Source organism: Megalops cyprinoides, chromosome 21 (assembly GCF_013368585.1).
Source record: "Megalops cyprinoides isolate fMegCyp1 chromosome 21, fMegCyp1.pri, whole genome shotgun sequence".
Classification (NCBI taxonomy): Eukaryota; Metazoa; Chordata; class Actinopteri; order Elopiformes; family Megalopidae; genus Megalops; species Megalops cyprinoides.
The window spans coordinates 3,528,516-3,672,694 of NC_050603.1; the positions used below are offsets into that span (position 1 = coordinate 3,528,516).

General features: G+C 44.8%; 4 protein-coding genes across 12 annotated transcripts in view; 2 read left to right on the forward strand and 2 right to left on the reverse strand.

Annotated features, from left to right (window-relative positions):
- The first annotated feature begins 22,275 nt into the window (after nucleotides 1-22,275).
- brd2a (bromodomain containing 2a) lies at nucleotides 22,276-39,376 on the forward strand. Of its 2 annotated transcripts, none has more exons than XM_036555111.1 (12): nucleotides 22,276-25,107; nucleotides 31,170-31,485; nucleotides 31,709-31,846; nucleotides 32,733-32,880; nucleotides 33,242-33,426; nucleotides 33,801-34,268; nucleotides 34,712-34,840; nucleotides 35,474-35,704; nucleotides 36,234-36,499; nucleotides 36,978-37,315; nucleotides 37,763-37,891; nucleotides 39,134-39,376. In XM_036555111.1, exons 1-12 carry the CDS (start codon nucleotides 25,076-25,078, stop codon nucleotides 39,262-39,264), a joined length of 2,511 nt encoding a protein of 836 aa, XP_036411004.1. In that variant the 5' UTR covers nucleotides 22,276-25,075; the 3' UTR covers nucleotides 39,265-39,376. The 2 variants fall into 2 exon arrangements, with proteins under 2 accessions (XP_036411004.1, XP_036411005.1); XM_036555112.1 differs by having other exon boundaries at nucleotides 35,474-35,692.
- A 6,834-nt stretch (nucleotides 39,377-46,210) lies between these two features.
- On the forward strand, nucleotides 46,211-50,129 carry hsd17b8 (hydroxysteroid (17-beta) dehydrogenase 8). Its single transcript, XM_036516243.1, has 9 exons — nucleotides 46,211-46,258; nucleotides 47,189-47,391; nucleotides 47,613-47,729; nucleotides 47,947-48,042; nucleotides 48,242-48,327; nucleotides 48,652-48,736; nucleotides 49,210-49,252; nucleotides 49,611-49,685; nucleotides 50,017-50,129. Exons 1-9 carry the CDS (start codon nucleotides 46,213-46,215, stop codon nucleotides 50,034-50,036), a joined length of 771 nt encoding a protein of 256 aa, XP_036372136.1. The 5' UTR covers nucleotides 46,211-46,212; the 3' UTR covers nucleotides 50,037-50,129.
- A 3,519-nt stretch (nucleotides 50,130-53,648) lies between these two features.
- Nucleotides 53,649-115,158, reverse strand: col11a2 (collagen, type XI, alpha 2). The gene is made up of 65 exons (XM_036555266.1): nucleotides 114,864-115,158; nucleotides 102,406-102,567; nucleotides 101,222-101,432; nucleotides 100,660-100,822; nucleotides 99,897-100,019; nucleotides 97,123-97,239; nucleotides 91,313-91,438; nucleotides 88,236-88,466; nucleotides 85,200-85,253; nucleotides 84,729-84,770; nucleotides 84,318-84,380; nucleotides 82,894-82,968; nucleotides 81,911-81,997; nucleotides 81,050-81,106; nucleotides 80,607-80,660; nucleotides 79,694-79,747; nucleotides 79,227-79,280; nucleotides 78,728-78,781; nucleotides 77,994-78,047; nucleotides 77,272-77,316; nucleotides 76,835-76,888; nucleotides 75,471-75,515; nucleotides 74,971-75,024; nucleotides 74,542-74,586; nucleotides 73,997-74,050; nucleotides 73,408-73,452; nucleotides 72,614-72,667; nucleotides 72,097-72,141; nucleotides 71,198-71,251; nucleotides 70,612-70,719; nucleotides 69,991-70,044; nucleotides 69,807-69,860; nucleotides 69,346-69,390; nucleotides 69,070-69,123; nucleotides 68,665-68,709; nucleotides 68,511-68,564; nucleotides 68,259-68,312; nucleotides 67,594-67,647; nucleotides 67,054-67,251; nucleotides 65,985-66,038; nucleotides 65,699-65,806; nucleotides 65,030-65,137; nucleotides 64,610-64,663; nucleotides 64,104-64,157; nucleotides 63,345-63,452; nucleotides 62,857-62,910; nucleotides 62,335-62,388; nucleotides 61,690-61,743; nucleotides 61,388-61,441; nucleotides 60,974-61,081; nucleotides 60,768-60,821; nucleotides 60,371-60,424; nucleotides 59,024-59,077; nucleotides 58,787-58,840; nucleotides 58,331-58,438; nucleotides 57,974-58,027; nucleotides 57,424-57,585; nucleotides 57,047-57,100; nucleotides 56,713-56,748; nucleotides 56,235-56,288; nucleotides 55,557-55,842; nucleotides 55,308-55,420; nucleotides 54,778-54,846; nucleotides 54,413-54,649; nucleotides 53,649-53,836 (listed from the first exon to the last, which is right to left on the reverse strand). The coding sequence occupies exons 1-65, from the start codon at nucleotides 114,979-114,981 to the stop codon at nucleotides 53,690-53,692; spliced, it is 5,460 nt and encodes a 1,819-aa protein (XP_036411159.1). The 5' UTR covers nucleotides 114,982-115,158; the 3' UTR covers nucleotides 53,649-53,689.
- A 17,749-nt stretch (nucleotides 115,159-132,907) lies between these two features.
- rxrba (retinoid x receptor, beta a) overlaps nucleotides 132,908-144,179 on the reverse strand; it is a 16,957-nt gene continuing 5,685 nt past the window's right edge. For 3 of the 8 annotated variants that reach the window (XM_036555099.1, XM_036555101.1, XM_036555098.1), the window contains 9 exons: nucleotides 143,721-143,900; nucleotides 141,772-141,795; nucleotides 140,770-140,930; nucleotides 140,274-140,403; nucleotides 139,746-139,878; nucleotides 137,689-137,730; nucleotides 137,025-137,116; nucleotides 136,615-136,720; nucleotides 132,908-136,232 (listed from right to left, as the gene is read on the reverse strand). In XM_036555099.1, coding sequence (XP_036410992.1) covers nucleotides 136,085-136,232; nucleotides 136,615-136,720; nucleotides 137,025-137,116; nucleotides 137,689-137,730; nucleotides 139,746-139,878; nucleotides 140,274-140,403; nucleotides 140,770-140,930; nucleotides 141,772-141,795; nucleotides 143,721-143,900 — 1,016 coding nt within the window. In that variant the 3' untranslated portion in view covers nucleotides 132,908-136,084. The remainder of the gene's footprint in view (nucleotides 136,233-136,614; nucleotides 136,721-137,024; nucleotides 137,117-137,688; nucleotides 137,731-139,745; nucleotides 139,879-140,273; nucleotides 140,404-140,769; nucleotides 140,931-141,771; nucleotides 141,796-143,720; nucleotides 143,901-144,179) is intronic. The other 5 variants (XM_036555103.1, XM_036555100.1, XM_036555105.1 and 2 more) reach the window with 3 other exon arrangements.

Sequence of the window (144,179 nt, forward strand, 5' to 3'; positions counted from 1 at the left end):
ATATGATGTGTGATCATTCACCCTTAGTATGCACATAGCAGAACAGTTATTAATACATAGTATATAATAATGCATAAAAACCACAAACATCATCACATGATAAATAATACTAAGTCCAGGATGTCTTTGGATCCTGCGAAGAAAGCTATTTTGATACTCTCATTTTGAAATTTATACACTATCCTAATTTAAGCCGCCAAGATCATCATAGAATTCTGTAGCTGTGTTCCCCAATCCCCCAGTGTTTCCCCAGTCATAGTCCTGGTGACCCACTGTGTATGCTGGTTTTGATTCCAGCTGAGCTATCACTTATTCAGGTTTGATTGGGTTGTGAAATGAGTTCTGATCTCTATTTGATCTTAACTAAACATCTGCTGTCAGTTTTTTGTTCTCTGTTGTTGGTGTTGTTTTCCTGTAACAGAAGTATACATGTGAGATCTTTCTGTAAGTTATTTCTATTCATTTGAGTCTCTATTAGTGTTATATTTACATTAATTGATTAAGCATAATTATCTCCTCAATGGGGCCTAGAACAAGATATTGAACAGTTAATTACACTTAACTGAGACAGCTCTATCAAAATGGTTCAAAGGGCAGGTTGACAAAAATATGCTGAATAAACACCTTTTCTTTTTTCATGTTAGTAAAAAACTGCATAGTTCTAAAAAAATATACAAGACTAAACAGAGAGATACAAATAAATATAGGTATTTGTTCAAATAAATTGCAGTGTTCAGCTAACAGCTCAACCAAACCTAAATGAGTGAGAGCTCAGCTAGAATGAAACCTAGCATACACAGTGGGTCCTCAGCACCAGGCCTGGGGAATAGTCTTCTTACACATACTGAAAACATGGTAAGTTATAATGCATTGTTGACTTCTGTGATTAGTTCCAATATTGCATGTCAGGACAAGCCTTAAACTGTCTGCCTGTCTACTGTAAAAGCCTCTAACACTGATAGAACTCCTATCACTGTGTTTCCTTGTTAGACCTGACCAGGTAGGATTCATAATCAAGATTAACCTGTTTTTATGGGTTTAAAGGATATACTGTAGTTTCACTGGACAATGGTTATTGAATCATTAATATTATAACAGCATTTGAGTGAATTAAGTCTGTTTTATTTTGATCAATATCTTTATTTTGACAGACAGAAAAAAGTCAACAGATTGCCTTGAAGGGCACGAAATATAACCATTTGAAATATATTACCACACAATCCCTTGTCTCCGGGGATGGAGACAAGGGATTGTGTGGTATGTGTGAACTATGGATGTGTGACTCTAAACTAAACAAATGCCAAACACAAAACATAAACACACAGGGTTATTGAACATGCAGGACAATAATTATGGTGTATTTTTAACTCTTTCCCAAAGTTTCTTCCTTTTTTTTTCCTTTTTATCCTCCCTTTTTATCCCGCAGCGCAGCAGGATACCTGCGTCAGGAGAGAGGGAGAAAAACCAAGACGCGGGCGGCCCAGACCCCACGAAAGCACAGTGCGCTGCACGTAACAACTTCTTAACAAATAAACCTAAATTCTGACAGTAAACATGATCAAGCAATGACTATACAGTGGGTGAAGTATGTGGAGATCATCTTCCTGGGTGTGTATGTGTGTGTGTGTGTGTGTGTGTGTGTGTGTGTGTGTGTGTGCATTGCTCTACACAGAAATCAAGCTGGAAACCTTTGAGTTACGAGCCCTGCTCCTTACCACTACACTACCATGTACATTTTAATATTCCTATTATTTTCATTTCATATTCAATGATTTTGACATATGCATATAAGCTTTTTGTTGACTGACAGTGTGGCATGGTGATTAAGAAACTGGATATTTAATCAAAGAAATTCAGGTTTGGTTCTTGTGTAGCAGACACCCACTGCCTCAGTGTTTTTAAGCAGGGTACTTCAGCTAAAAATACCCCAATGTGCGAAAGGTTAAAACTGTAAAAATAGAAGTTACCTTGGTAAGGGTGTTTGCCAAACAAATTGATTATGTAGTATAATCAGAAGACCCAAACTGGGTGCCCCTGAATGAAAGATCTGAAGATTCAGTTGAGAAAGGACAATGGAACTTATTACATCAGTTACCAACCACTCTGCTTTGAGAGGGGTGATGCCATTCTCACCCTACCTGTTGTAAAAGTAATCTCTGTAAACACGTTATGTAAACACGCTATGTTTGTTTGTGATGTTCCTGCAGGTTAACAGCTTGCTGTTGGTATTAACAAGATCCTTTTTGTTATTGGTTGAAATGGTACACGATGGAACCTGATTAATATCATAGCATAATTTCCTACTCCTCATTCCTCCCCAAACAAAGTTTCTCTTGCATATTTCCATCCATAAACTTCACTTCTGACTGAAAACATGACTTCACAACCATAACAGAGTAGATGCAGTGAAATTCAGCACATTACAGTTTTTTTCAATTGCTAACAAGCATCAGTCAATACTGAAGCCACTTTTTCAAAACTCTTCATACAGTCTGCATTACCAACATGCATCTTGGCCAAACAGTTAATCTCACCTCCAAAACTCATTCAAACCACCAAAACCCTTCATACCTGTCTCAAAATAAGCTCGTTCGACCATAACACTAGCAACAATTCACACAGAAAGCATACATTGTCACTCATAACACACTGACCTAAAAAACACTAACAACAGGGAGCATTACATAAATGATGAACTTTTATCTTTGAAGTCTGAATGATTTTTCACATAAATCAGTATTTCAGTATAGAATAAGAACAACACCTTTTCACTTTATTGACTGTACTAAAGTGTATGTAACAAGAATGAATCAGAAATGCAGCATTTTGCTTCAATATCCTTTATTTTTTCTATATCTTTGCATATAGTAATTTACTTGTGAAAAATAAAAAGGTGAAACAAAAAACAGAGTTTTGACAATGTGACTTCAGTTTTGACCAATGCATGTTAGCAATTGAAAAAAACTGTAAGTTGTTTCAGTTACTACTAAAACAAATATATCCTGTAACCTTATAACCTTAAGATTTACTGTTGCCTTTCAGCCATTAAAAAGGAATCAGTTGTTCCTATTCTTGTTTGGCAATACAATGAAGGAGACATGGTCAGAAAACCTGGACAAACCAGGACAAACTCCCATAGCCTCCACCATTATCTTGAATTCCATAATTTGTGTGTGCGTGTGTGTGTGTGTGTGTATGTGTGTGTGTGTGTGTGTGTGTGTGTGTGTGTGTGTGCGTGTGTGTGTGAGTGAGTGAGTGAGCATGTGTGTGTGTGTGTGTGAGTGAGCGTATAGCTGTGATGTGGAGTTTCTGGTGCTTACCGAACATTGCGCCCTACCCCCACACCCCCGGGCTGTGTGGCGATGCGCCCGTCTAGCACAGCGTCTCACACCATCAGACTGGCTCTCCATTACCCCCTACTGGAGATCAGCTCTGCTGGGAGTGAGTGTAAGAGAGAGAGAGAGAGGACGGAGGAGTAGTGGCAGCCATCTCACTACCTAACCTGTGATCTCACAGCCACAAAATGGCTACGGCAAAATAGTGAGAAATGAGCAAAGAAATCTGCATGTGTCATTCACCAAAACAGGAGCTTCAGGGGGAAACCCTAAATCGCTGCGATCACTTCCCATGGCCCATTTATGGACCTGTCAACCCCCCATGTTGGAAGAACGTGTTTCCGTATTCGTCTGTTGAGCGTTATTCTGTTCTGTTTTCCAGCCACTGATTTGTGGGTGTGTCTGTAACAGAATCTTCCTCAGTCACACTGCCAGGCACTGTAAATCACCTGATTTATCACACATACTTAATGTGTGTCCACATAATGCACACGTGTGTGTGTGTGTGTGTGTGTGTGTGGTTTTGTCATGATGTGTGTGTGCATGTCCGAGTCTGTTTGTGTGTGTGTGTGTGGTTTTGTCATGATGTGTGTGTACATGTCCGAGTCTGTTTGTGTGTGTGTGTGTTGCCCCTGATGGGACATGTCATTTTTCTGTGAATACAGTGGCTCATGTGCTGATTGCATCACAGTGTGTTGTCAGTGATCTGTGGTCCAGTTTCTTTTCATCGCTTCTGCTTTCCCACCAAGACCCAAATCGCCTCCCATTGGTGTGTCATCATATCGTCCTCCCCCCTCTCTGCCCGCCTCCCCCGTCCATTTCCCTGAAACCCTGAGACTCTGATTTACTCTGCCTCTGATGTGCTTTACCCACTGTTTATATTCACAAAATAACTTAGATCTGCTGATGTAGAGTAACCATGGAAATAGAACTAATGAGTTGTTCTGGTTCAGCCTCTTGTATAAATATGTTTCTCATACATTATGGATAATTTGGGCTACCAAAATATTACTGCAGTTTATTGGGCAATTTTTCCTTGGCTGTGTCTATGAGCATGAATATAGTTAAACTACATAATAAAGGGCAAAGAAAAAATAGATGCCTCCAATATCATCAATAACATGTGCTTTCGGCTTTCAAAAGAAATCTGAACTGCATCCGAGACAGACTTAGGGAATACCCTTTGCATGCGTGACTGGAAGTGCTTACAGACTTTAAACCCCAGAGTTTTCAATTCTGCAGCTCATTCTTTTTCGTTTACTTAGGACATTTCAGGTAAAGTACCTGGCTTACACATGTAGCAGTGGAATCCCGCCTGAGACACGAAAGCTTGGGTCCAAAGTCCAGCCCTCCTACAGCTGCCCAGAAAATTCCCACCACCCCCGGATGTGCATGTTTTCATAAAGAAGTGAAAAAAGGAAACTGCACTGTCACGGTGGCGAAAACTGAGTTTCCAGCCAACATCAACACAGCACATCGAAACTGTGAAACAGCGAAAAGTGTACCATTAAAATGGATGCATTTGGCATCTCACACATTTACACACAGATCTGATCACCCAGAGAGGTGCATTATCCAGCACGCACTGAGTGTAGGTTGCAGGTTCAATTTCTTAGCTGTGCAACTGTGCTGTCCCCATGAGCGAGGCACTTAATCTGAAATTCTGCAGCAAATACACACAGTTGTACAAAGAATGGGGATTATAAATCAGATTCTCATGTTCTTACTCACAGAAACATACGGTTCGGATGCTGTTACAGTAAGTGCAATCAATAAAATGAGCAATACTATTAAATTTAAAAAAGAAAAAAGACAGCTAAATAAAATATTTTGTAGAGCAGTCTGTTTTAAGGCCAGTTTTAGAAGCTTTCAATTAGGAGGGAACCCTCTGGTTGTGCTTTCAAGTGCTGTCATGTTCAGACATGGATTGTTGGAACGGGATGTGCGAACTTCACTTGGTTAGACACTGGTGCTGGTTTTGTAATCCAGCTGGCTGGTGATTCTGTCCAGTTTGTTTATATGATGACACCACTCTTTATTATCTCACAACTTCAAGGTCAACTGTTTCCTGTCAGCCTTTAAAAAACAATCGCTTGTTCCTGTTTCTGCTGCGACGCAATGAAGGAGCCCTGATCAGCAAACCTGCAGCTCAGGCTCTTACCAGGACAAACCCCCATCACCTCCTCTGTTATCATGCATTCCATATAGTGTGTTTGTGTGTGTGTGTGTGTGTGTGTGTGTGTGTGTGTGTGTGTTTGTGTGTGTGTGTGAGTGAGTGAGTGAGCGTGTATGTGTGTGTGTGAGTGAGCGGGTAGCTGTGGTGTGGAGTTCCTGGTGCTTACCGAACATTGTGCCCTGCCCCCACACCCCCGGGCTGTGTGGCGATGCGCCTGTCTAACACCGCGTCTCACACCATCAGACTGGCTCTCCATCGCCCCCTACTGGAGATCAGCTCTGCTGGGAGTGAGTGTAAGAGAGAGAGAGGGCGGAGGAGAACCGGCGGCCATCTTACTACCTAACCTCACCTCACCGCCACCACAAAATGGCTTCAGCAAAATAACGAACAATGAGTGAAGAAAGATCTGCACGTGTTATTCACAAAAACAGAGGGGGAATCCTAAACCTGTGATCATTTCCCAAGGCCCATTTACGGACCTGTCAACCCCCTGTATTGGAAGAACGCTCTTGTCTGTTATTGTGTTGAACATTTTTCTGGTAAAGCTTCCAGCCACTGTTTTGTGGGTGTGTCTGTAACAGAATCTTCATCAGTCTCACTGCTGGGGACTGTGTGTGTGTATGTGTGCATGTGCGAGTGTGTGTGTGTAATTTTGTTGTTGTTGTTGTGAGATGGTATTATTCTGTGGATACAATAGTTGATGTCGTGACCGCATAATAATCTGATCTCTAGTGGATACCTTACTGCAAATGTAAGGTATCCAATAGAAATACAACTAATAAGCAGTTCTGATTTGGCCTCTTATACATTATGAATATACTGCCATGTATGGGGAAATTTGTCCTTTGGTTGTGTCTATGAATGTGAATATAGTTAAACTACAAAATAAAGGGCCAAGAAAAAAAAATTATATATATATATATCTAATATAATAGTATCTGCTTTGTCTGCAAAAAGAAACCGAATTGGGATCATTTAACATGTTTGAACGAAAAGGCAGCATCCCAGAGAGACTCAGGAAATGCCCTTTGTACGGATGACTGGAAATGCTTACAAACTTTACAACCTCAGAGTTTTCAATTCTGCAGCTCATTGTTTCATTTACTGAAGACATCTCAGGTAAAGTACCTGGCTCAGGGGTGCAGGAGCGGAGTCCCCGCTGAGACACAAAGCCACGTCCTCTTGTACATGGGTTCTATATGTGTTCAGGACAAGAAATAAGCAGAAATTAAAGTATGTAATTTACTTTTTACTTCCACTTATGTCGATTTGTTCTGCTTACAGAAATGATGTTAACATAGCTTCTGCAGACCCCTTTATCTTTTTTATTTTAAAAGCCATAGTCAAAGCTCCCCTAGCTTTCCTTTTGTCTAGACTAAAAAGATTGTGTGGAAGTGTACCAGGACCAGGGCAGAGTAGCCCTGCAGACACTGTGGCCCTCAAGGACCAGGGTAGAGTAGCTCTGCAGGCACTGTGGCCCTCCAGGACCAGGGCAGAGTAGCCCTACAGGCATTGTGGCCCTCAAGGACCAGGGTAGAGTAGCCCTGCAGACACTGTGGCCCTCAAGGACCAGGGCAGAGTAGCCCTACAGGAATTGTGACCCTCAAGGACCGGGGTAGAGTAGCCCTGCAGACACTGCGGTCCTCAAGGACCAGGGTAGAGTAGCCCTGCAGACACTGCAGCCCTCAAGGACCAGGGTACCTACTTCCTATAATTAGTCATTAGGATGAACAGGCACCATGTCTACTTCATTTGACTATTAATCTGTTTACATTATGATTATTATGATTATATCTATTATCACAGAATAATGATATGTGAGATATTATGAGCCATGCAAGGGTAAACAATGTAGGCTTCCAGAACACTGCAACGAGCAGGGAGTGGGAGTCCATTTTGAGAAAATATTAATAATAATAACTAGGGAAAATACCTGCCTTAATACGGATGCAAAGATAACCTGTCAATCACAGGATGTGGAATTCTGGGAAATTCCAAACGCATCCTGCTGACCTCATATTTATCAGATTGATTGCTGTCTTTTGCCCTTTTTAAAGTCTATGTGACTTGTAAAAATCTCTTCCCGATACACACTGCCAAGAAGCATAGGTCAACAACATTGTGGCGCACTTTCCTCTCAGATTTTTGAACATGACTGTGAATGTGAAAAGGAATATATTTGCATGCATGTGTGTGTGTATCTTTGTTCCACAGTGCATTTGCATGTGTGGGTGTGTATGTGTGTGTAGCTGTGCCACAGTGCGTGTGTGTGTGTGTAGCCGTGCCACAGTGCATGTGTGTGTGTGTGTGTGTGTGCATGTGTGTGTGTGTGTGTATGTGTGTGTGTGCATGTGTGTGTGTGTGTGTATGTGTGTGTAGCCGTGCCACAGTGCAGTGTGTAGCTCTGAGAATGCCTCTATGTTCGTGAGGTGGTGACAGAGCAGAAATGCCATGTCAGTGAGCTGGCACAGTCACAGAGAGGCACAGCGCATATCTGTGGTTCAGAGTTCCTGTTGTTTACCAGCCATGCCCAGCTTTGTTAGAAAGTCCCGCTATTTCAGAGCCAAATCCAACCCCCCTGCCAAGTCTGAAACCCCACCCCTTGCCCTGCCCGCCCTCCCTCCACTGTATCTCCCATCGGGCCGGTCCTCCATCGCCCCCTACTGGAGAAGAGCGCTGGTCATAGCGCGTCTGAGAGGGAGAGGGCAGGCAGCCATCTCACCACCTCACCGATTCGCTCGCAGCCGCCACAAAATGGTGGACGGCAAGTCAAGGCATGACGCCGCAATAAAACAGATCAAATCTTTTTTTCAAAGCATTTGGAGAGGGGACGTGTCTTGAAATGCATCTCCTATTAAACAAGCAAGTGTAGATATTGCTTTGTGAGTGTGTGCATGTGTATTGCACTATAAGCGTATGTCTGCATGTGCATGTGTATGTGTGTACGTATAATGTTGTATGAGTCCGTGCGTATGTACTGTTATATGAGCGTGTCTGTGTCGCTTTGTGAGTATTTGCGTGCATGTGTATTGTATGAGAGTGTGTGTATTGTTGTGTGAGTGTATGCATTTGTATTTTTGTTTGAGTGTGTGTGTATGTGTATTGTATGAGTGTGTGAGCGTGCATTGTATGAATGTACAGTATTTGCAGCTCTGTGTCTCTGTTGGCAGTGGTAGGCAGGGACGGTGTGGCAGCGGCATCTGGGTCTGCTGGCACAAGGTCAGCGCAGTGCTGGAAATTCCCGCTCCTTTTCTTTCTCTTTCACTTCAGCCGCTCTCCTCAGCCACAGCGCATGACTCACCTCCTGCAGAACCAAACCCAACCAAAACCACCTCCCAGTCTCATGACCGGAGGGGAGGACAGAGGGTGGGGGCTGGTCTTAGCACCCCTGTTTCCATGAGCACCTCTGATGTGTTTAAACTGGGCGCCCCAAACTGGGGGCCACAACTGGCCCCAAACGATCAGTCAGAGTGTGTTTCTGTGTGTCTTCACCTTACCAAAATTGACAAGGCTTAGGTGTCCCTCAGAGCAGAGATGGCGCTAAATGTCATTTCCTGTGATGTAATTCCAAAGATCAACACCCCAGAAGGCCGCTGTGTTTTTCTGTTTCTCGTCACTGAGCAGTAAACCTTCCCCAGCCTCGCTCCTGAGTGCACTGGACATAATGGCGCACAACGGCCAGGTCTGCGGCCTGGCACACCACACATGCTGCAGCCGGAGACACTGGCGCTCATTAATTATTTCAGGTATTTTCCACAGTTATTTATTTAGTGATTTTTTTTTAAACATACTCTTCAGTAATAAATGCATGTGACTCATGTGTCAGATGGCGACTGACAAAACATTACATCAGATATCCAACAGAGAGAATTCACTCCTTTTCTTTTCCTTATTAGGCAGCTGACCATCAGAAACAATGAGGCAAAATTCCTCCCTGATCTGTAAGGCCGATCAGGCAAAACCAGCTCAGCTCGTTTCAGCCGGGAAATTCAGTCAGACGGGAAATATCAGCAGTGCCCTCTTTAATTTCTCTGCATTCATCTCATTCCATTGAAACAGGGCATTGTGGCTGGCGAACAGGGCGCGTCTGTTTTGAACGTCACCTTCCGAAAAATATTTTACCTTGCTGGAAAATGCATCTCAAGCAACCCTAACCCTACAAGGATAAATGAGAGTTTTTCTGTGAAGGTTTTGGTTGATCTCTATGGCAAAGTGTTATTCCTTTAAATAAATTAATTAATCAATCACAGATTTAATTTACCAGTTAAGTTAATGAAGAACCACTCCTAATTTTCAATAATGACCTGGGCAAGAAGCCGGCATCAGAGCAAATTCAAAGCAATCAGACATCATGGGAATAGAAGTGCACATTACATATTGACCACAAATGCGTTGACCTTATGCCTACAGCCAGGCGGAAGACACAGGTAAAATAACAACGAGCATAGTATACTTATTTGAAGATAAATTTTAATTAGATTATTCCACTTTGGTGCCTTGCCACAGGGGACAGCAGCAGTGGCCTACCTGGGAATCAAACTGGCAACCTCTGGGTCAAAAGTCCTGCTCCTTGCTACTATGCCACACTGCTTTTCTGCTACATTGCGTATATACAAATTTTTCAAAACTCCAGACTAACCAAAAAACATTAATAATCTATTGAACATGTCGTCTTTAGAACACCTTTAGTAAATGGTTTTAAAAAACACAGATCCATGTTTCCATGCAGTGGGATGTGGTTCCTCAAACATCATAATTTTGCTGAGGAGAAATTTGCTTCCTCAACATTAACTCAGACGAAATTCTGTGAGTGTGAGTCACCAGGGAAACCTGCTGCACGGGCAGGAAACAAACAGGGCCCTGCACTTGGGAACTAAGATTAGAATGTGGAATTTGCCTGGGGACTGAGAAACTATGCGACACACTGACCTGACATAACCCGCAGCCGATGTGTCACAATCAAAACACAACGGCAGCTGAGACAGAATAGTACAGGTTCTGTCCGATCACGACCGTGATGGGAACGTGGAACACAGTAACACAAAAACCCTGACCATTCATGTCCCTGTTGGGATGTTTTCTGTCAGCTCCACTGGGTTGATGAGTTTCATTGAAGAGAAACTGACTAAACCACTTCACACTGGTCAAGTATTAATTAATTATTATCCAGCTGCAGTACCAGTCAAACGTTTGGACACACTTTTCTTTCTTTATTTTTACTGTTTTACACATTTTAGAATAATAATCAAGACATTAAAACTATGAAATAACACAAATTGAATTACGCAGTGACCAAAAGCGTTAGAAACAAATCAAAGCTATCTTGTATTTTAGATTCTTTAAAAATAAACATCATTTTTAAAATAAATTTTTGGAAAGAAATTCATACATAGGCGGCAACTTTGCTATTTATATTTGTCTACGAAAATAATTTCAAGCATTTAAGAAGTATTTAAGTGTTAAGAAGTAGGACTTGTAACCGAAAGATTGTCATTTTGATTCCCAGCTGGGTCACTGCTGTTGTACCCTTGGGCAAAGTACTTAACCTAGAATTGCCTCAGTAAAGTGAATGTATAAATGAATAACACGTAAAAATTGTAACCTAAGTAAGCTGCTCCGGATAAGTGCTTCTGCTAAATGTCAATTATGCAATATATGAAAATAAAACTGTTGTACATACAGTTAGACACTTTCCTTGGCATTCAATTTTTCCAGTGAAACATATAATTCATCAAGTTTCAAAACTAACTGAACCTATAAAGTGACTGGTATTGGTTTCCAGACGGGAGCAGGGCAAGGTGCCATTGAGTTACTTCATATTACAAAGGTCATGGCCTGCTCATCAAAACTTTTACCAAGAATAAAAATCCAGCATGTTTACCAGCTATTTGTTGTAGAGGTCTGCACTTTCAATTCACATGATAGGCCTCTATGTTTGCCTACTTGCTTAGATCCACGAGGTGCTTCGGCTTGGTTCTGTATCTGTCTGAGAGGCAATATCTGAAACTGTGACCATTTTTGTTTTCAAGCACATCAATCAAAACTCTGCTGCCCAGCTTTGTAGTCCTCTCTGAGCACTCTGACTGCTGCACTGCAGTGCCATACAAGTCAGCAAGAATTCAGAGGCGCTCCATAACTTCTCTGTACTGTACCGGGCATCCCGAGACACCAGCAGCAGATCCTGAATGATCCTGTCCATGAATGCAACTTCCTTTTGGCTAGTCCTCACAAATGTAGCGAGTGATTAGTTTTAAGGTTAAGGTTATGGTTTGGGGTTAGGGTTAGGATTAGGGTTAGGTTAAAGATTAGGGACATAATATCTGTGGACATATTGCCTGGAGGAGGCTGGCATTTTTGGACAGATCTCCCTCTGTCTGTAGGCAGACCTTTCAACAACAACAAGTCTGATGCAAACCTAGAAATGGTCCTAACCCACTTCTTGAGGAAATCCTGTCTGTGCTCACATACCGTTAAATCTCAAAGGACTGCTCTGGGTGGAGTGCATCACTGGGAGAATGCAGCCCAGTTTAGCCCCATGACTCAAAGTGCTAAAACTGTTGGATGAATTGTAATTTTCTCTTTAGAAACATAATCAAACTTCTAATCTCTAACAATCAGACTCTAGGCTGTGAGAAGGGTGAAAAAATGTGTCTAATTCAAGATCTGAGTGTAGGGGCCTAAATTCATACATTTACCACAACTGTTTGAGTCAGCTAAGGTGCAAGGCTGTTTATTTTCCAATGTCCCCCCATCCCCCCACCCCCACAGGAAAAAACACCCTTGATGGGGTGCAGGGTGAACTCCCTGAGTCACCTGAGACGGGAGGGGGTTCCCATCACTCATTACAACTGATTCGGCAGGGAAAGGGTGGCCGATTTTGCCCACGTTACTGTCACAAGTAATGCATCCGGAGTTTCCCGCCTCAGTATAAACAATAAAAATATTACCATAACGGCTGGTAAGTCCCTTTGCCTGTGTACGCCTGAGCCTTGTTTTGGTTGGTGAAGAGCGCCTCTTGTGGGCTTATTCTGTGTCCACGTGATTTCAAAGAATCGGCTGCTCTGGGGTGAAATGGGATCTGGAGTGCAGAGGGATAGTCACAATCATGTGATACTGGATTTCCAAAAAAATGGACTATTTGAAACTTTTGATTAATTTATAAGCTTTGCGCAATCTGAGTTTGCCCCGGTGAAAGTATTTTTTGTTGGTTTTGTTTGTTTGTTTTTTTGGACATTTTTCTCGTTTCTAATCTCACAAACCTGCCCAATCTCAGCTCCCCTGGTAACTGATGGTGCAATTCTCTCCAATCAAAAAAAAGTTCTGTCGGCAGTGACACACTTACACAGTCAGCTGTGCCAAGGCTGCAATACACTGGCCTCTGCTGCCTCCTTGTGTCTCCAGCGAGGAATGCAACCCCTAGACACAGGTAAAACATCTGCTTCAAAAACAAGAAATCTGAATGCCTCAATAAATTAAAAAAAAAGTTTATTAATGAGTTTATATATGCTAACATTAACTCAACACAGAGACATATTCATAAAATTTTTTAGCTTCTGTGAAACAAGGGCAGCAATCAAAAGCCTCATCACAGCTGTGGCAGTGAGGTCTGTGGTCAGGTGGCCCGATGGTGGCGGATGTGGGAGGACAGGAGAGGCCACGTGGCCATGGGGCCCTTTCGGTGACACATGAGATGAAATCAGGGCCCAGCGGTTACTGAGGCAGAGACATGTAATTGCAGAGCTTTCCTGCTGAGCTACAACAGACGCCAGATTCGCCACGGACATCAACCACAGGAAGAGGGCGTACAGGCCGTCAATCCTCCCACCGTAGCGGCCTGGCCATATCTTCAGCATTCTCACCAAACGCTGAGCCGTCTGCCAAATACTCCTCAATCTCCTCTTTTTTCAGTAAAATGTATAACTTATTTCAAGCCTCAGTACCAGAAACATGATGAATCAAATTTGCAAGGTTACTAATGCTGGTATGGTTATAATATTTCAGTGGTCATGGCCAGCTTATCAAGACGCTTATGAAAGCACTGAATAAAAGCACAGCTTCTCAAAACACAGCATGTTTACCAGCTACTTGCTGTAGAGGTCTGCACTTTCAATTCACATGATAGGCCTCTACGTTTGCCTACTTGCTTAGATCCACGAGGTGCTTCGGCTTGGTTCCGTATCTGTCTGAGAGCCAATACTTGAAACTGTGACCATTTTTGTTTTCAAGCACATCAATCAAAACTCTGCTGTCCAGCTTTGTAGTCATCTCTGAGCTCTCTGACTGCTGCACTGCAGTGCCATACAAGTCAGCAAGAATTCAGAGGCGCTCCATAACTTCTCTGTACTGTACCGGGCATCCCGAGACACTAGGAGCAGATCCTGAATGATCCTGTCCATGAATGCAGTTTAGTTCTCCTTTATTTGTATGGCGCTCAAGGACACTTGACATGAACGTCTGTAACAGCAATAGTGCACAGCAGCAATACTCCGAGAGTGCCCATTTAAAACGAAAGGATGCCAGTCACAAAGTAAAGCAAAATCTAATAAGAACAACAGCAAAAAACTGAAAGAAGGTACACTTAGCAATGGTAATGGTAAAATAACAATTGTAAAGATGATTATATGCGGAACACCACATCTGTGGACAGCACCACTTGGAGGGGGCTTTTGGACAGATCTACCTCTGCCTACAGTTGGAACCTTCTCACAATGAGCCTGACGCAGACAGACGCAAGAGTACATACAGGAAAGGTTCAATCCATTCACAGGAAGAGTACATACAGGAAGGGTTCAATCCTCCAGCCATGGCAGCTTTGTCATACCTCTGCTCTCTGCTATTCTAGGTAAACACTATGCCGTCTGCCATTAAAGTTAACAATACACTTTTGGCATGAAGATAAGGAAGTACACAAGGGGCCAAACTACACCTGGCAGGCAAGCCATCGCTGTACCTTGTTATTGAATGATGTCTCATGCTTTGAACCTTGTAATACGTTGAGGCCAAACTATTCCATTAAAAAAAAACTCTGCAGAACATTAACTGAATGTAGAGAGTGATCAACGCTAACCTTGGGAGCAGACTCTTTCAGTTAAAATGCCAAATGTTTTTTAAGTTACAAATTTAAGGCAGAGTAATTTAACTTAAAAACGACTCACTTCAACCAAAACAAATAAAAACTAAACAAAAAGTGCATTTAAAAAGCAAAAGCACCTTAAATGTGTTATTGTTTAAGGCTTAAGTCAGTCTTAAATTAAGACTAAGCTGCTTTGTGCTTTGATTGGCTACCTTTAGGAGAGTACCACCAGCTATGCACAGCCCTGACTGCATATTATGGCAACCACAACAGACACCTGTGATTAATGAATCCACACAATCGGCAGGACAGGTTATGAAGGCTAATGGAATAGCAGGTGGGGAGGGAGCTGGCATCACCAGCAGCAGAATGCAGATTCCAGACCAGCAAGCGGAGTTGGCTGGACTGCGAAACATACACATTTATATGTTTATATTTGGAAATTTGCCAGATGCTTTTCTCCAAAGCAACTTACAAGTGAGGCAAAGTACAACCCAAGTAAAAAGCCATATAAGGAGTCAACAATACTCAAAGTGCTCCATGACCAAGTTTCAGTAGTTGGCCAGACAAGGTACAGGCTACCTAGTAGAGATACAAGTGCATGAAACCATTAGATATTTTTTAAAGCCAGGGAATGAAAGCAGTGACCACAGTGAGACAGGGCCGTACCCGTGGAGCTCTGTCACCAAGGTGAAACAGGGAGAGTGATTACACTGGAAGATCACAGCGGAGCTAATCACTGATACTGACCCAGTGTTTGAGAAAATCCTGGTTTAGCTCATATACCATAAAACCTCACAGGACTGCACTGGTTGGATGGCATCCCTTACCAACCATAGTCTAGTTTACCCCCATGATTTACAGTACTTATACCCTCAGAAGAATATTCCAGAATTAGAATCCAGAATCAAACTGTCAAAACGCTCTTTGTTATACTCTTTGCATAACACTTCATAACACTCCTCTCCTTGCTAAACTGGCGGGCCTGGACCTGCACTTGTTTCATGCATTTCAGAGTAAAGGAGAGCATTGTTCTGGAGACGAGTAAAGACCAATGAATTAGAGGAAAGTTGGCAATGAGGATGGAGAACTTGACTTTATAATTTAATGTCAGACTTTGCAGGTTATTTCAGGCCATCTGAAAATGTCTCGCTCATTGAGAAATTGCAGGACAGTTTAGAGCGGATAAATATCGATTGCCTACCGTCGGACAGAGAGGATAGAGATGCTGACAGACGCATCTTGGGGATTTTCTCGAGTAACGGTAAAACATGCGACTATGCCTTTATCCTCAGACAGATGGCGCGGTACCTAACGCCGATACGTGCAAGGTTTATACACCGTCGAAGTACGCCGCCTGGCGGAGACAATGGCCTCACGTAGTTTTCATCATGTGACATCACTTTTAATAAAACTTCTGGCAGTTTTGAGAAATGCTCAAATTTATGTTGCGGTAAATTCACCAAAAAGAATATAATTTCTTTGTGGCTAAAATCCCCCCTTCACCGTAGTAGGATATTTCATCCCCAAAATCATGTTGTGGTATCTAACAAGTTCACTTTTACAAATGTAACAACAAAACATCAATATCTAATAATCGATTGTAGAAATCTTTATACCTTAGTTTTTTCTTCTTGATGCCACCATATAATTTCGGCTCACAGAAAAAGAATTCTGCAAAGCGCTAGGGAATAACAAATCTTTCCCACAGACTATGACTATGTATTAAGTTATATTTTCTTCCTGTTATCGAATGTGTCACAACGTTTTTTTGTTGATAAAGGACAACATGTACGTAGTCAGAACCTGTTAATAGGATGATTACAGTAATCTATAATTCATAATTACTACCTATATAATTATGCTTACAGTTGCCTTTAGAGCGAAATTAGCTAACTAGCTAACCATCTTCGTATAGATTGACATCCATAAATATTTTGATATTTGCTCTAACCCAAAAACGGTATGCCACAGAAAAATATCAGCGCTGCTATAAATACTTTTGATAAACGTTGATTTAATAAAAGTTATCATAAATGTAAGAAATTTTGATTCGAACTTACTGCGTGTAGTTACAGCCAAGCAATTTTATATTTTAACCACTAGATGTCGCTACAGTATATGGAATAGTATAGTTTTGCTTGAATCCCTGTCAGTGGGAAACAGATGCTTTAGTTTCGGTCAGTGAGGTTCACACTAACAGAGTTTCCCACAGTATTTTATTTGCTTGCAATACTTATAAAACTGTCGCTATTTGTGAAAACTCGTCACAGTGGTTTTAATTAAACATGACCTAATCTGACCGCTTATATATTCTTGGCACTTCCTCACTTTGACTAACAGAAAAACCAGTCAATCACCAGGCAATAAAAAGTTTTTGGGAGGCCCATAACCGTCTATGGCATCTTACCAGGTACGATTGACATAAAGGAGAATCACTCTCTGAGCTTAAAAACATCTCATATGTTTGATATTAACTGGTATTATCTTCATGTGATCATGACCTTTACAAAACTGAGTAGCTTTTGCAACTCCAGGGTAATCATTTTAAATAAATTAACCAAATCACATTGTCCACATATGGTATATGGCTACATATATTTTATAAATCATTCCAAAATGCTCTCATAAATGAAGTTCCATTTTGGCGTGAAAGTTGACCAGATTTCAGCACTGTCATGTTTAAAGGATGTACAGCTACATTGTAAATGTTTATGTATTTTGGTGGTGGATGTAAGTCAGGTTCAGGGTAAGAAGGCTAACGCAGACATCACAGTGGAGAATAAACAGAAATAAATAAGAACAGTTCAGATGCAGAGGACAATGCAAGTGTGTGTGTGTCTGTCTGTCTGTCTGTGTGTCTGTGATATGAATAAAAATCTGAAATGCTCATTTGTGAGGATTTTTTGCTACATTTCACTTTCTAGACAAAAAACATTTTGGTTGCATGTTGTAATAATATTTGAATCAAGAGACTGGCACTGTGAATTTTAAATTGTGTTTATCCCCAAAAAAGGAAATAAAAACCCAAGTACAAAAAAAATATAAAATATATTTTGGGTCGGTTGTGTTTGGTTGGTGATTTTAATACATTATACACAAGATAAATAAATTATTTAAATTGGTTAATTATTTAACGAAAACTTACTATCACTTACTAGGGTAAATGAGCACTAGGGTATATGAGTCACGAGGCGCTGCCTAATTCACAGAGTGAATTCATCTCAGGTGCAGAGGAAATGCTAGCGGCTAGCAGTAACCACATTGTATTGGAACTGATGGTTTTACAGGGCACTCAGGGACACTGTCCAAATAAAAAAAGAAATAAAATAACAGTTGGTTCCATTGCATTACAAGTGTCATTTACCATATATTTCACTGACGCTTGTAAAACAAAAAATACATCACATGCACACACGCATATGCACAAATAAAATCAGAGCCACATGCACACATATTCCCACATACGTAAAATCTCAACCACAGGCACACACACACTCACACACATGTACCTGCATGTACCGATATATGCACGGACAAGTGTATTCATGCATACACATTTGTGCTCACGCACACTCACATGCACATGCTCAAACACACATACACACACACAGAAGATGCAATTGCTCCAGCACGCTAACTTGGCCTGATGGGAAATGAGCTGAGTGGCTGCATGGCCAAAAAAGGCTTTAGCAGGGATGGAGAGATATCGGAGGGGAGAGCAAGCAGGGAGCTCTGTGATTGGATAAAACGGAAAAGAAAACAGGAAGTTCCTGGACATTAGTGACAGAGTGAGGAGCAGTACTGTCTCTGGAGTCTTCGCGCAGGAAGGCAGTCCCATCCCCTGATCATGTGATCAACAGGAGAGACTCATTTCATTAGTGGAAGCTCTGCATTAGCCTTTGGAATTATCTGATCCATGTAGGATGGACATTCCCTTAAAGAATACATTCTTACTGCCTTAAATCACAAGAAACAAGCACTACGACACTGTTACCAGAATGTTGTGGGTTGAAGTCTCATGTGGGATGTGGTTGAATGAGGGAGGTGCTAAAAGAATTACATTATAAAATGACATTCTACTGCAGATATGGTATAATTTATGTCAACATGGTAATTGCGCACACCACAGGGTGCAGACAGTGTAAGTTAGCATGAATAAAGGGAGTGGTAAGGCAAAGAAATAATATACTGTGTAGAGTCTTTTAGAAAAATAAAAACACGTGAAATACATGAAATTCAGACACCGCTCACTCTCAGCATTTATACACAGGTAACTGCCAAAATAAAGGACACCAACACGAAGCGTCTTAACAGGGCGTTGGGCCACCACAAGCCGCCAGACCAGCTTCAGTGCACCTTGGCTTAGATTCTACAACTGTCTGGAACTCTATTGGAGGGATGTGACATCATTCTTCCATGAGAAATTCCATCACTTGATGTCTTGCTGGTGTTGGTGGAAAATGCTATCTTGGGCACCGTTCCAGAATCTCCCACAAGTGTTCAATGGGTTGAAATCTGGCAACGTTAGATAGCCATAGCATGTGGTCTACATCATTTTCACGCTCATTTCATTCAGTGACCACTCACTGGAAGAGGCCACTCCCATCAGGATAGAAACACTTTGCCATTGGATCCCTCAGAAAGGCTTTGTACTTATTGCTGTTTACCTTTCCCTCTGAAGGGTTGAGTGGAACTAAACCATGCCAGGAAAATGCACTCCACACCATAACAGAGCTGCCAGAACCCTCCGCTGTGGGAAACAAGCACTTAGGCATGTAAGTTTCTTTTGCTATGCTCCACACAAGCACTTGTGTGCTTGTTGACGACAGGGTGAAGGATGGCTCATCTGACCTCATGACTTTTTTACATTGCTCAGGAGACCACCGCCTGTGTTCTTTGCATCTCTTTACTCACAAATGTGCGTCTTTATGTGTGATAAGAGGTTTTATGCACTGCGACCTGACCATCGCATCCTTCTCTGTGAAGTTCCGGATGGACAGTCCTTCGAACAGCCTGCTCATGCTCAAGACTGATATTTGTAGTCAACCGATTCACAGTCGCTTGTCTGTTTTGCCTTGCATCTTGAACAAATCTACCAACATCATGGTCAAAGAGTATACACTTTCAGCCATAGTTTCCCCTGGTTGATAATGCCTTTCCCTCATAATTCTGTGCCAAACTCACTAGCCACTGTTCTTTGTGAAAGATCAGCAAACTGAACAGTCTTCATTGCTAAAGCTCCTGCCAAATGTGCCCCAACAGTCACCCCTCTTTCAAAGTCACTGAGATATCTTCCAGTGGCAGTGAAAAAATGGAAACTGGGTATGCCCACCATTTTTATACATGACCCTAAGCATGATGGGATGTTATTCCTTACTTAACTCGAAAACCAATGCTGTGTGAAAGAACCTGCTTTCAATATGTTTTTTAACCCTCATTTTCTCAAATGTTTCCTTTATTTTTACAGTTACCTATAGCTTGGCAGAACCATATTCGCAAGACCTGAAGTCTGAAACAACCCAAAGTAAAAAAAAAACTACAACTGCTAATTTTAAGCAACAACTCCCCCTCCCCCACACTAGTTATTCAGAAATGTTCCGTAGCTCCCTACCCTACCTCCGCCTCCAATACACACACCTACATTGTCCCCTCAGATAGTTAAAATAGAACATCCACAACTGTCAACAAAAAACACAACCTTGCTGACCTTCTGTTAGAAAGGGTGATGTCATGAAGAGGTTCAGCCAATGGACAGAAACTGCATCCGTTTGGTCTGGGCAGATTTCAGTTTCACATTGACTCGATGCACACGGCCGAGGTTCACAATGACTGTGCCAGGTGCAAACGCTTGCTGTTATCAGACCATTAGCAGGTCTGCTGTGTTTCAAAAGAGAGAGGGGTGAACCGGGTGGAGTGTGGTTGCAAGAGGAAACGTTTTCACTTTTTTCTAGAACTTGTTCCTACCTCAGTGACATGTCTTTATTTTTGCTTAAGTTGACCCCTCATACAACGTTCAAAAAACTGAGCAACATAGTGCTTCCACTGAAAGTAAAAAGCATTGAGTAATACAACAAAAACAATTGGAAACATCTATTTCTCTTCAAATGTTAATAAAAAACTGGTGCTTCCTTGCAAGACAATAAATTCCACTTACTCAGCAATACCAAAGTAACCTCCACTGGTCATTTGTAACTGCTGCACAGAAACCACTAAACAAGGTTGTGGTTAGTGGGTGTAAACATCCAGTAATATATGTTAAAGGATTCTGTAAAAATATTAATAAAGTAAGTTTAAATATGGGGTAAATAAGCAGTATATATGCAAAAACAACAGTTATTGATTACACAAATGCACAAATGCTATCTGCATACATGAATGTCGTTTTATGCATATATTGTAGAATTTATTCTGCAATATGTGCTCATGTATATTCCCATTTCAGATAACGGGAAACACAGACAACATACATCCACGTGCATGCTCACGTTACTTATGAAATATGATTGGATCACACACTGAGAGTGCTCAAAGTAACTGTCTGTAATGAAAGAATGACTATCCAAAATTTTCAATGGATTTACACTACTTGACTCTTAAGGAAAGGGTATACCCTAGTGTAAATTGGATTCCAAACCTAATCAGCTGCAAACTGTAATACACAACAAGCCAGTCGGCTCACCACATGTTTTGTGGAAATTGCTGCTCATAATCTCATTTGTAATCATTGACTTAAAAAATGTTGCCTATGTAGCCATCTGTAAATAGTTAAGGGAAATTAGCCGTTGTGGGTGACTGGAGACCAGTCAAACACTGGCAACTATCTTATGATCACAGATGGCTTAAAAACATCACGGTAGATCAACACACAGTAAAACACAGGTGGTGGATACGAACAGACCAAGTGCAAAAATAACAGACAACGGAAAATGAGCTGTTGGAAAAAAAGGGAATTACTAGATCCATAAGGGTACACAAAAGTATTTCCCCTGCTTGCCTCGGTCGTCAAGGAGCTGTTGCCAAGGATGGCCGCCTTTTCAGTCAACAGGTTGTGAGGGAGAGGGCTTCCCTGGCAACCACTGCCGCTCTCCAAGGCACTGTGACACACGCTGGCTGTGACTCATTCACGCATGACCGTGTTTAGGGCCGTGAGACTTTGAAACAGGAGAAAACAGGGGCCATATGAAATCCACCAGCCTGGCAGCTGTTTCACACACAAAAAACTTGCCGTTTAGGTTTTCTGCCTGCAGTAATAGCATTTGTAATGGAACGTAATTGACACAAGAGGAATGTAAGACAATAAGCAAGACAGAAATGTCCAATATGATAACCTAATATGAAAACATGATGTATGTAAAGGTATAATAATTCAAAAGATAAGGAAATACACTTTTGATAGACATACTGCTAAATACAGTACAAATATGAACAATTACACTTTTACTTGGGCAATCACAAGTAGGCCATTGTGAAATATGTTCTATAACTTAACTTTCAAATTGCGAATATGAAAGTGGTGACAACGGAAAATTGTTTTAATACAACATATGCGATGTGTTTGCGTTGACTGTGTTGACACACAGTACTTTCCACTTGACTCGGCAGCCGCAGAGAAGGGGATGGGTGACTTTTACGGGCACGTGCTTTCTCCTCCCATGACCGCGCATGCGCATAACCCGTCTTCACCGCGAGAGAAGCCATGCTGGCAGAAAGACTGGGCGCCCGAGGAGGGCGAGAAGCCGTCAGGACCAAACAGTCTGGCTCGAATTTTTGTGCAGGTTGCACAATTTTGGGATGGTACGAGAGGATCTCATGTTTATTCACGGGAAACGTCGAAGAAACGGCTCGTTTCGATGCTTGGAAAACAAGAAATCGATTTTTTTTTCACCACGAAAAAAAAAAAAAATCTCAGTCGCGTCACGTGGTGTTCTATCACCCAATCGGCGGATTGCTGACGTTTCTGGAAAAAATGTCCTTTGTTCTGCGTCCGACCAAGTTATCGGAAAAATGGTATGAATAGTAAGGAAAAGTAACATGTGGATATGGGAACGGGTTTCGTGCAGTATATACCTTCATTTTGGATATGGCAACCAATCGCCTTTGCGAAGAAGTTTGGGATTTTTTTTATCCGTCGTTTAAGCGTGCTGCAGTAACCACGAGCTAAAGCAGTCATGTGACTCCCCCCTCCCCCCATACCGAGGCATGAATGGGGGAAGAAGAAGACAGACATGTTTGAGGGAAATGAGTTGTGGAAAAAAAGAAACGTGGCCGGGGGAAAAGAAAGGAAAAACCAGCATGTGGATTTCTTAAAGGACAATCTTTTAAATCATCATTTGCCTTTGGAATTAATCTTGCAGTAGTTCGCTTTATCTCGTTCTTAAACCCAGGAATTTAGTCTGCCTAATTTAAGATTTAGTTTTTTTGTTTTGAATAAGTTTTTCTTCTTTTAATGTATTTGATTTAGTATGGTTACCGACTATTTTTATATTCTTGCTAGAGCTGGTTAACGAGATGAGTAGGGTGACATTGCAGTAAACGTGTAACCTTGTCAGTGGGGGATGGGTGGTGGTGTACTGTGGCAAGTGATTGCATGAGTGACTAGTGAGTTGAATAACTAAATCAGTTAATTTCTTAATGGCTGGAGTAGGTAATTAGATTTAGTATAACGTAAGGTTAAGGTTGTGGGCATTGGTCATAACATTTGACTTGGAAATGTGTAACTAACTCTCTGGATAGCAAAAATAGCTGGCTAAATGTGTTTGGGATTTGATCATACTTGTCAGTCTCGTTGAAACAAATTCAGATATGACGCAGTTTCTTTACTACATAGGCTAATAGCTGGAACGATGGTGTTTTTGCTGCAATACAAAGGAAATTTGAAATGTTACATCCCTCGGGCGTGCGGCCTAGTTGCAGGCGGATCAGACAAATGGTATGCTGGAATTTGTCTAAATTAATAACGCCTTACTCTGGAATCGGCACTGGTGCTTGTTAGACGTTAATATAGATAAATGTAGATGAATTTGTGTTGTATGAAACGGGACTCCAGCGGAGTAGCTGTCTGAGCCAGACAAGCCAGAAATTTGCTGTGTCATTCAATGGAGGGCAGGCGTTTAAATTTGTCCCTTGGTTGGAATCTTGTCAAGTGTTGTTTAGCCTCCCTGTTTCATCCGAAACAAATAATAAGTGAAAAGGCCGTTTTAAATGTAAGGATGTGTTTGTGCTTTGGTCTTTGTGTTGCCTAGATCTTAAAATTCGGTAAAATTCGCATGGGGAAATCAGCCTAGCTAAGACAATTAGTGTTATGCAACTGCGGCCTTGCCACCAGGGCAGAACAGGGTGGAGGCCTTGTTTGCGTCAGATGGTTTGATCACAAAGGTGCGTTTGTTTTTTGTCACAGGGGCTGGCCAGTCGATGTGTTTTGGGTATATTTCAGTCGCCCGCATATGATATTTTATTACAACGTGAAGCGAGCTACCTAGATAAGTTTGCTCCAGCCAGTTGGCGTTTGTTTTAATGCTATGTGTAACGTTAGCAGTGGTGGAACGGGTAGCCAACTAACATTTGCTAGAAACCAGGGAGCGCGGGGGAGGTGGTCATCGGGTTTTGTCTTAAGTTTACTAATTAACTATTCTGGTTGATCAGAGGCTATCGGAGGTTGTTTTTCCTTTGTTCGTGCAACGTTAGTGGGCAACGAAACAACTTCCTGACATTCATGTTTCTGACCCTCACCTTTCTGAAATATTGTAATTCTTGTTATGGGAGACTGAAATGATTTTATTTTAGTATTTTGACTTCTGGGTCTTACCGACGGTTGGCAAACGCAACTCGCCCGTCCCGTCTAGTGTAAGTCAAAATGGCGACTCCACTATGAGACTGAGACAAAAATTGCGGAGACCGAGAGCGAAACTGTCAGGACCCCGGAATGCAGGAGGCAGGCGTCTGTGCGCGTGAGCTAGTCGACTGTCCAATGGCGTGCCTTCAGCCCACACTCGCTGCCCGCGCCTGAAATTCAGCGGCCAATCGGTGCGCTCTCTTTCCCCACGTTGACGTAATGCAGCCGGGAAAGATGCTGGGAGGGGCGGGAGCGTAACGTTTCATAGACAGGCGCGTGAGGGAGCCAGTGACAGACGAGCTAGTTTGAGTTTCGTTGTAGCCAGCCAATGACCTCACAGGTTTGACCTGAAGGACAACTGCGATAACCCAATTGGTTGACAGGGAACGTTTGTCGGGTGGGCTTAAGCAAAATGAGGCGTAGCTTGTTAAATGGATAGCACGAATGGCCTATTAAAAATTAGGGGGCGTGGAAATGTGGCTGTCACTTCATCCAATCCGGGTATGGGTAGCTTTATAAAAAGCCGGGCGGAGGTAGTGCGTCGCCATTTCGCTGAAGCGGTGAACTGGAGGAAGAGAGGAGGAATTGGAGGAAAGGGAAGGAGAGACGGAAACCGAAAAGAGATCGGTCTTTAAACAGAATCCGGATCCATCCTGATGGAAACGGCCATTAACCCGCCCCTTGACAGGTACCAATCGGAACCATTGGTGTTTACCTTTTTATCCGAATCAATATTGTTTACGGCGGGCTGTCATTTTCCGAAGGAATTTGTAATTTATTCTGATGATCCGTAACCAGTTTCATGAACACCGGCAGGATAAGTGCATCTGAGCCATACGTTGCCAAATATTATTTTGGTTATTGTATGGATAACGGTCGCTGACCGGGTTAAGTCTTGCGTACAGGGTACTTTTATTAGGGTTATTTTCGTAGACCAGCTCGGTAGTAATTCGCCTTCATTTCACTGGGACTGTTTTGAATCGCCTGTGAACCCGCTCGCCAATATCGTCACTGCGCAGACGCCATTTTCCCCACAGACTTAACTGTTACCCCCAAATAAAAAGGGTCTCAACTAGCTTACTGTAATGTAGTGTTATATTTTATATGTGCACATGTCCATGATTGTTACCAGTAACTATAACGTAGCTAGCTTTTGGCAACCCCGGCGTTTACATTTACGCAGGGTGTGTATACTGAGCCGGTAGTAGCAGATAGCTGGGGTTAGATAGCTGCCTCCGCGCTGAAATCTGAGGCGAGCTCATTTTTTCCATGCCTGCCGAAGTGTGTGTTGTGTCTAGAAAGTCATCCTTTGCTATGTTAGCCGGCCGGTTGGAAGTGAAGGGTTTATTGACGGTGTCGGTTGTTGCAAGCTAGCCAAGTGTAAATATGCTTCCCGCTGTCGCCCAGTCATTTGCAGTGTAGTGTGGTTAGTCGCACGCTGTTTTAGTTTCTAAACGCTACAGCGTTATGGATGCTATTATGAATTGGGAATGCATTATGAATGCTATACAGTTGACTATGCTGACTAGCTGCAACCGTTGAAAGTGTAGTAAATAGCTGCATTACTTTGTGGATCTAACCGGGATGGGGCTGCGAACGGTCGGTGTATTTTATACAGATACGCCCATGCGTCGGTCAGGGAAGAAGTGTTTTGAGTCCTTTAAAGGTTTAGCGTCCGCCCGTTTTGTGCTGAAGCAGAGCGTCTTCAAGCGCATGTGGTTTGGCGCTCAGCGTGGGATTGGGGTGGGGAGCGGGGGGGAGGTGGGGTTGGTTGGCGCTAACGATAGACGAGGTGTGTTTTCAGCTGCCCGGCCGGGGTCGATGGGGTGGGCTAGCGTTTGAGTAGGCGACGCAGAGTAAATTCATTCATTGCGCCTTTCTGCGCCCGGATGACGCGCCAGGAATGCGCAGGGCTGCATGCGTCTTCTGTTTACAAGCGGCAAGGTGGCATCGGCGTACACGTGTGGCGCGGCCAGTGGCTACGGAGGCCGTACGATAATGCTGGCGCCTAGGTGCAGGGCTTGTACGAAATAGATATAAGATGGGTATGGTTTCAAATATCAAGTAGTCATTCTTTTGAAGGAGGTTTTGAAGAGGATACTGCCTACTTTGTGGCCTCAGTTTTGACCACTCAGGACTAACACAATGTGTGTCAACGATCGACCTGTGTTGCTAATGTATAAAGTCTGGCTTTGCTTGACAGCCTCCAGGTGTAAGCTAGCTGAATGTTCACTAGGTGTTAGCCACTAGGATAAAGGGCCGAATAAATATAACTGGGAATGTGTACCACACTCAGCCATTGTTGGTTTGCTTAATATTTAAATCTCAGATTAGCAGAATATGTTCTCTGTGCACTGCTTTTGTTCACTGGGCCAAAGAAAGCCTTTTTTATTATTTTCCTAAAGGAGGTTCTAAGGCAGCCTGATCCATTTGGAGACATTGAACAGAGTACCGCCATCATTACCATTCAGCACTGCTAGTACTTCTTTTTTTTTTTTAAACACAGTATGCATGTCTTGAGTCCAGAGGGATTGTTTTTATTTGCAGCATTGCTGTAATACATTATGTGTGCTAAAATCGGTGTAAAATGAAGCCGAGTAATTTGGGTACACACTCTCCCGCTGGGATGCCGCTCTCTCCCTGTGGCATTTTGAAGATGGATTAAATGTGTGACCTCCGCGGAGGTTATTAGGGAGTACATTTTTTTTCCTTTTCCTTTCCCTCATTTGAATGTATGTAAATTGTTTTCTCTTGACAGATTTGACTAGGTTATGTCTGTGAGCACTATGTAATGTTTATTTTTCGTGTAAGTAATTATGTCTCGGTAAGTAAGTTGTTTGAGGAACATGTTGCAGGTTTGGACACTAGTTTGTTACAGTGATTTTTTTTTTGCTATTTACAATAAAATGCATTTATTAAACTGATACTGTTGTCTGTTTGTAAAATTACTTGGATGGTTATCAGGAGTACTTGTCAAAAAACCATAGGTAAGTTGGTGATCATGCACCAGCTACTATGTCAAAATCCCAATGGGTAGCTGAAAACAGATCAAATTTGATCAAGTAACATAAGGCGTTTTTTGTGAGCTTCAGTGCATTATATTGTGAACAAAACAGTATTGAAGAATTCACCATGTTAGGTCTTTATTCAAGGGAGAAAATCCATTTTTAAATCAGATTTAAGTTTAATTAAAACTTAGAAGCAGTGACTCCCTGAAGTGAAAAGTAGAAGACCCATTGGCCTGCAAGGAAGTTGTGTTAGGACCCAAAATTTTGACACACACACAATTTAGCACATCTATTTGCATATTGCTGCCTGCATCAGGTAAGATTCTACATACGTCCTATGGGGTTACCACAGTCCTTGGAAGCACCTATACAGTCCCAAGTTATTTATTAAAAGAATAAGAGTAAGGTGGGCCAAAAGCATTTTTCTCCTGCATTTTTGGTTATGTTGAAACAGTAAAATTTGCCCTGCATGTTATTTTGAATGGAACATGTGTCATTCATTTCAAGCACCGCTGCTGAGGATGGGGCTGTACTTGTAGAGACTGCTCAGATTAAGTTTTGGTTACTGGGCTATAATGTTGGGGGGACATTAATTAGTCTGTAAAGGTGGCTTCCCTTGGTTCTCTCAGTGTTGTGTCAGAGGGCTCTGCCACTGAAATTGGCTGCACCCCTGCAGCGGCTGTGCTCCCTGGACCTGGTGGTATTTACGGCTCCAGTCTGTGTGCATTGCCTTCTCCATTCACAGAGATGCCTTTTACTCAGTAGCCACTCCTCCCAGAGGTCACACCGTATACATACTGAAACGTGGTTTGATGAAGATTTTCACCTCACGTCTGGGAATGAACCATGTAGTTGGTAATCACTTTGCGTCAGCTTGTGTAGGAGCTACAAGACTGGCTGGTGTATGGGAAGAGGGTGATTATCTGCACCATCTGATCTGCGGTAACTGGCACTGATGAACAGGTCACGGTTGCTCATGTGTGACTCATTCACATTGAAACTGTCAAAGTTTGTAGGGTTCCCCTCTCTTGTGAAGTCAAGTCCAGTCCAACTTCCTGTAAGTGTAATCACCCCCCCTCCATCCCTCCCGCTGGCGGCTGCAGTGCCCTTCCCTTCCTCCCCTGGCAAACGCCCCCCCCCCCCCCACCCCCACCCCACCCCCTGTGTGATGTAAGGTGTGTAAGACTTCGGACCCCATTGCATCATTGACGGGAATGACTGTGCTCAGATGCCTCTTCTTGGGACAGGCCTTTTCAGGCCTTGCTCACAGTGCTGTGGAAACACCTAGTGTAGTCCCTATTCCTTTTCTTCAGGGCATTTGCGCTGAAACCGGCTGACTGAAACGTAGAGGGGGGCTTGAAGCAAACAAAGCTTTTCTAGGGTGAGTTGTACACTAACCCTCGATGCATTCGAGGGTAACTGTGACCCTTGAACGTTTCTCCTGTCGGTCCTTAGTGCTGGTTCGCTCCTGTAACGCCTCGGGGTCTAAGAAAACCCCTTTTAATTGGACGGGGAGTGAAACTCTGTGATCCCCTAAATAGGTTGGATGACTGTGTGCTGTCAGTGGTGCTCTGATTGGTTGAATCGGTGAGTTCGCACAGACTGTGCGAAATATGAGGTTCCTGCTGGTGAGGGTCTGTCTTTTCATTCCAATAATTCCAAGATACCACCATGATAGCTGCGCTAGTTTTTAGGTTCTTTGACCCTCGTTCTCTAGTTTTGACTTTATGGGTGACCAATAGGCTGTCTGCATAGCACCAACCTCCAATGCCAGTCCCAAAAGAACTGGCAGCGGGAACAGTTTGGGCGGAGTGAGTCCAGAGCAAAAGGTTTTACCTTTCTCTTAAACCCAGACACAGACAACTAAGACCATAACTATCGACATTTGGTAGTTCATGCATGTAACTACACTGTGATCACAGTGTAAAATCACAACAGCCTTTTCAGGTGTGTCCTGAAAGTGAGTTGAAGTGCTCGTGACGAGGAATTTCAATGGCCATACACTGTGCTCACGAAACATTCACCAGCGGCCTTGAGTTGCTGTGTCCTGTTGCAATGTCGGCCCCTGCCGCGGGCCTATTGTCGATGGTGGCAGCGGGGGTGGTTGCCATGGTTATGCCAATCCGAGAGCCAATGGGGAGTGTTACTTTGCTTGGTTGCCAGGGCGATGGAAGGGAAATGGGCAGTAAAATATGTGCAGGTGTTTTCCCCCCCTCTCTCTGGGGCTGCCTGCCATGGGCTAGTCACTGTGGAATTCGGAATGCGTCGGACAGTGAGAGCCGCACCGACTAGCAGTGTGTAAATCAGCAGGTTCTCAGTGCTGTGTGGTGTTCGGTACAGAAATTATTTTTAAATTAGGTTTTTTTTAATTCCAAAGTGTTCATTCATCATTCATTCATGTTGTTGCTCACTCTGATATAGGATTCCACATGTCCCGTTTTGGTGCCCAAGTGACATATATTTGGTTTTATACGAACTGTGTAACACAAAACACGAAAATGAAAATGAAGATTTTGGCCTTCCCTGTGATCAGGGGTCTGAGATGAGCTTTTCCATCCCCAATACAAAGCCCTAATAATATACTGTGAAGTTTTCATTCTGGTCTGGGATCAGTTGCTAGCCTCCTTGATCTGCTTGCAAAGTAGAGATTATGGACTTGTGCTGGATGTCCCTGAGCATTTTGTTGTCTTCTGTTGCTATGGGAACTATCTATGCTGACCCCAGATTGGCTGATCGGCTCTTGGCACATTTAGCAGAGAACAGCCAAATTGCCTTATGTTGTTTAAGTAATTTTATAGGAGAGCTCTACAAACATTTTACAGCGTTTGTGATCTCAGTAAATCACACACCAGCAGGAAGGGTACATGGTTGTTAGGTTCATGGGGTCGCAGTGTTGACCCAGTCGGTAGAAAACCCAGGGCCTGCTTCTCCCTGGAATACAGTGCTATAACCAGGCTAAACAAAGCTGGCACAACTGCACTCCTAATCAGGCAGAAACTACCACTGCTTTTTTTAATGTCAGCAGTTGCTCACACAACTGTTATCGCCATCATCCTACCATGAATGCAGACTGCATCGTTTTCAGGTCTCTGAGGGCCGGCTCAATGAGCTTTTAAGGCCTATATATTTGAGAGAGCGTACATATAAAGAACCACATTAACCACAAATCCCTGCTCATCAGAACCTCATTTTGTAACAGGTGGAGTCTGGTGTGTCCGTACGTTGTGACGCATGTGCGTCTTTGTACAGTGTGCCTCACAGTGGATACCCTGTGTACTGAGCCGGTGAATTGAGCTCGATATGAGAACAGTGTGCAGCCTGGTTGGTAAGGTAATGATGAAGCTTCCTGTGTGCGGGCTGACGCAGCCTCACAGCGTCTGTGTGTGAAGGATTCGTGAGGAGCAGTGGCACGCTAGCGTCTGTGTGTGAAGGATTCGTGAGGAGCAGTGGCATGCTAGCGTCTGTGTGAAGGATTCGTGAGGAGCAGCGGCACGCTGGCGTCCGTTAGTGCGCATCGTCAGTGTACTGCAGTGAAACGCCATGGTGTGCCTTCATTTACTCTTTGAAGCACCTGTGTCAGTTTTTAATTCTCCCTCTCTGTCCTCCCCTGTGTCTTTCTCCCTTTCCATCACTTGTTCTCTGGCTGTCCCTCCTCTTTCCTCCCTGCATACCTGTTCTGTTTTCTTGTCCCCTTCCTCCCTGTCTCCCCCCCACCCTCCTCCTCCTCCCTCCCCTCCCCCAGGCTGGTGTCGGACGGCAGCACCTCCCTGGGAGGGGACGCGGGGCTTCACTCGGTCACAGCGATGGACCAGGGCGTCTCGGGCCCTGGGAAGCGCATCCGCAAGCCGTCGCTCCTGTACGAGGGCTTCGAGGGCCCGGCGCTCCCCCACGCTCCCCCCTCCGGCCCCCCCCAGCCCCCCGTACGGGACCCCAGCCGCCCGGGCCGCATGACCAACCAGCTGCAGTTCCTCCAGAAGGCCATGATGAAGTCGCTATGGCGACACCACTTCGCCTGGCCCTTCCACGAGCCGGTGGACGCCGCCAAGCTGAACCTGCCCGTGAGTGTCCGATCAGCGTATGTTTAACTGTAATAAACAGAACTTAAAATTGACATTTCCGTGCACTGTCTTTCAACGTTTACTCCAAATTCACATCATATTGCCATGCTACATTCGACAATATGTCCCTTTTACAATAAGAAAAAGCACAAAAGTGATGGCTGAAAAGAATATCGATGCTTGTAAGACTTGTTCTCATCGGTGAAACGAACCTCTCCTGAAGGACTATCACAAGATCATCAAGCAGCCAATGGACATGGGCACCATCAAAAAACGCCTGGAGAACAACTACTACCGCAGCGCCAGCGAGTGCATGCAGGACTTCAACACCATGTTCACCAACTGCTACATCTACAACAAGGTGAGTGCTCACAGCGAACAGACCCCAGAACACCAGTGTAGAAACTACAGCAAACTGATATCACTCTGTTCAATAACTGCCTCATTTACAACAGGGTGGGTGCACATACCAGAGATTATAATACCTGCAGTTCTCACACACGCATACAGACACTGACAACACCACATTCAGCAGCTGCCACTTCTAATTAGGTGGCTGCACGCACTGAACATGGTAAAACCTCCACCACCAGTAGGAGTGAAATACACAAACCGTCAGTGACGTGTTCAGCAACTACAGCGTCTGTAGAGAGGAGAGCGCACGCACTGAACGTTATTATAGCTGCCTGACCGTTATAGAGAGCTCCTGTGCGCACACAAGCCACATGTTCACTGTTTGCTACAGCCAGCAGTGCGCGTGCACAGACAGACTGCACGGTTAAAAAGGACGGCTGTCTTAAAAAGACGTTTCCTGAATGCAGCCGCCGTTCTCGTGAGCAGATGATTTGGCTTGTATTGGCTTACCTGCTCGGTGCAGCTGTGGGATTGAATTCGGTGATGCCAGATAACCACCTGCCCTGCAGAAACCCTTGTTTATTTGCATCTTCATATTTCTTGTTTACTTGGGCAAAGAGGGCGCTGGACTGAACCCACACCAACAGCCTCACACCTGGAGCTGATATCCGTCACAAGTGTTTGTATCCCATTAAAAGCAGAGATGACAGACATGAGATGATCCGAGTTATATGTATTACAAAGATGATCCTTTAATCCAGGGTAGATGTTGGTCTTGTTTAGTCAGGCTCTGTAGAACAACGTTCAGTGTATGTATTCATAGTGCCCATCTATGACCCATCTAGTCATACCTATATCTATATGTGTGATCACACCTGCTGTGCCTCCTCCAGCCTACAGATGACATCGTGCTGATGGCCCAGTCTCTGGAGAAGGCCTTCCTCCAGAAAGTGGCCCAGATGCCCCAGGAGGAGATCGAGCTCCCTCCTCCCGTGCCACGGGGCAAACCGGGCAAGCCTGCCAAGGGCCGGAGAGTGATGGGTGAGTTCTGGGGCGAGCGTGACGATTTGGGCCGGGAGAGGCGTCAGGCAGGGCTGTCAGATGTCAGCCGGTTCGAGTAGATGCTCTGTCTATGTGTCAGTACTGAGTGGCTCTGTCCTTGAGTCTGGGTGTACGTGTATGTTTGTACTGATGAGCTCTCTCTCTGTTGGGTGTTGAATGTGGACACCCTCCACTGATTACACGATAAGATGCTGTGTGTCAGCCTCTCTCTGTCTGTAAACGAGATGCGTGGTGTATGTAGTGATCCCTTCAGTGACAGACAGGGTCATTGTCAGTGTGCACAGTGATTCTCAGTGAATTGGTATGTGACCTGTGTGTTGTGATATTCTCTCTGTAACAGGTGGAGTGACTACAGCTCACCAGGTCCCGGCAGTCTCTCAGTCGGTATACTCTCCCCCGACCCCTGACACCCCCAACTCGCTGCTGTCCACCCCCCCACAGACCCTGCTGGCCAAGAGCCTGCCCCCCACGGCTCACAGCACCCCTGCCATGCTGGGGCTGCCCCCTACTCAGCCCACAGCCAAGGTAAGCGCCCCACTGTGACCCACGGTCACTCTCTATGACTGCACAAAGAATACCCCACAGAGGTGGTTTGAGACACGGTTGTGAAAGTCAGTATCATTCAATGTAATCAGTGTTTTGGCAGGTTCGGCTTTGTGATGGTATTGGACATTTGCTATACTGTCCTGTAGCACTGCATTATATTACATTATCAGCATTTAGCAGACACTCTTATCCAGAGAAACATACATAGGTTACAGTTATCCATTTACTGAGGCAGCTCTGTGTTAAGTGTCTTGCCCAAGGGTACAGCAGCAGCCTTTTGGTTATGAGCCCTGTTCCTCACCGCATCGTAGCGCTGTGGTAACTGTATCGCTCTCTCCACCTCTGTCCCGCAGAAAAAAGGTGTGAAGCGGAAAGCCGACACCACCACGCCCACCACCGTGGGCTTGGCCCTGGGCGTGGGGGGCGGGGTCGGCGGGATGGGGGCGGGGCTTGGCGGTGGTGGAGGCCACTCCCCACTCACCCTCTCCCCCCTGGACTCGAAGGCCGGGTTCGGGCTGGGGGCGGGGCGGCCGGCAGGCGGGCCCGGGGTGCCAGCGAAGGTGCAGGCGCGGCGGCGGGAGAGCGGCCGGCCCATCAAGCCGCCGCGGAAGGACCTGCCCGACTCGCAGCAGCACCAGCCGTCGCGGCGGGGCAAGCTGAGCCAGCAGCTGCGCTACTGCAGCGGTGTGCTGAAGGAGCTGCTCTCCAAGAAGCACGCCGCCTACGCCTGGCCCTTCTACAAGCCCGTCGACGCCTCCACGCTCGGCCTGCACGACTACCACGACATCATCAAGCACCCCATGGACCTCAGCACCATCAAGGTACCGCCCCCCGGAGCCACGCCCCAGTGCTGCTTTCACCGGCCAATCAGCTCGGACGCTCAGCTCAGGATGTCTTTTCTTTGACAAATGAGATTTTTTTTGGCTTGGTAGAAGCTCTCATCCAGAATGTCATGCAAGACTGTCATGGTTAGATCCAGTCAGAGTAGCATGTGTCAGTAAGAGCGGTAGGAAGGAGGGTCATTAATTTTTCTTATTTATTTTTTTTTCCATCTACACTGGATATGCACTCCAAAGTCTCGGTGAAGGATGGTTCAGAGAACAGTCTTTGCCCGGATACTGTACTATTATTGGCAGATTCACTGATATTTAGCTTATCCGCACACTACCATGTCTGCAGTGAGTGTGCATAGGACAGCGCAGAAAATAGACTGTGTGTGTGTTCACTTCCTGTTGTGGTGACCCCACCCTCTTCCCCCTCCCAGAGGAAGATGGACAGCCGAGAGTACAGAGACGCTCAGCAGTTTGCCGCAGATGTCCGGCTCATGTTCTCCAACTGCTACAAGTACAACCCCCCCGACCACGACGTGGTGGCCATGGCACGCAAACTACAGGTACTGAGCGTGTGTGTGTGTGTGTCTGCGCGTGTGTGTATGTGTGTGTGTGTGTGCGCGTGTGTGCATGCATGCGTGCACTTCAAGTACCTGTATAGGTCTGCAAGCAGTATGAGAGCTTGTTGCCTGTCAGTAAGAAAAGGAAACTTGCTGGCATTAACACTTAATAAATAAAGACTCACCTAAATTGTGTGAATGTAAGATAAGAATGGCGTTTGAAGGCAGTGTTTGGTAGCTTGGTAGGAGAGTGCCCTATGCCGAGGTGTGCCTGTGACTCAGGGTGGGGTTATGTAATTTCCTACTGGCTGTTTACTCTGAGCTCATGAGGCCCTGAACAGGCCACTGAGGTCCCTGCTAGTCCCGTTTAAATCAAACAGCTGGAATAAAGCCCCCTGTGTCTTCAAACTCAAGATCAGTTTGTTTTTCATACTTTTGGAAGAAACACCAATGAGCTCCACCCGCCAGCTCTCCTAAGCAGCACACTGCAACACTACCCTATTCACATGCTATACACTGAGATGCAGCACCCGTTCAGTGGGTTATGGCATACTTATACACACTCAGGCGCGTTCAGCTGCTTATAACATGCTTATTGCAACAAACACTCACCCCCCCTTTCCTCTGTGTCTCCAGGACGTCTTCGAGTTCCGTTTCGCCAAAATGCCGGACGAGCCCCCGGAGGAGACGCCCCCGGCCTCCATGGGAGGGATGATGGGCATGTCCATGATGCACTCTTCGTCGTCCTCCTCTTCCTCGGAGAGCGAGCTGAGCAGCGAGAGCGAGAGCGAGAGCAGCCCCAGCTCCGACAGCGAGGAGGAGAGGGCGCACCGCCTGGCCGAGCTGCAGGAACAGGTGTGTACGCAGGTATACCCCGCGCGGTCACGCTGCACCGGACACGCCGCGCACGCCCACGCCACGCCCCTCCAATCCTATACGCAGTCGTGCCATACCTGTCCCAGGCTGAACCCCACGCTGAACACATCGATCCTATACGCGTCTCCAGTCCTATACTGTCATTCTACACGTGGGGCTGTAGTGCTGATGCTATACCACCTTACATACTGTGCTGCTACACGCTGATGGCATACCATGTAGACACTGTAGGCACTGATACTACACCATTCAGACAGGACGATACCGAACCATTCAGGTGCTTTAATTGTCAAGGAGCACACTGCACACTGTACCGTTCATTAGCTTTGAGCTAGTGCACTATTGTGCCACTACACCTGCCATCTGCAGGACAGTCGCCTGCAGCCACTTCTATATACCGTAGTCTGCCTGCAATGGCTTTCCTTGTACATGTCAATAAATGTACTAGTCACCATGGAAACGTGAGCATGGATAGTGATTGGTGCTGACCCTTGTCCCCCCCCCCCCCCCCCCCCCCCAGCTGAGGGCTGTGCACGAGCAGCTGGCCGCCCTCTCCCAGGGCCCCATCTCCAAGCCCAAGAGGAAGCGGGAGAAGAAGGAGAAGAGGAAGAAGAAGAAGCCGGAGAAGCACCGGGGCGGCCGGGCGGCGGCGGCCATCCTGGACGAAATCGTGGAGCGGCCCCCAAAGATACCCAAGACCACCTCCAAGACCCCCAAGGCCAGCCGCGCGGCCCCCACATCCACACAGGGCAAGAAGGGCGCCGGCAAGAAGAGCAGCAAGAACAAGTGGGTGTGCCAAGCTGCCAAACCACCGCTCTCACCGCCTCACACCTCTCTCTCTCTCTCTCTCTCTCACACTCACACCTCTCTCTCTCTCTCTCTCACACTCACACCTCTCTCTCTCTCTCTCTCTCTCTCTCTCTCTCTCACACTCTCACCTTCTCTCTGTCTCTCGTTGTGGTTACATCCCCTTCACTCTCTGCCACAGAGGAAATGTGAGAACAGAAAAGGTCAGAGAGGTTTAATCCTAATTCACACGCATAAGTCTAAGAGGAGTGCAAAGAAAGGGAAAGAAGAAGAAACATCGGGCAAATAAAAATGAATGTTTGCATTTATCGCTCAGCAAAGTGAGCGAAAAACACATGATCTTTATTTCTCTCCATGACCAAATCAGTTGCTGCCATTTAACTGTTGATTGGGGGGGGGCAGTTTTGGCTCTGCATCCACCATTAACATCCCCTCGGTTCCCCTCCCTCCCTGCCAGGTCCTCCAAGAAGGCGCAGTCAGCGTCGGCGGCGTCGCACGTGGGCCCGGCGGCGGCGGCGCACGGCAGCCTGCACCCCCACTACGACTCGGAGGAGGAGGAGGAGGGCCGGCCCATGAGCTACGACGAGAAGCGGCAGCTGAGCCTGGACATCAACAAGCTGCCGGGCGAGAAGCTGGGCCGCGTGGTGCACATCATCCAGTCCCGCGAGCCCTCGCTGCGCGACTCCAACCCCGAGGAGATCGAGATCGACTTCGAGACGCTCAAGCCCTCCACGCTGCGTGAGCTGGAGCGCTACGTCATGACCTGCTTGCGCAAGAAGCCCCGCAAGCCCTACGGTGAGTGCCTGCCGTGACGCGCCAGGAGGGGGTGGGGTTCAGACCCGCTGTCTCTGCGATGCCCGCGATGCGCCAGGAGGGGGTGGGGTTTAGACCTGTCGTCGTTGTGCTGCACCCCAAACTCATGACTCTTTATATAGAAGAGACAAAGACATGCAGTGATGTGTGTTAAATCCTGCGCTTGCCAGTTTTCATTGGTGTGCCCTGCCCTGTGTTAAACCTCGTGTTTCTCCCATCCAAGTTTTTTGCTTGACCTCCCTCCCCACAAATAGCAAGTTACATTTACTCCCCTCCCTCCTCCTAACCAGGAACTCCCATTGAAAATGATTACCTAAAATCACACATTGGCCACTAGAGGGAGCCTGTCTGTGAACGTGCCGGATGACGGGAGCTGTGAGCTCTCGCAGTTTGCAGTGTGTGTAACCCTGTGTCTCCCCGGCTCTGCAGTGGTGAAGAAGGCAGGCAGCGGGAAGACCCGGGAGGAGCTGGCTCTGGAGAAGAAACGGGAGCTGGAGAGGAGGCTGCAGGACGTTAGCGGCCAGCTCAACTCTGGCAAGAAGCCCCCGAAGACGAAGGGTGAGGAGCTCGTAGCACAGCACAGCTGCACCCACGTACACACATATAACCGGATACCCGCTCACCTGCACACCTGTACACATACATAACCGTATACCTGCACACCTGTACACATACATAACCATACACCCACTCACCTGCACCCACGTACACATACATAACCATACACCCACTCACCTGCACCCACGTACACATACATAACCATACACCCACTCACCTGCACCCACGTACACATACATAACCGTATACCTGCTCACCTGCACACCTGTACACATACATAACCATACACCCACTCACCTGCACCCACGTACACATACATAACCGGATACCTGCTCACCTGCACACCTGTACACCTACATAACCATATACCCACTCACCTGCACCCACGTACACATACATAGCCATACACCCACTCACCTGCACCCACATACACATACATAACCATACACCCACTCACCTGCACCCACATACACATACATAACCACATACTCACACACCTGCTCACACAACATACACATACATAACCGTATACCTGCTCACCTGCTCACCTGTACACCTACATAACCATACACCCACTCACCTGCACCCACGTACACATACATAACCATATACCTGCTCAGCTATACACATACATAACCATACACCCACTCACCTGCACCCACGTACACATACATAACCATACACCCACTCACCTGCACCCATGTACACATACATAACCATACACCCACTCCCCTGAACCCACATACACATACATAACCATACACCAACTCACCTGCACCCACGTACACATACATAACCATACACTCACTCACCTGCACCCACGTACACATACATAACCGTATACCTGCTCACCTGTACACATACATAACCATATACCCACTCACCTGCACCCACGTACACATACATAACCGTATACTCACTCACCTGCACCCACGTACACATACATAACCATGTACCCACACACCTGCACACACGTACACACATATAACCGTATATCCACACACCTGCACATGCGTACACACACATAACTGTATATCCATACACGCACACATATACATACATACATACATACATACATACATACATACATACATAAAACAGTATATACATATGTAAACACTCACAAAGCACCATGTAGTATTTACACAGTGAGGTGTTAATGGGGTGCTCCCACATTTTTGCTTTTGTCCGTGTGCCCCGTGTATATGCTAACTCTCCCTCTCTCTCTCCTCCCGCTCCCAGTGGAGAAGCCCAGCACGGTGGAGTCGCACGCCGTGGCCTCCCGGCTCAGTGCCAGCAGCTCCAGCTCCGACTCTTCCTCCTCCTCCTCGTCCTCGTCCTCCTCCGACACCAGCGACTCGGACTCGGGGTGATGTCAGCGCCGGGGGCGGGCGGGGCCCGAGACCTCGGAGGCAGAGCCGACGCCCAAGGCGGCGGCAGAGCGGGCGGAAGCAGAGCGGCCTGGGGACTGAGGGGAGGGGCGGGACCTGGGGGGGGCGAGGGCGGGGGCGGGGGCGTTCCCACAGACAAAACGCACCGCCTCCAAACGGCCGAACGCTCTCCTCTTCAACGAGGGATGACCGAGAACAAGGAAAGGAGGGAGGGAGGGAAGAAGGAAGATGTCAGGCTGCTCTTCTGAGGGAAGGAGGGTGACCGGGCGAACACTCCTATGGAAAGGATGGGAGAGGATGGGCTTCCGGAAGGTTCTGAGGGGACAAATGGGGAACAGGACAGAAGTGCCCGCAGTGCAGTCTCTCCGCCTGGGAGACCACTCTCATCCTGGCTGTGTATATACATGTACAAATATATAAATATCTATTTTTTTCTTTTATAAAGAAGAATTTTAAGGCATCCCCTGGGAGGGACGGTGAAAATGAAAGGGTGTGGAGGGAGGGAGGGGTCTTTTTTTTGTTTGTTTGTTTGTGTGTGTGTAGCATTTTCCAAAAAAGCGAGTGAGAGGAAGAGAGACAGGAAGTTACATTGTGTGTGTGTGTTCGTGTGCGTGTGTGTGTGTGTGTGGTGTGATATCTGAGCCCCACCCCTGGTTTCACTCCCACTGAACCACAGGGTGAAGTTCAGTGGTCTGACTTAATGAAAGTAGCATCTCGGTGTGGGAAGCGTACACACACATGCACACACACACACACACACTCTTTAGAGTTCACCTCACACACCACTCGCTCACTGTAGCGTTTCAAGTGCTGCGCTCACCGGTCATACCTTAAGAAATGGCACTGTGTGGCTTGGCATGCCGTGTCCCTCGGGCTTGCTTGCATCTGGCTGTTCAGTGACGCTCCCTGGGCATGAGGCGATTGTATCAGGCTCTCCATTCACGGCCTGTGAGCGATGTCCGGCCCTTCTTCCCGGCCTTACCCCTCCCAGCCCGGCACGAGGGAGGTGGGAGAGGCCAGAGTGACCGGGGCGAACGGCAGACCCCGGCACAGCAGACCATGAGTGATGTCATCAGGGCGAGCCGGCTCTCTTTACCGCATCGTGTTACAAACGGCTGCCTGTAACAGAACACCCTTTGCAGGTGCGCGGTGACAGAGACACGCTTAGCAGCCCGTGGCCGAGAAAATGGGTCACGATCACATGATAACACGTTCGTTAGTTTTAACAAGGCGAGATCTCTGTCAATGTGAACACAGCGCACAGCTGCACTGAGAGAGCTGCAGAAAAGTTAGATTTGAACAGCAACGAATATCAGGCTTTTTTTTTTTTACCCTCTTAGGCAAGGAAGAGCAACTTAACTTTGTGAGCACTCTCAGTTGAATTCATTTTCTTTTGGCCAGTTGCATGATGGGACGAGATGTTATCCACAATCCACAAAGCAGAATTCTATAGAACCCATTACAGGCAGGTTTATTGGTGCAGAGGTGAACAGCGGTATTTATAAATGTTCAGCATTTGGGGGAAAACAGTGCATAAAAATGACCATTTTACTGGAAACCTTGTAAATATTTCTGACAGTTGCACAACTCTGCAGCATGTTCCAACCAGTATGAGGTGATTCCTTCTCCCCTGTTTCGTTTGTGCTTCTTCTTTCTGTTACAGTAGTTTTTTTCTTTCATTTCTCGTTTCGTTCCTTCACCCGGTGTGTGATTATGATTCTTCTCGTCTCGCTTTATTTTCTACGAAAACTGAATCTAAACGGAAACGAAAAAGCCTGACTCTCCTGGCGGTGCTGGTCTCCTTGCGAGCCAGCTCATCAGTCACATCTCAGAAGCATACCTTTCATTGGAGAAGCTGTACATAAATAAAAAAAGACAGAAGTCATTCTTTAAACTGCTCTGTGTGTCTGTTTTTCAAAAATTTTCCCACAAGTCAGAACAGGAACATATAGAATCTAAACTTTATTTATCATCTTTATTTGACAGGGACAGTGTACACCAATCAATATTTATGCATTTATGTAAGTGCATGATTTAGCTGCGAAGCTAATTTTCATCTGTAGTTCTTGGGCAGGTGGAAAACGGGCAACAGCAGCACACGACAGACGAATGCACAGCTGTTAAAAATGAAAGACCACATCACACAACAGCAGTGTGGTCAGCAGCTCAAAGCTTCACAGAACATCACATATAACAGCAACATGTTCTAGCAGCACAGACAGTAACAGCAGTAACAACCACTACGCATGTTACAGTAACAGCAGTAACATAACCACTACGCATGTTACAGTAACAGCAGTAACATAACCACTACGCATGTTACGGTAACAGCAGTAACATAACCACTACGCATGTTACAGTAACAGCAGTAACATAACCACTACGCATGTTACAGTAACAGCAGTAACATAACCGCTACGCATGTTACAGTAACAGCAGTAACATAACCACTACGCATGTTACAGTAACAGCAGTAACATAACCACTACACATGTTACAGACAGTAACAGCAGTAACATAACCGCTACGCATGTTACAGTAGCAGCAGTAACATAACCACTACGCATGTTACAGTAACAGCAGTAACATAACCACTATGTATATTAGCAACAGAGGATATACCATGTGCACACAAAGGCTGTCTTCTGGACTGAATGGCTACAGGGTTTGTTTGGCTTGAACCACATCCTAAATTTACCTTTGAACATACAAAAGGTTCAAGAGTTCCTTATTTCAAGGGGCAATGTATTTCCAGAAATGCTAAACTCTCACTGAAAACACTTTGAAAGTGCTTTGCCTGTAGGGAATTACACAGTCACCTCTTATGGTTGACCTTGTCTTGTTGGAGCGTAGTTTCTGATTGACAAAGTCGCTGAGTGGGTCAGGGGCCAGCCCATGGAGACTTTTAAAAACAAAACCTCATGAAGAGGTCCCAGGTCAGGAGGCTGTACTCTCTGTAGTTGTGACGGCATCTGTTAGACTGTCTGTCAAGGACTTTCAGTATTTGTTTGTATGCAGTGTGTTTGGTATTGCGATTCAGGGCAACAACCCTTGTCTGTTGTTTTGAAGAGCTGACCTTGGAGACACAGCACATCTGTTCATAATTCACTGATATTCATGTTTAAAACAGAAATATGGAATACGACTGAACTTATTTAAGGTCAAGTATGCACAGCATAAGTTTGTAGTATGACAGGATTCACTAAAACACCCTTAATTTTTTAAATAGGTCTTTTCATGCGGCGGTCCCTCAATCATTTTGAGGAAAGTCACTTAGAGCAGGAAAAGGTGAAAACTGGTTCTGCATTTCCAAAGCTCTTTCAGGTGGCAGTGTAGCACAGTGATGAGGTGCAGGGCTTGTAGCCAAAAGGTTGCCAGTTCAGTTCCCCAGTGGGACACTGCTGCTGTGCTCTTGGGCAAGGTACTCAGTAAATATCCAGCTGTATAAATGACATGGATGTATAAAAATGGTGCCATATGTAAGTTGCACTGGATAAGTGTATCTGCTAACTGATGATGTAATGTTTTTCTTCCAAGCTGTTAATTACTTAATTGGATCATTTGTCACTGGGGTAATTAAGGCAGGCTATTCAGTCTGAACGGTGAAATTCCAGTCGCCTGGAACACATAGTCACCTGTGTTCATCTAGTGCTATGACTGACCACAAAAAAATCCTAATTTCCACTGAAAGGGAACTACATACATTAGTATCAGCCACCTTAACAGCTACTAAGCCAGAAAAGAAATAGTGTAAATATGTTTAAGCTGGAAATGTGTACAGCCTGCTAGGTTTAATAGCTGTGATATGTTTGTAACCACTGTATTGTGAAGCTTACAGTATCCTCATGCCACTCCCAGGCTTGTCATGTGACTCCTGTTTGGGAAACCTTCATGACTTGCAGTATTGTCACTGCTGTGGCTGATTCACCAGCATTTTATCCTGAGGCCTCTGTGAGTGAAATGGTCCGTTTAAAGGTATAGCACCCTCTTTTGATAAATGTCTGTAATGTTAATACAGTTAAATGTTAAAAATACAGAATAAATAAAGAACTACAGAGGAAGAATACTGTGATTAGAAAAAAAACACAAACCACTTCGCTTTCATGCCACAAAATGCCTCCTACTTGTAAAGCACTAAGCAGACACCTACAGCCAAACCACTCGAAACAAAAACCAAACCAAGGCTGCCTCTCTCGGATTATTCTGCAGGTTGAGGAAGCAACGTCTACAGGCCAAGACGCCACTGAAACCACCAGAAAAAAGCACCCTACAGCCACAGTTATCTCCCACTCAGGTGCCACCCTGTCAGACAAAACAGTCCCGTCCTCATCGCGTCACGAGCTGCATCAGAGGTTTTTCCCGTCTCCGGCTTCAGTAACTCTGCGTCAGCGTGCAACACTCACTTCAGCTCTTTGGCCACAGGAGGAAGAAGAGGAAAAAATGCCAGCAGAGCTTTTCTGGCATTTCCCAAAATAAACAAACAAAATGATTTTCATATATAAATATAGTGATTTCCCCATGCAGTGTGAAAGTGTGGTGAGGCCTGCACTCTTTTGCTTAGCCTCCAGGTCCCTAAATGTGATTTAATAGTAATAGATGTAATAGATTTATAATAAGTAGAACACACATTAATTTGCTATTTGCCCCGTGCTTGTCCTGAGACTTTCATATGCTATTTTAAGCATTTATTTTATAATGAAATATATTTCAATCATCTCTTAAAAAAGACTGGACTGTTTGCATAAGGAGCATTAAACCTTGTAAAACTTCAAACAATCATACAGTAGGTGGTATATGGTTTCTGAAGGTAATGGCTAATCTAAGGTTTTTGATAGAGTCCATGGAAATTCAAGGCCTCATCAGACATAACAGAGCATGATAACCTCAAGACAATTTATCTAATATTAAAAAACAACTCCTGCTACCCTCCAAACACCAAAATCTACCTGCACAAATCTACTTTACCCACTCACAGCAGTGGGTGGCAGTGTAGCACAGTGGTAAGGAGCAGGGCTCGTGACTGAAAGATTGCTGGTTCAATTGCTGTGTCCATGGGCAAGATGCTTACCCTAGAACTGCCTCAGTAAATATCCAGCTGCGTGAATAGCCAACACTGTAGGTTGCTATGGATAAGATCACCTGCTAAATGACAGTAATGTGATGTAAAGTGCTTCCTGAGAGGTGAAATAATTCTCTCCTGTTTCAGGTTTAACATCAGTGCTGGCTGGATGGGGTGAGGCGACCTGCTCTTTGCACGCAAACACCTCGGCAGTTTCACTGAACCGCGGTCAGCAGAGCTTCACACTGTGGCTCAGAAATTCCACACACCCTGATCTGCACACGTACCTCACACACAGGGGAAAGAGGAATGATCATGGCCATGTACTTTTGCATCTCAGCAACAAAAGCAAAAGCTTGCCTGACATACCCTTTGAGGAGCAACCAAGGTTATCTTTACAAACACACACACACACACAGGGGGCATAATCAGCATTCATCAATTCACTTTTAACTGAACTACAAATTGATCCAGGGTCAGTCTACTGCCTACCCTTTTTGTAGTGCTTGTGAGCACAGAACAATTAATTGCTCCTTAAAACCGCTGTAGTAGTGGCTTGATCAACTGATTTTTTTTTTTACATGAGGCAAGTAAAATATTTGTTAAAATCGGTATCACTCACACAGAAAGAGAATATTTTTGTGATTTTCGGAATAGAAGCCAAATGGAACAAATCAGGCGGTCGAGGCCGTGACGTCGTGTCAGCCTGGGTCACGCAGCGCGAGAGGGACAGCAGCAGAGAATGTTAGCTCATTGTCGCCCTCTACCGGAGCAGAACTCAAAGGCAATTGCATGAAAAACGATCTTGCTGCATGCAGCTACTTAAACACTTCAGAGACTATGCTGAATGCTGTAAGTGATATATTAATAGTGACAGAGAATAACCAACCGCAGGAGAATTATGGCTAACTACTTCCTTATGACTCGAACAGAAGTAACTGGCACAAATCAACGCGTTCCAAATAGTTCACATATTTCAGTTCTGGTAACTCCGGATACTCTGGTTTTGCTTGTATTTGCTTCCAAAGTAAACGTATGTGATTTAATTATATTTTTGTATATACTAAATTGGAATATATGACCAACACACTAAAGCTTTGTGTAATGTTTGTGCAATGTTTATTATTATTATTATTATTATTATTATAGTATTAATAACAACAATAATGATATTTGCAATAATTATTGTTGACGATAATAACAATAATAATAATAATAAACATTGCACAAACATTACACAAAGCCTCAATGTGTTGGTCATATATTCCAATTTGAGGAGGGAGGGAGAGGGAGGGATTTATTTAGCCAGCTATGCCGGGAAAGGATTACATGGCCAGATTGGAAATTCGATCAGGAGCTGGGGAACCCCCAACCCTTTCCTCAAGCGCCAGTGATATCTTTAATGACCCCGGTGAGTCACGGTCTTCGAGACAGCGTATCGCAAAGAAGCGCTCTTGTCACTGTACCTGGGGGTGAGTTTAGCGTAGAGGGAAGACTGCCCCCTGCTGGCCGACCCACTCCACTTCCAGCGGCATTTCCCCAGGGATTCTGGGTTTTAATAAAGCCCAGCCGTGCGTGGTATCACCCATCAGAAGGAGAGTTACAGGGTGGTATGGCCACTGGCTATAATTTTAAATGAATAATAAATAATATATGACTAAACTGGCTACATTTTCAAAGGTTAACCGCATAATATAGTTAGATATTTATTACCGTATTTACTGTAGCGTTTTTTTTCTGTAACATATTACAAGGATTTCAGTAAAGTCATTTTTTCATTGTGCGCGTCGCACAAAAACCTGTCCTCTGGCGCCACCGTGTGGCTTTAAATGTGCACGTCACCAGTGACGTCATACTCATGGAAGACTGTCATGGCGGCGCCCTGTAGGTTGATATCCAGGCTGGCAGTGGTCACGGGTCAGTCTGTTTTGGTCTTTATATATTACCATAATCACCTGTAACTTTAATACGTTTGGTGAAGTAAAAATGCAAGTACACTAAGCAATAGCTTTGGGTGTTTAAATGCATTGCTAACGTTAATGAGAATGGCTTGAAGTCGATGACATTAAGTAACACGTCCAGCTATACCACACAGCGCAGTTCTGTCGCACTCGTTTTCATGCACGCAGTTTTCCTGAGACACCCCTAAGTCACAGCAATCTTTATATAAAAGCAGCTGAACAGTAATTATGGTTACACAGAAAAGCTTGCATATGTAATTCGTCAAAGTTGTGTCAAATCTAGCTAGGATTCGTGCTGCTGTACAACCGGACAGTCTGAAGATCAGCTGCCCGCCACTCTGTGCTACAGCGTTGCCCTCATAAAGTACCTGTTGGCTGAGTTTTGGTATGTCAGAGAAGTGGTATTGAAACGGCTCTTTCAGTCGTTTTTACATCCGAATACGTAATGTCTGATAAGACAGAAATGACTTAGTGAATGGGGGACGTGCCGGTTGTGGATTTCAAAAAGGGGAATCGTTAACTGTGATTATGTCTGAATCAGATTCGTCAGCTGAACCTGACATAACTGGACAGCCAGTGCAGACTGTGTAATAGGCAGACATGGTGCAGATTTCAGAACACAGCCCTCACTGTCTGAAGGGTATGCTGAAAGACCGAGGTCCCCAAGGTCACAGAGATTCTTTTTCATACTGTAGGAAATGTTCATGTGCTCACCCACATTACTGAAATTTGCAGCACTCACATTTAACCTGGAGAGTTTCAGCTTTATAAACTCTCAGACAGATGCATATGGGTTTGTGTGTGTCCATGTGCAGTCAGTGTAATAGGGACACAACCAAAGATCTGTGAGGAGTCAGTCCGTGCCTGTATTACCTCATTTCTCCAGGAGGGGGCAGCGGCATTGGGCGAGCTGTCTGCCAGCGCTTCGCCACCGAGGGGGCCTCTGTGGTGGTCGCGGACATCAGCGAGGGCTCGGCCAATCAGACGCTGGAGAGCCTGCCACGTGACCACAGAGGGCAGGAGCACATGGCCGTGGCTGTTGATGTGTCGTCACGGGAGAGCGTGGAGAAGCTGGTCGCCAGCATACAGGTCTGATTGGCTGGATACCCGGTCCACTGGAGAGCCACTGTTGCACATGGCTGTGCAGATTCTCTAGAAGGGACTGACTGATTTCCATCATAAACCATTTTTGCTTGACTATGCACACCAGAAGCAAAAGAGCTGTATTTAGGGAAATGGTGCAAAGTGGTATGGGTCTGTCTGGGCATCTGATCGATTAGTAATGTCTGGATCTCTTCCTGCCCCCCCAGCGTCACTATTTCCAGCCCCCCTCTGTGTGCGTCAGTGCTGCTGGGATCACACAGGACGAGTTCCTGCTCAAGATGGAGGAGGCCGACTTTGACAGGGTCATCCAGGTCAACCTCAAGGTAGCCCGTGCCACGCGACTCTCGGCTCCACATGCAGAGCCTGTTCTGTCAGAACGGCTAGCAGCACGGTAGAACAAAGGATTATGGGTAGGACTGTATCAGTGCAGAAATTTTGTTACCCCATCCAGTCACAGCTGTTGTTTTCTGACCCAAACCGCGACTGCACTACTCCTGACCCGTTTTATTACTTCCTCTTCCTCTCTCTCTTTCTCTCCAGGGGACCTTTCTGCTCACACAGGCTGTTTCCAAGGCGCTCGTGGCCAGCGGATCCCCCAAGGGCTCCATCATCACCGTGGGCAGCATTGTGGGCAAGGTGAGTCAGACATCTTTAAGGTGGGCAAGGTGAGTCTGATACAATATCTGCCCCTTTGCTTTAGGAACTCGGGGGTGGTTGGGGGCGGGGTTCCTCCATAACCTAGGCTGGGTTCAGTATCTGTCTTCATCAGTAGTCTGCTTTGCTGTGTGGGAAGGAATTGCTTGCACCTTGTGAGTCTCTGTATCGACGCCAACAGGTGGGCAACTTGGGGCAGGTCAACTACTCTGCCTCCAAAGCTGGGGTGGAAGGGTTAACGAGAACCGCAGCCAAGGAGCTGAGCAGGTGAGACAGAGAGCCATTATTCTGTTAGTGACAGAGTACACTGCGTGTGACAAAAGGATGGTACTGTACATTAACACTGCACTGAGAGAGGGGTTAATACAGTATATACACACTGACTGACTGGACACTACAGTACATTAACACTGCAATGAGAGAGAGAGGTTAATACAGTATATACACACTGAGTGGATACTACAGTACATTAACACTGCACTGAGAGAGAGAGGTTAATACAGTATATACACACTGAGTGGATACTACAGTACATTAACACTGCACAGGCAGTATGCAGACACTGATTTCTGTGTTTTCTGTGATTGGCAGGTTTGGGATTCGCTGTAACTGTGTGCTTCCTGGGTTCATAACCACACCAATGACAGAAAAAGTGCCAGAGAAAGTCATCAGCAAGGTGTGAGTGAGTGAGTGTGTGTATGTGTGAATGTGTGATTGAGTGTGTGTATGTGTGAGTGAGTGAGTGAGTGAGTGAGTGTGTGTATGTGTGAGTGAGTGAGTGAGTGAGTGTGTGTATGAGTGAGTGAGTGAGTGAGAGTGTGTATGCGTGAGTGTGTGAGTCAGTGTGTGAGTGAGTGTGTGAGTGAGTGTGTGAGTGTGTATGTGAGTGTGTGTGTGTGTGTGTGTGAGTAAGTGAATGAGTGAGTGTGCGAGTGAGTGAAAGGATGTATGCTGGGCTAATATCTGAGAAACCTTGATTTTAACAGATGCAAATTAAACTATTAGCAGCATGAAATAATAGTGGAAAAGTAATTTCATGTAATCATGTCGTTTTGAACATTGTTTTCATGATGTGATGACCATTGAACCTCAGAGTGTGTAATGGACAATGCGCAGTGTTATTACAGAATATGTGTGTGTTGTGTGCAGATCACCTCCATGGTGCCAATGGGCAGGATGGGAGAACCTGCAGGTGAGTGAGAGTGCATGCATGTGTGTGTGTCTATGTGAAAGAGTTCTTGGAGTTCTGGAGTCTGTTTGTAAAGTAAAATGTATAAAACAGATTGCTGTTCCTCTCCCTTCCTCCTTTCCTCCCTCTCTCTCCCTCTCCCTCTCTTTCTCTCTCTCTCTCTCTCTCTCTCTCGCTCCCTCTCTTTCTCTCTCTCTCTCTCTCTCTCCCTCTCTCTCCCTCTCCTTCCCTCTTCCTCTCTCTCTTTCTCGCTCCCTCTCTTTCTCTCTCCCTCTCTCTCTCTCTCTCTCTCTCTCTCTCCCTCTCTCTCTCTCTCCCTCCCTCTCTCTCTCTCTCCCTCCCTCTCTCTCCGTCTCTGTAGAGGTGGCTGATGTGTGTGCGTTCCTGGCTTCTGATGACAGCCGCTACATCACCGGTGTCAGTGTGGAAGTCACAGGTATGGCAGTCAGCTGGAGCAGTGGGGCAAACAGACTCACGCCTGCAGGTCATTACTGATACACTGTGTAACGGTCACACAGGCGCTGTATAGACCAGGCATTAGACCGGACATTCAGTTACTCCAGTAGTCCGCCCTGAGATCCCTGATCAATCACTTTGAATAGTACTCTGCGCCTTTTTAATTCATTTAAAAAAATGAATATTCGTGAAGAATAGTCCTAAGGACTATTTGTTAATGACAATCATTTGTTAATATTATTCATTCTCTGACAATGTGACACGCTTTAATTACGCATTGCATAAGCTGGCTGTGTCCATGTGTTTTGCAGGAGGTCTTTTCATTGGCTGAGAGGTGCCTCCATTTCCTCTGCACAGACCAATGGCAGACAAGCTCACGAGCCCCAGTGCCTTCTCCTGCCTGTCACCAGTGGTAGGACTAACTGAGCCCTCCTTTTGTAAATTGCCTCTTAGTGTTCTGTACAAAGCTGTGTATATGTCAAAAATTAAAAAATGATATTTGTAACTTTTGTCTTCTCTTAACATTGAATTGGGGGGAAAATGGCAGCAGTGTGGTGCAGCGGTAGTGAGCAGGGCTAATTTCTGAAAGGTTGTTGGTTCGATCCCAATAGGGGCACTGCTTAACCCACAGTTGCCCCAGTAAAATATCCAACTCTATACATGGATAAATTTGTAACCTGTGTAGATTGCTCTGGATAAGAGCATCTGCTAAATGACAGAAATGTGCTGTAGAGAAAAGGGGGACATGTTTTTGAGAAGGCTGATGCTTTACACTGGGAAGATGCCGCTGCAGAAGACAAGTTGGTTGTAATGTGTAAGCATTGTATTTCTAAACAGACGAAGTGACCTTCCGTAAAGCGTGTACACTGGGTGAGAGGACTGATCTGCCTGCAGACCTGGAGTGGGTGTAATCAGGGGAAGATGGCTTTTGAGGTTTACCGAGTCACAGACATAGAGCGCACAGTGTACAGAACCGTCAGTGCAAACACACACAGACCCACTGAGGCACAGGCACGCACGCACACACGCAAGCACACTCACACACACATATATGCACAGTGACTCATTCTGAGAAAATGCATTGGCATGTGGTTTAATGGAAGACTTGGAACAAAAAAAAAAACAAACCAAAAACCAAAAAAAGAAACAAAAAAAAAATAAAACGAAACCCAACAACAAGCCAAGAGCGAACCAAGACATTAAGATTCACGGTGAGTGAAAACCAGAGCTGGATTCCACACAAGAACAACCCGGAGAAACAGAACGGGAGAGAGGCGAGGCCAGGACTGAGGCAGAGCAGGAAGCGGAGGAGGGTCTGCACTCCACAGACCAGTGACACTCGGGGGGGGGGGAGAGACTGAGGCAGAGCAGGAAGCGGAGGAGGGGCTGCACTCCACAGACCAGTGACACTCGGGGAGGGGGGATCGTGGTGTTGTGGGAGCGGCAGAGGTAAATTAGCTTATGGACACAGCTGCGGCTACGAGAGCAACATGTAAGTGGGACATCGCTACGGCTGTGAAGAGATGCCATTTCTCCCATTTGAGGAGTCGGTGTCTGCAGTAGGAAAGGAAGGTACAGTGAAATAAAAAAGCGTAAGCCTCCTGTAGCCTGTAGACATGCATTACCAGCCTCATGAAGACAGAGGACGGGATAGAAGAACAACGCGGGAGTCAAGCGGCTCTTTTTAAAAAGATTATATATTACAGAAACAAAATTTTAAAAAATTACTTACACACATTTATAAAATAATACTTTTTTTCAGCACCATATTTTGTTTTTGAACATAATTTGTCTTAAAAAAAAAACTGATGTGGAAAGTGATCTTCTTGTGAAAACCACACGGACAGCTTTTGAGCACCAAGGGTTTAGTGTCTGGTCACCCCCCCCACCCACACCCCACCCCCATCACCCCTTCCAAAAAAAAAAAGAAACAAAAAAAAAAAAAAGAAAAACCCAGAATATATTTTCCCCATTGCTGGTTTTTTCTGACCTCTCAATGATTTTTCTCACTCTGCGTCCTGCCCACACTCAGCCCCGCCCACCCCCGAAGCTCCACCCCCCGAAGCTCCACCCTTAGATTTTTTTTTTAACCCCTTCTTGCCCTCCAACACTGTAAGCCTCCTTTCAGCAAACATCCCTGAACAGAACAGAACACAAAGCCACAGTGAACTCTCAGTAACATCGACAGCTGCAGAGATTCATTTAATTATTACAATACGAGCAAAACTCAAAAGTACAGTGAACCAACGCTCTGGGGGTTACAGTGTTAAAACTGGTGTACAAATTTAGTTTTCTTACAACTGCCGACATGCATAGAACACGGGGAGTGCAGATAACTCAGATTTGTTTCAATTTATATGATATTTTTTTCATGTGAAAACTAGAGGAAATAAAATGAAATACCACACTTCACTGTCATATTTAGATGGAGGTTTTAAAAGCACCCTGTTATCTTCTTTTAAAATAAATAAAATAAATTATTTCTGTACACATGGTTTCTAATGCACAATTCCAGTCAGTAACCTAGATGACTACCTGTTGGCAGTTTTCTGATTGGTCAGCACCTAGCCTGATGTTTCTTTGTGAGCAAGAGTTTGTTCACTGTTGCCATGGAGAAAAAACATCCCATGCAAATTTCATATACATGTTTAAAAGTGTTACATTTTGATCCTTATGCATATGTTGACAGTCTTACTATTAAAAGGTGTTGTATCTAAATCATCAGTATTGCTCAAAAACCTGCTCTACAGGCCTGGATTGGCTGCATTGTGCTTGTGGTGACTTACAACAATGGTGACCTGTTTTCCAGACTGGTAGTTTTAATTGTTTAAAATACATGTACAATACATCAAGTTCAATACAATTTACAAGGTTAATGGCTTTGATTCTATAATATCTGGATTGGATCAAATACCTAATCCCTCTGTCCCCTTTAAAACATAAACGCCAACCAAGCATGCTACAATATTTGTCCAATAAAGAGTTATAGCACAGAAAAATACGGCTGCTTTATCCTTTATTACAGTACTGGAAGGATGATAACTGACAGACTAAAGTAACAAAAAAACCTCACAGTTTTCATGACTTTATTTTTCCCTGTAATTCTCTTGTTTCCAAACAACAACTTTTTAAATTATTAATGTGTGATTAAATTTTGGCATGATTCTGAGTTATTCTGTAAACCCTGCTGTACTTTGATGGAAATTAATAGAAAATTCACACACACAAAAAAAAACAAACATGTAGGAGTGAGCACGCTGGAAAATCCAGTTTGTTGGCTTCTGTTCCTGTGGTTCAGTCTCTGGCTTCTGTTTTCCCTCTGGAACCTTATCCATCCTTTTTCGGTCTCCGTTCACAACTCCCTTTCTATTCTCTGTATCGCCTTTTTTTTAATCAGGCAAGACAGGAAGTGAGGTACAGGAAGGGGCGGGCTTCGATGCTTGGAGGGGGCGGGAGGTAGGGAGTTTGAGACAACAGCAGAGAGGAGAGTGTAGTGAGAGGCGTTTCCGTGGAAACTTCGGGGGTCAGCTGTTCACTTAGCACACCGTTTTATTCTGCTTTGGTCAGAATGCTATATTCTCTTCCTCAGAAATAGATCTTTACTCTCCCTCACTGCGAGAGTGTTCGTGTTCTATTTTTTCTCTTCTTCTTCTTCTTCTTCTTCTTTGCGTGTTGTCCACCGGTCGGTGCACGTCGTTTTCCCTGGGTGTGTACTTCTGTGAGTGCATGTCTGTGTAAAACAGTGTTGCTGTAGCTTGACAGTGTGCGTGTGAGTGTGTGGTTCTCATCTTTGTTTAAGAATCATGGATTCATTCTAGAATGTGTCAATGTAACTGTTGACATTTTTTTTTGGTGTGTGCGTGTGTGTGTGTGTGTGTGTGTGTGTCAGTGTGAATGTGTGTTTGTGTTTTCCTTTCTATATGCTGTCTGTGTGTGCATACGTGTGTGTGTATATGTGTGTGTGTGTGAAGGTGTGTGTGTGCTTTATCCCAGGAAACAGACAGGTCCCACTTCAAAGCCGAATTTCTGGTTGCTCTCCCCAAAGTCTGAGATCTTGATGTCCAGCAGAGGGAGCTGTTCCACCTGTGGCGTGTTCACCTCCAGCACTGTCCTGTCGTAACCCTTGCGGTACTGCAGATACGGAGAGAGGGGGGCGTGGTTAATGTAGGAACACCAGCCTGGATCACTGAGTTGCATCAGCCTGTATCTGGGCGCAAGTCCTGAACCATGCAGTTTTTATACATGCAATCAGTTTTATTGCGCTCGTTTTTGCGATTATGTACAGTCATACCTATGCTAAACAAACAAAAAAAAAAAATTAAGTATACACAATTAGTGCAGACTTTAAATAGAATCCAACAATGTTCATGTAATGTAATTGCTTGTGCCAATTTATTAGTGTAAGAACATGATGACCACTCCTTTGTACATGAGTGTGTGCATGCATGAATGCATGTATGCATGTGTGTGTGTGTGTGCTTGTGTGTGTCTGTGCATGTGTGCTTGGGTGTGTGTGTGTCCGTGCATGCGTGCTTTGTGTGTGTGTGTGTGTGTGTGTGTGTGTGTGTGTGTGTGTGCGCGTGTGTGTGTCCGTGCATGTGTCCGTGCATGCGTGCTTGCATGTGTGTGTGTCCGTGCATCCATGCTTGTGTGTGTGTGTGTGTGTGTGTGTGTATATACGCGTGCGTATATGTGTGTGTGACTCACAGAGCAGCCATCGATGAGGGCCTTGACGTAAGGGCTGGTCTCGTAGCTGAGCTCCTCCTCATTGGCGCCCTGGAAGCGCAGCGCCCTCTCGTGGCCGTCGTTGGCAGTGCGGTCGGCCCAGGCCACGGAGCGGTGGCAGTGGTAGGTGATATTCTGACGGGCCTGGACACTCAAGAGCCGAAGGAAGCCCAACTGGACCACGCCTATCGGCTCGCCGTTAGCGTCTACATAGGAAAGCTGCGGCGGGGAGGGGGGGGGGGGGGGGGGGGAGTTGGTCATTAGACAGTTGTTCATTATCCATTCTGTATTTGGAAAGTGGCATTAATAATCGCTAAATAAGAAGCCGTGGTAAGGTGGGTTCTCACCTTGCTACCTGTCTCAAACTGGCTGTACCAGGAACCAGGCTTCTCCTTCAGCCAGGAGCTGATCTTCACCTGGAAGGGAGACAGGCTGCTTAAACACGTGCATTGTGAGTGCTCAGTATAAATACGCGAGGTGTGTCTGAGTAGTGATTTTTTTACTATAATTATTATTTATTTGCCTATCCAACACCCGTATCCAGGGCAATGCTTATAGTCTGCATTTACACAGCTGGTACATTCCTTAAGGGTACAATGGCAGTGTTCTATCTACTACTTTAAGACCAGTTTCCTCACCATAATGCCCTATGACCTTCTGTAATGGGTTTCATAATGTGTGCTGTACTATGTGCATGTATGTCTGCAGCATGTATATAAGATTGCAACAGCATGTTTGTAGTGTTTTATAGCATGTTTGTAGCATGTCGACAGTGTGCTTGTAGCATGTCTATAATGTGTTTATAGCATGTCTATAGCATGTTTGTAGTGCGCTTATAGTGTGTTTATAGCCCGTTTGTAGAGCGCTCTGCCCTCACCGTCTCGATGCTCTTGCTGGGGAACAGGCAGGTTTCTCCGCCGGCAGTGAAGTTGCAGAACACCTTGAAGGAGTCGCGGGAGCAGCCCTGGTTGGGGTCGATCCAGTACTCTCCTACAGGGCGACAGAACCACCGTCAGACGCTGCTCTGAAATGCTGAAAACCTGTCCCCTCTGCAGCCAGAGTCACTGCAATAACTGCTGCTCAGAAATCTGACCCCCCCATCTTTATATACTCAATATATTCGTACCGTCCGTGTAGTTGGGCTGGCTCAGTTTGAGGTCCTGGCAGGTGCGGGCGGGGCTGTCGGGGGTGCCGACGGGGTAGCGCATGGTCTCGATCTCCTGCCGCAGGGAGTTCAGGGAGCCGAAGATCTCCTCCATGCCCTCGCTGCCCGTCAGGAACTCCGCGCCCGCCGAGTCGGACGGGGGCAGGTCCGAGTCTGAGTCCGACACCATCTTGCTGGCGTCGATGGAGCGCTTGGACTTCTTGGGCATCTGGAAGGGCAGGGGCTGGATGACGTCTCCTGGGGGGCCCTGGGGTGGGCGGGAGGGGCGAGCAGGGTTAGCAGTGTTGGGGTACAGACACCCCACTTTCTCAGGTGCTGTGAACACAGACTGTTACAGTACAATACAATAATACAATACTGTTGCATGGCATAGAGATACTTTATACTGGACTATACTGGTGTTATTCTACTGTATGTAGTATGACCTAGAGGTTACTGGGCCTCAAGGACTATTCCAGTGTAGTACATTACAGACATTTCAGTGCTTCTCATAGGTACATGCATATGTACAATGCTAGTTTTAGTGCAAACTCTAGAGTGGAACACAGAGTGACACAGACAGTGGGACAGAGGAGAGGGACCCGGGCTCGAGGGGGGAGATTTTAAGTGGATATCGCTCGACGGAGGGAGGGTACTCACTGGAGGTCCGGGGGGTCCCTGTACACCCTTCTCACCTTTGGGACCGGCTCCACCCTGAAACACAGGGGAAAAATCAAAATTACAACCTCTTACATCAAATACATCCAACACAGAGTACTAATCACAGTACATACATCCAACACAGAGTATTCATCACACAACATACATCCAACACAGAGTACTCATCCCACTACACACACCCAACAGAGGGTCTCATAAAACTAAGGAGTTACAGAGTAATTTACTTTACTAGATTACCTTCATCATAAATACTGCATTGTAAAATAGTAGTGTCTGGCAATCAACATCTAAATTCACCATGGTTCCAAAGGGAGACAGGATTATTGAAGATGCTGCGAAGGTGCTATTAAAATGTAACCCTCATACCTGCAACAATTCGGACTATCAACAAGACTGCTAACAGATGAAAAATGCAGAGAAACACTAGAGACACTACAGAGAGGAGGGGAATACTCACTGTAGCACCCTTAGCTCCTTTAATACCAGGAGGACCCTGTGAAAGACAGTCAGAACATGGTTAGAGAAGATTACATTAGGAGGGAGAGGATATCATTACATCTTACTCACAGCAGGGAACACGCAGGTGGGGATATACACAGCACTTAACTGCATTAATCACAATGAATTATGTCAGTGTTGACTGTGCAGTGATTACGGCGTAAGGCCGTTTTAAAGCCAGTTCTGATAGGCAGACGTGGAGGATTATATAGTATGATGTCACTACAGTCAGAGAGGTGGGGGAAAAAGAGAAGGGGGTGATGTTGGGGGGGGTGATTATGGGGGTCACTTACGGGAAGACCGGGGGGTCCAGCAGGGCCCAAGGGCCCAGTGCCTCCAGACATACCCTAAAAAAGAAGATAGGGGAGTTATAGTCATGGCAAAGCTCAGTTTACACTGCATATAACCTAGCTAGCCTTAGCTTCATAATTAGCTAAATTCCAGATAAATTAGCTGAAAATTCCCACAATGCTCTGGTGCTAAATGGCTGCAGAGATTCACCTACAGGAGCTACACAGGTGTTGTTGAGGTGAGTCACCCACCCCTTCCAAACCACACTGCGAAGTGCTCTGAGATCCATGAAAGTCTCAGTGCCAATGCAATCCATTAATATTATTTGAATAATTATTATCATTAATTTTATTGCGGATAGATGTGAGGTTGCGCTTACAGTCTCTCCCTTGGGTCCGGAGGATCCCTGTGGCCCAGGCAGACCCCTGTCACCCTTCTCACCCTGCTCGCCCGGGGGCCCGATCAGACCGATCAAACCTGGGTGACCCTTCTCCCCCTTCGCCCCGGGATCACCACGCAGTCCAGGCAACCCAGGGGGACCCTAAAAAAGAGAGCAGGTGGGGCAATAAAGATTACTGTATGATGATTTTCTGTAATTACCCCCTAATCTAATCTAATCTAATCTACCCACTACTGGATTGGTTCCTCAAATGGCGTTACTTATAAACTTAGGGGTATTGTGGGTGTCCCTAAATTGTACTTTGGATAAACTGTGTAATTGTAGACACTAATTAAAGCTGAAAAGAGAGTGTGGCAGTGACTGCTGTGCCAAGCGTGTCCATTTGCACAATGTTACTGCAGGACAAACAGATTCACCTGATTTACATACATGACCTTTGACCTCAGTTGTATCACACAGCATGTTTCATGGTGTTGAACTTAGGGAAAAGTGCTTTATCATTGCTCGTAAATATTATTGTTTCTCTTACCAAGGGTCCAGGTGGACCCTTCTGCCCGGCAGGACCTGGGGCACCTTGCTCACCCTGAGGGGGAGAGAGAGAGAGAGTGAGAGAGACATCCACTATGAGTCGATGATTAATTTAATAATAATCCACAGCTCTGGGAAAGTGGACACTGCAGTGGAAACTCCATAACCAATGAAGAGAGATTTTACGGCTTTCGAAGATGAAGAGTTTTTAGTAGTTTATCGTTGAACATACTAGAGTAAAGTAAACCCCAATGACTGTACAATGTGTAAAGTATGTGGATTCACGGTCAAAAGTGTAACGGGCAGATCAGTTTCACTGCAGAGCGCGCAGTGCAATGGGCGGGTCTGTGTATCTCACCACTGATCCAGGGAGTCCTCTCAAGCCCTCGGTTCCTGGCTTGCCGGGGGGACCTTGTGGCCCTACAGGGCCTGTCTTTCCTGGGGGCCCATTGGCACCTGGGTCTCCCTGGGTAAGAGGGATGGAAAGAGGGGGTTTATGATGATAATAAGTGAAATAATTATCCTCTGCTTCCACTAAACTTTGGTCATGTTTTTGTATTTTTCGATACACTTGAATAAATGTTATTTAAACAATTTAATGTCCTTTAAATCTTCAGTATTGTAATATACTGTATATGTCATGCTAATTCAAAGCTGTCGATACAATGAATTAACAAAAGTGGAACACTGTGATGTAAAACTGACCATAAAAATATGGCACTCATTTAGTCTTGGCAGAAATGGTTCTTATTGAGTGAGGTATGGCAGAGGCCAGGACCTGCAACCTTCTAACCTCTGACCTCTGACCCCTTACCTTGGTGCCCTTCTCTCCTTGGCGACCCTCTGGCCCTCTAGTTCCAGGAGGACCCTATATGAAACAAGTGAAAAGACTTGTTTTTCCACATAAAAAGTTTTTCCACATAAAAAGCTTGGCAATTTCCAGAACTATTCAACAACTTTCTGCATCTAGTGATCTTGCAGGCTTGTATTCACCAACATGTATAGCATCAAAGCAATATAGGTTCTGTCCAAAACCCCTGAGTGATCTTACCCTCTTTCCGGGGGGACCGGGAGGCCCGTTCTCTCCAGTAGGTCCAGGGGAGCCCTGACAGAGAGCAGGAGAGATAAAGAGAGATGAAAACACCGCAGTCACACCAGTGATGAAGACCTAATACAATGCTCTGCAGCAGTGTAGCACAACGGTAAGGAACAGGGCTTGTAAAGGAAAGGTTGCTGGTTTAGCTCCATGCTGGGGTACTGCTGCTGTACCCTTGTGCAAGGTACTTAGGTACTTAACCCAGAATTGCCTCAGTAAATATCCAGCTGTATAAATGGATAACATTAAAAAACTGTACCCTATGTATGATATGAGCGTCTGCTAACTGCCAGTAATGTATTGTAATGAAATGTAATGGTGGCTAAATAGGAGGTAATGAACTGACCCAACACTGAAATGTACGTCAGTATAGACTATAAATATAGACACTACAACAGAGATCCCTCTCAAAATATATCTATAGACACCCAATTATAGACTGTAAAGGGAAACATGATCCTATTATAGACCCTATAGTGCATAATGTCTACAGAACTTCAAGGCCCTCCAGGTATACATAACCCCTATCTAAATTAAAACCTATTTAGATGGGTATCTAACAAGCATTTACACGGGTCATATCAGAGGTTTTATTGTGGCCTCGCCTCAGCTAAACTAAATTCACAGACAGAGGGAAAAATCTCCACTGAGCAAAATTCACTATCAAAAGTTCACTATCAGATTAGTTTTTAAATGAATTTCTGAAACCTCTTTTTATGACTCCAGATGTGCTTAAAAGAAATAAAAGTGACTAGTTTGCTTTAACAGGTGGGCGTTTTGGTTCACTTCAATGCCATTTCGCATATGGTTATGTAACATCCAAATTTGTCCATAAGACACTAGAAACACATTTATCACACATATTTCTATGGAGACTCATATGGAGGTACACCTATCCAGGAAAGTTCAACATTATCAACGGCTCCATCAGTGGTCAACCACACAAATAGCCACAATAGATCCTAAATTAAGCAACAGATCTATATTTGCTTCAGCATTGTAATATAAATACAGTATTAGTCTAAAAGCATATTCAGTGTATTATTGACAGTCCGATGCAGTTAGCTGGTTTGTCTTTTACAGCTGCTGAATTTTCGTGAACATCAAAGGTAAAGGTAAAGGTAAGCATGTCTGCAAAGTACATAAAATACTATATAAAATACTATGCAGAGAAAGAAAAAGAGAGCAGTAAGTATGGTATGGGTAACTATGGTAACCGTGAGGAGAGATGTTTGGGTTAAGGCCGAGAGAATGATGGGGCGACAGAAACCAGAGGATATAAAGAAGGAGAGAATCACTCACTGCTTGTCCTTGTTCACCGTCCTCTCCTCTCTCTCCCTTCGCTCCATCTTGACCCTGAAAAAAGGACAAATGGAGAATGTCAATGCAAGTGAATCAGCTTCATACACAAATGTTCAAGTACTCTGAGTACTGAATTGATTCATTGTTGGATGTAAAGTTTTATCTGTGGGTTGAAAAACTGAGAAAATACAGATGCAGTTCCTTATTGGACAACATATCTGAGCACTTAAAAACACAGAAAAAACAGAACATCTTTCACTTGCTGCTGTGGTTTTTATTTACTTCTCAGGGGTCAGAACACAGTGACCTGGTCGGCCAGGTACAACTCACCTCATAAGCACACACAGTGCATTTTACGCTAACCTAATTAAGTGCTAGAGACTTTCTCAGTACTCACTCTAGGACCGACTTCACCAGGTGGGCCAGGATCACCAGGGAAACCAACGGGACCCTGAAGAAGAATAACAGACAAAGAGAGAGAGAGAGAGAAGAGAGAGAAGGAGGGTTAAGTGACTCAGACATGGGGACTAAAAACTGGACACTGTGATTATGTGGTGGTTTGCCCTGCTCTCGGCATGTGTGCTGCGGTCAGCGCCTACTCACAGGGTTTCCTTTGGGGCCGTCGTCTCCGGGCGGGCCCCTCCCTCCTGCAGGCCCGGCGGCTCCTGGCTGTCCCGCCTCTCCCTTTTCTCCACGCTCTCCGCGGGGCCCCTGCCATTGGACGACACAACCGTCAGTCAAAAACATCAACCAACAGGCATGGTTACAGCCACTCTCAGGCTAGCTTTGTTCATGGTCAAAAGACCCAGCTGAGGACTACTGATCTAGACTCAGCAAACTGTACCCAGATCAGTGGCCCATCATGGCTGTCAAAGATGCCATAGCACATCTTTTCCAATTATTTCAATTTATTCAAGTGCATTTCACATTTTCATGGTGAAAATCTGATGCTTTCAATCCACCATCAACTCGTCCCTCTATCGATGAGGGACGAGTTGAAAAACGTTGACTTCTCACCTTTTTGCCTGGCTCTCCTGTTATTCCAGGTGGTCCTGATTCACCAGGCTCTCCCTGTCAACACGGGTAAAGTTATAGTATAGTATAGTATAGTATAGCATAGTATAGTATAGTATATAGTTAAGCAGTTCTGCTTCTGTAGTCACACACTCTCATACATGCACTGAGATTGTGTCATAGATACAAACATACACCTACGGCTGGCAATCACATATACAGTATGCTTACACAAACCCACACACATGCACAAATTCCCTGTATAGCAAAGTTTTGACCCCTGAAATCCCTCTGCCCCACCTTACCTTCTCACCAACGTTGCCAGGGTTACCCAATCCTCCAGGAGGACCTTGAGGTCCCTGAAGGAGAAGAAAAATAATTGATCATCCCACTGAGAATTCATTATTAGTTGTTTTTGTTATGTCTTTATAGACCAGCATATTCATCATGAACTAGTGAGGCTTTATTCTACAGTATAATTCATGGAGTGGAGAGAAATGCCTAACATCCTTTTTTGTACCAAGATGCCAAATGGGTACTGTACGTGTAAATCTGTGAATAAAACTAATGCTTTTATTCTGTATAGTGCTATAATTGTTTCCAATTGATAAATATTGTAGCAATTCAGTTTTTATTGTTCTGAGTTTATACACATGTAATACACAAATAAACCATTTGGTGCTGTTATATTATTATATTAACACGTAATAACTAACAGCCTAAAAAATGTCAGTCCAGGTTGATATGGTATTACACATCTGTACACTCCTGAGGCAAGAAGCACGTTCACACTGTTGACATTAACACCCTGTAATCACACGCTGAGATAACGCTGTGATTTCATGCAAATTTTGCCACTGTGATTCAGTACATCTCTCAGTGTGGGCTGTAATAACACTTGTAATAATGCTGTAATAACTGCTGGTTTGAGGGATTAAACTGATACTCACATCAGCACCATTGGGGCCAGCGGGGCCACGGGGTCCTGGAGGTCCAGGGGGGCCCTAGATGGAAAAAAGAGTGAGACAGAGAGAGCAAGGAAGAGAGAATGCAAAAAAAAAAACAAAGAGACAAAAAAACAGATAATGTGATGCAGACAAAAAGTATGAGGGATAGAGAGAGAAAGAGAGAATGAGAGAAATGGAGAAAAACAGAGAGAGAAGAGAATGTGAGTGACAGAGGGAGAAATAAAGAAAAAAAAGGGAGAGGATGTTACCCAATGCACAGCACTGTTATTGTGAACACAGTTAGTGTTATTCAGTGTTCTGCAAAGAGGTGCTCCAGGAATCCCCTGATAACTGCATTACGCTCGGGACCGCTGTGCCATTATGCACCAAACAGACGTGAGCAGGAGTGGGAGGAAAAAGGGACCATCTGCTCATTATGCAATAAAGCAGAGTATGCAATTATCCAATATGCACTTACAGGGGGTTGACTGTATATCTGGATTAGATCCTGATAAAAGCACTCACCATGGGTCCAACGTCTCCCGTCTCTCCCTTCTCTCCTGATGGGCCTGGCAATCCCTACATGGCAACATGATTATCGATCAGTTACCTGTGGTCTTTCACACGCGTGCATACGCAGACACACCGTGCTGTCAGATGAGCACACAGTAAAGCGTAGACAGTTTGTGACACGTAACACGCAAATAGAGACTGGGTGGGGATGAGTTTTCCATACAAAAAAGTATTCAAAAGAGCAGCATGACCAAGCTAATGTTATAACAGTGTAACTGTGGGCTAAATCTTCTTTAGAGCTGAGCTTATGTAACACTCGGCAAGTCTCAAAATCACAACTGACAGAACATCAGCTGTTTCTGCTTTCTCTTGCATTCTTAGAGTTATTAGGACAGAGACAGACTCAATAAGGACCTCATGTTTGGATGAGAGGTTGCTCTGTATACGCCTTTTTAGGGTAAAATACCCAAATTATCGTAAATTGTGGAGTTTGATAGTACCTGCAGTCCAATGGGGCCTGGGGGCCCAGGGAATCCTCTGGACCCCTCGTCACCCTTGGCCCCAAAAGGACCCTGCTGTCCCCTGGCTCCTGTCTCTCCATCAGCTCCCTGAGAGAGGGGAGGGGGAGAAATAGGGAGAGGGGGAGGGGCAGGAAGGTGGAGAGAGTGAGAGATGGAGAGAAAGTAAGAGAGAGAGGTAGGGAAATAAAAAGGGAGAGAAATAAAGAGGAATGCAGAGATGGGGAGGAGCAAAACAGGTGGAAAAAGGATGAGAAAATGGAATTAAATGGGAAATCCAATTTAATAGAAGTGTAACTTTAAAAAAAGTCACAGCCTTTTTCAGTGATTATTACTGATTGGTGATTATGGCTGAATTATTAATTGACTGATTGAGTGTTAAGTCTTGGGTTTATTTTCACTTGATGTACCCTGACAAATGGCTGCCTGTTTTATGTATGCAATAGCCCTGACAAAGGCAAGAATGCCAATTATATGCCAGAACATAAGTGAAGAAAAAAAAACGTATTGTTTTGGAGTAACTGTATGACTCTTCATTCTTTTCTGTTTGAATTAGTATCATTAACTCAGAGAACTATAGTTATGTGACTTGCAAGGAATGTCAAAAAGGTATAGCAAATTCAGACATTACACAGCATTAAGTGATGTGCTTTGCAAGAGTTTATTTCTGTTATAACCTGACAGTACTAGTGATATTAACAGTTTTAACAGAAATAGCTAATAACAGTGTTATGCACTTACAGCAGCTCCAGGTTGACCAATTGGACCCATTGGGCCTGGTGGACCAGGAGGACCCTGTAAAAAACGACAAAACACATTACACCAACACATAACTATACCAACTGAAATGATCTCTTAACCACTAGACCACTTAATTCAGAAAAGGAATGATTATCCATAATGCTGTGGATTGGGAACATCCACTCCAGCTCTTAAAAGGTTCAGAGGGCTCCTGATCGAAACCTTTTTAGGCCATTGCTATGCGTGATACAACTGTCACACTGAAAAACAGTGTGACAGTTGTATCAAATTGTATTAAATTCTTCTATTTCAGACTGACTGCTGTTGATTTACTCACTCACATTCATAGCATCGGGGCAGCCATAGGGGTTTACTTAGCAGAAATCTACACTGGAGAAATGGAGAAATCTACACTGCCTGACTCTCTCTGGGAAACTGGGGTGAAGGCAGAATTGTGGATGAGGACAGAATCACAGGTGGAAATGGATGAAGGTGATATCACTTACATGCTCTCCTTTCTCTCCTTTGGATCCCTTCTGGCCCGGTTCTCCAACCTCACCCTGCAGTAACGAGTTCAGAGAAAGAAATCAGAGGAAAAAAAAATCATTAGCAACCAACCAGTGTTTCATCATTGCAGTTGGCTTTGGAAAAAACATCTTTCTGCATTTTGATAGATGGGGCTACCCTCTTCTACCAAACACTGTCTGATTGGCATAAAACTCTTAACTCTCCAAAACAAAAACACTATGATGAATCTAAATGAACAAGTCCATAACCCATGACAGCTCCAGCCAGCCTAGGGTGCAAGAACTATATCTCTCCCCATATATATCTCCCAGTATATTACACCGTATATGTAGTTTAACAGAGTTATACATCTTGGCACAGCACAAGCATCCCTGGCCCAGGCTGATCCAGTTACTGACCTTGTCTCCGTCCTCTCCTGGTACCCCTGGAGGTCCAGCAGGGCCTGGAAGACCAACTGGGCCTTGAACACCATCACGTCCAGCGGGACCAATCGGACCTTTCTCACCCTGAGAGATGGAGACAAAGAGAGAGGGGTGGAGAGGATAAAAAGAATAAGCATTCATTTTTTAAAAATGGGAATACACTAAATCAAATACAATGAAATATAATATAATATAATATAATATAATATAATATAATATAATATAATATAATATAATATAAAATAATATAATATAATATAATATAATATAATATAATATAATATATGAATGCAAAAAGAAAAACAGCAGTGGGCAACAGTGTAGTGGTAAGAAGCAGGGCTTGTAAACGAAAGTTGCTGGTTCGATTCCCTGTTGGGGCACTGCTGCTGTACTCTTGGGCAAGGTACTCACAATTGCCTCAGTAAATATCCAGCTGTACAATTGGATAAAACTGTAATCTCTGTAAGCAGCTCTGGATAAGAGCATCTGCTAAATGTCAGTAATGTGATGTAATGTAAAAACAGCACAGTGCGTCACACACTGTTGCACAGAGGCAGATGACACACGACACACAGTTGAATCCGAAGGCCTGTGCCGCAGATCTACACTGTTACAGAAGCTACAGTTGACGAAACGGGAACTCACAGGAACACCCTTCTCGCCAGCTGGTCCCGGGGGGCCCTGGGGGCCTGGTCTTCCTGGGGGTCCGATAGGGCCAGCGGTGCCTGCAGGTCCTCTCTCACCCGGGGAGCCCTGGACACACGCAGAGATTTAGGTTTCAGCCGGCGGCAGATACACCACTCACAGATATCGACTTGAGCGACTGGTTTATATGGACAGACACATATGATGACATATGGAAAGACAGTCACAGACGGTGCCCCAAACACACAGACAGCGCACAGGAGCAGCACAAAGGAGAAGGACTTACGGCCGGTCCGGGGGGCCCCGCTGGCCCCTCACTTCCCTTCAGTCCCCCACCTCCCTGTGAAGCAGAAACAGGAAGAGGTCACTGCACTGCATCTGCCTCCATTAAAGTAAAACCATATCAATTATCAATCAATACCAATACATATTAGACACACAGACACAGTGAGGAAATAGCGTCAGTCCTGGCCTTTATAGTAGATTAGTCAAGCGATGTTACTATTACAGATGCTAACACAAAGCCGAGAGGTTTCTATACGCGTCACTTAGAGCGACTGATTTTGCCTGATCTTCAAAAAATTCAAATGCAGTGAAAATAAGTTCGCAGCAGACCTGTAGTAAGGATCCTTTACTGCATGACAAATGAAGGGAACTGAGTTAGCATAACCCTGACATAAAGCACACAGTTACATAACAGATACACATTAATATTGGACCTAACATTAATATGGGACCTGACACAGACACCAGAGGGACAGGTAAGCATGAGTTCAATTCAGATCATTCAGATGATTGAAGTGACTATTATCGATGCTTACAAAAACCCTAGAGGTTCTACCTGCTTAACTTACAGCGGCTGATTTTGCCTCACACTACACTTGGGCATATCAGCTACTGTTTTCCTGTGGCTCCAGGTGAGAAAGTCAGATGAAGATAATTGCTTCATATATGTCTTTCCTCTTAAATATAGAAATGATAATATAATAATAACATCTGTGCAAATCAATTCCACTTCAGAACGTTGTGTTGGGGAATTGCTTTGGGGCATAGAGAAAACATCAAGAGATTCATGTTTCAACCCGTTCTTGATAATATGTGCATGAAAGGATTAAAGCAACACAACATTACTGCCATTTGGGAGCTGGCAGTGGGTTCAGTTTTGCCTCTCTTTGCCTCTCTGTGTATTTCCCAGTTCTACAGAGGTTTTAAATTCCCTGTGCCAGCGGAAACCAGAGGGACAGAGTGGGCTTTTTAATCTCATTTTTTCATCTGAGATGTGGAAGTGTCCATGAATTCACATGGCAAACCCTGTCCTGCGTGCTCAGATTCTTCTAACAGATTAGTCCCCTTACCGGTGTGCCTGGGAGGCCTCTCTCTCCAGGGAAACCTCTCAGACCTGGGGGCCCATCCTTTCCTCCGGGGCCCGGGGGACCTGGGTCGCCCTTGGTTCCCTCTTTCCCTGAAGGCCCAGAGAGACCCTGCTCACCAGGTGGCCCTGGGGGGCCGGGGTGTCCCCGCTCTCCCATGGGGCCGGTCTCTCCTGAGGGACCCTGCACAGAGGAAGCAAGGTGGAGAAACAAGTGTTAATAAGGTCTTAAAATGAAAAGGGAGGGGGCCACTGCATTACTGATAATGTGAAGAATAATATTTGTATGACTCACAGTGTCACAGATCTTATACATCTTAACTCAAGGACACATCGAGGTCCAACCTGACAACCCTGAGGGTCTTGTCAAAGAAACTAAACTCGGAATACGAACAGGACCACAGGACTACCACTGGCAACGTGTGGTGACCTTAGACCTCATTTTTAGACCGTGTTTAATCTTTAGTTGGTAATGATAGTATTTTACAAGTTTATGAATTCCAATCTATCTCTGTCTGAACTTCACCTGAGGGCCAACAACTCCAGGAGGCCCAGGTGGGCCAGTTTTTCCTTGGAAACCCTGAGAAAGAGAAAAAAAATAGATTAATAAAGGCACTAGGACTGACCCCTGAGGCACACCATCTCTTAACAATACAATAAAACTGCTTCATATAGTACTTAGTTTAGAGTGTGTAGCATTTCAAAACCTCACCATACAGAACAGTTCAACTAGTTTTAAGTTTAAGTTTTATTACCAAAAATATCATATCAAACAAAAACAACAAAACTGATTGGTAATCTATGCTGACAGTTTAATGTACCATCCTGAAACTATAAATGAGAAATCAAACAAATAGCTAACAAATACATCATTATGGACAATTAGTTTGCAGATTTTTAATGAAAAGACTTGAAGAAGCCATAGCTACACTAGCTGAGACTCTTGGCCCTGGATTCAAGACCACAAATTAACAAAACCTGGATGGTGCAAAGCCTTGGGGTCATCTGAAGCAGGTATTGGTAGAGATAATGCTTAGAACAACTCATACAACTGCTCCTCTTTCCCTACTTCATGTTATGTCTGCTATCACTTGAATTGTTTCTACCACATTTACGTATTCTAGGATAACTGCTTTGTTAAGAATGCTAAATTAAGTAAAGATTGATTAATTGACTGAACATGACACTCACAACTTCTCCCCTCTGTCCTGGGTGTCCGGGCAGTCCATCTTTTCCTGGAGGTCCCTGACAGAAAAAAAGATCAGAAACAATAAAGATGGTTTACACATCAAAGCAACAAGACTGATGAAATGAATCATTCCAATAAAGTTTTATAATTCAGACACACTTTCTTATCCAATATCTAGTCTTTGACACCTCTGTGATGGATAATCTCCAATACAAAAAATTTAAACCATAAGTGTAATATATATTTTTTCTTACAGGAGGCCCCTTTGGTCCAGGGAAGCCATTTGCTCCTTGAGGTCCAGGCAGTCCCTGAAAGGAATGGAAGATTAAAACGGGGTTAACAACTGTTAATTTATGAAAAACAGTCTGAATGAAAAAAATGAGATAAGCGATTGATCCATTCACTCACCCTCTCGCCTGGAGGACCTGGGGGGCCGTCACTACCTGAGGTACCCTGAAAATCAAGAGAAGGAGATGACCAAATATCCAGTATCATCTTTACTTTCATCAAGAAATAAAAATGGCCTTCAGTTTGACTTTCTCTTCCACAGCTTCATGTTCCCTGAAACATATGCAGTATTCCATTTCTATGGCTGGTGCATCCATTACTTGTTGTTGACTCTCATAGCCTATGAGTGGAAGGACAGTGAGGTTTCCTGACCCCCAAAAAGGGCATGGCTTTCATGCAGTACCAATGGCTCACTGGTTCTTATGAACCACTGATTAACAGCACATGGTAAATCCATCCATTATAGGGCTCACTCTCCCATGACCTCCTCCACCCCTTTGTGACGACTGATATTAGGTGTCTCACCTTAGCTCCTGGTTTTCCTGTAGACCCACGTGGCCCTCTCTGACCCCTGGGTCCCTGAAATAGAACATCAGGAACATCATTTTAATTTGCAGCCAAGGGATCGTGATTTCAGTATGATAAACACAGTCTATGTGTCAGTGTATTTGCCATACTGCAGTTCAAATGACTGGTGATTCAGAGAATAAATGTAGATGTAAAAGGCTGTTCTACAGTCCGGGCTTGTCTGTGCTCCTCTACATCCATTGTGAGTAAACTGTGGAGGATATTGCACAGTACCGTTGGGCCTCTTTGTCCTCTTGGTCCGGCCTTTCCAATCAGGCCCTGGAAAAACATGTTACATCATTAAATCATTACATTGCACCATTGTAGCTTTACATTGCATCATACAGTTTCAGCAGCTCAAACCCCAGGTGACACCGTGCTAGACACATGCTAGACTATAGGCACACTAATGAGAGGAGATGGGCTGACTGGACCATTCTAATCGTGTTCTTATACTTCTTACACACCACTTGTGCAGCTGGGCCTTTATCAAGTTTGGTTGAGTATCTCACTCAAGGACACAAAGGCAGTGTCCCACCAGTGATTTGACCCTACAACCCTCTGGTTTGTAAGATCAGTTGATTTTAGACCAGTCTGTAAACGTCAACTGTTAAGGCTGTACTCATGCTCCCAGTGGAGCCACTGCCCAATTAAATTTTGATTCGTCTACACCACTGAGTGGGCGGCGGCCTTACCCTCGCTCCCTTCTCGCCGTTCGCACCAGGGAATCCTGGGAAACCGAGGGAACCCTGGGAAAAGACGATGACATCACGGATCAGTCCGGATTCTCATCCACTCATTGGTCCATGAAAATTATGTTCTTCTATAGGGGCGTGGTTGCTGCCCACATAAGGAAGGGACAGAGTATTAACACTGTACCTTGGGGCCTTGTCTTCCAGGATATCCAGGCAGGCCAGGAACACCCAGTTTTCCCTGAAATCACAGAACTCCTTCAGTCATGATCCAGTCCAATTTTCACTTTACTGTTATTATTATAATCATGCTTGTTATTACTACCAATGAATTCATCATGCATTCGTTTGGAGTGACTGACAAGGCTAAAATTGCAATATATATTACATAAACGTTATAGGAGCAATAGGAACATACGCAGACAAAACAGCCAGTAACACTCAAATTTACTAACAAGCTGAGAAACAGTATAAGTAAACAACAGTAATTGCTTTATCTTACATACAGTGATAACGATTATCATTGAGAGCTACACATGTGCATTATACTAAGATGTAATAAGAAGCAAGAGCAATGTTAACTTTGTATCACCATTATATGATCTCACTCATAAACGAATGAGAAAGCATCATATCATTACACCACATCAAACTTCATGCAGGGGTGGGACTTGAACAGTCGTCATCCCCTGAAGCAAGCAATGTTGTTATATACAGTATGGACAAAACAGATTCTGAGACATCCACAAAACACAGAGACCCCACCATAAACACCTGCACCTCTACCCCATCTACACACAGACCCCACCTTCTCTCCGACCAGGCCGATGGGTCCAAGCTCGCCAGGGGGCCCAACGCGACCCTTGGGGCCCTCGGGACCGTCCTCTCCCCGCGGCCCGGGCACTCCACTCTCTCCCTGAGGGAAAACAGCACAAAAAATATCAGCACTGATCAATAATCAGTAACACAGCATCTCAATCACAGAGCAAAAACTATCAGTGCTGATCCATAATAACACAGCATCTCAATCACTGAGCAAAAACAGTCAGCACTGATCCATAATCAATAACACAGCATCTCAATCACTGAGCAAAAACAGTCAGCACTGATCCACAATCAATAACACAGTATCTCAATCACTGACCAAAAGCAATCAGTACTGATCCATAATCAATAACAAAGTGTTTGAATCACTGAGCAAAAGCAATCAGTGTTGATCCATATTCACTGATTAATAATCAATAACAACATCTCAATGGCAGCAAATGCAAGAGCAAAATCTCTTGGCCACAAAAAATGGCAAAAATATTATCTTATAAATGGGTATACATAAGTTAATTGCTAATTTGTTATTTCCATTATTCTGTTTAATCAATCAAAACAGTTGGTCTTACTCTCTCTCCCTTCACGCCAAAATCACCCTTGATCCCAGGGAATCCATCTTCACCCTGAATAAAATGACAACATCAACAGAAATATCACAAAGATCATCATGAAAACAATGACATCATCAACATTATTATCATGGAGATCAGAATAAAAAATGACATCATTAACAGTATTATCACAGAGATCAGAACAAAAATGATCATTACAAAAATATTGTTACATGCTACAAATAATTTAAGATCTAAGAGAATGTTACATTTAAAAAAATATGCCTAGAGCAAATCTATGTAATGGAATAAATTTGAACAAAACTAAATTACAAATTGTTTCTGATGTTAAAGTATTGGGAAAACAAATAGAGAACAAGTCGTGTGTGATTATATATACTAAGTAAAGCAAATTTGTACTTTTAAGCATAAATGATAATGATTAGATGATTAAATGACATTTAAGAAAATTGATGGTACATCGAATGAGGTCTACAGCAGCAGCTGATCTATATTGATTTTGATTATTGTCTGAAGGGAGGTTCGAATAAGATATCTTTATTCTTCAAAAATCTCTCTGTTTAAGTTCACAGAACTTAACACATTCATGTGCCTGATGTATAGGGCATAACCCCTGGTGGCTAAAACTTGTAACTGCAGGTAGAGTATTCGGCACTCTTTGATGGCTGAATTTTGCCATGAACACTTTCAGCTTCAGAGCTGCGAAGCATTTTTAATTATGAATCCATTTGCAGACCATTGCAAGCTGTCAAACACAATTCTGCAAGATACGCCAACATGATTGGACGTTTGATTTTAGGAGACCACCCGCAGGTGTAAACCTGGAACACTCAGCTGTCACTTCATTCTGCTTTACTCCGGCTGTCAATCACGCTGACGGTGTGAATGAGGCTTACCTTCTCTCCCTTGTGTCCCTTCAGGCCACGAATACCTTGAGCTCCCTGGAAGTCACAAACATTCATTAGGACTAATTAACTAATTAATTCAGATTACAATTTAGTAATTGCTTACTGAATAATGATACTACACACATACATACTCAATGTGTGAGGTAAGTTATCCTAATCTAATACAGTAGATGCAGACTAATAATTTATAAATAACTAAGGAAAAAATATCACCGGTTTGTATCCATTACGGATTTTAAGGACCCTCCTCTGTGCTGTTATTGAGGGGCCTTTTAGTGTCACCAGGACACTGTCACAAACAGAACTGCTAAGCGGTAATACCATCCATTTCAATTTCATTTACACTTCCAAAATAAAAGAGTGTGTTGGTGGGGGGGGGGGGGGGGTAAACCCTTTGGACACACAGTTTGCCACACACGCTAACATGCTAACAGAATGCAGCGGCAATGGGCACGCGTGCTCATGTAATTCAGAAATCGGATAAATGGAGTGACGTGAACCTTACCTTGACCCCACGAGGCCCGGGATAGCCAATAGTACCCTGAGGACCGCTGGGACCCTGTGTGGAAGAAGCAGAGTGGGACAGAGCGTCAAAACTCCACGTTTAAACAGCCACAGAAAGTGTGAGAAAAGTGCCTAAAACACCTGACCTCCCAGAGCTCATAATAAACTCCTTATAACTGCATATCAGGTAGCTGCATGACTCTCTTTATAGCACCATATGCTGCTGGTCCTGCTTTAGGCCCATTGACTTCACTGACTCCACTTATGTGCACACTGTGGTTAAGTGCACAACACCACATCAGCATCAAGCACAAGCAGTTATCAGGAGCTGACTGTAGCTCTTCATGGAGTGGTCATGTACTATCAATGACTCTTTGAGCCAATCGAATTGTTTTGTTATGGAGAGGAAAGGTTTTTGATTGGTTCATATGAAGCAGTGAATGACAGCACGGTAGCTCCGATCTGAAGTCTCACTCTAAAATTTTCTTGTAAAAATTGGTAGCCACGTCATTGTGTAAGTGCCACTGTGTTAAAGCAACGGTGGAACCATTTTGTCCAAAAAAGTTATTTCTAGTCACCACAAAATGAGAAATACAGGGTGTAAATTAGCACCATTCATAGAAAATTTGCAGTTAGGTTTTCACACATGTATCTCTTTTCAGACATATCGCTCTTTTTTGTCCTCTACAGTCATTAAGTAAGATTTAAAGGTGAACGGCACTGGTGTGGGCCTGGATACTAGGGACAGCATGTTGGGAAGTTTGTTTATTTTGGGGTGATGGGACAGTGACCCACCTGATTTCCCTTGGTTCCAGCAGGACCCTCCTTTCCAGGGTGACCCTAAAAATCAAGGCATGGGTGAGCAGAGATATTTTTCTGTGGAAAAAACAACCAATATTTTGTATTTCTACGTATCATATGCATATTGTAGTAATATAATATTAAATACAATACAGATGTATGTTACTTCATGGAGCCACACTAGGGGGAGCCAGAGAGCACATGGGCTAACCAGGCCATGCATCAGCAGTGAGAAAATAGCAAAATGGCATACAGCTAGCTTTGTATTCAATGCCTGTTGCATATTTCATTTGATATATACTTATCTGTTTTTCTTTATACTTTTTAGGCTGTTGGAGTCTGTCGGCAGGTGTTACCTGTTGCACTGCCGCCTACACTGTGCTGTGATGTTATTCCATGCATAAACCTGCTCGCCTAACAAATTTCCCAAAAAGGACAACACAGAATTTCTATTTCTGATCCGGACACCATGTTTAATATTGATCGATTCTCTTCCACCAACACATCTAAGATCAAAGTGCTCAGGGGTCAGTAGCTGAATGATCTGCCATCTTAAGCCCCTCCTCTTGAGATGGGCACTTACGGGAGGGCCGTCAGCTCCTGGCATCCCTGGCAGACCCGGCTTTCCTGTTGGCCCCTGTCAAACGGCACAGTTAGAACATTTCACATGGACTGTAATGTCTTTGCAGGCCTCTCTCGCCCTCTAGTGGTAAACTGTGGTTATTACAGGAGCTGCTCAGCCACTGACTGAGTCTGTCACTCACAGTTTGGGACACTTACACTTCTATAGGTTCAGTTTGCAGCCAATGAACAATAACAATAATAACAAGAAAATAAAACATTTTTTTACATACTGTAATGTCACAGACATGATTTAATCCACTAATATGTATCCATCTTATATAAACTGACCATTTAAGCCATATAAAGAAAAATATTCCCCTTTTCTGAAAATCAACATAATACTGAATAGGATAACACAATACGAAGTCTAAATAAACAAAATCAAACTAAAACTAAATATTAAATCATATTCATATTCATATATGATTAAAGACATATTGTTATTAATATTATTACAGCAAGATAATCCCTCCTGATACCTAATCAACAACTTTAATATCCTACCTTCTCCCCTGGAGGTCCAATTGGTCCCTGTGGTCCTGCCATTCCCTAAAGCAAGAAACACAACTTACAGTGCACCGCAGTTTATAGACATGCATTTCTCTACAGTCATAATCATAAAAATCCTGTGCTATTATCATTCCCAAATTTCTATACCAACCACAATATTTTTCTGAATGTGTTGCATACTTGATATAACATATCACATAAGTAATCTTCTTGATGTATTGCCCCATACTTACATTGAAGAATATTAAATAATGTTTGGATGTCATAAAGATGATGCTAGTTCAAGAGTACTGTTTCACTGAAGGGTTGACAGACTTGCCTGCTTTTTAGGGGAAACATTTGGGGTTTTCGTACAGTTTCATACAGTTTTCCCCTCGCAAAAGTGTGCAACAAACATGCCGCTAAAGCTGACAGCCTTCTCACCTGAGTTCCGGGTGCACCTTGCTGTCCGGGGGGTCCTGGCTCTCCTTGAGGACCCTGGGAAGCAGAGAGAGGAAAGAGGGGTGAAGGCTGGTAGCTACCCTAGCACATGACTGCTGTTAGCCAACTAGAACAACTGTCAGGGATATGGTTGCTGCTTCCCAGGATGGCCACCAGATGTCCTCATAACTTCCTGTGCTATATGTCTCGTTTAGTTAATGTCTTTCAACTGTGTTAATTAGTTGCTGGATTCACCTGTGTTTTCAGTTATTTAATCCCTGCCCTCTGTTCATGTATTTCAGACTGGAGTTGCCATGCTTAGTGTGTGCGAACTCTTGTAACAAGCCTTTCTTGATTCTCTCAAGACTCTGGTAAAGTAAATGTTATTTTCTTTAAATAAATCCTTTTGTATCCTGAGTCACCTCTGTACATGAATTCTCCCTGCTCCTTGTCACAACAACACACCAACACAGTCATTGATGGTATTGCAAAGTGCAACTAACCAGGTTTCCTTTAGGACCGTGAGGCCCGTCATTTCCTCGAACACCCTGAAAGACAGAATGGGAAAAAAAGACAGATTAATGGATCAATCACTGGAAAATCCAAGTGGATCCTTACAATGCCTCCACTACTGTAACAATATCCATCTTAAAGTGACAATATCTGGAACTAGCCTCTTTTTAAAATATGTCTACCTATAGCTTCAATTTTGAGCCTATCTGCAGCCTGTTACATGAGGGGTGAGATCACTTTAGACCAGTTGTTCTCTGCCTGTGGCCCAGGAAGCTAAATTAGAGCCAAATCTCTAGATGAGGGCAAGGCTGGTCCCAGGGCACTGGAGATGGGTCTGGTTTCTGTTCCATCCGGACCTTCGCCCACATGATTGGATTAATTCTGATGCTAAATGAATGCAGGTGACTGTGTGCATTTGGTGAAATGCCGAGTGCATTGAACACATGATCACCTGGATTAATTTAGTGTTAGTAATTAATCCAGTTTTGTTATCAAGAGTTCAAACGGTACAACACAAACAAAAACCAGAAACACCTTGGACACTCCCTGACCATGATTATCTCCTCCTGCTCAGCATCCTTCTGCAATGAGTATTGTTGAATATTATGTGGTCATAATAATGAAAACCACAGAAAAGAGAAAAGGTGTGTGAGTGTAAAGGATTCAACAGCTGTACAATTCAATTCTTAATGATTTTATATTCTAATTATCTTCATGTAGAAATGCATGGCCTTCAGAATAAGGAGGATGCAGTTACTCCAAAAATGTGTTTATCACCGATACATCACATTTTTAATATTTTTATTTAATGACTTTGTATCGTTTGGAAAAAAGACACTGTGCAGGTGGCCATTATCAGTACAGTGACTTTATGACTGCAGTGCTTGTCATCTCTTAATTGTGGGTCAACAAGCTCTACATTTCTGGTGTTGTCATCATTTTTTGGTAGAACATTAAAATCAGACATTTTCTTAAAATGGCAATCCTTTATTAGCTCCTATTTTTATATAAGTTTATGATATATAATGTATTTAAGAGTTTTTGTCTGGATGTCCACCTCTTTCCATGACTGTACAACAGGGCTCTACTGTCATTGGTCAAGGAAATATCTTTGTCTCAATGAACTGCTGTGATTGGCTGAGGAAATGAGTCTGTCTGCATGACTTATTGCAGGAAATTGCCAAGAACACTTGGCCTCACCTGGATCTCAGTTCCCATGTGAACTGGGTTCAAAAGGTGTTCAAGGCCTCAGGCCATGGAGGCCTTATTGTGGAGTACAGACTGATAGTGGCATTTGGTGTGTAGTGAGTAAGAATGTCCAGTAGGGTGAAACAGAACAAAGCCGGGTACTCACGGGTGGTCCAGGAATTCCAGGAGGTCCTTTAGGTCCCAACAAACCGCGGGGTCCCTACAACCAAATGCAGGACACAGACCAAGCAAAAATAGAGAGACACAAGACAGAGAGAGAGGCATTACTAATCAATCAGACCGATGATAAAAGTTCACAACAGTAACACAAACTATCCTGACAACGAAGAAGCACAAAAAGATTACAAAACCAAAATAAGAGTTCTTGACAAGATAGAAAGAAATGCATCGCTGATCAATCAAAGGTCTTAAAAGGTGCCGACACACTCAGAGGCACGTAGAAGTATTGAGACAAAGAAAACCTACATGCTGTACAAATAATATTTCAGACAGAGTGAGAGGTACACATCTCAGACAGACAGACAAAGAGACAGAGTGCAGACACAGAGAAAGAAGAGGAGAGACAGACAGAGAAACACTCACAGGTTCACCTGGCAGTCCCCGGGGTCCGACCTCACCATCGTCTCCCTGCAAAGACACAAACATCAGCGGACCACTTTATTCACCAACAGACCAGCTGGCTGACTCAAGAACAACTCTGTGTCTCTCTAAAAGTTTGTAGTAAAAAAATGAAGCGACTCTGAAGATCTAGAGAAATTCTAAGTAAATTCCTTCATTAATTCTATCTGTGGTGTTTAAGGTTGCATGGCCTAATCTTAATGTTGCATGGTAGTAGTTTGAGGTTGTATGACCTTAATGTTATTGCCGCTATGTTTACCCCAATGGCACCACATTTCAAAGATGACACAGATGTTTTAGTGTCTGTGCAGGGAATAGGCTGACCTATTGAATGCACTTTTTGTGGGTTGCTCTAGAAAAGATTATCTGCCAAATGACTACAGGTAATTGTAAATGTGAATATCATCACTCTCCTGGGTGTGCATCTGCTATTGACTGTGATTAGTCAAAGAACAAAGAATGAGCTAGCTGGGGGGGCAAAGATCTTTACTTTGCATAATTCTAACTGACTTGTTGATGCCTGTAAAGAGAATGGATTCCACTATCCCAGAAAGCAGTGGGCTGGTCTGCTCTTCCACACCACAGTGGTTTACTGACGGACTGATATGCTGACAAGGCATGGATACAACGCCATGACTGCCAGCATAACTGCCAGCATTGTCCCGACTCCTTCCTGTTGCTCGTACCCTCTCTCCATCCTCTCCAGGAGGTCCTGGGGGTCCAAGTCCTCCAGCTTCTCCCTGAAACAGGCCAAAGAGAAGCTTGTGAGTTTAAAGTATTAGCTTCACTCATATCCAGGGCAACATAAACCGCTTACAAATTTTTACAGCTTGTACATTCTGTGACCCAGATAAACAGCTGGGGCACATTCAACTGGCAAAGTTGCCCAGAACATTTGGCACAAGGGCTGATGGGAGGTGGAGTCCAAAGCTAATCAAACATACTGTGAAATCTCTTGCTCCACACTACATCTCCCACCATGCCTTCTGTGAAACATTTTGTGCCACGCTGTGTGTTGAACTCAGCCCTGGAATTCAACTTGCGGCGCTTTGAGGTATATCGTCTTGCTTGAGGGTAAAACACAAGCGACCCACACGGCATTTGACCCCACAACCCTCCGGTCCACAGGCCAGCGCCCCAACCGCTAAATCACATCCCGTCCCCAGCATCAGTTTTCCTCCTGTTCTCAGCTGGATTTGATAGGAAGCGACTGGTGCTATTCACCGAGTTGTTTACAGTGTTGTACTTTGCTGACAGACAGAAATAGTCAAGAGACCTTGACTGTTCAGAGACCTCAGCAGAAGCACACTCTATTCGCCTCCGTGCTAAAAAAGACCATGCATTTCTCAAAATATTTTTCTGGATTTCAGTTTCTTGGATTTTTGCTTTTTTTGTTTTGTTTTCTTAGTTTTTCACTGACCCTGTGTCCCTTGTCACCGGGTAAACCAGGCAGCCCATCAAAGCCACGATCACCCTACAAAAAACAGAGACAGAGGAGGCGGGGGGGGAGACAGAAAAGCTGTTATTAGCAGAGACTGGCCAAGCGCTAAAGATGCTAATAGGGCAGATTCACAAATATAACCAAAAGTCACAGACAAACAAACACATGTATGAAAAAACAACAACAACAACAACAAAAATAAATTCACAGAAGGAACAGAGAGAAATGTAGAAACCCTGCCAAGCGTAACATTTAATCAGAGTCCACGTAAGCAACGCCCACTGAAAATGGGTCCATTTACTATTTTGACCCATAAAAATCTGTGAATACTGTGATACACTGTTGATCATTCACATGAGCAGGTAAAATATTTAAGAGTTTCTGATTCAATGGCACAGATATGGAAGGACAAAAACAATATAAAGAACTGCAGAGAGACAGAGATATATCACTATGGAGTGCAGGGTTAGAGAGTTACCTTAGGACCTGTCTCCCCGGGCATGCCTCGAGCACCGTCAGCACCAGCTCGACCCTGTGAAGAGAGAAAGACAGAAAGAAAGAGAGAGAAAGAGAAAGAGACAAAAAGAGGAGGGAGAGAAAAGACGGGGGGAAGAGAGAAGGAGAAGGTTAATGTTCAGAAGGTTCACCCTGACAACTGTGGAAGATTTGGGGGTTAAATCCTTTGTGAAGCCAAAACTGAGACTTGGCTATGGCTTCCACAGTGTGGTGCTCAGCATTCAGCATTAAAAGCAATGCATCGTGGGTAATGGCCATGTGAAAGAATGGTGTCCTGCCCTGGGAGTGTGTTTGTACGTCACACCTCTCCACACCACCAGGATCATTAGATAAGGCCTGACCCTGTGAGTCACCCGGGCTGAGACACAGGTCCTCACATTGGCGGTACCGGTCCAAAAGGGACCTGGACAGAGGGGAATATCTACTCACCCGTCGACCTGCTTTGCCTGGGGGACCAGCCAGTCCCTGTGGTCCTCGGGGGCCCTGTGTTTAAAGCAGGAGCTCGGTCATTATGTGCAGGTCTAGTACAACACCAAAGAGCAAGAACAAACTACCATCTCCACTAAGACATTTATCATGGTATGGCTATGCATCTTATTTATTGCACCTAAATTGCATCTTATACATGCATCTTATTTATTACTGAGCATTGCTAAAACAGCACAGAAGAAAATTAGTACTTACAGTAAATTGAAGAAAATAAATGGAATTTTGCACTTTAATATGTGTCACAAATGTAGAAAATCCATCGGTAATTAACTGCGTAATTAAATTTGTCTGTCTTCTTTTTAAATAAATAACAGACAAATTAATATATCAATGAATAAAGAAACTTTGCAAAATTCCTGAAAGCATTATCTCTGTAAAACTCCTTTGCTTGAATTGTGTATGTTTAAATCAGAATTAACTCAAATAATGAGAAACAGGCATAATAATTACATGGCATAATGATGTGTGCTGCCTCAATCTATTACAGTCGTTATTTCAGCATTCAGAATTTCACATTTCCAAATTATCATCGATTCAATATAACATTTATTTCATACATTTTAATTAGAATGTAATCATTTAATATTTCATAGCATTTGTTTATGTATTTGTTTATTCACCAAAGTAGGTTTTTGAGAGCTTGTTCTCAACATTCATACTTTTCTTTTTAAGTTGGCCAGGATACCACAGTTTCCCTCCTGCTCTCCCCAAACAGATTCAGTGATTTAAATGCCTTAAAGACCTCCTCTAGCACAATATCCCCAAAACCACGTTGTTTCAATGGGTTTTATATACGTTTTATGTAGGTTTATGTTCATGTTTATGTTAGGATGCAAGGGCAAGAGGCAATTACCTGAGGGCCGGGGTCGCCACTTTCACCTTTCAAGCCAGGACTTCCAGGTGTTCCCTGAAAACGACGACAGTCGTGATGAAACCATCACAGTAAAACGGCAACGAATGATTCTGCTGGTGAGCACACAGCGCTGAGTTTCAGCCCAGGTCTCCCCCGCTTGGCATCTGCAATTCCACTTCACCCTGACTCAGGCTTTTTTAAAACTCATGGTAACTTACACATGAAACCATACAGAGTGAACTACTTTTATATATGTTGGTTAATTTGTGCACGTGGATAATTACAGTTGTTCAGCTTCAGCAATAACCTCTGACTGTTGCTCCTCAGCTGGTATAATTATAATGCTGCATTCTGTAGGATATATATATATATTTATGCAGATATAGAATGTCTAATTTCATCACAGTTAGCAAGCGTTTCACCTATGTGTACAGGACACTCACCAAAGGTCCAGGTCGGCCAGTGTACCCCATTGGTCCGGGAGGGCCTTTCAGTGCCAACTAGTGGCAGAACAGACACTAATTAGTGAAAGACTGCATTTTGAGCAAAATGATTCATCATGATCATTCTTTTTCTCTACTCTTTTCATTCTACAATACCAAGTTGCTAAGTTATTTTATGCCTTTGCATAGCTTGTACTGCATGATCATGCTTATTGTTTTTATTGTATACTTCCATGGAGTTGTAGTGTATGTGCAGTTATTTTATGCTGCTGGTCAATGATACTGTACAATATGGCTACATTTATGTTGAATTATTTTTGTTTGCAGTTCCACAGTGTTTGAACTGTATGACCAAGTTCCATGTTGCTGTGCTGTGTGAGAGAGCAATTCAGGTTATACTATCCTGACTGATGCTGTACTGTGTAAAAGAGCAGCCCAGGCTGTGTTATCCTGATGGACACTGTGCTGTGTGATAGAGTAGCTCAGTCTGTGTTATCCTGATGGACAATGTGCTGTGTGATGGAGTAGCTCAGTCTGTGTTATCCTGATGGACACTGTGCTGTGTGATAGAGTAGCTCAGTCTGTGTTATCCTGATGGACAATGTGCTGTGTGATGGAGTAGCTCAGTCTGTGTTATCCTGATGGACACTGTGCTGTGTGACGGAGTAGCTCAGTCTGTGTTATCCTGACGTTTGCTGTGCTGTGTGATGGAGTAGCTCAGTCTGTGTTATCCTGATGGACACTGTGCTGTGTGACGGAGTAGCTCAGTCTGTGTTATCCTGACGTTTGCTGTGCTGTGTGATGGAGTAGCTCAGTCTGTGTTTGCTGTGCTGTAAGAGTGCTCGGCACTCTGTCACTCACCCGGGCCTGGGAGAGAATGGCTTGAGCCTGGGCTTCCTGTGCTGAGACAATGGGGCCCTTATCACCCCCACTGCTGCCAAACCGGAACTGCAGAGAAACAGGGAGAGGGAGAGAGAGACACAGAGAGAGGGTGAGATGGTTTATTATCACCTGCATCTTTATTCAGAAATACCGACTGAGCCTTCAAAGGCTCAAGATTCAACGGATATCAGCTTGCACAGGCTTTCTCAGATGAATTACAGGAACTGGGCTTCAGAAACCAACGGCTATTGGAGCTGACTTTGCTTTCTCTGCAGTTTGTTATGTGCGATGGGAAATAAAATGAGTGGATTGTCAGAATAAACTAAATTAAACATCTCAGTATCTGGGTCATCCTTCCAGCAGGTAACAGCAGGAGACATTTGCCAGACATGTAAACTACCAGGTCAACTCTTTGCCCAGCTGACTATGATGTTATACTGACATCTTGTGGTTGGTTGCCTCAATTACAACCTATGTCCTTCTCTCCATAAAAAGAATTATTGGAAAAGTGGATGTTTGAATGCATACTTGCCCTCTAAAGAAGCACATTTTTTTCTTTCTAAATAAACATGCAAAAACCATCAAGAAAGAAATCCAAAAGAAACTGCCATCAGACCGGAGAGAGAGGATAGAAGGTCAAATGTGGTGTGGTAAGAGAAAGGCACCATCCCAAACATATATGTAGAGCGGGAGAGAGAGACAGAGACAGAGAGGTGGGGGAAAGTCTAAAAATAACGATGAGAGCATAGATTCATGAACCCAAAAACAGTCAGACCTTCTAACTGATTTGAAATATTCCTACCATTTTTTTCTGAGTCAAACTATGTCTTTTGACTGGTTAAAAAATGCCACTGACTGAGAGATCACTATAGCTCCACCCACTGTGGGGCAGATGAAGCCTGGCTGCCCCATCGCTGCCTGAAACAGTTTCACAGTGAGGAAGAGGAGGAGATGTGACTCACGGGCAGCATGACGGAGGTTCCGGGGGGACCAGGCAGTCCGTCAGCTCCAGGCAGTCCGGCTCTACCAGGGGGTCCCTAAAATCACAGAGGGTAGAGTGAATCCCCCACAGATATACCAGCCCACCGATGAGCATGCGAACTCACTGTCTAAAAAGATCAAACCCATGGAGAGTGTCTGGTTGGACAGTACTGAGCATTAGGCCGACCAATCAGACAGCACCATTTTCTGACAATTTCAGTTTCAAAATTGCAGTTCAAAAATACTTTTTGACATTTTTTTCCTGACGCTGTAGAATAGATCTCAGGTTCTAAGTGTGTGTTAAAGGATAGTGTATGTTTAAAGAAGAAAAAAAAAAATTTTACTTTCTTAGATTTTATGACACCAAAGATTGTGGGAGACATACCAAACAGAACTGTGAAAACTGATAGAAAATCATATGCTCATTACACCCAAGTCACTCTTCCAAAATATATGTCAACACTTTTCCGAGGATAAGTACCAAAGAGAAGCTGTATGTTCAATGACAAACACACTGTGCTACATTTTACAAAACGCAACTGATCGTATAACACAAAATGGTTTGGCGCAATGGTCCAAAAACGTAAACATTTTATATTGGCAACTCAGGAGATTCTTATCACACACATCACATACAAAAATAAGAAAGAAATAGCCTGCACCAAACACATCACATTTGATGCTACACATGCATAAACATAATTACAGTATTCTGCATACAGAAGCACTGTATGCATGTACTGTGTATATGTAAACAGCATTGCATTTACAAACCAGCCTTTGTGAGGGCCCCTAACTTAGTGTGTACTTTGCAGGTCCAACCAAACACTTTCCCTGTCATTCATTTTCAAATACTTATGGACTTGTTCCAGTAAGTGTTACACTTTAAGTGGCAATTAGACACGGTTCACTGGATATGCATGAAGTGCTTATATTATTATATTACATTCTTTTAATGAACAGCTTCAACTGCTGCTTTATGTATCTACGGTGTACTACACTGATGCAATTGCAAGTTTTAGATTTTTGTTCGGAAAGCCTTCAGAATTATGCAGCCTACACACGAATGTATGTACACACACACATACATACACACACACACACACACATACGCACACGCATACACACAGTCCGCGTTTTCCTAATGCCTCAGATGAATGTGAAAGCACAGTTTCATAGTCAGTTTCTGATGTCTGTCTGTGGAGATGAGGTTTTCACATACTGTCCTGGGCTACATTCTGCTTAGTCTGCAGAGACGCACAGCAGACGTCTCTGTGGCTAAGTCTGCCAGCAAATGTGTGCGAACTGGCCGCGAACGCCGGGACCAGGACAGGCCCCTGGAGTGACACTCCATCCTGCCCCTGTAGGGCACAGAGAGAGGAAGCAGAGGGACAGACTCACTCACCCTCTCACCAGGATCACCGACAGAGCCTGGGGGCCCGTGAGGGCCAGATGGGCCGGGGAGACCCTAGGATAGGGGGGGGGGGGGGGGGGGGGGGGGGGGGTAAGAGAAAGAGAGAGGAGGTACAGGAAAATAAGAAAAAAGAAAGACAGATGGACAAAGTGGGAATGAGAAATAGGGATGTATGGATAAAGAGAGAGAGAGAGAGAGAGAGAGAGAGAGGGAGAGAGTGAGAGAAAGAGAGAGAGAGAGGGAGAGAAATGTGTTGCATTAGTGATTATATCAGTGTTTTTCAATGCCTCTATTCACCTGTGCATACAGTTTATATACAGTCACTTCAGTGGTAGAGTTATACTTCTCTATACATAAAAGAGACAAAAGAGAGGATGGGAAAGGAGGAATGGATGGACTTACTGCTGGTCCTTCTGGTCCTGGGGGGCCTTCAATCAACATACCCTGAGAGAGAAGGAGAGAGTGAGGAAGATGGGGAGAGGAAGGGAAACAAAGAGATGGAGATATGGGTTAGGAGTGTTACAGATTATTGTGTCATTTTCATCTCTTGCTTGCAGAGTGGATCAGTTCTTTGCAACGTTTTTGCAATGCTGTTTATCACGGGCATGGCAGGAGTGATGCTTATCCATCACTACTCCTATGGCACAGTGGTGCCCTCTAGTGACAACATTAATAATAATTTAAAGCAGCATGCTGCACAAAGCACGAATGCCATATATCCTAGACAGGACAAAGTATCTATCGGATTTCACCGTACCTCTCTGGAGAACTGGTAATGTTAGGTGACCGATTAATGAACTCTGATCTGGCTGTTGGGTAGTTGATCACCTTGGACTTAAATTTACTGATAGGTAATTGATTAATTTCACTCACAGGTTCAAGGACAGCAGGTTCTCCCTTTTCTCCTTTCTGGGCTCTCACTGAGGCCTGAGGAAAACACACATGTAACCCAGAACACAGCACAGTCAATGTACTTGCACTGAGGTAGTGGAGTACAGCAGAGTCTGCGTACCTGTACGCAGGTAACTTAACACAGCACAGTCAACTCACATGCACACAGGTACAATAACACAGTACAGTCGATATACACGCACACAGGCAAGCACAGCACAAAGTACAAGCACACAGGCAGACCAGAACACAGCACAGTCAATGAGCAGAAACTCATTGTAAGACAGTGTAAGTGTAAGACACACACACACAGAGGGCAAACACAGAGAATGAGAGGTGTGCAGTGTTTTAGACAGTGCTGCTGATTGGCATGTAACCCAGAGGCATGCCACAAGCACAGTCCTGCAAACACAGCCCCTTACCCCAGCAGGGAACAGACAGGCGTGTTCACAGAAACACACGATACACACGCGTTTCACTGTCGCAACGCATGCAGTGGTGGTCACATGACCTGCTGTGGTGCCGTGTGTTATACAGGTATCATAACACGCTCGCTCACACGTGACATACCTATAATTCAGGATCACTGCACAGGTTAACACGGAACACATGAACAATCAGGCAATAAAATATTGCCAATGTCCATCACCACACATGCAAATTCAGCTGTAAATTTCCTTGTATATATGAGACTAAGCTGCACCGCCAGCTTTTAGGCAATAGTATGCCAACATTAACATAAAGGCTTATGCCTACACATATCAAACTGACATGAAGTCAATCTCCTGTCTGAATGTACACAGTACAGTTTGATTATACGACACACTCTACCTTATATTCTCTACCAAAGTCTTACCATGGGGGCACATTTGTCATGACTTCAAATGAAGGTCACAGAGGTATCTGCAGATATATATTTGCAGATATTTATGTAACATGACATGACCAGTAGAGAAAAGATCATCTGCAACACTGGAAAGCAGCATTACAGCTTCTCTACTGTGTATTATACGTTACCAGTGATGCCCCTACCTGCTCCACCTACTCAAACACAGGGCACCGCAAGCAAAACCCATGCTGCGGTGTTTATCATGGCGGCGGCAGACCATGATAATTCTCCTACTTCACAGCGACAGTTATAGTGTAGCACAGTAATCACTATAATGCCATACTGTACCGTGAGGCTCACAGGCCAGGAAACGTGACAGATATTCTGAGATGTGCACACGTTACCTGATTCTGTCCATTGCAGTAAGGGTTACTGATTTCTTAGAATAGCTTAGAATAGTCTTATTATATCAGGTTATTTTTTTTTTACATCTTATTACTAATTACCCAAATTACTTGTTAGATGCTAAATGACTAAAACACACACACACACACACACACACAAACACACCATACTTTAAACTATGTCAGGCCCAAAATGGCCCTAACAGGCTGGGACAGGGCAGCAGTTGAGATGTGGACAGATAACAGGAAATGCATTAGACACAGACTAACAGGCGCTTTCCAGATAATCACACACACACACACAGATTCACTCTATCACACAGGCACCCTGATAGGGAGGCACAGCAGGCTATGCAGTCTAACAGGGCTACTGTCACCCAGGCATTACAGGTCTCTGTCACTTAAGCTTTTAAACAGCAGCGCAAATCCCCAGCTAATCTCATCCAGGACTCCCAACGATCACAGCTGGGTTTACCACTGCTTTCATAACAAGATCAATGGAATTTACCTCTGGGTTGATCACTGGGTTTATAGCTGGGATTATCACGTTTTTCAATGCTTTAATATGGGGGGTATTCACTGATTTTATATTCGGGTTAATCACTGGGTAAAATAAAAACAGAAAAGAATTTCTAATTATTATTATTCTTTTTGAACCTTTATCTGATTTAATACCCAGACAAATCAGGACCAGTGTGTCCTGATTTTGCATAGGTTTATGTACGATATTAATTAATTTATTTCAAATTTACTTGTTTCAATGTCAATGTGGAAGTGAATTAGCAGTGAGCTGCTGTGAATAACAACTGCCACTCATAAAGCAAAAAACTCAAAACCAAGAGGAAAAAAATGGTGTGAATTCCTTAAATGTCAAGCCTGAAAACAAGGATCGTTTCACATAACTGTGAAAACAGGAAATGAGAAACATGAAAGCTAAATTCTCAGACATTCTCACCGTATTGTATTTCAGTGCTCTTTTCTCTGCAGTTCCTAACATCTGAAATCATTTGGCGACTGTGAAATCCCCATTTTCTGTCAGCATTCATCAGACCAAGTACATCACAGGGCTCAGTATAACCACAGTGAATGGAGGGGCCCTAACTGAATATTCTTATATGTAGCACACTATATGCTAATATGGTATCCTCACCGATCACATGAATTGAGTCTTTGTTTTGGGTAAACATTGGAAAGTAACAAAAGAGAATGTTTTAATGCTGTATTATATGACACAGAGAACAAATGTATTTGCTAATGTACTTAGAAACACGGATTGCCATAATTATTATAAGGCACTGTGCTTTTTGTCACCACAAACATACAGTATTGAAAAAAGGGTGCCTGCTTATCCATATTTCTGAGGCCAGAGAGGTCACTCGTTGTGATCAAATATTTTTCTCTACATATAATAAAAGCATGATGATCATAAAAGAAAAAAAAGTATTTAATGTGCAGTTCATTATTATTGATGATTATTTCATCATTATTGTTGATTATTTTCTGGTTCTCGTGAATTTTCTGGTGTTACCTTTGTATTTGTTTATTATGGACTGAAGGATTACACTCCTGATACCTGGGCAACAGATAAGTTCTCGTCTGTTTGTGATTAAGGCTTGGGCTGTGGGCTTTTTATTTTTCCCTGCTACATACAGGCACATACAGCTCATGTCCTTACGGAATACATACCACATCAACAAATCACATTTCACCCCCTGGGGTCTCTCTCTCCCTCAAGAGCTGAAATGAGGATTTGCCCGGTTGGAAAAAAGGGGCGGGGCCACTTACGCCTCCCTCGTCCGTGACGGCGGAGAGCGCGGGGCCCATGTGGCTGTCGGGGAAGCCGTGGTCAGCGTCAGGAAGCGGCTCGTTGTAGTCCTTGTAGGAATAGTCGTATTCCTTCAAGCCCACATCTCCGGTCACATACTCCTCCATGAAGGCCTCCTCGGGGGCTGGGGACCCCCCCTCGCCACCTGACTTGGCCAAATCTACCTCCTCCTCCACCACTGTCTCCTCCACCTGCTCAAGGTGACGCGGGATTGGGGGGGGGGGGGTGCAGGCGGAGAGCAAGGCCAAGAGGGAGAGAGGGCGGGCGAGAAAGAAGAGAGGAAGGTGGGAAAACCAGGGAGGTTGAGAGTAAACGTTGAAACGGGGGAGGAAGGGAAAGAGTTATATTGACAGGTAGAGGGGTGTAGGTGGGAATGACAGGTCATGACAGGAAGAGAACAGGAAGAGCAAAGAGCGAAAAGAGGGAAGGGGGAGGCACAGAGAGACAGTGTGGCGTGAGTCTTACCTTCGGGAACAAACAGAGGGACAAAGACAACAGTGACACTTGGTGGACACTGCTGGAACTGCGCCAACTGGAGCAGCTGCCCAGCATGCCTCGAACAAAATGGCGAGGATGCCAGTGGAAATAATCGCTTGCGGATTACTTCCATGGAGCGTTGTACAGCGATGGCCGTTACAGTGTCTCAGCGCTCTCCTTCTCTTATTCTGTTGGCTCTGTTTGTCCCCTTTTCTGTCTTTGCTGATTTTTTTCCACCAAAGCAATGTGTTTTATCAATTGCTTGCTTGTGTGTGTGTGTTTGTGTGTGTGTGTGTGTGTGTGTGCGTGTGTGTTGTGGTCGTTAGCTTGCTTGCTCTTAACGGGAAGTTGTCCAATGCATTACTGTAAGCATTCTGTATTTTTATTCTTATACCTATAAATGAAGTCAACCATGTTAAACAGGAAGGAGGTGCTCTTTGTGACAAAACAATATGTGCCTTCATCTGGCAACCACTGAACTGAAATCAGTTATCACAGATGACTTCAGTGGATTTCTTTTTGGGTGTTTCCTCCATCGAAAACCTACATGCTCTTATCATGTAACACACATGGAATATGAAAATAAACAAAAGCACTCATGAATGTGATGTAAATGAACCATCTCTCACCTGAACAAGGAGAAAATGTGACAGGTACTGCTAAGCTTAGGTATAATGTGTAGTATCCTCTCAACATTGTAGCACCGCAAGACTTACGACACAGCAATGTGTTTTTCAGAATGAGAATGCTACTTGGTGGAAAATTTCCCAGAGCTACCTGAGGTGTGTGTGTGTGTGTGTGTGTGTGTTTTCATCTGCTATTGGCAGGAGGGAAAAATCTGAGTCGTCAGTGTGATGTGGTGGTTCGGAGCAGGGCTCGTGACCACAAAGGTCTGAATCCAAGCTGGGGAATTACTGCTGTACCCTTGGACAAGGTGCTTAATCAAAAACTGCCTCGGCGGATATCCAGCTGTTTAAAGGGATAAGATGTAAAAACTGTAACGTGTGTAAGTTGCTGTGGGTAAGAGTGTATGAGTAAACCCACGCAAATTTAAAACTGAACTGAGCACACAGTACCAAAGCACCGACACATGCATGCAAGCCGTTGATGTTGCACTTTACTTTGTGGAAGAAAAGGCAAAGTTGGTGTATCCTTGTAATGTTCAACTTACCACCATCATTTAAAATATGCCTATAGAACTTGGCTGTGCAGACGTGTACATTATTGCACGACATCATTTGTTCATACAAGAAAAACACACTAAAATCTAAATGAAAAAATATTACCTCAGTTTTATACATAATCAAAATGGACACTACTTACAGACAGCCCAATCCCTGAAGGACTTTGTTGCCCACAATACCAGAGAATCTACCAAAGCATCCACAGCAAGCAAACAGTCCCCATCACCCAAAATTTTCAATGTTGTCATATCGTATTCTGTCAAAAAACCTTACCTTTACTCCAGAAAAAAACACATTATCATAAATTCAATAACCTATTTATAATTCAACAACCCTCTACTTCCTTCATTTTTTTATAGCAGGAACACACCGTGATTCAGCTAAGGGAAAGACATCAAGATGACACGAAAGTAAACTGTAAACATATTTGTTAAGTCTCATTGTCTCTCAGGTGAAGGCATAGCATGATGAGGAAGATGATGATGATGATGATGTTAATGATGATGATTGTTAATACTACTACTTCTATGAACCCTTTGCTCCAGAGTTTGTGTTTTTCATAATTATAATAATTCATATCATGACATAATTTAACCCATGTTTCCCTCTTTCTCAGAGCTCCAGGTGACACACCAAATGAGAAACAGCTTGAGAGAAAGGGGGCGAAAAAGGCACAAATTCTGGCTGTTCGGGTTTAAGTACGCTGCAGAGAGTAAGTGTCTTAACTTCGGGTGTTGTTGTTATCCTAAGGTTATTTGCCTTAAAACCAGACAGCATGAGATACATTTTCTGGTCTTGAGGAAACGTGTGAAATGTTCACCATGTAAATTTCCATTTTTTGTCGTGACACATGAGTTTTTTTTGTTCTTATTTCAAAAACACTGCATCTTGGAAGAAGAGCAGAAAAAAGCTTGTGTCAAAGGAAACCACTCACATGAGAACACTTGACTTGCAACCACACAAGAAAAATGTATCTTCTGCTATCTTATTTTAGGTTGCAGTGAAAATTAAGACATTTTACAGTTATTGTTTTTGGCAGCGTATATATATTTCATGGCAGCGGGCGGTGTGATGTAGTAAAGGGTTGTTTAAAAAAATGATTAATAACTGGACAGCCCACATCACTCTGATTACAGCAAGGCTGATCTGACCTCCATATTTAATTTGGCCTTTCTGCACATTTGCTGTCTTCAGTAAACTTGAATGGATACACTTTTTTTGCCTTGTGCTGGCAGCCGCTCTGGATAAGACTGCCTGCTAAGTGCATGTAATGTAATGTAATTCAGCAATGGAATTTCCCTGATGAATGGATGAGTTTGGTTCTTTGATTGAAGAAGGTTCTTCACCTTGCGCCAGTTTCTCCCGTGTGCGATTACCTGGGCCTTGGCGGGATCATGTCCAGTCACCTCACTCTCTGGCTGTGGCTCCTCCTCCTCTAAGGTGTAATAATAGTCCGTCTCTGTGGGGGTGTGGCCAGCCTCACTGTGGCCAGGATCTATGTCCTGATAGGTCAGGGCCGAGGAGAGGTGGGCGGGGTCAGGGTGCAGGTAGGCGGATTTGAGGGAGAGAGGGTGGTTAGTTCAAAGCGAGTCAGGATTATTGTTATTAATACGTTAAACGCAAAGAGGAAAGACAGAATATATTCACAGGGCGGATTTTTACTGCCAGTTAAATCAGGTGACTCACCTGTTTAGGAACAGAGGAATCAAGCTGGTATCAAACACCTTTCTCAGATGCAAGGGTAATCATTTTGCACCGATTGATAACGCAGCTACAATTCCTTTGTTTGGTGGCAGTTCTGACTAGTAAAATGCCCATTTAGGGGAACTGATAGCTCAATTCAGAGATTCTGTTCTATTAAAAGATTTTATCTTCATAGAAAACCGCAATGCCATGAGGAGATTAAGTGGGCGTCAAGCTGGCTCTTTGGTTAAACGGCTGGAGGAAACCAGAGCTTGACCTGCCCCTTTCAGGTTAGGATGATCACTTTGGTGACCATCCTTACAATACATAAATATTGGCTGTTGGTGATGGTGTATATTTAGTATTGCCTCTTCTGTTAAGTGGTGAGAAACTTAACTGAAGGCAGTGAATGAGAGATTGATGGAGTAACCAGACAGACAGACAGACAGACAGATGGACAATTGAAAGTGGTCAGCCTCACAGAATGAGGTGCTACTCATCTTTGATGTTTACCTCAAATTCAGTTGAAATAATTCATAAACAGAAGACGGAAAAAACATACTCACCATTCGCTTCTGATTACATAGCAACTACAGTACATTCATACTGCGTTGTTCCCAGATGCGCTGTCTGTTTTGACAGCACAGGTCTCCCTCTCTTAATGAAAGGTTCCAAAAGAACTGAATTACATCGAAATTTTGTGTCTGCCGTGATTGGGGACCGGCATCGTATTGGGGTCAGCGACAGACCCATACAATGCACAATGAACTGGCTTCATTTCTGTCCCCTGGCCTTAGCACCGCTGTTTTCTGTGAGACCACCATGCTCATATTTATGACAAATATGATCGACACAAGAGTATTTCAGGTATTCAGGGAAAAAAAGAGGACAGACAAGGCATATAGAAGGGGACAGTGAGTGTGGAGGTAGTTGACTGTAGATTGCGTGTGAATGTATGCATCTGGTGTTTTGAGGTGTTTTCTTTTGTCCACTGAGTGTTTCTTGTGACTGAGGAAGTGAAGAGTGAAAAAGAATGACACATGCATGTTTTTTTTTTTTTCTCTTTTTTTTTTTTGGTGATTTTGTCGTGCCAAAGTTGAAATCATGCTAAATCCACAACTCGGCTGCCACAGTCTAACACTACTCACGCTATTCTACAATTAGGTGAGATTCTAGCACCTATTCGGAGTCTCGGAAGATCAAAGGGAAGTTGATCAGAAACAGAAGAAAGACTGTGCAGAGATACAGTACATAGTAATATATAGTACAGACATAGCGCTATACGGCAGTCTGCTATACTGCTATATTATTTATTATCATATAGAGCATATGATACATTAAAGTGATCCAGACATGTATGCACCAACTTTGTTCCTGAGGACGCGCTCCCTATCCAGGTTTTTGCACTTTAGCTGACTTGTATTATTTGTAATAACTTTTTAATCGCTTTGAATTTTTATAAATGTTAAAATATTTTAAAAATAAAATGACGATCCGCTTTCAGCCATTTTTTCTTTGTGAAGTGTTCTCAGCAGCACTTGACCATGCTACCAAAAGCTCCACAACCAGACCAAAGCCAAGAGTTAAGAGCAGGATGGGATAGTATATGACCACTGACATCCATACTCTCAACACTTTTCTCACTCTTTTCTTTGAGGAGGTCTGCAGCTGGTAGCCGGTGGAGTCTGATTATTCATCTGAATTCTAGAGATTTCAGGACGTTATTACATAGTGTAGCTTTTATCGAAAGTGTCCATGAATGAATCTGTAATTTCGAACTGCTAATCTGGGTAATTGAAATCGTTGACGATGTTTTTGAAACCCACAGTTTGAGGAGAAGCTGGACGCCTGCTGTAGTGGAAAACCTGGATGGAGAGTGGTGATAACCAGAACAGTTGGTTGGGAGATACAGTTCTGGACTGCCATCTTGGGCCTGTCATTTGTACCTTTTGATAACCGTTGACCACTGTCTTCTCTGGTTTGGCTGGTATGGAGTCAAATGTACCGCTGATGACCGACTTGCCAAAAGGAGGCAGTTTTTTGGTTTCGAATTTGCTCAGGGACTCAGTCACCGATTTGCTGATGGATTTGGCCAGGGATTTGTGCACGGATTTGACGTTATTGGTGGACACCGGCATTTTGGGTTTCTCTGTTTTGACGACGAGAGGGACTTTGGGGATTGGGACGGGGGCTGGTGCGGGGGTGGGTGCGGGGGTCGGCGCTGCTGTCGGCGCTTCGGTTGGCGCAGGCGTTGGAGCAGCTGTGGGTGCTGGGGTGGGCGCGGGGGTCGCCGCTGCTGTTGCCGCTGCGGTTGCCACTTTCTTGGGCGCAGGTTTGCCAGCGGGGGCTTTTTTGGGAGGTTTCGCAGTGGCCACTGGGACTGGCGCCACGGTTACGTCCGCCGCGGCTTCTGGGGTCGGCGCGGCAGTCGCCACTTTCTTAAGCACCGCTTTGAGAGAGGGGACTTTTTTCGGTGCTTTTGCGGTCGCCGCAGGGACTGGCGCTGCGGTCTCTGCTGGTGCAGGTGCTGCGGTCGCTTCTGGGGCTGCTTCTTTCTTAGGTGTGGCCTTTTCTACTTTGGTCTTAGCCCCAGCCTTTTTCTCCTCACCATTTTTCACGACAACGGGTTTGTCGATGCCGTTTTTGCCATTCACCTTTTTCTCAGCACCGTTTTTGCCATTAGCGGCTTTCTGATCACCGTTTTTGCCATTAGTGGCTTTCTGATCACCATTAGCGGGTTTCTGATCACCGTTAGCAGGCTTCTGATCACCATTTTTGCCATTGGCAGGTTTCTGATCACCGTTAGCAGGTTTCTGATCACCATTAGTGGGTTTCTGATCACCATTTTTACCATTGGCAGGTTTCAAATCACCGTTTTTGCCATTGGCGAGTTTCTGATCACCATTGGCAGGTTTCAAATCACCGTTTTTGCCATTGGCAGGTTTCTGCTCCCCGTTAGCAGGTTTCTGCTCACCATTTTTGCCATTGGCGGGTTTCTGATCACCGTTAGGAGGTTTCTGATCACCATTAGTGGGTTTCTGATCACCATTTTTACCATTGGCAGGTTTCAAATCACCGTTTTTGCCATTGGCGGGTTTCTGCCCACCGTTAGCAGGTTTCTGATCACCATTTTTGCCATTGGCGGGTTTCTGATCACCATTTTTGCCATTAGTGGCTTTATGGTCACCATTAGCGGCTTTCTGATCACCATTTTTGCCATTGGCAGGTTTCTGATCACCATTTTTGCCATTGGCAGGTTTCTGGTCTCCATTTTTGCCATTAACAGGCTTCTGGTCTCCATTTTTGCCATTGGCTGGCTTCACGTCGCTATCTTTGCCATTGGCCTTTTTCTCGTTAACTGTTTTGCCATTGGCAGGTTTCTGTTCACCATTTTCACCATTGGCTGGTTTCTGTTCACCATTTTTACCATTGGCGGGTTTCTGGACACCGTTTTTACCATTGGCTGGTTTCTCGTTACCATTTTTGCTGGCCGGTGTGGGCTTAGGTTTTGGTGTAGGCTTTGGTTTGGGCTTGGCCAGGGTTGGCTTAGGTTTAACCAAGAGGGGCTTGGCAGGGGTGGGTTTAGCCTTTGCCAGGACAGGCTTGGCCTCTGTTGGTTTGGCCTTGGCCGCAGAAGGCTTGGGCTTTTCAGAGTTGCTCTTCTGTTGTACGTTTTGGTTGTGTTGTGTTGCGGTTTGTGAATATCAAGGATGGAAGGTGTAGTGATAAAGAGAGAGAGAGACACGAGGTATGGGAGGGGGTTGAAAGTGGTGGGGGTGGAGAGATGGAGGGAGAAAGAGATGGAGAGAGAAAGAGATGGAGAGACAAAGACATGGGTGGATGTTTTTGAGACACAGTCACATAAAGATGGCTGAGGCTTTGGATGAATTATTCAGTTAGCGGTGGCATTACTGGATACAGCAGAGTCTGCTCTTAGGTCAAACAGAACACCCTGTCACTGTTTTCATCAAAACGACACAAAGCGCTAACTACCAGTGACAGCGGGGTAGCTGGAGGGCAGCATAACAGCCGGTCTACATTAGAATCGAGAGAGTTAATAAGTTTTGAGAAATTTGGACAACACGGAGATGCTGTGTGCCTGCTTCCCTCTTTGGTAGGGCTGTAACTCTGCCGCATTGTCCAGTAATGCCTTTATCTGTATTAAATAAAGCAGCAACTGCAGTTTGTGAAAACTGAAGCCTGCGGTTTGCAGTGACACCAGGTGCCGTGAGGGAGCAAGACTGCAGTCACTGACACTGTCCCACGACCAGACGAGCACTGAGCCGTCCAACTGCACTGCGAGAGAAAGACAGAGGCACGCTGAGGCCAGAGCAGATCGAGAGACGTCAGACACATGTAGATCGCCCAAGATGGAGGGTGACACAATGGCAAACCCACACAAGAGAAAAGTTTCTCAGACAGACGTTTGGACGGACAGACGCTGACATACAGAGTAAAACAGTTAGGAAAGAGAGGCTCGAACAGATTATATGACAAAAACTCAGAGACGAGATTAACAATGACCAAGATGAATTCACACATATACACATGGAGGCACACACAGGTATGTGCTTGCGCACACATATACACACACACACACACACACACACACACACACTCATGCATGCGCACACACACTCATGCATGCGCACACGTGCACACACACGCATGCACGCACTCACGCACACACACACACACACACACAAAGTGGAGACAGAAAAGCAGACACACATACTCGGCCGAGGGATGCCACATGGCCTACATAAAGAGACACAGAGAAGCGGGAGGGACATGTGGACCATGCAGGTGCAGTCTGTACACAGCAGCACTGACCGTACAACTCCTCAGCCTTTCATCCCTCTCTTTCATCCCTGACAGACGGCCAGGCTCAGTGTGGACTGGCTGTGAGGCAGTGTGAATGACACACAGTTGTACCTAATCCCACAGTGCACCGACATATTAATGACACACACACACAGGTATGTATGCGCACACACGCGTGCGCCAACACGCACACTCACATGTTGACGATGACATGTAAATGACATTAATGAGACGTTTAACGTGACATTAGGCATGACGTCGCGAATGAGGCGGGTTGGTGTGAGTTTTTTTTTGGGGGGGGGGGGCGCGGTGTTTGGCAATATTGACTGGAAACAGGAGAGGGGGAGAACGGAGAGCACAGGGAGATGGAGTAATTTGAGAGAGGGAGGTAAGCTTACTGAGGGTGCTGCTGTACGGTAATACTCCTCCTTATGCATTTCTCATCTCTACTCTATACTTAAAACTTCTAAAAGAGCCACTGCATTCCTTATTTCCCTGCACACCTCTGTAACTGGGCTCTGAAGTAGCTACATCATAAAACCTTCCTTTCAGCAGAGCTATTACAGAGACCTGCTACCTCAGTTCACCCTCCACCCCCCCCCCCCCTCCCTCCCTCTCTCTCCCTCCGTTTTCTCTCTGTCGCTCCCCCGTTCTCTCTCCTCTCCTGCCCCCTGGTTACCTGCTCAGTGGGGCCCCCCGGAGGGGGGGTGGGGGAGGTGGATGGGGAGGAGGGGGTGCCGGTTGTGTCCTCATAATAAAAGGGGTATTCATAGTCATCCTGCTCCTCATCAAAGTACTAAGAGAATTGGGGTGGGGTGGGGGGTGGAGGGGTGGGGTTGGGGGGTCATCCAGGCAGGTGGAGGGTGTTGAGGGCAGAGGAATGCATTGGGGGGGGGGGGGGGGGTAAGACAGGGATGGCAATGGGTCAGGGAAGGAGAGAAGAGGTTTGGATTGAAAGCATTAGCAAAAACAAATTAATAAAAAGCAAGGCTTTCTATTCATTAAGAGTCAATGTGTCCATTAATGCACAAGGAAGGGCAATTAACGGAGTCACACTGACGGGCTTAATGAATTAAAAACAGAGAAAAATAACAATGAATAAAACCACACTGATTTGTATTCATGTATTTGTGTACATTGCTTCGATAGCATCAAAATGACACTGTGTGTGTCTAACCTGAAAGGGTGGTACCTTAAAAATGACTACATTTATGACTGCTCTCAGATTTCATAAAAATATTACTAAATTATCTGTGAAGGAATTTTTTGGCAGGAATTCTGAGTTCAATCAGAAATGTAATGCGAACTTTGTTACATACACTGTAATATGGTGGGACAGAGAGTGTATTTCAAAAGGACATTGGTGGGAGGTCATTTGATGCTATTCTTTATCAAGGGGGAGAGCAAAAAAAAAAAAAAATCCATGGGTCATATTCATCAAACCATTTCTGCCTTTTTAAGTGTAAATAATGTTGCCTGGCCTCAACAAAGCTGTACAGTGCATTTTATAGCAGACAGAAATGCCTATTTTCTGCCTCTCTTCTTGAGATTAACTCTTAAATGACTACAGATATATGAGAGAAGTGTGAAGTGTGAGGGAGAGCTGATAATATCTGCAGATGCTTTGTGAATATGTCCCAGCCCAGCGCTTCACGCAGGTAAAAGCGTCACACACCTGCAGGGGAGGCAGCAGCTTTGTCACGTGACTCCAGGTGTGTTCATTTCAAAGCTGCCGAGCCAGTGTCCAGCAGAGGGGAAATGCATCATGGGAGTTTGAGATCTCCTCTGATCCCAGAATCACTATTTGTCCTCAGCATCTACTCTATTACTCTCCATTAATGGCTCTCTATGTATGTGAGGGTCACCTCTGTGTAGAGCTGCAGTACTAACAACCAATGTCACTGTAACCAAAGTCTTCCTTTACATATATGCAATTGTTGAACTACAATAGTCTCTGTAAACTGCAGCTGCATACAGTTTTGTAAGCTATTTAATTGCTCCTTGCTGTCTTTCATTGGATCTATATGATCTATCTGTCCTATCTGTCCAGGGTTGTCTTTATGGTAACACAAATAGGGAGGACTGAAAATTCCTCTTTAATAAAGCAGCTCCTCTTGTAGAGGTAACTTGGTGGTCACGTGCACAGGTAACACCTGTAACCAAGTAACACCAGGTAACACAGAACACTGCTTATATACTGCATTTATGAACAGGATCTGAGCTTGATTTTAATGCAATGTTTTCTGGATTTGAGGTGTCACTGTGTCTCGTCTATCCGTGGCTCCTGGTCATGATGCACATAATGAGGGTTAAAGTCATGCGCGAAATGGGATCAGCCCATTTGTATCATCGTTTCTCTCACACGCTCCTGTTGTTTCCTCCGGCTCACTGAAGATACTTTCAAAAGGGGGACAGAAGAACTCAGAAACTAGTTTTGGGCCATTCTCTGAAGGGTAGAATTATCACTGGTCATAAAATGAACATATTCCTAGTACAATGAATTAGTTACGCATTACTGTGTTGTAAAACGTCTACATGTCTTCATTGATCTAAAGTCCAACTATTGACATATATACATGTGTATACATCTATACACATAAAAGGCTGATATTTATGATATTTAGAGTTTGAGTGAATACTGCATTGCAATGGAGACATAATTAAAGCTGGCTGGTGACTCTGTAGAATGATGACGAAGAAGTCATCTCTCTAAGGCTGCTTCCAGTGGCTCTGCCTGCATTTTTTCATCCGTATCCATGACAACTCGGAGGTGAGAGAACATGCTGATACAAACTGGGGTTGCATGAGGACAGAGATGTTCTTTGATGGTTTGGGCCCTCTTTGCAGATTTGGGGCGCAGAGGAGTAGGACCGCAGGAGGGTCTAGTGTTACCCTTTCGGTGGCACTCATTATGTTGAGGAGAGGGGTGCTTCCAGGACAGAGAGAGGCACTAGGGGACTTTGTGTGCTCTAATACACATTTGCGCATTGTGTGTTACGCTGAGTTGTGGCTGTGGTCTGTGTGTCATGCTGTGGTTGGTGTGTTCATGTGTCACACTCTGTTGTGTTAATTTGGCATTTTGGGCAGAGGTGACTCATGGATAAGACTAAAGTCTGTATGTGTGACTGAGTGTGTGTGTGTGTGTGTGTGTGTGTGTGTGTGTGTGTGTGTGTGTGTATGTGTGTGTGTGTGTGTTGTGCTGTTTTGCAGAGGTCAGTAGTCTGGTTCATGTTTCATGTTATTTTATCTTGACACGTGCTGTAATCTGTGTTCTGTTGTGTACATATTGGGCTGTGTTTGACTGTTTTAAGCAGGGGCTATAGTGTGTGTGAATGTGTGTGTGCACTATGTTTCTGTAGGTGTATTACATTCGTGTAGGGCTCCTCTGACTGAGTGTCGGTGGCAGGGCCGGTCTCATGGATGCCTGCTCTCGTGCTGCGCTGGGTTACTCACGTATGTGTTGGGGTCCTGGGACTGTGTCCTGGGCAGGGGGGAGTCACAGTCAGGGCTGTAGTGTTCACAGAAATCGAAAGCAGCCTGGGGGTTGGGCGCTATCAGCAGCTGTTGGATATCTCCCTGAAGATGACGGGAAAATTCACACTCTTTAAACTGCAGTTATGTCAGGCATTGTGAAACACAGGACTGAATCAGCATTAATAAAAACATATTTCATCAGAGATCGGTGGCTAGTGTGAAAATAAAGATATCGATCTGCTGATGCTCCTCTGCCACAGTCAGTTAAACATTTTTTTTCTTTCTTAAATAAGATGCCGCTGATAGGAAGCACCATAACTGCAGGACTCTAAGCCCTTTATCTCAGGAGTGGTCAGCAGGGGTTTCATTACACGTAATGAGTGTTTATTTTCAGTAAGATGACCATTAATTTCTTCTTGAATGAACATTTTAAGGAATTACAGTGCTCATAATTAATCATTGTTAAAATAGTAGTTTGGAATAATAAAACAGGCTGTATAGATTGACATCACTTTGCTTGCATCAGCTGAAAGGCAGTGGGCAGTTACAACATCACTGCCCATCTAAACCCGAGTCCGAGTTCAGTTCTGCCATTACTTTCTCCGTATACTCTGTCACAGTCTGCATCACCACCACAGCTGTGATGTGATTGGCTGAGACCGGCATTGGGCCGTGACACAGTTCTGTCGTAGCTTGTCCTTAGCGCACCCACTCCACCCCTGTGTGCTGTTCCCTCTCTGACCTGGAAGACCTCCTCGTCCAGGAGGCGGGCCCCGAACACGGTGATGCCCTTGGTGTCCACCACCGGCCTGTCGCTGCGGGGCAGGGGCCTGGTCATGCGCTTCTTGCAGTCCAGCAGCAGCGTGACGTTCTTCTTCTGCACGGAGATGGCGATGCGGTGCCACCTGCAGGCGGGGAGGAGGAACAGCAAGACTGTGTCAGGCAGTGGAGAGAGAGGCTCACTGCGTGTGTGCGTGTTTTGAAATGTTCCACAGGTGTCCACAATGCCTATAACAAGACACTTATACTAACATGTAATTATGCTATACTTGCAAATCTTTGCAAAACAGCGTATACGCACATGCATACATGCACACATAAATAAACACACCGGCACACACAAATCCATTAGGATATATGCATACACATGCACACACACATAACAAGCTCTCTCTCAGACACTCTCATAGGCAAGTGCAGACACAGCGATCTCTCTCAGCTCTCTCTCTCACACACACACACACACATACATACAAACACACACACATACTCTCTGGCAGGGAGCAGACGGGGATGTTACTGACTTGCCGTCGGCCAGGTTGACGCCCCTGAAGAGGGGGTAGTCCTCGGGGGCGGGCTTGCCGTTCTGGTCCTCGTACAGGAAGACGGGTGAGCGGCCCAGCTCCAGACCCAGCTGCTGAACACCCTGCTCGCTGTAGATGGACAGCAGGAAGGCCTGTAGGCCTGACTGGGCCTTCACCAGGGCCATGATGGAGAAGTTCTCCGGGAAACGACCTGTGAGGAAGAGGAGTCATTATGCTTAAACACACATCCTACAAGTGCATGCTATGCTCTTCTTTTACTTTTCATGTTGTGCTTCATTTGCAACTAGTTGGCACATGTCTCATTATGTGCTCATTTTCTATAATATATACTGTGCTCTGTGTCATGATGTATTATTGATTGATTGATTGATTGATTGATTGATTGATTGATTGATTGATTGGCTGACTGCCTGATTAACTGGGTCATTGTTTTGTTGACTGGCTAATTCATTTGCTGATTGGTTGAGTGAAAGTGAGAGGGGGTGTGGTTTCAGCCTGATAAAGACAAGGGGAATGAAAGGTAAGGACTGTGTTTTTGTGTGATGAGTTTAAAACTGCACAGGGGTTGGAGTATGTGAATTGCATTCCTGGGAAGCATCACGGAGTACGTGAGAGTCCATAACATCGCTCTTTAGAGTCAGAATAACAGCATGGCAGGTTCTCATGGCCAGGGACCTTCGTCCTGAGCTCTGAATCTGTTCCCTCCAGCTTCATGCAAAGGAGAGCAGCCCTGATTATGCGACATCACAGTTTCATGTTCCTGCATGGAACAGGCATTACTATCTATACATATCATGGACAAATTTAAAGCGAGTTCATTATTATACAATGACTTGGCTTGGCTTGACCCTGAGAAAACTGATGCTTATGTCTCATATGAGCGTCTGTCGGTCTGTCCAGCGCTAGATGTGGTATGACATTTGTATCACCTTAAATGAACATCATTCAGCTGCAGCTAAACATGAAAACTTTAGCGGAAGGGTTTTTAACTAGCGGTCTGAGAACACCTAAGGATCATGAGGTGCTGAGGGGGAGTCCAAAACACCCCAAAACAACACACAGGCATCCCTGTGGTTCCTTTTCCGATAGCTCCTGGTGCCCTCCAACGCTAAGACAGCATGCTGTGATGGGAGGCGGGGGTGTCTCCGTGGAAACGGGCGTACCTGAGAAGAGCTGCTTGGTGGGGGCGGAGATCTGGGCCTTCTTGGTGATGCGGTAGGCCTGGTCAGCCGTGCCCGAGCGCCGGGAGGTGCAGAAACCCGGAACCTTCCGCACACCCTCAGGGAGAGAGGGAAGCTGCAGCACCCGCAACACGTCCACTGGGTCTGGGAGGGGGGGGGGGGGGGGGGGTGAGAGAGAGAAAGGGAGAGAGAGGGAGAGAGAGATAGAGAGAGGAGGAAAAAGGAGGGTGGAAGAGAGAGACAAGGATAAAACAGAGAGGCAGAGAAAGATAAGAGGCTATTACAACAATATAACGATGCTCTCACAGTATTACACAGGCTGTGATGATCAGAGAGACAGAGCCTGGTACTTTCACACCGAGTCGTCCTTCTCTAAACTTAGTACGACTAGGAATATAATGCAATGTCTTAAAGATGAAGATGAACAAAAATTTTGTAGGGAGGCAGTTTCATCAATGATGAAATCAGTGGTGTACTCTCTTGAAATGCCACTACCAGGATGATTTTATCAGTGTTTTATAGTGGTCACTGCCCAAAAGACAAAGACAGAGAGGGATGATTTCAGCCTTGATGGACAAATAGTGCTAAATAATCAGGAGCCGGAGTAGATTGACACCAGAGGCCAGAAGTCAACTACTAGTAAGAGACCCACGCGCCCCATACAATGTGAGCAGTAGAGGAGGGATGGGAGAGTGGGGCTTTATGAACCCTGTAGTGGGTGGAGCTACCACATGCAACCAGCCAATAAGCTCTGCCCTTCATAGCAAAACACTATGATTGGTTCAAGTCGTCAATAGCATATGTTGGCTCCAACCATTTATAGTAAAATGAAACCTGACTCCCTAATCTTTATAGAAGAAAGTTACATATTCATTCAACACATTCAAAACATTCAGCCCTGTGCTCTTTCCAGTCAAATAATATATCCAGCATACGTCATAACCCCCATCATTAGAGCTGCAATATGGTGATCATAAGGACCACGTCACATCAGTAAGTGTTCTTTCAACACTGTGAGTACAGGAACCATAAATGCCTCTATTTTCTCAGGTGAAAAAGCTCTGCAACACAAATATCGAACTCTCAGAAATCAACACCAAATTCTCTGTGGCTCCTGGCCTGTCATTTTTCAGTGCCTGAAATGAGTGAGTGTGTGGATAGATTACCCCCTCCCTGCCCAGAGTCCGGCTCCCGCTGGTTTAAGAGGTACCTCTCAACAACTGCTTATACCCCAAAAAACATGAGAGGCTGGAATGGTGACAGACTGAGGGCCGAAACGGGGTTCCTCTGGGGTCTGCCAACTGGAGGGCCAGGCTCTCCGGGAGGGCCCCCACATCCTGGCTGTGGCGTCTGAAACGGCCACCCCGCTGTGAGAGGCAGAGGGAACGCGATACAGCGGCTGCAGCTCTGCTTCCGACCGCCGCTGAAACCCCTGGCCCCTCAACCGCTCCTCAAACGCAGGGCACCCGGTCACCAGATTGTGCCACCAGATTTCCACCCTCCGAGGAACTGCCCCGGCGAATCCCTACGGGAACAACAGCTTGGCGCTCTCAGACCTCCACCAGGCTCGAAGCGTTCTTCCGCTGCCCTGCTGGGGTCAGACTACCAGGTGTTTTGGTTTGAGTCTGATATTCTCCAGACAGGTTTTGGGTGTGAGACCAAGGTTGGCAGAGGGGGGACAGGAAGGCTCTGTTTCTGCTGCGGAATCCTACCCAGCGTTCTGGAACTCCGGCGAGACAAGGAGTTCCAGAATTCAAGACACAGCAGCACTGGCAAAACTGCCACTCCAGCCAGCTGCCAGAGACAAGCTCTGTCTTTTCAACACTGTTCGACTCAACACATTTTTTATTCTGCAGATGGAGGGATGCTGAGCGGCTGTGTTAATCTCGCAGTTTCTCAGAGAATCTGCGAGAAGCTTCTTCTTGGGAAATGCTTTAACGCTGCTGGTGCTTTCATGCACCTCAGATCCCACTGTGCTGTTAAATGAGTCTTAATAATGCAGACTGCACCATTGCAGGGCCTGCCCTCTGGAGCTGAATCGGCTTAACTGGAAGCAGCACTACCGAAACCAAAATTTTTACCTCATAAAAACCATTAAATAACACCCTCTAAGCTATGTCCTTCCACAAACTACCAGCTGGAGCTCATTTGATACGCCTCGCAAATGCTTTTACGACATTAGAGAATCGCTCGGCATCTCTTTTCCAGGTTGCAGAGACGCATAGATGCATGTTATGACAGCAAGTGACCTGAGCACCAGGTTAACCATTTCAACTCCACACCATGACAACTGTGTGGGACTCACACAGAGTCACACACTAAATCACACACAGAGCAAAGGGGCTGGTAGAAATTCCACAGGCTCACAGGTTAGGTCTTGACCGTCATGCTCTGGAGTGCAACAGTCAACGGCCGAAAAGCTATGAACACATTCCGAGGAATAACACCAATAAATATGGCAGCGGACTGTACTTCATAATCCGTCCTCTGCCGCATGCGTTTGATGCGTATGGGAAAATATTGTGGAATTGATATTTTACCCCAGTGGATCTGCAGTTCAGTGAGGAGGGCCGCGGCAGAGGGCGGCAGCAGAGGGCGGGGGAGATTTCGGATAAACAGGCAGTGAGTGCTTTTCAACGCTACAGTAATTGTGAAAAAGCGGTAGGGGCGCGGAGATAGGAGCGGGGCAGACGGTGACCTGTGAGAGGGGGTATCGGGTTCCTCTGAAGAGGGGCAGACAATGCGCCCCTCTGTTTCCGCCCCCACACATCTGCTCAAACGCTTCTCTTCCAGGAAACTCCTGAAAAAGGAGCCTGCATAATGTAAGGAGAAAAACACGGCCGAAACAAAACTCAACAGAAACAGGCTGAGGCACACACCCACACACGCTGTATCTCACACACACACACACCCACACACGCTGTCTCTCTCTCACCCACACACGCTGTATCTCACACACACACACACCCACACACGCTGTCTCTCTCTCACCCACACACGCTGTATCTCACACACACACACCCACACACGCTGTCTCTCTCTCACCCACACATGCTGTCTCTCTCACATGCACACACACACAAAAACACACACCCACATACACTGTCTCACTCACAGACCCAGACCCCAATTACATACACAAAAACCCCCACACATGCTGTCTCTCTTATATACACACATATGTGTATAAACACACACTCTTTCACATACCCACACCCAAATGCACACACACTATATCTCTCACATACACACACCCTCACACGCTGTTTCTCTCTCACACACACACAAACACACATACACACACACACACTTATATACACAAGCTGTCTCTCATCCCCACACACAAACACATAAATTAACCATCCAATATCCATGATGAACAATAGCCAATGAATGGCAGCAATGTTACTGACCTATACCCCTTGTTTACTGAAGCAAAAGTTCAAGATACAATATATATATAATACTGAGGAAGTTACCAAAACAATGATATTGTATCACACTCTAAAGCATGCTTCACGCTTTAGACATGGACACTTTTTAGTTACATCTATCTCATATTCAGTACCATATTTTCCAGTACTTAATTTAATATACCTACAAAGTACTTGAAAAATGATATCAAATTGAGAGCAGCGAGACACACAACAGACATGAAATATGTTTTTTTTTCCAGAAACATGATTAAAAAGAAGACAGAGCATGCTGTAATTAGGCAGAGAGGTTATTAGGTATACCATAATGGGTCTAATGCGCCTCCAGGTCTGGCAGAAAACAACTGCTCATTCATGCAGTTCACCAGCTCAACCACTAGGTGGGGATAATCTGTGCATGTTTCTGCCATATGAATCTCTGCAAAGGTGCTATCATAAAGGTGTTATAAGAGTTATGATTGATGTCAGTAAAGTAAATTTGCTCTCCTCCATAAAGGGAAAATGGTAGAGCGATAAATCCTCTAGGGACAGACTAAATTAATGTATGCATGTGGGGGCTTCCCCTTGAATTTGGAGTAAAGACACCAGCAATCAGTAGTCTGCTCCATGTGCATTTAAAACATGATGAGATAAAAGAGCCTCTCAAAATAGATTCATTTTTATTTCCTTCCCCTGGGCCTCTCTGTTGAATTTATTTTCAGTCTGCTGGAAGGCAATGTTGTACAACATTCCCATCTGATATTGGACACACACACACACACACACACACAAAGCAGTGGCCTCTCACACTCTGTGTCCACGCACTCATGTATGCTTGCATACACCTAATGACCAATTCCTTCACCAGACCCACAAAATGCTCTCTTGTATAAACAGGCACACATGGGCCTGGCAAACACTTGCTTTGTACACACAGATGCACAACGCCGAAGGCTTGGTTTGCACACACGCACGCACACGGTACATCACCATTACAGGTCACCGTAAACACTGAACCGTAAACAGCGGTTCAGTGAGGCAAGGCCCAAACACCCCCATAAAATCGTCACATGCTCTCTTTTTGGGACCCCCTTCGCCCACCCCTTCTTCTCCTTTTCTTCTTCCTTTCAGTCTTTTCGTGCCCCTGTGCCACATACCGGAGGAACACACCACCTGCCACCCCAACCCCTCACCTCTGCCCTCAGCGCTAACTCACACCGAGGTGCCACTGCTGGAGAGAGATAGAGAGAGAGAGGGAGAGAGAGAGAGAGATGGAGAGAGAGAGAGAGAGAGAGAGAGAGAGAGAGAGAGAGAGAGGGAGAGAGAGAGAAGGAAAGAGAGAGAGAGAGAGAGAGAGAGAGGAGGACAAAAAGAAAGGATGTGAGAGAGAGGAGGAATGATGACAGAGGAGGTCACAGAATGGGGAAACCACAAAAAAAAAGAGGTGAAAGATTAACTTCAAATGACAAGACCAGGCAGAGATTCCATGTGACCTTGTCAATTTCCCTCTCTCTCTGTCACTCTCTCTGTCTCTCTCCCTCTCTGCTTCTCTTTCCCTCTCTCTCCCTCTCTCCCTCGCTTTCCTCTCTCTCTCCCTCTCTTTTTCCGCTCTTCCTCCCTCTCTACCTCTGTTCCTATCTCCCTCTCCCTCTCTGTCTCTCTCCCTCTCTTTCCTTCTCTGCCTCTCTCCATCTCTTTCCTTCTCTCCCTCTCTCTCTCCCTCTCTCTCTCTCTCTCTCCCTCTCTCCCTCTCTCCCTCGACGTTGCACACTCCAGCCAACCACAGTAGTTAGGCGTGTGTGCCTCGCTCAGGCGGAGGGTTGTAATTTACATCATAATTCACTATATTTATGATATATTTATAATGCTCAACATACACAGACAGAAAAGCCATCATAACAACGTTCCCTTTAATAAGGGGTTATTAAAGCATATATATAATGTCTGTTTAATATGAAAAGAATGTGCAACTTGTAACTGAAATGCATCAGATTTCAAATTGATTTCCAAGGGGTGACTGGAAGCAGTACAAGTGGATGAAACACAGGCAAGAAGACTTAAGGCAACAGACAGATGCAGGCTAGCACATATTGGCAGATGCTGAAATGCACAACTATAAAAGCTTACTCAACTACGCATATTCATAGAACATTGAGTCCATGTTTAAAATCTGAGACTATGCAGACTATATAAGCTCTCAGGGCAATCTAAATTGATCAACGCTCCCTGTGAACAATGGAAATGAGGAGAGAGCAAACCGGCAGAGAAAGGCAGACAGGTAGATGCAGTGATTTGACTTCCATCAACGCACTCTCAAAAAACAAACCTGTTACCTATTTACCTAGTTGCCTACGCAGTCAGACCCCAGCTAGGCCCAATCACAGAGGATGGTTTCATTCTTTACATCTTGGAGATGATACCAGTCAACTGCAGGGATCAGCCTGCCCAATCAGCAGTTTGGAGCAACACACCAAACCGATCGCTGTTGCGATGTTGCAGGCTATCCAGTAAAGAACACGAAACAAATTCAGTGTAATTGCCACTCTGATGCAGTGAAACCAGAGTGAAACACTTGGACTGATAAACTGCATCTTCTTCCGGAACACAGCAGACTCCAGCCCTCATTCTGGAATGAAACAAACTGTAAACTTGCCCACCTTTGACCATGCTCAGCCCTGCAGTCCCGACAGGTAGCTGTGTCTGAGCTAATTCTAATTTCTGTAGCGCGAGCAGACAGACATAAGCAGACCTGTATCCTGGTTTAGGAACAAGATCTGTGACCGCAAAGTTACAGGTTCAATTCTCAGGTGCGAAACGGCTGCTGCACCCTTGAGCAAGATCCACAACCTGTACATCTTCAGTTAAAATCCTGTGGTATGAAAATATCATGCTGTAAAATGTGAGCCATGTGAGAAACCCAGGATAAGAGCATCCGCTAAGAACATCAGCAATAACAGCAGAAACCCCTGTGGTGAGGCCTGTACCCCATGACTGAGCCCTGCACCCCATCCTGCTGCTCTAACCCCGCATGGCAGCGTGCCACCCGGCTGGGGCGCTGTGCCACGTCCCTGCAGCGTCAGCGCGGGCACCCCGACCACAAGGCCGCTGCCACGCCGTCTCCGTGCCCCGCCCACGCCCCCCCCTCTGCTGCAGGTTTATTTATGAAACGGCTCGTGCCCGGGCCAGAGCCCACAAGGAGCGGGCGCCTGCCCAACCAACGCCTTTGGGGTTGCCGGATTTAAAGGAAAAAAAGAGAAAAAAGAGGAAGAGTCATAAAATAGTGAAATGGAAGAGTGCGACACAGCCATGACTATGCCTCAAATCGATGCCCTGACAGTATGCTGTCAGTCATGGAAATTCCCCTCCAAAAAGAAAAAAAAAGAAGAAAAAATGAACCCTCACATGAAAAAATTACAAGTGTCTTTGAACAAAGAGGAGGAGAAGAGAGGTGGAGTTATAAGGTATCGTCTCATTTTCTAAATGAACTATAATGGCAGAAATGGCCGGGTGTCAGTCTAAACTGTTGGCCTAATTTCCATTGGGAAGCGACAACAAGACAAATAGCTATTTTTTAAAAAGAATGCCGTCTGAATTCCTCTGAAATATCCCCCTAAAGCGATGGTGTTCCACACTTCCCCAGGACCCACAAACCATAAATTATGAAAATCACACAGATTTTCGTCACAACTGATAATTACAGAAATGGTGTAGGCTTTAGGCTTTTGCCGTTATCTGTTTTTGTTGAAGGTAAGTTGAGTCTGGAGGGTTCTGAATATAACGCGCTACATATCATTTGTAATTTCACATTCATGGCCTACCCTTTGCAGATAGATACTTCTTTGCTTTATTGAGCATTGCCCCTGGCCATATGCTATATAAAGCACAGTCATTTGAGACCGCCTGGAAAATGGATTGTGTTGCACACAAAGCCAGACGGAGGGCTGGAATCGTCTGCTGCCTCCCATGTCATTTAAAATAACCGTGCTTTCAAAAAATATATATCATTAAACCCTGGCATAACATTGGGTCATTCAGGAACTCTTTTAACAATGCCTCGAAGGTACTTAACCACCAACACCATCCACAAATTAAGGCCTTTCAAAGGAAAGAGGGAATTTCTTTTCCCGGTCTGGCAGGGCCGTTTTTTTTCCCCCCGCGAGGTGGCGCGAAAGTGGCGAACCAGGAGGCCCGTTTTATGATTTAAAGAACCAGTAATTGAACGGTTTTATTCTGCGGACATAGCTCCTGCTAGCCTTAGCTTCACACTGACAGTCACAGTCTGGGTCACTGACCCACTCTGTGACAAAAGGGTCACGGAACACAGCGGTGTTCCGGATTCTAAAGTCCTGTGGTATAAATCACACCCATTTACTACTGGGTCACTGAACCCCAGAGGGACATGCGTTAAGTAGCTGAACTCTGGAGGACAAAAAGAAACATTTGTTCACACCAAAACTACACCCTCCAGGGGCTCCATCGGTCTACCCCCCCCCGCAGACAGGCCTCCTCTCATCCGGACCCAAGTGTCTGAAAACCAGGCATGGCGGGCACTGGTGTTCAGCTGGTCTGATTCTGATGCAAGCTGGGCGAGGGGTCTCCCTCTCTCCGGTAGTCAGCTGGAGTCAAATTCAGACCGACATGCCATCTACCCGTGCAGTAGGTTTAAGGGAAATGTTACTTTTTCAATATTTTCACAATTTTTTGAATCAACTGGTCACTGAATTTAATGAAAAAAGGGCAGAAATTCCAAAAAATGAAGGCTTTGCTCAAAGTCCAGCAGGAAGAATACTGCAGCCAGACTGAATCTGGGCCAGTGTCTCAGTGTGGGTGCAGCCAACTGGTCCTGAAGAACTACAATACTGGGATTTTTTCACTTTTTATTAGCATTGCTGAATACAGTACATGGCCATTTTGATCAAACCCTAGAGACAGTTTATTTTGTTTCTTGTAGATGGACTGCAAGCTGTTTGTCCCTCTTATAGAGAAAGTGCATGTGCCTGGCCTTGCTTGCGGTATGGTCCTTTTTTCAACCCCCTCTGGAGGAACCCTGGTGCTATCTACCCTGGCTCACTAAGGTGTATAAACAATAAACAATAACCATGCTGCTAGCCATAAATATCGATGACAAACTGGAGGCTTTTGTCAGACACAACAATCTTTATTGGTTAAAAAAATCCTGTAAAGATCGATTTATCCAGCACAAGTATTCATAAGCAACATTATGCTGAGCGACCACTTCAACACCGAAACGATTTAATGACCGCTAAACAGAGTGAAGTTTAGAATAATAAGAGCTGATGAAACCTAAGAAACACTAAATAATGTAGCAAATGTAAGATGGGAAACAAGTGATAAAGAGCATTAGCGAGTGAAAATACGAATTTATTTTGCTGTTTTTTTTTTCTTCTTTTTTCTGCCACATGATCCAAGAAGTGCTTTATGGGGACCCTTGAACACCACTGTCAACAGTGAGTTCAGTCTGATAAATCCTTATTAAGCCGTTGGTGTTGATGTGGATATTAAAGAGCTAGAAAATTACTGAGAAACAGTGACCCCTAGCGGCCCACACCGCCGCAGTCGCATTCCTGAAGAGGTCGAGGTATTTCAGGAACGAGCTCTAGAAAGCGAGCGCGCGGGGGAGAGAGACGTCCAGAAACTCCAGCTTTTGGAGAGCTGGAAAATATATATTAGGTGGTCTCTCTGTAAAACAGAGACACACGCGGAAAATCACACCTACAACGAGAGATAAAGCAACACAGGATATTTCGGATTTGCACGCCAAGGTGTATATATTTTGCAGACACGCATAAGGAAAGAGCGAAACACGCGCGCACGCACATATCCATGCACGCACGCACACACGCATCTGACAGCGATCACTGAGAAGAATGCAAGGAGGTGTAGCTGACAGGGCTAGACGGACAGACCATCGGAAACAAACATACACCCAGACGTGCGTGTGTAGACACACACTCGGGCTGCATAGCTACTGCGCCTACACACAGTAGCTCTATTCACTAGCCCTCTGACTGTGGAGCAGAGAGAGACAGAGAGGGAGAGAGAGAGACTTAGAGGTGGGGGGGGGGGCAGGGACTATGTGAGTCAGATACACCCAGCGGTTACCTTGAGTAAAAACAGACTGGTCTGTAGAGTGGCCGCTTTGAAATGACGTTTGGAACATCAGCGTTAAAGAAAATATCCCACACCTATATTCTGAACACAAACTCGGTCTTTCATTCCTGGCTTTACAATTTCTCCCGGCTCCATGAGGGAGAGACCAGAGCAGAAAGACAGAAAAAGCACGTCTGAAAGTTTCATTTTAACGGCCTGTGGAATGTAGCTACCTGGGTGCGCACTCAAAACTGTCACCAGCGGCGGAACACTCCATCAGTGACCGAAACTTCTGTCTTTAACGCCACTGAAAGGACCCGGTTTCCGGTGCAACTTTTATGAGAATTATATGTTCAGTTCTAAATAAGAAGGTTGGTCGTTCAAAAAAAACGTAGCTCGCAATATGCACCTGCATCAAGGACTGCTCCCAAAAATCGCAACCGAGTTGCGCGCACAGGTGACCAACAGCTGATGTGGTTGTCACAGACTTCATCTGTTGCTTGTTTTTGTACTGAGAAATATATCGGCCTACATCTGACTGTTCGCGCACGCACGCACGCACGCACACACACAAACTTACACGCGCGCTCTCTCTCTCTGTCTCTGTCACACACACACACACACACACACAAGAGGCACATTCACTTGAATTGGGTACCACCACCACACCCTCCTCGGCTCAGTGTATAACACACTGATACAAACATGACTGTACAAAGCGCGCACACACACCGCGAGACACTGACGCATTCACTCTCTCACTCGCACACCGCCGTATAGTTCACTCTCTCACTCGCACACCGCCGTATAGTAACCTATTCATCAAAAATGAAAATATTCAGACTTCCCCCTCCAAAATACACATGGGAGTCAGACGAGAAAAAGCAATCGCTTCTGAAATCTGAAATTGGACCCCGAGCCAAAAAACACACTCTTAAGAAGCGCCAAATTTGTTAGAAAACCCCCACACTGATGCCACCAGCCACAGTGAAACGATTTCAGGTGGAAGACCATGAAACAACTGCTCATATTATAACTAAATCCAGACACATAATGATGCATACGTTGAACATAGTCGTCTGATCTCTATAATTAGCAATGACAGCTGTTACTCTTGTAATCTTTTCGGTCTGACTACCTTTGAGGAGAGAAGCGACTTTGGTGAACGACAACAGGGAAGGTATTGCAAGTATCACATTTTCATAATTATTCAAATTCAATGTTCCAGCACAGTAAAATCATTTCACTTAGCTTTACAGCAAAATCAACACCCAGGAAGCGGACAAAAAGTTTCATTACATTAAACTTCACTTCACTTATTAATCCTGGTTGTCGTTGGAGCTGTTAGTTATAAGTAGGCTGTCGTGTTTATCAGACATAAAACAGACAATAAATATCCATAAAAAGTACAATACAACTCGTTGAAAGAGTGTATAAATGAAGCCAGTCTATGAGAGGTGAAGCCGACGTTTGGAACCCCAGGGAAGTTTATGAATGGTGCTTCTGTGTTATAAATAGCTGGGGAGATACAATCGCACGGTAACAGTCTAGCGGTCAGTGCAAGAACTACCATGGGTCCCTCGAAAACATTCTTTCTCACCAAATTCTTCGAAAAACGGTTCCAGTCCTCTTACGCGACAGTACCTGAAATAATAGACTTCCATGCTACCAGAGCAATGAAGGTAACGACACTAATTACAGCAACTCTCACGTGAAAATATCAAAATTAATTTCATGATTAATATTGCCAATGGTATAATTACCACCTATCGTTGTTACAGTTGCTATCGTTTTAAAACAATAATACAGCTAGTTTATATAGAAATTAATCGATGTGTTTGTTTGCTTGTTTGTGTTTATGAGATCAGACTTAACTAATTCGTCGCCAGGGCCTTCGCTAGTTACTGTCATGAAATTTTTGGTTAATCAGAAACGCCGGGGTTTGCAATAGTGCAGAAAAAGCGACCTTCACTATATCAAAGACGTGACTGGATAACCCGCGGTTTTGTTAAGTGGAAGAGAAACAATAGAAATCAGGGATATAATAAGTCCTTAGGGGGACAAGAAGCCATGTCATTGCGCAGAGAGATGGGCCACAATAATTGCTATTTCCTATGCAAATTGTACCGCACACAACAGGGTGGGAGCAACTTAACTGCGGTTCATCTGACGTTCACTACCCATTTGATTTATATTTTACCACGGGAAAAGGAGACAGGTGTGGGCAAAAATCACTGGAAATAACTCCAAAGAGGAAAAACGGACACTTCTTGCACCATCCAACCCCGTGGCCCCGCCTGACGTGCAGCAAGCTCGAGGCTAAATGTTGTATTGTTTGCCTTATAAACACGTAATTCAAACATGGCAAATGCCTCTTCATCGCTTAAAACGCTTTTACGCAGTCACTGGGTAAAAGGTAGGTCAGCATTCGTGTGCGCGATGATTGAAACGGATAAATCCATGCACTCCACATTTAGCGAAGCTGAAATGCGCCGCTGTTGGTGGAAACCAGCTTCTGAACCGCGCTAACTGCAGCAGTATGACAAGTGAACTTTCACCTGTCTCGTGTGTCCCGTACCATATAGCTATGAAATAAAGAAATAGACTTACATAAATTAACACCCAACATAGCATTCAGCAGAAAAAATGCATTGAAATTTTAGTCTACATTGCTGACAGTTACCCTTCATTAACTTCGTGCACTTAAACTCTTACCATGAACAATCATGGAGACACTTTTGAAACAGATAAGCTCTTGAGCGTAAAAACGCACGACGCACGAGCGAAAATATGGATGAACGTATACTTTGTCATTGTATTCAAATAAAACAGAAAAAGGCTTGCGTTGTTTCTGTTAGTATCTTGTCACTGTATACATTTATGTCAAAAAACAACAAAACAAAACTGCAATCTTACCTGCTCGAGCCAGAGGTGCTTGGCACAGCGCGAGCGCCACAGTTACCAAGGCGAAGGAGGAAAGGTCCGCGCGCCAGGGTCTTCGCTTCTTCCGCAATAGGCATTCTCGAGTATCCATGTTTTTGGAAGTTCTTTGGTTGCTTGGTATGGCTATGAAGGTAAGATCGTTCAAATTAGACTCTCTCACAGAAAGTCAGTCGGTCGGCTAGGTTCGACTGGACTTTCTGTGAGGTGAAAAAATAAAAATGGCACGCCTTGGGAGACGTCCTTTGCCTCACTCTCAGCTGTTCTTCAATAAATTATCTATCTACCTATCTTATTTACAGTATTTAAATAGAAATGGGGGTGTGGGCAATAAATATTTTATTTGATATTGAATCCCTAACGCTAAAGCCCCATTGAGTTAGAGGAGTGAATATGAGTGCCGAAAGCGGAGAGAGCAGAGAGAGGCTTAAAATCACTCTCTCTCTCTCTTTCCTCTCTTTCTCTCTCCCCCGTCTTTCTTTCTCCCACGAAAAATGAGGGAGCCTGTGTGTGTGTGTGGAGAGAGAGAGAGTGAATGAGTGAGAGAGAGTTTGGAGAGAGGGAGGGAGAGAGCTTGTACGTGTGTTGCGCGTACGTTACACGTAGCATACGTGTGTAAATGAGCTGAAAGGAGGAGAGAGAGAGAGAGGGAGGGAGAGAGAGGGGGAGAGAGAGGGAGAGAAAGGGGTTATGTATATGAGATTACATGAAGGCATGGCTTTATGTTCTTCTAACACTAGCTATTATTTTGTTGTTTATCTTGCAATCCATAATATTATAGACAAAAGATGCACATACAAACTGCCTTAAACGATATCCAAGAAATGCAGTCCACTGTTGTATTTCCGAACCGTTTTCCTATTTCCTACTCTCCATCCCTGTCTTTGTAGCCCTCCACATCCCGCTGTTTCCTGTGAGAGATGCTCCCTTTTAAAATAAGGATGTTTGTCTGTCTGTCAATTTGTCCGTTTTTCTGTCCGCGTATCTTGCGGCTAAGACAGTCGGACCGTGTAGAACCGGTGGGTCCTCAGAATTATGAAAGGAAATGCCGCGGCCAATCAGCACGCTGCAGAGCCAGCGGAGCCACTGAAATGAGATTCTAACCCACGCCCACGTCCACGCCCCTTATTACTTTCACATAGCCGCAGTGCACCCTGATAGGTCAAACCCTCATGGCGTAACTGGAGAGCCAGGTGCATTAAGATGTCAGTTTCGTGAAGCGCTGTGGAACTACGCGGTTAAGCAAAATACCCAACATTTGGTGCTTTTCCCTTTAGCAAAGATTGGGGGCACATTAAATTAAAGGCTTGTCCTCGATACAGACCTAGACAGATCTCAACATATTTTGTAAGCAAAGTATAAAATGAGGGTAGCATCAATCTTCAATGACAGTATAAGAAGGAATTTACGAGTACAAAACATTCAAATACAGCTGTCAAAAAATGAAGTACTGTTCCAAGTTGGATAGCCTTTGTAGTGATTAACCTGCTGCCACGGATCAGACTGAAAATATTTTTCTGTGTTCATCCAGAGTTTCTATCTAACACCCATTCTATCTTCCTGTGAAAAGGCTTATGATTAATTCAAAGAAGACATTCAGATTTTGAGATTCACAGAGGCTCAACAGGAGAAAGATCAATAAACCAAGACAGAGAGGAAGAGTGGGCAGAAGCAGTTTTGTTGGAGGAGGGCTTCTCCATTGTTTAAATGTTGGTGACAGCGGCTCAGATTACCTCTACACCAATGTGCACCAGCGCAATCATATGCAATGCGCTGGTGCACATTGTATATGATTTTTGAAAAGTCAATCAGTAGGGCCAAAGGCAGAACATTCTCCTTACTATCCCTTTCTCCTCAAAAGCATAAAACCAACACCAATACCACCAAGGTGTGTGCAGGTATTGAGAAGAGTCTTGGGTCACATGGATACCAATATGAGTGGAGTTGAAGTACCAAGGGCTCAGAGACTCACAGATTGCAGCCAATAGTATAATTTTGCCATTCAGTCTTCTGATTGGTTCATACACCTCACAGATTGGCGATGCATGGTAACTCCATCCATTATGGAGTTCAGAAAGCCTCACTCTACACGCAGGTGGTGACAGGTGACAGGTAGAATGACCTAGACTTGTGCCAAAGACATAAGGCTGCTAAGAGTTTTTGGGTGAATCACAGCCCTGTCAGCAATGGCCTGTGACCTCAACAACAGCCTTGCTGCCTATCAGACACCAAACTGAGTCCAAGCACATTGGGAGCTCTGATGCTACTGTGCAAATTCTGGACCTGTAGCACCATACAGTGTCAGCCCGCACTGTTCTGGGATCAGCTGGGGATGTGAGGAGTAGGCACATCCTATGTCCCACCCATTCGAGCTCATGTGTGTCTCTGTGCTCACGGGACAGGTAATGAGAGTGAAACCCATCACCCTGTGCATGAAGAACAAGGCTGCCTCCTAAGCCACGCGTTTCCAAAAACAGACGGGCTAATCACGGTGCCGGGTACGGGACGGAGACCACCCTTTCAGATGAAACCTGGTTCCGATGCTGCCAGCCAGGCTGTCTTCCTTTCGCTGGCACTCTCTTCAGAGGCCCAACCAAAAAAAAAAGAGAGAAAGTAAACGAAGGCCCAAAAGCAGACACACCCACGGTGCTCCACCACACGGCAGAGTGCCAGAACACCACCGCTCACAGGACCTGACACAAATCCAGGGACCCGCCCACCGGCTGCTGATTGGCCGGAGCAGGATTCTGTGCGCCAGCTAAAAAGATGCTGATGAATCACGGTTGAAAGCAATCGGCCGCACCAGGACGATGTCATAATAGGTGGAAGATGTGGAGAGGATGCAGACTGTCTGACTGAATCAATCACTCAGTCCGTATGTCCCCCTGGATTTTCCTGAATATGCTCTGCCGTGACTAGCATTGCAAAAGCAAGTGACACTAATCGCGTGCAGGATAACACTGTCCTACACATGCAGCTAGACACATAACCTATCCATCTGGTCTCAGCATTCCTTTACCTTTCACTTGTGCTTATTTAACACATGAAGTGTGTGATTCTATTTCAGCTTCTTTATCTCTTCTGTCAGGACTTTGCCCATCACAAAGCCATTTTTATTTTCCTCTTGCAACCCTGTAGAGGCGGTTGTACTGTACCTGTCTATTTCCATGTTCTGTACATCCTGTAGTTTAAGTTGCTGTTAAGTGATGCAACCCTTGTTTAGTCATTTTTTAATGCAGGCGCTAGAGCCAGTAGGCAATAATTAAGTATAATCATCCTTTGATGTTGTGTCCCTCTTTCTCTTTCTCTCTCCCTCTCATTTTTGTCTATTTATGTCTTTGATTCAGTAAGAAAAAAAAAACAGTTTCTATTTTGTGGTATTTCTATAATCCCTCCTCTTTTCTCTCTCTCCTCTACATTAATGTAACACTGTGCAGTTTGCATAAGAAAGCAAAGGACAGAGGAGAACCCTTTTCTAGGTTCTGTTGGCTGGTACTACAGTGGAACCAGAGCCTAAAAGAACCGTTACTTTTCAACCATTCCTCCCAAAAGACAGGGTGGAAAGACAGGGTTTCTATTAAAAAAAAAAAACCTGGACAGCGCATATAGAAAACCATGCTCTCTGTCTGAAGTACATTATCTTTGTTTACGCGACACTCACCAAAAATAGAACTCGATGGTGACAGCATTTATAGTGAAAGCAAATTCTTCGCACATATATACACAATTTTTTATTTTGACTTTACCAAGTGTAATTTTAATTGAAAAACAAACAAGAAAACCAGGAGTCACAAACCGAGTGTCAAAACAAGTTCTATCACTGGTTGCCCATCTCCACCCCCCCGCCCCGAGGACCAAGTTTGCTGGGCTTTGGGGTAAACACAATCAAATATTGTGGTGCAACAATTTTAGGCTTCATTTTAAACACTCCAGCCCTCAGACCTCTCTGAGACTAGTGTTTTCTGCCTCCCCGTTTAGTGTTGAAAAGCTAAACCCACAAGATGTTTAAAAAAAAAAAAAAGGAGTGTGACTCCAGAGACTCGGACCGAGCCGTGGTATGTGTTTGTACTGTGTGTGTTGTGCTTGTACACTGTCTGCTCTGCCTGTTTCCATATTAAAACATCCATAATTGCAGCCTTGTCAGAGCTGTGGTTTTGCCATAGACTGGGTCACAGGGGGAGGCAGAGAGAGAGAAAGGGAGAGAGGGATAAGACAGGAGGATGGCACGAGATACGCTGATTCTCGCAAGCGAACGCCTCCTTCTGGTTTCTCCGAGATTTGGACCAATGCGTTTCGCACGGATGGATGCTTAACCACAAACAATGTGAAATGAGGCACTGAACAATCAAGTTGGTCAACACATCTATCTGGTCATCAAAATAACAATTGTGTATGGAAAAAGTGAAGGAAAGAAAGAGAGGGGGAGAGAGAAAGAAAGAGGGAAACTGGTCTAGTGAAACAGTGATAAGACCAGACTAAGGTACCGCATTAATAAGTTCCTGGGGACTATCCAAACCCACAGCCATGAAAGAGATGATGAAAATGCATAAAAAGCTATGACCAAAAAAAAAAAGATCTAGAGACCAGTCTAACAGATGTTTTGGTCACTTCAAATTCATTTACTGTATATCTGGAATGCTTGGCTATTTGAATTAATAAAAAAAGCCCATTCATTTATCCATGGCAATTAGGGGTTAGAGTGAAACCAGGCAGGTCCTGTGGCTTTTCATGGCCAGGATTGGCCGCCCATGAAGTAGCTTTTTATTTTTTTTTACACTTGTTCCGAAGTGTGTAAATGGGTGGATTAGTGAGCCATGTCGTCCAAGATTGAGAATTATCTCATGACAGAATTCTGCATAATGTGCCAACGCCAAGAATATGCTGCAGGGGGTTGGGAAGAAGATGGGGGGGTAGTGTGGGGGGGGGGGGGGTAGTTTTGGGGGGGGGGGGGTGCGAGTGAACAGAAAAGAGGGCCATGGAGTCAGACACAGCAAGTGCTTGTGGGTAGCCGTGCTGTTTCCAAAACGGGGGACCTTGTAATTACAATAAAGCGACCAGATTATACTGCTGACTTCCTTGAAAAGTCTGTATTTTACTGGGCAGGGCTGCAAACCATGAACACACACCCTGCTTACCACAACATACTGAAATAGATCAGAGAACAGAGGCGGGGGGCGGGGGGGGGGGAGTGCAGGGGGGCTTGATATGACACATTAACACAGGGTGATTTACTGTACGTGTCTGACACAGGCAGAACCCGATGAAACAGAGGTGCACAGAGAAGGACAGGGAACTAGGAGGGGTTACGGGTCAGTGATTTTGGACTGGGACCATACACACACCCAGCTAACCATATGCCTAGAAATAGATTTGAGAGAGAGATGGAAAAGTCAGTGAGAGAGATACAGATAGAGAGAGAGAGAGAGAGAGAGATAGAGAGAGAGAGAGAGATAGAGAGGGTAGGTGTATGTTAGTGGGTGTGTGGAGCTATGTGTGTGGGTGATGGTGAGAGTTTGTCATTGTGTGTGTGAGGTGTGAGTGGTGTTTGTGTGTGTGTGGGGGCGTTGAATGGTGTCTGTATCTGCACATGTGCTCAGCCTATTTTAGCATGGTTTTTTTTCCACAGGTTTTTGCATATCTGTGTGTTTTTGCTGTTTATGTGTGTAAGTGAATGTTTGCCTGTATACTTTGGCCTGCTGAGCAGTGTGTGCGTGTATGTGTATGTGTGTGTGTCTGTTCAGTGCGTGTCTGTCTGTGAGAGTGTGTGCACATGTGGGTGTAACGTTTTTTCCCCTTAGTTAAATTTAGTTTAGTAAACTTCAGATTCAGATCATTAAGCACAATCGCTCACTATTAAAGATAATTTCACCAGAGTACCTTTAATCTCCACACCATTAATCACCATTATTCCTATTAATAGTATCATCTCTGCTGGATAATTGAGGGTGATATACATTTTGATAATGCTGTAATAAATATCTCATCTGTCAATGAGAGCTTTTAAAATAGACCTATGCTCTACATGCCACGCAACACATTAAACACCATGTAAGTGTAACTATGTACTGATATATCACTAAACAATTGGCTGAGTGACAAATAGAGAAGTAATCTCTCCCCTACAGATTAACTTCCATAAATCAGTAGGGAGGTCACAGATACACAGTATGCAGGTACGCATCACATATTACTGCCAGTGAGGAATGATGGGGACAGATGAGATGTGCAGTGGTGAACTATGTTGTCGCTGAACTCAGGAGCAGCAATAAAAAGTTTACAGAGAGGAAAGCACAAGTAGGGTACCAAAAAAAAACTGAGAAAGAAGAAAGATGGGGGGACAGAAAGAGAGAGGGAAAGGAGGAGGGCAAGCTAAAAAAAGAGGTAGTTGCATGCAGAGGTGGGGTGGAGTTGGGGGGGGGGTGTGTTAGAGGGGAAAGCTATGGAAAGGTACAGGGAAGAAAAATCATAGGAATGAATAGAGGGACGGAGGGAGAGGGCACAGAGGCATGCGGAGGGAGAGGGGGAATGAATGAGGGCCATTGATGGAGAGAGAGAGAGGGGGATCAAACAGTATTTACACAGGGAGATTCCAGAAAAAAAAAGAGGGAGAGGGGAAGAAGAGGAAGGCTGTGTATGTGCGTGTGTGTGTGTGTGTGTGTGTGTGTTGTGGAGGCGGGGAGTGTACAGTTCTGACCTACTGGCAAAGGTGCCCGGTGCAACTTTGGGGAGGTTCTCAGGACAAGGACAGGGACAGAGAAGGGAAATGTGTCACACAGCATGACCAGATATTCATATTTTATTGGTTCACTGGGTGCAGAGAGAAAGAACAGCACAAAAAAATGAAAAACAGAATAAAGGAAAAGAGAGAGGACAGAGGAACACACAGATGGAGAGAGAAGGATGAATTAATAACAGACATAGAATTGCTCTAAGTTATTCAGACTTTGCTGCTCAAGTCAGGTAGCTTTGGATCATTTTTATGTCAAAACTAAGTTCACCTGGCCTAGCTCTTTTCATGCTGCCAGTAGACTTTTTAAAGATAATATTTGCATTCCACTGTTGTGTAGCAAGTGCTTCTCTTGGAGCTACTGCCTTTTTTTAGCTGGGAATAAGCAGCACTACCAATGGTAGTGGCTCCCCGAAAATAATGGCAGTATTTACGAACAACCACTAGGTGGCGAAAAGAGGCTATTAAGGGGTACTGCCAAAAGCAGTCACAGTCCCTGAATACAGCCAATTTGTGCTCCTGATGTTTTCCACAGCTGACAGAAAGTGATGATCATAATATGCTTTAATGTAATAGACTGCAATATATGGTCTATATTAATACTGCAGCCCAATTTTTAGCACTCTTTTTCTTCAGAGAGGTGGGATATACTGCAGTCCGGCACCAGTACTGCTAAAACATAGTGAGCCTGGTCAGCCGGGCCTGGCTTAGTTCTGGCAGGGCTGGGTCCAGCGTAACCCGTTAACTCAAAAAGGTATAAAAGACCAGAGTGAAAGGTGTTCTCATGGCCAGCCTCCTTTCTTTTGCTGTGTAGCACAGTGGTAAGGAGCAGGGCTCATAACCAAAAGGTTGTTGGTTCAATTCCCTGCTGTTGTACCCTTGGGCAAGGTGCCTAACCCAGAATTGCCTCAGTATATATCCAGCTGTGTGAATGGATAAAACTTTAACCTACGTAAGTCACTCTGGATAAGAGCGCCTGCAAAATGACAATAATGTAATGTAATATTTAATATGCAGCTCACAGTGAGCAGTGCCCTGAACAGCTTGCTCAATTTCTGCTGTAGAGGATAAAATTTTGGCAGAATTTGTCACAATGCTGTCAGAATCCAAAAGTCATTGCAGCTACAATTCTTAATAAATCCATTCATGGACACACACAATGTGTGTATGAATAAAATATGAATGGAATGAATTTGTCGATGAAACAAATCATACCAGCCCCTCAGTTCTACCACTTACGGGCCAGCTGACTTCCTGGTTGCTAGGTGGCCTCTGATCATTGTATCCCTCTGAATGACTCAAGACTCCACGTGTTGCCCGCTCTGATACACACATTAAAAAATATGTTAATCAATCAAAATTGTGCTCAGCATGTTGGGCTCCTTAACGTGGCCAAGGTGCCGGTCTGTCAGAGCGTTAAACAGCTGTCGGCTAGCTGGGTGCCTGGGCACACCAAGGCCCTACTGTACCCTGGGTTATAATGAACCTTTGTGGTGTAAGTTGCGCCCAGGTGAACAGAGCAGGGATTCTACAATGGACCGGCTGACATGGAATGCGCTAGGGGAGAGCAGGAGAGGGAATGTACCACTGGGGTGTTGAGGAAGGGGGGGGGTGGTGGTGAGGTAGGGGAGGGCAGGGGGGTGGTGTGGCGAGGGAACTTCAGAAAGAACAGAGGGGCCTTTTGTGAGAGGGGAAGGGGCCAGGATGGACTGAATGGTACAGTAAAGCGTGGGGTTTGGAGGTAGATGGGTGAGAAGGTTGCAGGGGAGAGACAGTGTAAGATCCCTGCTGTGTGATTCTGCTGTTAAGCTGTGGCACCAAAAAAAAAAAAAAAAATGCCACTTCCCATTTCAGAAGCTTGCAATTAGAGGCCTCTGTTTGCAGAAAGCACAGTCCTGAGACCAAGCTCTTAAGCTTTCAAATCCCATTTCGTAGCATTGTTGTTTTTTATTACATCCCATGAAAGCTTTAACATGTGTAAGTTGTTAAAGGGGAAATTTTATGATAGCTTACTGTAAAGCAAAGTGCCATTACAAAGATCAGTCTGATTTAGAAACTAAATGTACATAAAGTACTGACTCATTTTTGACAAAGAGACCCAACGTTTTAAGTCCTTGATTTCTAGTTCTGCTTTTCTAGGATCTGAGCTGGTGTTTTAGAATTATAAACAATTTAAAAATATTATGGTTGATCTAACTTTCATTTTAAGGAAACATCACACCCCCCCCCCTCATCCCCCAGCACACAAAGTAAACATCCTCCAGGGAATGCAGTTAATCAGGTCAGCCAAAGGGATCATAACAACAATCATAAGTGAATTTCACGGGACGTTTAAACCCCGCCATCCCTCCCGGTTTCTCCTGAAGCCGCTGCTTCAAAGCCGCTTCAAAGGGGTTTTGTTTTCGGCTCCATCCGGCTTGCGTTCGCGCATTCAGCCGCAGATAGCCACATAAATAAATAACAATGCTAACTAACCCCTCCCACTTCCACGGCTTCCTTCCTGTCCATCCTCTCCCACTTTCCCCTCCTGGACGCAGTTCTCCCCCCATCACATTCATTTCCATTAGAAATGCCTTTGTTTCTTTCTCAGACCTTGTGCTCCTACAGAGGCTGAAGATCTACATCTATATTTATGTAATATTCGCACTTCAATTCATTACATTATATTATTGTCATTTAGCACACGCTCTTATCCAGAGCGACTTACATAGTTCATAACTTTATGTTACCCATTTATACAACTGGATATTTACCGAGGAAAGCCTGGGTTAAGTACCTTGCCCAAGGGTACAACAGCAGTGCCCGTGCGGGGAATTGAACTGGAAACCTTTCGGTAATGAGCCCTGTGCCTTACCACTACGCTACACTGCTACCCCCCACTGCCACTTCCCATGGGCCTGTGCCATATTGTAATGAAATTTCAATTTTTTAGTTTAACTTTCCTTCCTCTTTTTTTTACCCCAGAATTGATTAATTACTCCACACGCCACTGTGTCTCCTGTACCTGTGCAGGAAGCTTTGAGGAGAGGCACCTACACTTCTCCCACACACCAGACAGAAATGCCAACACCTGCCTTACACGCTACAAGCCACACACTGAACTACAGGAGAGACAGCCCTTACTGGAGGAGCAGTGTACCTCTAACTGACCACAACCGAATAACTGGCACATGGAGAGCCGCTGGGAGGCTCTGACCCAGCAGCGTCTCAGGGAACCCTCAAACCCACCCTGTTCTGAGCTGGATGAAGACAATTGTGCTCGCTGCATATTTCTGTATTATACGCTGCGTTTAACATATATTTTAAAATTCAATATGCAGAGTGCATAACTAGATGTTTACCCATGTATCATGTCTGATTTTTTATTTTGCCTCTAAAAATATATTTTGTTGGATTTGACTCTGGGAAGAACGTTCATTTCTGCCAGTCTCGGATTATACCCTTTGTGTGGTGTCTTTTTTTTTGCTTCATTCAGCTCTATACTTTGAGGCCCAAAACTCTACCACAAATGTACCTTTGGAAAACATGCCATCACACTTATGCCACATTGCATGGTCAAGCCAGGAAGGATGGGTCATCGCTGAGGAGCGATTCCCCCGGGTGCAATTACACCCCCGTCTGTTTCTGGTCAAAAATCAGGAAATGTGACAGACAGCGTTAATCGCTGAATTCACAACTGAATGATCAATCAAATGATGAGTCGATGTCGTAACATGGCAACAAATATACATCTATCACAGGTCAGAATCATGGTCTTAACTGACAATTTTGTCATTCGCAGATTAACTAACGCAGGCAAACTTGGCTATGAAGACGTTCTTTTTTTCTCAACAGATTCAACCTGTTTGGAAAACAGGAAGGAAAAAGAACACACCTACACCAGTGTAATTTCATGGGTTTTAAGAAAATGATCTCTGTTGCAGGGCATCTTACAAACACCCCAGGAAAAGTCATGCGTAAACAATAGATTCTGATAGATAAATATGCCTCACAAGATTTCCCTCATATCCTTTCAGCTGAGGACTGCTTTCACCATCACACATTTAAAATTCTAACAACATTATTGATTCTGTTTTCAGTTGAGCCTATGGCTCACATGTCCTTTATTTTGACTAACAAATAAATGCGCTACCTTTTCCTCCAATAAAACTGCAAGTTATTCAATCAAATTTAATTTTTGCTGAACTTGGAAAACTTCATGAACAGCCAAAATAACATCTGCATTTAACTGTGAGAGAAGGTTATGGAGATATGCTGATTGAAACCCTCCCTGTGTTTTTGGCTAAGCCTCCCAAAGAAGGCATGTGATGATCACAGCTGTCACAAATGAGTTATGATGGGGGGGGCTCTGGTTTGGGAGATCTGTTACAGGGTGAGGGAATCTGAGATGGCCTGGGAGGGGGGAGAATGGGGATGACTGGACTCTGAGCGGAAAGATGGGGGGGATCGGAGGTAGGAGGGGTAATGGGGGTGTCAGAGAGATAAAACCGCTTCATCAGGTTGGGTGGAGGTAAAGATTGGGTCATTTCCATGTGAAGTGGGACCGCTCTGGCATGACCCTCTCAGATTTTCTCATGCACATCAACACATTCATTTCTAACGTACAGATCAGGACACAGACATACAGACAATTGGGTTTACCCAGGTGCACAAGATATTGTGCTTTTTCATTTGCATAATATTAAAACTCTGGGGGTACCATGGTATATTTAATGATTTATTTATATTAGAGAAGAAATGAATGAAATGATTATGAGTATTTTAAAAGTGCCAATTTGTATTTTGCTAAATTGACTCTATTGCATGAGTCCAGGAATTTCAGAGTGGGATCTCTTGCAGTTTCAGAGATATTAGCCCTATTATATTGCCCACTGTGGGCACCAGCTTGAAAGGGCCTTGCCAAAGTCAGTTCCATTTCTCACGGAAGAGTTAAAGTGTAAACCGATAGAGGGAGGAAAGATACTGTAATCTAATCTAATTTAATCTAAGGCATTAGCAGGATTACACTGACCAGACGCGACTTTATCCCTGAAGGATCCCTTGTTCGCTGTGATATTCCCGCTTCGATTGGGTTGTCATGTTACCCTGTCTGAGACGGAATGCAAAAACCGCAAGGCTCAGTGGTGCACACCCATATCACATGGCTGAATTTTACCAAGACAGTTCAGCTAATTGGCCCATTGTTCATTTTCATGGCGTGGGAATAAAATGGCCAACTTGCATTAAGAGGTGAGTGATTGAGATGTGTGATGTCAAACTGATCATTACCACCATATGGGTCATTAAACCATTCATTTAAAAAAAATCAAATATACAACATGTTAAATATACCATATATAAAACACAACTGATGATGTATTGTATTTATCCTGCATCTTGTAAATACTGTGCACAGGGGCTATCTTCACACTGAGCTAGCCATGCCCACCCCAGGCCAGACCACCTGGCCCCTGCAGGGGGGCCTAAATTAAGGTGGTGCTGCCTCCCCAAAGCAGTGGTACAATCCAATTTCCCTCGTAGAGTAGCCCTGCACCCCAAGGGGAAGGAACAAAGGCCAAGGTGTCCCTAAATCCTCTCAGAGAACAGAGGAATCACCAAGGTGATGGTCAGGTGTCAGGCAGCATGTGGTGAAGATGCGGGCCCTCTCTGCCTCTGACAACTGATCCTGGATCAGAATAAAATTTTTTTGCACTGCATAGCTGGGGTTGGAATTAGGAGTGGGCAATCTGATCGATTTTACATCTGTTGCCAAGAGCAGGGAGTAACCAGAGCCATGATGAACGAGAGAGGAGTTATGGGAAAAGAGAGGCAAGGATAAAGAAGACAGGAAAATGGGGACAGTTCTCACGACTAAGATGAAGACCGTGGGACAGGGTCATTGTCGGTGAGCCACAACGACAGCGGCTCAGAAGGGCCTGGCAGGAAGAGGAAGATCACCTGAGAGAAAGGGAACAAGCTGGAAAGATATGGAAGCACGGGTTCGACCCTCTTCTGCAGGAGGAGGAGTACAGTGTGGAGCTGGAGTTAATGCCTGCCTAATGGTGCCACAGCTCAAGAGCAATCTGTTCCCGACTGAAACACGTTCCAGTTCTGGAAAATGTGCTTTCCGGACTTTCCAGAGGCAAAGCAGAGCTCCTGTGGCATGTTAGATGGAATTACTACAGACCTTAATTTCTACGAGAAGTTCAGAGGGGCAGGCAGGCCCCTCTTCTCGACAATCATATTGCACCCAAGAAAGCTAATGTAGAAAGATTAGGATGAAATATTTCACTGGCTAACCATCCATGAATGGTGGTGTTCTCTCTGCGCCAAACTAAACAATCACCAAAGGTGCACCGTTTAATTGGACGGGGAATGCCTCTCCCAACAGGGCCTGAATTCCAGACACACTCCATTACATTATTGTCCTTTAGCAGATGCTCTTATCCAGAGAAACAAATGTTACAATTTTATCTGTCTTGCCCAAGGGTAAGACGAGCCCTGCTCCTTACCAGTATGCCAAACTGCTGCCCCTTGTCAAGTCATGTGCCCAGCTAGGGTCCCCTCAGTGTCATTTATGCCCGAGACGGCATTTCCCACAGAGGTGCTCCTCTTCACCCCGACCCTGACGCCTGTATGACGGTGGGCCCTGATGCCCACAGCACCTGGTGTTAGGGACTGGGGAAGGGGCTGGAAACAGCTGCTGCACCGGGGGCACTCAGTGAGGCTTCGTGAAGCTTCAGCTGGATATTTACTGAGGCAGTTCTGATAAGCACCTTGACCGAGGATACAGAAGCAGTGCCCCAGCAGGGACGTGAACCAGCAACCTTTCGGTTACGAGCCCTGCTCCTTATCCCTGTTACACTGCCGCCCAATACCTGATCCAGCTGATCCGAGAGTGGAAACCCACAGTCATAGCCCCTCTTGAAAACAGTAATGGACATTATCCCAATGATAACAATAAAAAGTTTATGATTACCTATATGTTCTTAGATAAATAATTCGGACAGCTGACTCTGATCTGGCCCAGCCGAAGCTGGGAGACAAAAAAGGACCAGCAGGTGATGACAGAGCTGGTAATTGCGAGCTGAGCAGCCAAACCGCTGCGCGCTCCGTGCTCACTGCAAAATACTCTAAATAAACCGCTTTGCGACATGTCCAAACGGGACACCATATCAAAACTCAAGCTGTTCTGTAATTAGACTCTAATTATGTGTCTTACAATCAAGGAGGCTGGCAGTGGTCCTCACTCAGATGGCCGGTTTCTTCTCCAAATTCATTAAATGTTGCACTGTGCGTCTACTGTGTGCCTCCACGTATGCGCACGGTGTGCATAACCAGCACACGGGGGTCAATAACGTCCTTTCTGCCTGCAGCTGAACCGTGGGCGCGATCGCACCGCATAAGCACCTCCAAACACCCGTCAGGTGACTTAAAAGGCACTTCTTATTTTGATATTCAGCAATAATATTAATCTAGAGAAATCAAACATTTTTGAGGAGAGTTAAAAAAGAAACCCTGCGCGGAATTTCGGCCGCTGAATAAAGGGGCCGTTTATACCTCTCTTTACGCGTCGGAGGGGGGAGATGGAGGGAGCGAGGGAGAGGAGTGGGGGGAGAGGACGGGAGTGGGGAGGGGGTAGCGAATTAAGAGAGGTGTTAAAACGAGTCTGACAAGAGTAAAGACGCAGTAGGGAAGAGAGCACGAGAGGGGAAACGGGCTGACCAGGGCTCAGGAAGCTCCCGAAAAAGAACAATGACGGCTTTATTTCACATCGCTATTATTAAAATTCATCTGGAATGTTCTGGGTTATTTTAATGTGGAATTAGGCTGAAGGCGTACCTGAAATGTTCAGATACGAAAAGAAATCTGAAAAGCCGAAAAGAGATACGCGGGTTATTCTTACCATATCAGAACAAGTTACGAGCTGCTCTGCTGAGCTGAAGCTGTATTCGCGTCGTTGGCGCACTCAAGAAATTCACACGCACAAATCAATCGGCCCTCACACTCGGTTGAAAACCTGGGACTTCAGCCGGTCTGTACGGGAGAGGCGCACGTTAAACAGAGAAGTTATTGTGCGCACTCCCCCAAACGGTTGCAATTTGAACAACAGGCGCACCTTTCACAATACGGCTATGTTTAAACTCCACTCCAAAATAGGATGGTGGCCTCACGTTTTCCTTCCGACTCAAATCTCGGCCAGTCACCAATAATTATTTAAATAAATCACACCTAAAGAATGTCCTCTGGCTGCTTAGACATCCATGTAAAAACAGACAGAGTTTCAGTTCATTTTTCAAACGGTAAACATTTCTTGACAGCAGACTTATGATGTAAAGTGTTAGTTCAATAAAGTAACTGGAATTTTGAATAAAAACGTCATTGGCATAACGAGGAGGAAACGGTGAACAATTAGGAAGGTCCGCACTAAGAATAAAATTAAACTAAGATTTCTTTCTAGCATCCAGGGAAATAAAACAACGTGAAAGAGGTTTGTTCAGTTTTAGTCATAGACCGTCTCCGTATTTTGCCATTTTTCCACGCCAACAGAGACAATTTCCAGTCCAGTCTAACGCCGTACTTAAAAGCACAGAGCAATGACAATAACAACGAAAGAAAACGCAATAAACGGAGTTTAGATCTGTTTCTAAGCGCCCTAAAGGGTAAAAGTATTGCATACAATGCTACCGGATACTCATTTGCCAAAGTGAGGTTTTTTTTGGTTGATTAAAGCAGACTCAGGTTTCGTTCCTGGTGCGTTTGGCTTGAACTTATCACTGAATAAACACACGATTAATATAACTGCTTTCAATATAACTGCAATCTTAATACACAAATTTAACGATTTATCAATTCATACAAGACTGGTTCAACAGCACTAGTTGAAAAGCTTTAACTCAGCAATGTTGGGTTCAACATTAAGCGCGGATATATTTAACTGTAAAACGATTCGCTCGTTAACATTATTTTTAAATGACAAAATCTTATCTTAAATGTGTCCAGAATTTTTTCCACAGGGCATTCGTTTAAAAGATAGTGTGCTGCCAGAGACAGATAATACTTAAAACGAAAGTTATATAATTACTGATTCTAAATATGTGCCCCCAAATCTTTCGGCTAAGTTATGCATGTCCCTTTAAAAACGTTTTGTAATATAGAGAAAAGTATCGTCTTTTTGTGGATGGCTATTCGAGCCCTGAATCCGAGAGAGGGAGGAGAAAGGGGCGGGGTGTTGAGAGAGAAAATAACACATTAATACAGACACATTGCCATACATTAACACAACTTAGAGAGGGAAGGAGGGACAAACTGCGATTACAGTAAAGCCCCTCAATGCGCAGTGAGATCGGGGTATATTGCGGTTCGGTGCGACGGGCGTGTGTCAGTGCTCCCTCTGGTGGCTATGCAGCAAAACTACTGCGCCACTGGTCACTCGGGGCCCGGGGGTCCTGCTGGACTGAGGACCATACCATCCCATCACCTGGCACAGGGGACCCGGGAGACCATTCGGGATATACCATTCACTGGACAATACGCTTTCTTTTCTCACTCCGCGGAAACCGTTTACTAATACGTGATATAAACGTTTCTATTTTGTCGACAAATTTTTCATTGCTAAAAAGCTAAGAAATGTTATAATTCAATTTATAATCTCTAAATAACTTTAAAATAAGTATTCAGTACGTGTCCGTATACAGTATTTTAAGACAAGGAGTTCAGTATATTTACAGAACATTTTTTTTTCCAAATTTCACAGATTTGGCATATATTTTCAGACAATTAACATGGCATTCAAAATCCTGCTTAAAATCAACTACACTCAACTACAGTTAAAAGGACCAGAACATCTCAATGCTGTCTCACCAGCTGGACTTCACAAAACATGTAAGTTTTGAAATTACAGTATTCAGCACAAGCTAAACTGAAATGCCAAACGCGAAACCTCCACAGAAACCCCCTCCCACACACACACGACAGAAAAGTCAAACACAGCGACTACTGTATTAAAACCTTTACTTTGACAAGATACAACAAACAGAAACAGTTTTAGATTTAATGACCAAAAGCCATAGTAATCATTCATATTCTCCTTGCTTACCCCAAAACACAAAAGTCTATTATTTCCACAGTTATGTTGGGAGTTGGAAATACAAAGAACAGGAAGAAATAAACATTGGGGGGGATGAAGATGACACATGAGAGGGTGTGTGTGCGTGTGTGCATGTATGTATTTGCTTTAGACTTCTGAATAAACTTAGTGAAAGGAAGGAGTCAGACGCAGACAGTGAAGCGGCTTTTCTCATGGGGGTCACAGATGGGAATCTCTCTTTCTAATAACTGCCCATTTCCTCTCCTTTCATACATTTACATCTCCTTTGTTTTTTTTTCCCCTCCTTCTTAAAGTATTCAGATGGAGGCCTGGGTCTGGGAGAGCTGACAGTGCTTCCAAAGAGAGTGTAGCTGTCCCCTGCAGTTTCACTGCCTCTCCCCATATGCCCGTCTCCTCCCGCAGAGGTTGGCTGAAGTCTCAGCTTTGGCCATCGCTCTGTCCGTTAGCCCAGCCAGCATCCACCCCACAGCCCAGCTCTTTATGCGTTTGCCGGCTGTGTGCGGGAACCAGGCACACAGCTGTCACTCATTCAAAAGGAAGCCGTGATTAACACACAAAGACGGAGATTCGTGTTTTCACGAGTGTGTCCACGACTTGGCTACATAAATGGATGCCGGAGACATCTTTCACCCACATGTGGGTGGAGTCACCTGTGCACAAGTGCAGTCTGTGAACATCCACCTCTGGATGACAAACCAAGAGGACGAGATACACACAAACCTTTGACCCACTATTCAGCCATCCGGCCCCAACAAACTGCAATCAGAAAGTCTGAACAGAGCATTTAACTTCAAGGCTGAAGGGAGGGGCCAGGGTGTTAAACATGTGATTGATCCAGCCAATCAGTGGACAGACCTTCTCTGTCAACTTCCTTTTCACATACTCTCATACCCTGGCCTCTAAACACTCATACCTACTGTGAAAAAGGTGTGTGCATTTTTAAACACATACGAAACACACATAAACAAATGGCCCTAAAATTAATTTGTTCAGTTGTCCATCTTCAAGACTAGACCACGATCAGCATACAAAGACCACCTTTATAGATTTGTTACACATAATAAATCTGTTTCATAGAAAGCTTTAAATCCTACACAAATAGATTTCACTTTAACGGGTGAGGGGGGGGTGTGATCTAGCGGAAGCAAACGGAGAACAGTGCAACTACAAGCAGGTGGACCCAACTCTGTCTTCATTTATTAATTTTTTTTTTTTTTTTTTTGGAAGGGCGGTGTCAAGCACATTCAAACAAAGGAAGCCAAAAGTCAACACTGCCGGCAGAGTGGTATAAACCTGCCTCTGAGCAAGAAATCAGGTGGAAAGCTCGTTGATCATTTAAAAAAAATGAAAAAAAAATAAAGGAAAGAAAAAAGAAAAAACCTGCAATCCTGCTCAGCACTGCCTGCATTCTGTTCCGGAACCTGCAGTCGGTACAGCTCACGCCGACCAATCGTAAGCGGGTCGTCACTTCTCCGTTCAACATTTACAACACAAAGAGGGACTGTACACACACACACACGCTCACCTACATACATACATCTATGTATGTAACGTACATGCACCGCTCGACTGGAATTCTTTTAGTATCTGTACCTAATAATATGCAGTATGTACAATATTCCGGAACACCCAGTTAGGTCTGCACAGTACCCAATAAATTCTATGTATAAACTACATACAGGAGGAGTGTTCACTTCCCTACACAGAGGACTGGCTACAGACCCCTCTAACGAAGAACGCCTGTGCAGGAAAAAGGGAGAGTTAAGCTGGTATCTCACACACGAGCACGCACTGGGCTTGGATTGAAAAAGGGGACCCGGGGCAGCGAGGGTATCTGCGTGGCTGCCCACTCTGACCGGGCCGGGTGTATGAGTGTGTGGTGTACGCTCCAGGTGTGTGCGGGTCACGTCTGTGCGGCAGAGGCACATGTGTGGGTCCGTCAGCGTGTCTGTACTTTCTGTGTAGCACCTGAGTACTGATACTCAACATCTGATACTGCATGGCTGTGTATTATGGAACCCATTAAAAAATATGCTCCATCTATAGACAAAATGTGTACAGTGTATGTATTTTAATGTTCGTAAGTGTTCTCTGCTTGGTTGGTTGTCTGAACTTGGCAATGCCATATGGACAAAGAGCTGCAACTGTGAACGGATACATGTTGTTGTGGAGATACTCAAAGAGTGGCCCCACCCTGGGCAGTTTTGGTGCCTAGCAGTCCAACATGCTCAGAGAGAACAGTGGTGCTTTTGGCGTGGTAGCAGCAAGTGCACACAGGCTGCGCGAAGCTGTCCTGTCTGAGTCCTCTCCTGTAACAGCCTTATCCCAATGTTGGGATGGCCTGAAAGCCTTGTGGGCATTTATCACAGTGCTGCCCAGCCGCGGTCACGCTCTGCGCAAGCCGAGCATGCTCCAACAGGGGGCACCACGCTGCAAACCCTGTCTGTCCGACCAGCACCATCACAGAAGGGTCCAACCCTGGACCAGCGTCACCAGGGCGGGCCTTGGTCCGGTTTCAGTCTCAAAGCAGCAAGATGGTACCACAAACACACCTGCTGGACAGGGTGGAGACTGGGTCCATCTGGACCAAACCACCATGACAAAATTCTGGACAACTGAAAATGAAAGCCCAACTCAGTTTAGGCCTGGGAAGGCCCCTAATCCTGCCCAAAATCAGTGTGCCCTGCACTATTGTACCCCCTCAGTGCTGTCCATCAGTAAGCTGTGTGTGGCCTGCTGCGTATAAGCTCCTCCTTCTTTACGTGGGTTTCAAGTGTGTTTATATGCGCGTGTGTGTGTGTGTGTGTGCGTGCTGTACAATATGCATAGATCAGCATATCCCTATCCTGAAGGAGGTGGTCAATGCGTGTGCCCATTGGTTTAAGCCCAATGGCCTTGGGCTTCCAAAAAACTATGAAGCGGGCTTGAATTCCTCTGCTCATCTCGGCAGGTTTTCCACAGACACCCTTAACCCTGGTGCTGTCAGGTTTTAGCCCCCCACCCCCGAGCCAGGCAGGAAGGTGGTATATTCCACCGGTGGCCTGGAGTTCAGAAACGTTGGTAACTCTCCGCTGTAGATGCTTGGGATCTGCCCTGCTGTTGGCGTGGTAGTGCAGTTTCCAGTCAACAAAGCGGACACGACTGGAAAGAAGCGAATAGCGATTAATGTGCGAGAATCTGGAGAGTCAGCGAAAGTGGGGATTGATAAATGTCTGCCCAGAAACACAAAGCACAAACGGGCATCTCTTCAGACTGTAACAGACGGTCATGTCTAAAAAGCCTTGCGGGTATATAAAATAATGCATACCCTTCACATAGGAAAAAAAACACTAGGGCTATGTTTAACAGGCAGAGCTGCCACAAAACGTTTCTCACAGGGAATGATGGGACATGTAGTCCAGGGCTTGAGGGTACAGAGCACATTTTAGCTTAGTAATTTCCCCCTTTTCGGACCCCGTTCAAAACATGGCTGTGGTGCTTTGCCTATTGGACCCCGGTTCTTGCTCTGGTTGGTCCAAACAGACAGGGGTGCTTGCCCCGGTGGCCAACAACAGCACAGCTCTGGACTTCAGTGTCCAAACACAACATCTACTCATTTTATGAGTGCAGTAAATAGCTAGGTTAACATTAACCGCCCCCCCCCCCAGGCTGGGCCCATCTTTTAGACAATGAAAGTAAACCAATTATCACTGGGAGGACCAGTGACTGCTCTGCTGAGCCAATCAAAGGGGTGCAGAAAAGGGGTATCCGCCCCCATGATACGCGTCCGAGCCAATCAGTGACGTGTTTCACCCCACAGCAGTGAGCGGTGTCATCCGACATATGGACCCTACCCTCTCCTCTGGTGCGAGTAGGCGTGGGCTTGTGTAACGCTCTAGTTACACTGACACACTCATAAGGTGATGACAACATTCTACTTGGTTCACCAGGCCGGCCCCTCAAAATGGATTATGGAGTCTAGACACCAAAAACTACTTCTTTGTACAAGCAGCCTCAAAAGTAATGAAGGCAAGAATAACGGCATGCCTGTTTTTTAATCGCCATCTAGCGGTAAAACAAAGGTACAGTCCTTACTCAAGGGGAGCTGCTCAGTGAGTGAGGGACACAACTGTTTCTCTATATATACAAAAAAAATCCATATGGCTGCATTTAACATCACCTCCTGAGTAACAAATGTATTTAAAAAAGGAAGCGGATAGTTTTGACAGCACAGGTGTCTGTGGGAGCTTTGTATTAACCTGGGAGATCGAGGAGGAGGGGGGAGGAGACCTGAAACCAGCAGACACTGTGCAGGACTGGGGTCGGGGGGGGCGGTGGGGTGGTGGAGGCGGTGGGGTGGTGTAGGGGCGGTACCCTGTCAGATACCAGACCCCGCCCACTCTATGTGAGCTGATGGGGGGCCTCCAACATCTCCATGAGGAACGTGTCGATGGGAGTGTCGCCAATCAGTTTGAAGAAGAAGAGGTGCTCCAGGCACTTCAGGCCAATGGAACGCAGGGCTGGAAGTCGGAGGAGGAGCTTAGCAAACCTGCAGGGGAAGAAGGAGGGGGTGGGCGGAAGGGGTGAGAGGGGTCACACGACCGGACAGTCCTGAACATTTGGTAACTGGTGCACAACAGAGAAGACACATTGCTCCAGTCACAAACTATCCCTGAAGATAACCCATAACTGCACACAGCGCCTGTGTGGTCAGCTTTAGCAGAAACAGCGTGGCCCAACATGGCACAACGTGCGGAGAAAAGTTCGATACTGTGCATCACACATCCCTGTCAAGAGCCGTTTAATAAGCGTGAGCCGCACATGACCAGCCCCAGTTTAGCTTTCAAACACTTACTGCTACTCCTGTAAATGACATTTTGAGCAGGGATTTACTGTCTGTAAATGCCCCGCGGGGTGTCTCTGTTCAGTACCTGCCCTGCTGCTCGGGGTATCTCTGTTTGCAATAGGCCTCCAGGGATGCATACACCTTCTCCCTCAGAAGCTCCACCTCGCTGGGGCTCGATAAGCCTTTGGCGTCTGCAAGACAACAGACTCATAAATACCTAAGCATAAATAACTGGATTGACATTAGATATCATGACAGAAATACCTGGGTTGACAACAGATATCATGACATAAATACCCAGGTTCACGTTAGATATCATGACATAAATACCCAGGTACATGTTAGATATCATGACATATATACCCAGGTTCACGTTAGATATCATGACATAAATACCCAGGTTCACGTTAGATATCATGACATAAATACCCAGGTTCACGTTAGATATCATGACATAAATACCCAGGTTCACGTTAGATATCATGACATAAATACCTGGGTTGAAGAGGATAATGGCTCTCAAGCATCCCAGCTCTGTCTTGTCCATCTGCATGTCTCTCATCTTGCTGACCAGCTCTGTGAGCACTCTGGAAGAGAGAGTGATGAAGGAAGAGAGGAAGAGAGGAAGAGAGAAGGGTGGGGGGGGCAGGGTTACTATGTGCACTACCCCACCCAACCACTCACCATCATGGGTACAGCAACCGATTCACAAAGGAAAGAAGAGCCAGCTAGCACATCATCCCAATACAGATGTAGTTAAATGGACTGACGTTTTTTTTGGAAATGATTTACCGTTTATCTTTCTATCAAAATTCCAAATGGAAAAAAAAGCTTCTGTTATGATGAAACACTATTCCTCCTTCCTTGTTATGCTAATGAAAAATTCTGGCAGGACTTCTTTCGAGGCAAACGGAAAATCACTGCACCCTGTCTTTCCCTTTGCGAAGCGTTCCCACGCACCCGGCCAGAGAGCGTGCATTCCGACACAGAGACGTCAACACAAACAGACGGCGAGCGGAGCACACGGCCAGCAGGCGTTACCTGAGTCCCAGGTTATTCCCCTTCTGCTACATTCACGAGCAGAAACATCTCTTACAGTTACGTACTGTGTGAGAAACTCTCAGGGTGTCAGTGGCAGTTTGTGGAGTGGTGTCATTACCTGTCAAATATGGCCCGAACCTCAGCACTGTGCGCACTCTCCCTGTGTATCCAATCACAACGTGTTATTACAACGTCATTACACTGCAGTTACATTGTTATTACATTGTCATAAATTTGGCAGTCCCAATACCCGCTTTTTCTAAATGTAGTTCTGGCTCCCAGCGACAGGGGGCAGAGTCCGCTTGTGTTAGGGGCCAGCTCTGGGTGGGAGAGGCGACAGACTCTTATCAGGCCTGTGTTACATGCTGCAGAGAGCGAGTGAAACTCATAAAATGCCCTGAATGCATGAATCAATTCCTAGTTTCAAAGCAGCACATCCTTTTCATCTAAACTTCCACCATGCCTCCTTTAACAGGCATTTCGCAATGCACAATGTATACCTTTTTATTGTGAAACCTGAATTTCAGTCTTTTCTTACTGGATGATCTGTTACTCACATAATAAAAACATACCACACTGTGACTACACAGACACTTTGCCCTGCTGTCACACAACCATGGGGACTGGAGACAGACAATCAAATGAAATGTGAAAGTTTTTTTTGATTTTGAGGTTAAATTTGAGTTTGACATAAATCACAGAGATGATGGTTAAAAAAAGGGAAAGAAACTGCATGTTAGCAAGCACTGCAAGGGAAATCACGATGAACGTGGATGTGAGAGGTTGACATGGTTTCTCAAAGCCGCATGTAAAGCACAGCCACACCACACACCTAGCAGCAAAGCACTGGAACAGAAGCCTGCAGCGGGCAACTCCAAGACGCGCTCAAATTACTGCAAATATGGAGCTCTGACTGCCACCCCTGCAGTCAGAATGTCCCCAAAACCATGAATAACAATGCAATTAGTGTGTGATCAATGATGATTCATATCATCAAGAATCACAGTGATATTCCCGCTGTGACCATTATTAGATCAGACTCCTGAGAAATGGCAGTGATCAAGGGATGATGAGACTGGCTGCTTCTCAAAGTCAAGGAAGGATCCTTAACGGCTGCATTTCAAGGATGCTACGTCATCGAATCCCGCCGGAGGACTGTTCCGATGTCGAGGATCCTTCGAATTCTGCCAAGGACCGAGTCCTTTGTTCAGACAATTTTCAAGGATGCATAGCGTGTATCCTCAGCATCCTTAAAGCACCCACAATCCTATGCGCACGTACAATAGTCTGTGGCACGGATTTGAAGGCGGGATCTTTCCAACGATGCACACCTGCACACTCGCTAGACTGTTCCATTACCTGTTCACCGAATGCTAGGAAGGAGTCTTGCCTAGCCTCTGAAGGACCCGTCCTACCAAGGAAGCATCCTTGACTTTGAGAAACAGCCACTGTCTCTGGGGAAGCTGACCAGATTTTTGGGAGTGTGTGCATGCCTGACTGGAAATTGCTGCTATGATTATATGATCTTTTGTGCTGCTTCAGTTACTATACCAACACAGTATATATCCAATTGATGTGCATTTTAATAATGTGAGAGTAAGGATACGCTAACCCAAAATTGGGCACAAAATTGGCGATGGACACATCGTAAACATTCTGTCTATGGCAAAATCTTTTACAGTGTATTAATTAATAAATGTACTACCATACCAAAAACTATCAAAGGTCAAGGTTCCACATTTAAAATGCCACTTTGCACCTCATTCTTTGAAGCACAGTGCATTTAAATTATAACTTCTCTCATCTCAGTAATCGTGTCCATTATGTACTGAGCTAAATTTGAACATTTTCGACTAAATGTAATGAATATTGCCCTCAATGACAGGATTATTGCAGGGTGAACACTGTGTACCCTCACACTAATAAATCCTAACAATCTTTAAAAAAATCTCAGTGTACTGAGCTGCAATGGTCCCCTTTGGAGCATCTGCCCCACAGTAAAACAGGACTGCCACAAACTACACGTCCATTTTGTAAATGTAAATATAAATTTTGTACAGGAAAACAGAAATGCTACCACAAGGGGGCGCCTCTGTAGGTGTGTAAGCGCTGCCTGGGAGAGATGGTGCTTGCCGGAGGTTGTGCAGGCGTGTGGCGGCCAGGGGGCGGGGTTACCTGTCGAAGATGGCTCCCACGCCAGCGCTGTGTGCGCTGTTCCTGTGGACGTGCAGGCCGGTGGCCAGCAGGATACCGTCCTTCACAGTGATGGAGCGGTGCGAGAAGGAGGCGATCAGGAGCTCGTTCCAGCCTGACACAGAGGAGGGGAGAGGGGGGAGGGGAGAGGGTACAGGGTTTTAGGTCTTTCTCTGAGTCTCATGGAGGAACTCAACCCTAGCCTTCCAGGGCCACGATTCTGGAGGATTTTGAGCTGTCTTAACACACGCAAGGTTTTTGCAACAACCCTGAGAATGGAGGTTGCTGGGGTTATGAGGTTAGAGAAAGGGGGAGGGGCTATAAAAGGGGAGTGGTTGAAGAAAATAGGAGTGGCTACAAAAACCATGTATAAGACTTCAGACTACAGAAGGGGAGAAAGGGTGTGGTCACACAGGAATGGGTTTGGGCCGAACCAGTAAAGGGGAGCTACACTGGCAGAGGCACAGAAAGACCACACAGGAACAGACACTACAGAAGAGGAGTCCATACCAGCACGCAGCAGGATGACCTGGTCATCCAGGGCCAGCTCGGAGAAGTGCGGGATGCGTTTGGCCCACTCCACCAGGGTGAAGAGCTGCTTATCCGCAGCCTGGCAGATGTTGGTGACCGGATCGTTGGGCTGGCGGGAGAGCGGCCAAGAGAGAGGGTAAGAGTTCCACACCTCACAGGGTATAGGCAGCTGCACAAGTCAAAGGTCTGAAACTGTCGTACAACCCAGAACAGATCTATAGGGTATGGATGGGCTGATATGGGGAACATGGTGAGCTGGCTCACCCATCCAGATAGTTTATAGAGCAGTACTGCTGTGAAAAATTTTATAGAGTGAGACAGACAAAAGGCTGAAACACTGAGGCTGGACAGACCTCTATTTCAGAGCTGACAGAGTAAGAGGCAGAAAGAGAGACGGGCAGAAAGACAAAGGGAGAAAGAGACACAGAGACAGACAGAGAAACGGAGAGGAGCACAGGAGGGAGAGCCCTCTCACCGAGCTGGCCCCTGAGCTCCCATCAGCGTGCAGCTCCGTCTTCTGCTCCACGGCCATCTCGGCCTCCAGGATCTTCTCCACCGGCATCTCCTCGTTGACGGCGCTGGTGGACTCCACCTCCCCGTCCCGCTCCTTGTTCCTCTGCCGCTCCTCCTGCACCGCTGTGGGGAGGGGTGGGAGAGAAGAGAGAAACAGAGAGATACACACACAGATATATACATTTCCCGGTTAGTTCCAGCCGCCACGCATTCGTCTGCTCTTCCGCTCTCCCAGGCAGTGACACAAACTCTCAGAAGCGGACCACTCCGGCAAATGCTCACCGTACACAACCGTGTTGCACGTGTGTGTGTGTGTGTGTGTGTGTGAAGGAACTAGCAGAGAAGGGCGACTTTTGCTTAATCAAAAGGGATCTTTTAAAGACAGCCCTAAAGTCTTGTGTAACATACAAAGTTATAAAACAAAGCTGTATCTGATAAATAACAGAGAAACTGCCCATCTGGTGCAGTTCTCCACAAGAAATACTTGGACTAGATGTGCAGATATGCCTCAGTTTCAATCTCAATGTAACCCATGACTGCCGATGAAAGGTTAGACTCCTTCCAGCGACTTCATCAAAGGAGTTATGATCTACTGCTGTGCTAGATATTATAATCCAGATGGAGGCGGAGTCAGGAGATAACTTGCTCCAACAAATCAAAACCCTCAAAGCAGGGCAAGTGCACTTGCATGTGGAGAAGTTTGATAAAAATCTGACAGAAATCTGGCACTAGCCAGGTGCATATCTGTATATCCATTTTTGGATATGAGGCCTCAGCCTTACACTCGTTGGTCTATTACCGAGGATTAACATGAAACTCTAGAATTAAATTCTAGACTAAAATTTAACCCCCCAAAACGCAGTGTCTCACAAAAGCGCTCACACACACACGCACACACTCATGCAAGCGCGCACACCCAAACCCACACACACACACAACCCTCTGCTCCCTCCCTTGTTCTTACATCTCTGTCGTTCATCTTGGACCACTACAGAAGGAGGGAGAGAGAGAGAACGAGAGGAAACAAAAGAGGGAGAGAGGGAGGACAGGGGTTAGTTCCGACAAATCACTCCCTCTCCTCTCTCTGCCTCTTTTGCTCGTTCTTTCCATCCCCTTCGAATGCCCAGCCCCCCTCCCTTCCACCTCCCTCCCCTGACAAATCAAAGCTTTACACAGCAGTTACACGCCCGAGAGCCGGGACGTGTACCCCTCTGAGCAGCCACCTGCCCCCTCCAACCTCTTAGTGAGCTCTGACGTGCTGTGAGGTGTGAGCAGGGTAGCCCTGGCAGGCACAGTGTGTGGCAAAACTGGAGGCAGCAGAGTGGCGTAGTGGTAAGGAGCAGGGCTCGTAACCGAAAGGTTTCTGCTTCAATTGGGCCACTGCTGCTGTACCCTTGGGCAAGGTACTTAACCCACAATTGCCTCAGTAAACATCCAGCTGTATGAATGGAAAACATGTAAAACTGTAACCTACGTAAGTCGCTCTGGATAAGAGCGTCTGCTAAATGACAATAATGTAACATAAGGTAAAAGTTATCCTCAACATTACAGCTCATTACTCAGCACCTCCAGACCAGTTATAAAAGGAAACGTCGATCATACAGATTAGCGTCTGTATGCACATTCGCATGACACATGCAGGTTGCTCTTTAGGATGAACGCTCAGCACCATGTGCACGGTCACATGACTTCTACGCTGAGTAACCAGCTGTTGCGTACTAAACTTCCTTTTGCTCCTGTCATACACATGTAATACAGTCCTACTGGCCTAGTAACTCCACCTCAGACTGCTCACCAAACAAATTAAAAAGTAAACTTACTCCACTTAAAGTATACATATGCATACATAACATACACAAAATGATGAATAACATATAAATATATGTATTTTTTTAACAGGGTTATCTATGCCAAGTCTTTTTTATGACAGCTCAGTGAGTCTGCTTGTAGTGAAGTGTTACTCAGTTTTACACATGTAGCGTGTGAGATAACCAGTATGTTTTAACACGCAAATCACTGTTGGAACCATATCTGTGTCTCTGCACAACCTCTATCTGGGTCAGTCTGTATAATCCATAGTTAAGGGTGGGCTTAGTATCACCACTAAGACACTCTGACCTCTAAGGAACTGTGAGTAATGAGGTTTAAGCAAGCATTAGGTGTTTGGCTGAGACCGGAGGAAGCAGGCTTTGAAATGATGATGGCTCCCCTTACTCACCCAGTCCCCACGCAAGCAGGTCCTGCGATAGCAGTGCTTTACCACTAGGGGCAGCAAAGAGCATAAAGGCCCAAAGGTGTTGCAGCCCATAGTGTCTGAGTGCCAGCCCAGTTCTCACAGACAGAATGCCACTTTGACAATAAACCAAAATGACTGTTGTTCTAAGACTTCTACCTTCTATCCCCTCTTTCTAACACTGCATCTTGAAAGGACGCTAGACTACACTTCTTGGGTCTCATTTGACATTAAAGAAATGAACGTATATATGTGTATATATATATATCAGACTTACACATCTATTGACTTCTATTCCAGTGTGTATGTCCCACAGAGTGTGTGTGTGTGTCTGCATGTATGTTTTTATATACACATATATATATATATATATATATATATATATATATATATAAAATAAACAGTTTCAGTGTGTATATACTACATGTTTAGCATGAAATTTCTCCTTGGGGATAAATAAAGTACTCTATCTCTCTATCTATTAGCGTGTGTGTCGGTATAATATTTACACTGTACACACACTATTAAAGTATATTACTGTATGTATACTATTAGCGTGTGTCAGTGTAATATTAGTGTGCACACACACATTGTATTGTGTGTTTAATGTGACAGCACATTAATGTTTGTATAGGATTAACAGCAGGTGCCTGACACGCTGGGCGCCCCCTCTCCCTCACCTTCCCTCTTCATGCCCATGGCCAGGCACTTCTGGTAGCGGCAGTACTGGCAGCGGTTGCGCTGCCGCTTGTCCACCAGGCAGTCCTTGTTGTCCCTGCAGGTGTAGCTCAGGTCCTTCCTCACAGTGCGCTTAAAGAAGCCCTTACAGCCTTCACAGCTGTACACTCCATAGTGCTTCCCTGCAGGGAGAGGGGGAGAGGGGGGGGGGGGGGGGGGGGGGGGGGAGAGAGAGAGAACAAGGGGGAGAGAGAGAGAGCAAGGGAGAGAGAGAGAGAGAGAGAGAGAGAGAGAGAGAGAGAGAGACAGAGAGAGAGAGAGAGAGAGAGAGAGAGAGAGAGAGCAAGGGAGAGACAGAGAGAGAGAGAGAGAACAAGGGAGAGAGAGAGAGAAAGAGAGCAAGGGAGAGAGAGAGAGAGAGAGAAAGAGCAAGGGAGAGAGAAAGAGAGAGAGACAGTGAG

What these genes read in the sequence shown, in the direction of transcription:
- brd2a (XM_036555111.1), top strand. Translation starts at nt 25,076, where the DNA reads ATGGAAACGGCCATTAACCCGCCCCTTGACAG. An exon ending in ATTAACCCGCCCCTTGACAG is followed by an intron (nt 25,108 to 31,169) that starts GTACCAATCGGA and finishes CCCCTCCCCCAG; the next exon opens with GCTGGTGTCGGACGGCAGCA. An exon ending in CCATGGCACGCAAACTACAG is followed by an intron (nt 34,841 to 35,473) that starts GTACTGAGCGTG and finishes CTGTGTCTCCAG; the next exon opens with GACGTCTTCGAGTTCCGTTT.
- hsd17b8 (XM_036516243.1), top strand. Translation starts at nt 46,213, where the DNA reads ATGGCGGCGCCCTGTAGGTTGATATCCAGGCTGGCAGTGGTCACGG. An exon ending in GCAGCCAAGGAGCTGAGCAG is followed by an intron (nt 48,328 to 48,651) that starts GTGAGACAGAGA and finishes TGTGATTGGCAG; the next exon opens with GTTTGGGATTCGCTGTAACT. An exon ending in TGTCAGTGTGGAAGTCACAG is followed by an intron (nt 49,686 to 50,016) that starts GTATGGCAGTCA and finishes TGTGTTTTGCAG; the next exon opens with GAGGTCTTTTCATTGGCTGA.
- col11a2 (XM_036555266.1), bottom strand. Translation starts at nt 114,981, where the DNA reads ATGGATACTCGAGAATGCCTATTGCGGAAGAAGCGAAGACCCTGGCGC. An exon ending in GAACCTCCGTCATGCTGCCC is followed by an intron (nt 81,998 to 82,893) that starts GTGAGTCACATC and finishes GTTTCTCTGCAG; the next exon opens with TTCCGGTTTGGCAGCAGTGG. An exon ending in AGGGACCCCCCGGACCTCCA is followed by an intron (nt 55,843 to 56,234) that starts GTGAGTACCCTC and finishes CGCCCACCCCAG; the next exon opens with GGCCCCCCAGGAGACGTCAT.